This window comes from Anolis carolinensis, chromosome 2, assembly GCF_035594765.1.
Source record: "Anolis carolinensis isolate JA03-04 chromosome 2, rAnoCar3.1.pri, whole genome shotgun sequence".
NCBI classification, from domain to species: Eukaryota; Metazoa; Chordata; class Lepidosauria; order Squamata; family Dactyloidae; genus Anolis; species Anolis carolinensis.
This window is the reverse complement of record NC_085842.1, coordinates 185,786,381-185,930,559: the sequence shown is the minus strand read 5'-3', so window position 1 is coordinate 185,930,559 and position 144,179 is coordinate 185,786,381. Positions and strand designations below refer to the sequence as shown.

Genomic DNA, 144,179 nt, shown 5'->3' with positions numbered 1-144,179 from the left:
ACACATTCACAACACCTACAACATCTCTTATACAACTCTAATATACCGATGATAACGTACTCTATACCCATTCACAACACCTACAACATCTCTTATACAACTCTAATATACCGATGATAACGTACTCTATCCCCATTCAAAACACCAACATCTCTTATACAACTCTAATATACCGATGATAACGTACTCTATACCCATTCACAACACCGACAACGTCTCTTATACAACTCTAATATACCGATGATAACGTACTCTATACCCATTCACAACACCTACAACATCTCTTATACAACTCTAATATACCGATGATAACGTACTCTATACCCATTCACAACATCTACAGCATCTCTTATACAACTCTAACATACCAATGATAACGTACTCTATACCCATTCAGAACACCTACAACATCTCTTATACAACTCTAATATACCGATGATAACGTACTCTATACCCATTCAGAACACCTACAACATCTCTTATACAGCTCTAATATACCGATGATAACGTACTCTATCCCCATTCACAACACCTACAACATCTCTTATACAACTCTAATATACCGATGATAACGTACTCTATACCCATTCACAACACCTACAACATCTCTTAGACACCATTCATACTTACCTCCAACAGACAAAAACACCCAATAATCACAAATATTGTATATTCACAACCTTTAGGAAATAATATCCCCTAATGACGCAGCGTCTTCAACCGCTAACCTACTCAACTTCTCCAATGAAACGTCGCACGTTTGAATTCGAAAAACGGAGTCAACCCCCACTATTACCCCACCTTCTCCCAACCCAACAGTTCCAAGACATCCAAATATCACTACATCCAATATCATCCAAATAAACAACCAAATATCAGTACTCCTCTGACACAAAACTAACAGCGCTCCATACAGTCATACCACCCACATGACCTCCAAGGACTCTACAAACAATGCCACCTCTTCGACTTACAAATACACATGATCACCAACCCACACACTCACACACGACTGGACTTAATATCAGGAAAAACCCTTAACTACCTCCAATTCCTCAATACTTTATTTCCCATACCACCAGACTTTGCCACAGCAACGCGTGGCCGGGCACAGCTAGTTTCCATATCAATTTAGAGAGTTCTTTATTCCAGCTATTAAACCATTTTTGATTCAAATAATGGTAAGCCATCCCATCCGGTCAGGAAATGATGGCTTCCGTTCCTCTAAGGAGGGAGTCACCTACTACCAAGACCTGTTTCCTTTGAGGATTGACAGGGTCCCTTTTGTGCAAGACAGTGTGTATGTCCCCTGAAGAGTGTTCCTGTTGAAGTGAATCATGCAGGTGTAAAGTGTTGTCCTCCTCCTCAACATCCCCAGTGCATTCATCAATGACAATCCATTGAGATACATCCGAGAGCCCATTACTCTCCCAAGGATGATCAGGAGCAACAGGAACATCCTTGGGAGAGTAATGGGCTCTCGGATGCATCTCAATGGATTGTCATTGATGAATGCACTGGGGATGTTGAGGAGGAGGACAACACTTTACATCTGCATGATTCACTTCAACAGGAACACTCTTCAGGGGACATACACACTGTCTTGCACAAAAGGGACCCTGTCAATCCTCAAAGGAAACAGGTCTTGGTAGTAGGTGACTCCCTCCTTAGAGGAACGGAAGCCATCATTTCCAGACCGGATGGGATGGCTCGAGAAACATGCTGCCTCCCGGGGGCAAAAATACACCATATCACTCAGAGGCTCAGCAGGCTCCTAAAGCCCCTTCACCCTCCCCACCTTATGTTGATTCATGTTGGTACCAATGACACCGCTAGGCATACTTTTCAAAAGATCACAAATGATTTTCGAGCTCTGGGAACAAAGCTAAAACTGTATAATGTACATGTGATCTTTTCATCCCTCCTCCCCGTTGTAGGACACGGCTCTACAAGGGCCGGAAAAATAGTACAGGTCAATAACTGGCTCAGAAAATGGTGCCAAGAGGAGCATTTTGGCTTCCTTGACCATGGTCTACTCTTCCAGGAGGATGGCCTATTGGCAAGTGATGGGGTGCATCTCACACAAGCAGAAAAACATCTTTTTGCACACAGACTCACAAACCTCATCAGGCGCACTTTAAACTAGATCCACTGGGGGAGGGGAACAACAGCCTGGCGAACACTATATTACCCACGACCACAGGGAACCGCCAAAAGGCTAAATGGAGGGCTGCACAAACACAGCAAGGACCAAGTACGGAGAGCACAATAATCCCAAATAAAAAGCTCAAGGGGAGGTCACAGGGGCTTACATGTCTTTACACCAACGCTCAGAGCATGGGAAATAAGCAAGACAAACTCCAACTCTTAGCACAGCACCACACATATGATGTCATAGGCATCACTGAAACCTGGTGGGATGACTCCCATCACTGGAATGTAGCCATTGAGGGATATAACCTCTTTCACAGAAATAGAACAAAAGGGAGAGGAGGGGGAGTAGCTTTATATGTCAAAAACAGTTACGTTGCAGAAGAAATGCAAGACTGTAATCCGGGAAACCAGCTTGAAAGCATCTGGATAAGAATCAAGGGAACCGGGACTCAAAAAGATCTTGTCATGGGTGTCTACTATAGACGTCCGAGTCAGGATGAAGGACTTGATGAAGCCTTCTGTCAACAGCTGACCAAACAGGCACAAAGAAGAGATATAGTAGTCATGGGCGATTTCAATTATTCCGATATCTGCTGGAAAACAAACTCAGCCAAGAGTACAAAGTCCAACAAATTCCTCACTTGCCTTGCAGACAATTTTATGGTCCAGAAGGTAGAAGAGGCAACAAGAGGATCAGCAACTCTTGATCTAATCTTAACAAATGTGGAAGACCTGATCAACACAGTTGAAGTGGTTGGATCCTTAGCGGCAAGTGACCATGTGCTCCTGGAGTTGGCAATACAAAGGAATGCTGAAACTAAGACAAGTCAAACACGCATTCTCGACTTTAAGAGAGCTGACTTCCAAAAAATGAAGGAATTACTGAGCGGCATTCCATGGACGCCAATATTAAAAAACAAGAGAGTTAAGGATGGATGGGAGTTTTTCAAAAGTGAAATACTCAAGGCGCAAATGCAAACAGTGCCAACAAAGAAGAAAAATAAGACCAGTGCAAAGAAGCCAGAATGGATGTCCAAAGAACTTCTAATTGAGCTAAAGCTCAAAAGTGACATGCACAAGAAGTGGAAAAGGGGAGAAATCACCAAAGAAGAATTCAAACGTATAGCCAACACCTGTAGGGAAAAGGTTCGCAAGGCTAAAGCACAAAATGAGCTCAGGCTTGCCAGGGACATAAAAAACAACAAAAAAGGCTTTTTTGCTTACGTTGGTAGAAAAAGGAAGAAAAAGGAGGCGATAGGGCCTCTGCAAGGAGAAGATGGGGTGATGGCGACAGGGGACAGGGAAAAGGCAGAACTGCTCAATGCCTTCTTTGCCTCGGTCTTCTCACAAAAAGAAAGCCATCTTCAACCTCAGCAACATGGAATGGACGAAGGATTGGGGGAAATCCAACCCCAAATAGGGAAACAAGCTGTCCAGGAACACTTGGCCTCTCTAAACGAATTCAAGTCCCCAGGGCCAGATCAGCTACATCCAAGAGTATTGAAGGAATTAGCGGAAGTTATTTCAGAACCACTAGCAATTATCTTCGAGTGTTCTTGGAGAACGGGAGAAGTCCCAGCAGAGGACGAGGGCGAATGTGGTCCCTATCTTCAAGAAGGGAAAAAAGAACGACCCAAACAATTACCGTCCGGTCAGCCTCACATCGATACCAGGCAAGATTCTGGAAAAGATCATAAGTCTGCGAACACTTAGAAACAAATGCGGTCATTGCTAATAGTCAACACGGATTTGCCAAAAACAAGTCATGCCAGACTAATCTGATCTCTTTTTTCGATAGAGTTACGAGTTGGGTCGATACAGGGAATGCTGTGGATGTAGCCTACCTGGATTTCAGTAAGGCCTTCGACAAAGTCCCCCACGACCTTCTGGCAAACAAACTAGTAAAATGTGGGCTAGACAAAACTACGGTTAGGTGGATCTGCAATTGGCTAAGCGAACGAACCCAAAGGATGCTCACCAATGCGTCATCTTCATCATGGAAAGAAGTGACAAGTGGAGTGCCGCAGGGCTCCGTCCTGGGCCCGGTTCTGTTCAACATCTTTATTAACGACTTAGACGAAGGGTTAGAAGGCACGATCATCAAGTTTGCAGATGACACCAAACTGGGAAGGATAGCTAACACTCCAGAAGACAGGAGCAGAATTCAAAACGATCTTGACAGACTAGAGAGATGGGCCGAAACTAACAAAATGAAGTTCAACAGGGACAAATGCAAGATACTTCATTTCGGCAGAAAAAATGGAAATCAAAGATACAGAATGGGGGACGCCTGGCTTGACAGCAGTGTGTGCAAAAAAGACCTTGGAGTCCTCGTGGACAACAAGTTAAACATGAGCCAACAATGTGATGCAGCAGCTAAAAAAGCCAACAGGATTCTGGCCTGCATCAATAGGGGAATAGCGTCTAGATCCAGGGAAGTCATGCTCCCCCTTTATTCTGCCTTGGTCAGACCACACCTGGAATACTGCGTCCAATTCTGGGCACCGCAGTTGAAGGGAGATGTTGACAAGCTGGAAAGCGTCCAGAGGAGGGCGACTAAAATGATTAAGGGTCTGGAGAACAAGCCCTATGAGGAGCGGCTTAAAGAGCTGGGCATGTTTAGCCTGCAGAAGAGAAGGCTGAGAGGAGACATGATAGCCATGTACAAATATGTGAAGGGAAGTCATAGGGAGGAGGGAGCAAGCTTGTTTTCTGCTGCCCTGCAGACTAGGACACGGAACAATGGCTTCAAACTACAGGAAAGGAGATTCCACCTGAACATCAGGAAGAACTTCCTCACTGTGAGAGCTGTTCGACAGTGGAACTCTCTCCCCCGGGCTGTGGTGGAGGCTCCTTCCTTGGAGGCTTTTAAGCAGAGGCTGGATGGCCATCTGTCGGGGGTGCTTTGAATGCGATTTCCTGCTTCTTGGCAGGGGGTTGGACTGGATGGCCCAAGAGGTCTCTTCCAACTCTACTATTCTATGATTCTATGATTCTAAGTTCTGAAATACAAATAATAATTTCGGTAATATTGACATTTTGATTAAAGAATGTCAATCGATCGTTTGACCTGCTGCCATCGTGGCTCACCCGGAAGTCCCAAACAATTACCGTCCGGTCAGCCTCACGTCTATACCAGGCAAGATTCTGGAAAAGATCATTAAGGAAGTGGTCTGCAAACACTTAGAAACAAATGCAGTCATTGCTAATAGTCAACATGGATTTACCAAAAACAAGTCATGCCAGACTAATCTGATCTCTTTTTTCGATAGTTACGAGTTGGGTTAATACAGGGAACGCCGTGGATGTAGCGTACCTAGATTTCAGTAAGGCCTTCGACAAAGTCCCTCGCAACCTTCTGGCAAACAAACTAGTAAAATGTGGGCTAGACAAAACTATGGTTAAGTGGATCTGTAATTGGCTAAGCAAACGAACCCAAAGGGTGCTCACCAATGCGTCGTCTTCATCTTGGAAAGAAGTCACGAGTGGAGTGCCACAGGGTTCTGTCCTGGGCCCGGTTCTGTTTAACATCTTTATTAACGACTTAGACAACGGGTTAGAAGGCACGATCATCAAGTTTGCAGATGACACCAAACTGGGAGGGTTAGCCAACACTCCAGAAGAAAGGAGCAGAATTCAAAACGATCTTAGCAGACTAGAGAGATGGGCCGAAACTAACAAAATGAAGTTCAACAGGGACAAATGCAAGATACTCCACTTTGGCAGAAAAAAATGGAATGCAAAGACACAGAATGGGGGACGTCTGGCTAGACAGCAGTACATGTGAAAAAGATCTTGGAGTCCTTGTGGACAACAAGTTAAACATGAGCCAGCAATGTGATGCGGCTGCTAAGAAAGCCAACGGGATTCTAGCTTGCATAAATAGGGGTATAGCCTCTAGATCCAGGGAAGTCATGCTCCCCCTCTATTCTGCCTTGGTCAGACCACACCTGGAATACTGTGTCCAATTCTGGGCACCGCAGTTGAAGGGAGATGTTGAGAAGCTGGAAAGCATCCAGAGGAGGGCGACTAAAATGATTAAGGGTCTGGAGAACAAGCCCTATGAGGAGCGGCTTAAAGAACTGGGCATGTTTAGCCTGCAGAAGAGAAGGCTTAGAGGAGACATGATAGCCATGTACAAATATGTGAGGGGAAGTCATAGGGAGGAGGGAGCAAGCTTGTTTTCTGCTGCCCTGCAGACTAGGACGCAGAACAATGGCTTCAAACTACAGGAAAGGAGATTCCACCTGAACATCAGGAAGCACTTTCTCACTGTGAGAGCTGTTCAGCAGTGGAACTCTCTGTGGTGGAGGCTCCTTCCTTGGAGGCTTTTAAGCAGAGGCTGGATGGCCATCTGTCGGGGGTGCTTTGAATGCGATTTCCTGCTCTTGGCAGGGGGTTGGACTAGATGGCCCATGAGGTCTCTTCCAACTCTACCATTCTATGATTCTATGATTCTTCCTTATAACACCCTTTCTACATGGCTATCATGTCTCTTCTCTTCTGCAGGCTAAACAGACCTAGTTCTTTAAGATGCTCCTCATAGGGATTCATGGTTTCCAGACCTTTGATAATTTTAGTTGCCCTCCTCTGGACACCTTACAGCTTGTCAATATCTCTTTTGAACTGTGGCGCACAGGATTGGATACATTAGTGAGATCTAACCAAAGCAGAATACAAAGGCACCATTACTTCCCTCAATCTGGACACCATACTCTTTGATGCAGCCCCAAATCCCATTGGCTTTTTGTTGTTGTTGCATCACACTGTTGGCTGATGTTCAAGTTGTTGTCCATGAAGACTCCAAGGTCTTTCTCGCATGGACTGTTGTTGAGACATGTATTCCCCATCCTGTATCTTTGCGTTTCATTTTTTCTGCCTAAGTGGAGTATCTTACATTTGTCCTTGTTGAAAATTATTTTGTTAGTTTTGGCACAGCTCTCTAATCTGTTAAGGTGATTTTGAATTCTGATCCTGTCTTGGACTGGATGGCCCATGAGGTCTCTTCCAACTCTACTATTCTATGATTCTATGATTCTATGATTCTTCTGGAGTATTAGCTATCTCTCCCAATTTGGTGTCATCTGTAAACTTGATAAGCACATTCTCTAAACCTTCATCCAAATAATTGCCGTATATACTCAAAGATAAACCGAGGGTTTTTTATCTCTTTTCATATATAGGCATTGAATGTTTGCCTGTTACTATGTTGGAAGCCGGCCTGAGTCCCCATGGGGAGATAGATAGAGCAGGATACAAAGGAAGTAGTTGTTGTTATTGTTGATGATGCTGATTATTATAAAGTTATTGTTGATACCATATTGTTTTTGTTAACCCTACTTATGCACTTACAGAGTTAGCTGTTTTTCTTTGAAATATGGTAAATATTCAAAAAAAATATTTACCCCACTTATGCCTCAGTTAATGTAATTTTATTGGTATCTATTTTTATTTTGAAGTTTACCAGTAGCTGCTGCATTTCCCACCCTCGGCTTATACTCGAGTCAATAAGTTTTCCCAGTTTTTGTGGTAAAAATTAGGTGCCTCGGCTTATATTTGGGTCGGCTTATACTCGAGTATATACGGTAATAAAGATGTTGAACAGTATTGGGCCCAGGGCCCTTCCCTATGCTGGCCAAAGTTTGTGTGTGTGTGTGTTGGCTAGAGTTACACTTAAAAATGTACCTGTTTAAAAGCATGAAATAATGGAGAATACCTCATTAATTTCAGGTATTTTATTTCAAAACTGAAACACCTTTTTAAATAGGCTTCAGAACAGTCTTTTCTGATTTTTCTTTGAATCACATCCACGTCTCAATGTAGAGACTAAAGTCTCTTGGACCTCCTCTTCCGATGAAAGCATGCTAGTCAGCAAAACAGGATCCTTCTTGTGCTCCACATCATAGAAAGGGCAAGTCTTCAAATGAACAGCCATAGAAGGGATGTCACTGAACTGCCAGTTGTTAATTGTAGAAAAGAGGTTGCTAAACTTCCATATCTGCCAAGAAATATAAAAAAGAAACATAGACAAGGATGTGTAAACATGCTATCTATCTTGCAAAAGATTCTTCTCAAGACAAAATGTCGTGATACAGCCGCCTCTTAAACATGGCCATTTAGGATTATTTACAGGAACCACTCACTTTTCTTGTTTTACTGACCTCATTATATCAGAAATATAGTGAAATAGGGGACTGTATCTATAGTAGGTCTCTATCCTGTTGCTGCAACTGTGTATTCCTGCATGTCAACTTCACATATACATTGAAGACAGACTTGTAAAATTGTAAAATTTGATTTTCTAAGGCAAAGGCAAACATTTTCTGAATTCATTTAGCAGATTTAATGGAAGTAATACATGCAGATAAAATGGCTTCCAGTACTATCGTGGTTAAAGTACAGTATTAAAGTTTAATGTAAACTTCCCCAGCCCAAGCCAAAAGTGCTACTATGAGAGGGATAATAAAGGATGTAGGTTTCCTGGGATTAACTAATGTGATAAGAATGAGGTACTAAGTTTACTGGTTTAGAGGAAAAGTTCTTTCCAGCACTAACTATAGTTATATTTCAGAATATATGCTAATTAATAACTAAAAAAATCATTCTGATTCAGGTTATGTGAGGCTGACATACATTGTATAGGCTCAGAACTTTACTATTATTACCATTACTTAGAAAAATTAAATGATATAGTTGCCACTCTCTTCTTCTGGCAACCCATATTTTTAGACACTGCCTCAGGGCCCTTCCACACAGTCATATCAATATCAAGAATATCAAGGCAGAAAATCCCACAATATCTGCTTTAAATGGGGTTATCTTAGTCCACACTGCCATATATTCCACTTCAAAGCAGATAATGTGGGGTTATATTCAGCTGTGTGGAAGGGGACTCAATTCCATTTCTAACTTCTAAAACAAACAAGTAGGCTGACTCTGCTCTCATTTCAATGGCATTCTACAGCTTATCTGCTCTCCTTTGAATAACAGAAAAACTACCTAGTTGCTAAACATCACGGACAGCTTTTGAACAGATAGAGAAGTTGCTAAAATCTGGAAAAGCTACACAGGAGACAGCAAGAATGGAAGCACTACTCCAAAATATCAGAGCCACCAGCTGTGCCTATGTGTCAGTTTCCGATTAGGTAAACAAAACTTAACTAAAATAAACAAAAATGGCTTGTGCTGCTAAAATGTTAAGATTTCCATAAACAAAATCCAGAGAACAATGTAGATATTTTAGTCAATCAGTTGAAATGTTGCCACCATACCTTCCAGCTGTCCCTTAGCTTACCTTTTTGCGGATTCTCCAGGAAGTGCCCCCATGACTATATCTCTTCTTTTCCCACAACAGAAAAACCATTCCTCTTTCTTGGAGAAGAGTAGCACAGATGTCTCTCATTTGTACAGACACCTGAGCCAGCTGAGACAAACTGAAGCTATCCAGAAACCCAGCTATGTACTTGAGGATCTCCAAGGGTAGGCTGCTTAGAACATCCATTTCTTTCACTTGGCTATTTCTTATCAATTTGTTTTTATTTATTTGTAAGAGGACAGGGTCAACCTCTGGCTTCACTGCAAATGTATTGAGATCCTGGCTATAAATAACATTTGATCTTTGCCCAGAAGGGCACAAGGGATATTGAACAAAAGTGCAGCCCAGATAAGCAAGTGGACAGCGATGTTGGAACCATCCATTGAGACACGACTGGATATCAGTATGAACATTCTTGAAATGTGAAGGAAATTCATCTCTGCGGAAAAAGTGGTTGCAAGAAAAGGTGAAAGCAGAGCTACTTTTGTTGTGCCTTTGGGTTACACTTTCACTGTGAAGTTGTAAGTTGAGGTTGGGTGGATCCTTTACATCTAGAATGTCTGATAGAACTGTTGTGGAAGTGAAAGGCTCCATGGCAAACCTATACGTTTGTGTCCCAAAATCCACATATAGAGCATCAGTACTCTTTGTTTGAGATATCTCATGTCCTTTCAATTCCTTCTCCAGAGCACACAACAATGTAGTTTTTATGGCACTGCATTTAGGAAGTTCCTCAAGATTTACTCCTAAGTCAGAAGTATCCACAGATATGTTCTTAGTTGGTTTCTTGTGTGCTGTTGGATCACCAAGTCGGGCTCTTCTGCCACAATAGCTGGTTGGAACTTTGAAGGTTATTTCTGTCTTCATTTCATTAGCTTCTAGATTTCCATATACAAAGTCTTTCTCTCTAGGGGTGCAAGCAGGCATCTGACCAAAATGAATGAGCATCCGTCCATGGTGAACTAGATACATATTGTACTCCGCTATAGGAACCTCTGTTTTTAGTCTCTCCAGTACGCCATCTTGCCAAGGAGCCAGGCCTGTCTTTTCAGCTGCTAAATTGATTTGAGAAGGGGACTGAGCTTCACTTTCTTTTACACTATTACTTTCTTCCAACACACTACTCTTTGAACTCTGTCCTTTATTCAGAGACTTGCTTTTTGTTTTTTGTTTCCCATTATCAGCCGATGCACCTGTTACATTACATGCTTTCAATTCTTTGCTAAACATACTTTCCCAGGTTTTATAACCAGCTAAATCCATTCCCTCTTTGTCCTTTGCCAAATGCTCACGTTCATGCTGGCTAAGTTCAGCTGGATGAGCATAATTTGCTTCAAAATCACCAGTTGCTCTTTCAGCAGATTCATCTCCTATGTCCTCATCATTAGCATCTATTTCTTCCTCTTTGCATTCTGGAAAAAGTTCAGCCATTTTGAGGGCCCCAAAGAGACCTTTTTGATCTTTCATGGCTAGGGCCACATCAAGACAATCTTCTCTGGGCTCTTCTTTCATAATATTCTCATGCAGAATAGCTTCAGATTCCACACATGGCCACCGATTCCATTCCATTGAGCAGGAAACAACACTGGCTGGGCAGACTTGTAGATGTTTTGCCATTTTAAAACGAGCCATTGTAAAAGGGCAGCCATAAACAGAGTTGAGACATGAAACTTGCTCTAGAGGACACAGGAGCTGGTGCTCATCCTCTTTACACATATGAAAGGCAGCACCACAGCGAGATCGACAGCTGATCACCACACAAGACACAGTAGGCTCAACTGGAACCTGGCAATATCGGTTGAAACATTTTTCACAGTGCTTGTGCAGACCACAATGAATTTGCTGCTTCTTGCCCTATCAAAAATTTCAAGAGACAAAAGGAGAAACAGTTCTTTTAATCAATTAGAAAGAACAGAATATTGCTTTTTATGACTTAGAGATCTGTGTGTTACATGTAGAAGCTATTTCACACAAATGCTTGTCATCCAGTCTTAGAAATTGGTATTTGTGAAAGATAAGCTATACAATTTACAGAACTTGGAACTCCAAAACACAACAAATAAAATTAAGATTGAATATTCTAGCCATTCCCTATCTGTAAACCCTAGTACAGCAGAAGGAACTACCCAACTAATGATGAAAAAGTAAACTGCTGAACTGTTCTCATTGTTATGAAGGGACTTCTTATAGCCATCCAAATTAAATTACTCTTCGTAGGGATGGTAAGGACAGGTTGCTTACGTGTAATTGTAGTTCCTTGGTTGGTCATCTGTGAAATCCTTTAAATGGATTAACCTACACCTGCACAGAGCACGCTTCAGAATCTTCTAGAGCTTTATCAAAAACTTTTGGAAGTAGTCCCACCCACCCGCTGGGTGCCACACCCTCTCAATTTTCTCCTAATCCTCACTTCCATGGACAGCAAAGCAGCAGCCAAGGATCTAAAGAGAGGCAGGACATGATGAGGGAAGGATGGATAGGGTTCTGTGATTTAACAGATGACCACTTGAACTACAGTTACAGTCCTCCATTTTTGTGATTACTGTGAATCACACAAATGTGAGACTAGTGAGCTGCTAATCACAGGACAAGGAAGTATCATGCCTCACGGGAAAAGGGCACAGTTTTCCCAATGTATCACCCAATGGGGATCTATAGCTTACACTTCAGCAAATATGAATGTGAGCTGTCCCAATCAAGAATGCCATGTAGAGTCATAGAATCATAGAAGAATCTATATCAGAGTGTAGTCAATGCTGCCATCGCCCGAGTGACCTACCACCTTATCAAGCTAATACCAGCATCTAGGGATAAACCATTAGCAGCAACAATTGCTAGTGAAATGGCTTAAGTTGTTTCCTGGCTAAGCTGAGATGCCTGAAGCCAAAGGTGACTTCTCCATTCTAAGGGGAGGAGAAGAGTTGATTTGGAGCAACTGAACCCAATGGTTATCAAACATACCATATTTCCTCTGAAGTGAAAGAACAGTTCTAAAGAATGGTTCATGGTATGAAATGGCTCTTCGTATGGATGAAGGACAGTACCAAAGAATGGCTCTTGATACAGAGTAAATGATGGTACTGATGAAAGAGTCTCAGTATGGAATAAATTACTTACCAATGAATAACCTTTGGTATGTGGCAATTGATGATACCAATGAACAGCATGTCAGCATCACAGTATAAAGAGAAAAATGGTTTCAAGAATGGTTCCCAGAATAATGCAAATTATGTTACTAAAAAAAATTCCTCAATGTGGCACAAAGTATGGAACCAAAGAATGGCTCTCATTATGGAACAAATGATGGTACTGAAGAATAATACCTGCTTCGTGTGGAGCAATTGCCAATACAAATGAATGGCCCTAGAATCATAGAATAATAGAGTTGGAAGCGACCACATGGGCCATCTAGTCCAACCTCCTGCCATATAGGAAAAGCACAAAGTACAGGGTGTTTGAAAAAGAACTCCCTAGTTTTAATGTAATATACTTACAGGTAATACCCTGTACCTCTGACAGATGGCCATCCAGCCTCTGTTTAAAAGGCAATGTAGACTGTAGAGACGAAGCTTTCAGGAGTCATTGATGGGCCAAACACTTAAGAGCCAGCACATTACTGTTAACCCAAAATATTTGTGTTTATCATCAGTGATCATTCTGTGACTGACATGAGTTAATAATTTAATGTCTCTTCTACCTTTAACTGCCCTCTAACCTGTCAGCATCCCTACCATGTGGAAATAAATGTGCCATATATATCTTTTGACGTACTAGATAACATTCCATGCAGCTCAGACTATAGCCTACATTCATGTTACAGTAGAGTCTCACTTATCCAAGGTTTTCAATATATCATGATATTTTGGTGCTAAATTCGTAAATACAGTAATTACAACATAACATTACTGCGTATTGAACTACTTTTTCTGTCAAATTTTTTGTATAACATGATGTTTTGGTACTTAATTTGTAAAATCATAATCTAATTTGATGTTTAATAGGCTTTCCCTTAATCCCTCCCTATTATCCAAGATATTCGCTTATCCAGGGTTCTGCCAGCCCGTTTAGCTTGGATAAGTGAAACTCTACTGTATAATAAAAGTGTTATCATTAAGGTGCCACAAGCCTTAATTTATAATTATAACAGCATTGTGTTGTCTCTTTCTGATGATACATACCATCACTCCAATTAATGTATTTCGATGTCCCTAGAAGAAAAATGAAGCAATTTAATTTGGGGGGGGGGGGGTATTAAAAAACTTGTGAACATATTTGTAATATCAGCACTGCCCTACAAGTTATCCATCCCATTCCTTAGCTTGTGTAGTTTACAAAAGCGTGATAAGTCCAGCCATGGAAACAATTTGTGTGCTGCTTTTCTTCTCAACCACAGTCTCCAGAACAGAGAATGGGAAGTCTCAGGTTTTACAAGACTAGGCTGGGAGGGGCTGAAGCCTCTCCAAAATGGTCTAGCAAAATTCAACCACCAAGGCTCCTACATAGTTGAGCATAAAGAGACAGTATTGTAGTTAACCCTCCCAAGAACAATCATGGCTGTATACAATCTGCCCCTTGCAGCCTGCTTAAGAGGAAGCTACATAGAGAGCAGACAAGGCTGATTAAATTAATGACTGAAAGAATTTACTCTTCAGCACTTTGGTGGTTTTATTAAGACAAAGGTGGGATTACTTCTTGGAGCAGGAGGGTGACGCGAGAAAGATTGCATGCAGAAAAGAGACGGGAAGCCAGAGAGGTGAGAGAGGAGAAAGAAGGCAAGACAGAGAAGCATCCATGAGAGAGAAAGCAAGGCAGAGAGATAAGAGAGAGAAATATATCATCCATCCAGGTGACCAGTTCTCTACTCCACAGAGAAGCCTGAACCCAGATTGAATGGATCTAGCTCAGTGGTTCTCAACTTGGGGTCCCCAGATGTTTTTGGCCTTCAACTTCCAGAAATCCTAATACCTGGTAAATTGGCTAGGATTTCTAGACAATTAGACAATTGTCTAATGCAATAGGATCCAGACAGAGTTTTTTAAAAATCACTGCTCTTACTCACTGTTGGAGACCTTGACCCCTCCTTCCAGCCACTCAGGTAATCCCCCATTTGCCAAGGATCTCATGATGTTGCTCGTTTTAAAAAGTAAAGCTGACTCCCTTCCCTGCAACCTGTCTTTTTTAGTTTGCATTTGTTTGGTTCCAGCTGTAGGTGAAATAAGTAGGATAACTCTACACCTGGCATAGTTTCTTTATGGTTCAATGGAAATGCCAGGGAAATGCAGTGGTTTGAGGTCTAACACTTCCATAGCTGCATGCATTCCCCTAAAATGACCCCTGTTTACCTTTAAGGCCTTCAGAGCAGCAACAACAGAATTGGTCCACTGCCTGTCACAGTCCTCTCCCCCAGCAGATTCCCCCTGCCAACAGAGGGGGAAGTCTATAGTATCAGGTTACCCCTAGGGTTTTCTTCTAGTCCTTGTTACTGTCCCCTAATTAAACAGACATGAACAGATCAATCACCATTTTTGTGTTTTCTGGACTATCTGTTGGAGGTCTAGTATCAATATTATGGAATCCAAGTCAGGGCAAATCTGAGCAATTTTATCCGTAAAATGTTAAACAAATTATTAACAGTGGGCTCCCTAATAGTCCAGATTTGCCTCTTGTGAGCTAGTATGTATAAGACCTGAATAAAATCAAATATCCTGTTTTGGATGAGGCCTTGGATGATAGGAAATAGCCACTGGGAAGGGGCATTGAGATTTTAATTTTAAATGACTGAAGATAGTGGTCACTTAGAAAACTTACTTTTGTGAGGTAAGCTTTCTAACATTCTTTTCATATTCCAAGCCTGGAGAGGTTTATTGTATTTTCTACAAGATTACTTTCCAAATAACACCACATTTGTTGTATCTCTCTACTAGGTAGGCATCTCAAGGCTTTTTTGATCTCAGAAGCTTTAGTCAAAGTTCAAAACTGCAACTCTTATAGTTGAGCTTATTCTATTCATTTTTTTCACTCTTCATTAGGAGTAAATTGCATCATAACCAACATCTAACTCAGGATGCAAAATAAATTTCTGCTTTTGCATTTGTTCCCACCCGAAAATGGTGAAGCCAAAGAAGAACCAACCCCCTTGGATTCATTGGTATGTCTGCCATAGCTGGAAGTATGTTACTCTGATTGCTGAAAATATTTTGATCATACAAGTTCTAAATATAGACTCAGCAATGACTTGCAGAATTCCAAAAGAGTTACATAGCACTCAGAGCATGCATATATACAGAGCAAATGTTGAACAGCAGAGGAAGGAACTGGCAAAACCACCTCTGAATATTCTTTGTCCAAAACACTGAAATTTATAGGCTTGCAGGCAACTTGAAGAAACGTAGACACACATTAATGCCTTACATGATGCAGTCTTCCAGCATTCAGTAGGAAACAGCAATACATGGAAACATAAAAATCAATGGGTTGCTGTGAGTCTTTCAGGCTGTATGCCCATGTTCCAGAAGCTTTCTCTCCTGATGTTTCACCCACATCTGTGGCAGGCATCCTCAGAGGTTGTGAGATATATGCAGGGGCAGCTGAACCAATAAGCGAGATACACATTTGCAGGTGGTGCCAGTCCACTAGGGGTGCTGTTGAGGCACACCCATTCAGCGCAGAGAGAGAGGCGCAAGCGAGCAAAACCGGTGTGCACACTCCCTCTCTCACACACACACAGGCAAGGCAGGCGCAAGAGAGAGGCAGGACACGCTGTGTGATCCTTGCTGCTGCCACCGCCTTTGCCTTTGCTCCTGCAGTGGCGCCCAGTTAAACCTGCTTCCCTCCTTTGACTCCCACACATCTTGGAGTGTGTCTGCATGTATCCCTCTTCCCCCTGCCAAGGTCCGCGGGGTCTGTTGGGAATCTGCGAGCTGTTAAGCTCAAATTACCTTCTTTGTGAGGTAAATTCCCAGGAAAGACGGCAGTGTGTGTGGAAGTATCTCTTCCAAAACAGCAGGAAAACTTATGTGGAGCGAGTTCAGGAAAGCCTTTGTCTTCTTCAGGATGGCAAAGGATCGCAAAGTCGGCTTAAAAGTTTAAAAACATTTATTGAGGTAAAAAGAAATCCAGTAAGGAAAGATTTGGAGCTAAACTAGCTTCTTTAAGCTGGTCTAAGACAGGTAGGTGGGTAAAAACAAAGAAAACTAGATAGCTACATTTTGGCTATAAGAGAAGACAACAAAAGCAGGAAGAGTGGTGGCGACCACTGCATGGTAAGTCCCTTTCTTCTCAAGGGCCATAATAATTCCAAAGGCTAAATTGAGGAAGTTACATCAAGCTCTAGGAGAGATCACATTTCTAAAATCAACAAAAGGATGGGGTGGATCTAAACAGGACAGGAAGAAGGAAATAAGAGTAAAGCCTATCAAGCATGCATAGGACTGTGGGAAGGCGTCCCTAACTCTAACGATAGAGACTTAAGCAGTGCAGGATGACATCTCTAACAGAGTCCTAAAGCCCGCCCTCTCCTCCTCTTATTCCCAGTTTTGTTTTTGAACTACCTTGGGTACCTGACAATCCCTGGGTTATTTGAAAGGGGCATTGTTTGTTTTTTGGAAGTTACAGCAGGTAATATCATATGTTACACTATGTCTTAGGGGGAAAAAACCTCAGTCTTTTGTTTTTTATGAATGCTCCCTTGAGAAAATGTATAAGGATGTGAGTGAACTACAATTCCCAAAAATCTTGGATCAACCCCCCCAAAACTCCCCCAGTATTCACATTTGGCCATGTTGGGCCTGTGTGCCAAGCTTGGTCCAGATCCGTCACTTGCTGGGTTCAGTGTTCTCAAATACGGGTGAACTATAACTCTCTGATGCCAAGGTCAATCACCCACAAAGCCTGCCAGTATTTACAGTTGGCTATGTTGGGTCTGTGTGCCAAGTTTGGTCCAGATACATTGTCATCTGGGTTCAGTGTTCTCTGGATAAGAGCGAACTACAACTCCCAGATTCCCAGGGCAATCACCACCAAACCCTGTCTGTATACACCAGGGATCCCCAAACTTTTTCAACAGGGGGCCAATTCACTGTCCCTCAGACATTGGAGGGCCGGACTTCCTCATTTGACTCATGGGAAGTCTCCTTGAAACTCCCTCCTCAATTCTCTTTGGACTTCCAGTCACATTTTAAAATTAATTTCCTTTGTTCAAAACTTAAATCTGAGGCTGGGTTTACACTGCCCTATATCCCAGGATCTAATCCCAGATTATATAGCAGTGGAGACTAATATAATCCAGTTTAAATCAGATCCTGGGACATAAGGAAGTGTAGAAGGGGCCTGATTTCCATTATTAATTCCAATGGGTTTAACATGGGGGGGAAACAAATCTCAATTAAGGTATCAGTTTTTACGTGTGTATACCTTTTTGGGGACACTCAGTTTAGAACAGGTTCAGATGGAAAATGGGGCTCTTAATAAAGGAGGATTAATGGCATAATAATGTATCCACACTGACATTGCTATGCAGTTTCAAGCCAGTATTGTAAGGGGGGAAATGCAGAAAATCCTGGAACAAATTGGAAGACTGGAAGAGGAGGGAATTGCACCAATCGCAGAACCTTGTACCGCGTTAAGGAGTTTGGTGGAGTTCTCAGGAGTTTGTAGGAAGCTGCATGTAAAGGATCAGCGTAGATTGGGAGGAGGGGGGGACTTGATCTCTCCTCCATGCAATCGGGATAGAGGGGTCCCAATTCTCCCTGTTTGCATTGATTAACTAACCTGGATTCCCGGCTGTATGCAGCTGATTGATATAGGTTTTTCGGGCTGTATGGCCATGTTCCAGAGGGATTCTCTCCTGATGTTTCACCCACATCTATGGCAGGCATCCTCAGAGGTTGAGGTCTGTTGGAGACTGGAGAAGAACCTACAGCCCAAAAAACCTACAGCAATCCAAAAAATAAACTGCTTTCTCAAAATGTTAATTGTTCCCCATTAGTGTTTCTTTGTATTGACTCTTGTTTTCCAAAGTTTTAATTTGTATTTATTTTACTCTTGGTAACTGAGGGTTGATATATACATCTTAGGACCTGATTGGTTTGGGGGACGAGGGCAAAATACTGTTTGCTTACACTTAAATATTACCTAGGGCCAGCCCTGGATATATGCCTGCCACAGAGGTGGGTGAAATGTAAGGAGAGAGAGCTTCTGGAACATGGCCATACAGCCTGAAAGACTCACAGCAACCCAGTGATTCCGGCCATGAAAGCCTTTGACAATACATAAAAATTTATTATTTTAGACCTGTGTAAAAAGCAGTATTTGTAAAGGCCAAGCAAAAAGGCAGCATTAACATAAAGGATATATCATAGGCATTGAAATGTATCAGTTCCTTCCAAGTGTCATGTAAGTAATAAAAATGACCACTGGAATTCATTAAAGTAATGCTGGCTGTTTTGAGCAACGGTTACAGTGTATGCTAAGGGCCTAAAAGAACAGCAAGAGTGAATAAAGCAACTTGTAAATATCTGATAATATTTATTTATTTACTTATTTATTACAGTCGATGACCAGCAACAAAAAATGTACAAGCATCAGAATAGCGTAGAAACGTATACGGGCTGTGGCGCAGGTGGGAGAGCAAGCCAGCTGCAATCAACTGCAATGAATCACTCTGACCAGGAGGTCATGAGTTCGAAGCCGCTCGGAGCCTATGTTTGTTTGTCTTTGTTCTATGTTAAAAGGCATTGAATGTTTGCCTATATGTGTAATGTGATCCGCCCTGAGTCCCCTTCGGGGTGAGAAGGGCAGAATATAAATGCTGTAAATAAATAAATAAATATTAAGAAACACAGTGGAGAACAAGGTTAAAGCACAGTATTGAATGTGGTAGTTAAAATGATATGCTAAAATGACAAAGGTAAATGCTGAAGTAAATATTAAAACCTTCTAAAACTGTGACAAGATCTTGCACCAACAAGCTATCGCTGCTGCACAAAAGCTAGCAACTTTGGCAGTAGATAATATATTATATGGTATATACTGGCTTTTAATGCTTTAAAGTTTTACACTTCTGGTCTGTGACCGTAATAATAACATTCATTCATTCATTCATTCATTCTGGCTTTCATGTGTATTACAAATCCTGAAAGGGTACAATAATTTTATTATTTCATTCCATTTGGTGTTTACTAGGTTATTGTTAGCACCGACCAAATAATGCAGTAACAATTTAGCAACAGATAAGACAAAGTAGCTCCTGTGTAATTAATAGGGTCTTTTTTAAAAAAAAATCTATCAAGCATTGCTTGAGTTGTTAAAGGGAAACAAGTAATTGATTGTAGCTGTAATTTGTCCAAAAATTTTCTACAGTATCAGGCAGCCCGGAGTTTCCTTCTCCTCGTTGTTATAAAAAAAAAATGACACACACCCCTTGATTAAACAGAAATAAACAGACCAATCACTGTTTTTATGTTTTCTGGACTATCTCATTGAGTACATGGACTGGATATTAAGTCAATCATGGGACTATGCATTTTACGTTAACACATTCCTGGACATACACCCTGCTGGGCTGGGAGCCATATCATGGGAGCCTAAGCCAATCGCAGAATGCGCTGCCTGAGCTTGCCCCTCAGCCAATCAGAAGCAGAGGTGGTGCCAGCCAACTTTCAGTACTCGGCCAATCAAGAAAGGGGGAGGGAATTTCAAAACTTGGCAATGTTAATGCATGATGTTTCTTTGTCAGGATGTGTTTGTACCAGTTACAAGAAGCTGCTTTGTCCACCCCATGTCAATTTGGTTGGGAAAGGGAGGAGAGCTCTGTCTCTGATAAGAACCATGTGGACTGGGGGGGAATCTGAGAAATGTAGCATGTTCTGTGGGAATGGAATGTAGCCATTAGAAATAGATAGTGGGAGGGGTCATGGGTCAGCTAGATGATTTGGCGGGAACTAGTCAGAAAGCGCTTTCTTTACCCTTTGGTAAGAAGGAAAATAAAGTTGTTTTCAAGGAGTTGTCTTTGTGAGCGTGCTTTTATTCCAAGATCTTCTAGGGTCTGACATTCTTTTATATAAAAGTTACTGCATCTCCCATACTGATTATGCTTGTACATTTTGGCATCCATTGCAGTACATTGCATCCTTTCTGCAGATTGAATAAAGCTTCTGTTGTTTGCCTTCCTCTGGTGGGTCCTGATCTCTGTTCCAGAATATTGGCCGTTAGTGGAACTTGCCAGGCAGCCCTCAATATCCACTGCCCTAGTTATCCTTTAGTAACATAAATATCAATCTAAGTGACATCCTATCTGGCCAGACTGAATAAACTTCTGTTCGTTGCCTTCAAACCCAGTTTGTGTCTTGAATCTGGTCTATTGACTCGTCATTACAACTGTTTCCTGTACCTTTGAAATGGGGCACAGAAATAGCAAAGAAGAAGGTAGAGTTTAAATGTTCTTGACTAGGATGCATCACTAGCACAAGATATTTTGCCACTCATGGCATCCTAGCAAATGAACTCTTGTACCCAAATTTTGTAGAGAACTTAAAGCAGGACATTTTGCAAAAGGTTATTCCTGAAACATCCAGAACTGCTTGACTTTAAGAGCTAAACTATACAATATACTGTGGGCCATAATTGGTCATGAAGCGGCAAGGAAATTTTGCAAGTACTGTATACAAATATTCAGAGCTGGAAGCAATTGGATACTCTTCCAGCTGATTTTCAGCTTGTGACAAAAATCAGATTTGAGCACTGCTACCTGTTAAAACACAACCATATATCCTTAAAATGTCTCCCAGAGCATAAAAACACATTTTATCCAGATTCAGAACATTACCTTTTTGAGTTGGGACCATTGGGAGGCTTCAAAAAGGCCTTTCCTTGGAGGACTGTGTGCATTATCATGCATGGGGAGGGAGCTTAGGCCATCCTCTAATTGCTATCCTCCCCTGAAATCTGTTTTGTGCTGTTGGCACCTAGAAAAATATATCCTATATATTCATTCTACCTGTAAAAATTGGTCTGATCCATATTGGATCTGCACGTTTGCACTACAGTGAAAAAAAGGAAGTTGAACTCAGCAGCATACTATACTATGTGTATGTAATACAGCATCCAGTTCATGCCTAAACTTTCTAACTCTTATGTCAAAACATCATAGGACTGCTCGCAGCCCTTTAAGAAAAATAAACTGTTGTGGTCATTCTTTTATTGATTACTAGCTTGGGGACCAGGCGGTGCCAGGGTCATTTGAGAAAGGCATTGTTTGCCTGTGTTCAAAGTTTAGTCTAGGTGCAGGGTCAGAAGGGTTCACTGGGTGCAGGTGAACTACAGCTCACATATGCAAGTCCCATCATCCATGGTCCATTCCACTCCAAACAGTGTCAGGATGTATAGTAGGTCATGGGGACTGTATGTGTCAAGTTTGGTCTTGATCAGACATTGGTGGGGGTTGCAGTGGTCTCAGGAAGTGAGTGAAGGTATTGCAATTCCCATCGTCTATGGTGCATCCTTCTCCAAACTACACCAGGATGTAGAATAGTACATGGGTGCTCTGTGTTCCAAGTTTGGTCATGATGCGTCATTTGTGGCAGTTGCAGTGGTCTCAGGAAGTGAATGAAGGTACTGCAAGTGCCATTATCCTTTGTCTGTTCTTCCTCAAACTGTACGAGGACATAAATTGGGTCATGGGGGGGTATGTGTGCCAAGTTTGGTCCAGTTCAATTGTTGGTGGGCATTGCAGTAGTTTCAAAGTACTGCAAATCCCATCATCTGTGGTCCATCCTCCCTCAAACGGCACCAGGATGTAAAGTGCATCATGGGGGTTAAGTGTGTCAAGTTTGGGCCAGGTCCGTCGTTCCTGGTGGTCACTGTGGCCTGTGATAGTGGCGGCCAATCAGAAAGCTGGCACATATATACACACATACACACATACCCATAAACCCGCATACAAACTTTTATTATAGATATATAGATATATAGATAGATATAGATAGATTTAGATTAGATTAGATTAGATTTAGATTTAGATAGATTAGATATAGATATAGATTGACATTTTATATTTTATAAGCCACTCTAGCTTTTAATTTTTAATTAAACAGGAGTAAGTTGAATGTAATACTTATGTCTGGTCTTTATGCTTTCATATTTTTTACTAACCTATTTTACTGTATTTTGGGATTTTCTTTGTTTATTTAATATTCCACCTTTCTCCACACATGGAAACCAACATGGAGTACAACCCTTCAAAAAATAATACAGTAGAGTCTCACTTATCCAACGTTCTGGATTATCCAACAAATTTTTTTAGTCAATGTTTTCAATGCATTGTGATATTTTGGTGCTAAATTCGTAAATACAGTAATTACTACATAGCATTAATGTGTAACTAACTTTGTTTAATAATGTGTATTATGTTGTTATGTAATGTTTGTGTTTGCTTTTATGACTGTAAACCACCCTGAGTCCCATTCGGGAGATAGGGCGGTATATAAATAAAGTTATTATTATTATTATTATTATTATTATTATTATTATTATTATTATTATTATTATTAATTTGTAAAATCATAACCTATTTTGATGTTTAATAGGCTTTTTCTTAATCTCTCCTTATTATCCAACATATTCGCTTATCCAACGTTCTGCCGGCCCGTTTATGTTGGATAAGTGAGACTCTACTGTAAAACTAAAAAAAAACTGTCAGTACAAAACTTAAAATACAATTAAAATGAACTTTTTTTTCAAAATCACAAGCTAAACACATAAGTTGACACTTCTGCATGAAATGGAATATAAATTCCATTTAAACTGTATTTATATGTTCAGATATCTTAAAACAATATGTAAGCGATTTCACTCGTACTAATCACTTTAGCATAGAGCTGCATGTTTTGTTTAGTTCTTTGGTCTACTAAAATTTAGCTTTCAAAAACTTTTTATAACTCTCTGCACCACATCTGATTCTGTAAAGATGCTAAGAGCTTTTTGTTAATAATTCTCATAATTTGAGGTGTATCAGTCTCATTCTGTACAGAATATTCAAATACACTGTTGTAACTTTCTTTCACTTACTTTCTGAAAATACTTAGATCTTGGAAGACATTGCTTTGAGCAACCCATGCATACTTTGTAGAAAGGAAAATGTACTTTTCACATGCTCAAAGCCCCTTTGTTTATTATTATTTTTAATGTAATGTAGAACTAAACCCTGCCAGTAAAAACAGTTTCTAATGGTGATATTATGCATTTCCTCAAATTAAGCTCACAAGAAATAAATAATAAGAAATAAGAAATAAAAGAAGTATAAATAATAACCAAAGGGTCTGCACGGCTGTTTATTTAATCCATAGCACCTGTTTTTAGCTAACTACTCTAACACAGTACATATTTAACTTACAGCTAATGTAAGCAAGTCAATCTGACAGACCAACATTTATCATTTCTTTAAACATCAATGTATTCCCAAGATGTTTTTCCTCCTTAACTATACATATTGCTCTTTTCAGGCCTGATTTTGTTTTTTTGAAAACAACATTTATTTTTCATCTTTGATTCCCAAACATATTTTCTTTTCCAAAGTCTTACCGTGTACATGTAGTTTCTTTTTGTGTGCCCCAGACAAAGGGTCTCTTGAGTTTATCCAGCTCAGTTGAAATGATGGGGCTAGGAGATGGGCAATTATCAGAGTGAAGACGAAATCTGAGGAGGCAGGGCAGAAAAAAACTGAAGCATACACTGGCTGTTAAAAATAAAATGTGTACTCAGCAACATGGATCAATTTATAGAAGGTTGTCCTTTCGTGATATTTATTTAAAATGCTATGGCTGGGGCAATAATTATCAGAGCTAGAGCAGAACTGCTTAATCATATTTCAGTAAAAGACAATAGTGTTAGTTAGATGGGAGTTTTTAATGGGTCATTATTTGGAAATAAACTTGATTTTTTCTGTTCTTTATATTAGCCATGCAAAATCTGTTTTCTGAGACACTAAGTATCTTCCAGTCTTGTTTTCTCTCTTTTTTTGTATTAATAGATAATGGTAACAGAATGGATATCTTTATTCAGTATGAAATGTTATTTTCCATTCCCCCCCCCCCCCCCCCGCATCAATAGGGGAATAGCGTCTAGATCCAGGGAAGTCATGCTACCCCTCTATTCTGCCTTGGTCAGACCACACCTGGAATACTGCGTCCAATTCTGGGCACCACAGTTGAAGGGAGATGTTGACAAGCTGGAAAGCGTCCAGAGGAGGGCAACTAAAATGATCAAAGGTCTGGAGAACAAGCCCTATGAGGAGAGGCTTAAACTGGGCATGTTTAGCCTGCAGAAGAGAAGGCTGAGAGGAGACATGATAGCTATGTACAAATATGTGAAGGGAAGTCATAGGGAGGAGGGAGCAAGCTTGTTTTCTGCTGCACCGCAGACTAGGACATGGAACAATGGCTTCAAACTACAGGAAAGGAGATTCCACCTGAACATTAGGAAGAACTTCCTCACAGTGAGGGCTGTTCGGCAGTGGAACTCTCTCCCCCGGACTGTGCTGGAGGCTCCTTCTTTGGAGGCTTTTAAACAGAGGCTGGATGGCCATCTGTCGGGGGTGCTATGAATGCGATTTCCTGCTTCTTGGCAGGGGGTTGGACTGGATGGCCCATGAGGTCTCTTCCAACTCTACTATTCTATGATTCTATGATTCTATGATTCTATGATTCAAAAAATGGTCACTTCAGTGGGATCTGAAAATGAATTAATAGCTAAGAGTTACAAATTGAAGGCAGTGTATTGTTGTGAGGGAAGATGGCCTGCCTGATGTAAAAATAATTAACATTACTTTTCAATTTGATATTAAATCACTTTCAAATGTAATGCATCAACTGGGTATACATGAAAGAGCTGCAGTTAAATAGCCTCTGGGGGAAAGATCAAGTTAATTACAAAAAGAGGCAGCAACCTGTGCATCAAGTGCTCAATTTTGGAATGTGACCTCCCATAGATTCTAAAGATCCTAGGGAGGATTATGATCTAATACATGCTGCTGACAAAACCAGTTAGAGAATTTAAAAGTGAGTGTACATAGAATCATAGAGTTGGAAGAGACTTCGTGGGCCATTCAGTCCAACCTCCTGCCAAGAAGCAGAAATATCATATTCAAAGCACCCCCGATAGGTGGCCATCCATGGTACATAAAATCATTACACCACTAATACTAATGTAGATGCTATGATGAAAACATTAAAGACAATCAAAGGCAATATTAAGTCAAGACATAAATATTATTGAGAAAAGGGCAAATGTTTGGCCTATTTCCATTGAGCTCAAGCCAGGAGCCCAGCCAATGTGGATACCACAGTACCTCATTCTTTTGGAGGCACGAAGGGGACTGCAGCCACTAATAACTTTCTTAAATATTATCTTCTCCATGCTCTTCTCCTTTCAATACTCCTGTTCTTCCTGTTAAAAAGCCAATGGAGGAGAGTACAGGTTTGTGCCAGATCTGAGGGCGGTAAATAAGATGGTTACTGACATTCTCCCAGTGATTCCAAATCCCTAACCCTTCTCTCCACCATCCCTCCCTCCCGTGCTTATTTTCCTGTACCTGACTTAAATGATGATTGATTTTGTATCCTCCTAAGTGAGAACAGTCAGCAAGCCAGACCTGGGGGCGGGGAGGTGTGGTGGCGGTAGTCTATCAGGAATCCATCTCCTTGACCAGATGCCCCAGTCCTCAATCAACCAGGTTCGAGTATGTCCACCTAAAGGTGGGGAGCCGGGACAGTTTGGGGATTCTGCTTGTGTACCGTCCACCCTGCGACACAGCAGTCTCCCTGCCTGAGCTTGCTGAGGTGGTGTCTGGCCTGGTGTTGGTCTCTCAGCGACTTGTTGTCCTGGGAGATTTCAACATCCATATGGATGCCACCTTATCTGGTGCAGCTCAGGACTTCATGGCCGCCATGACGACCATGGGACTGTCCCAAATGATATCTGGTCCCACTCATCAGGCTGGACACACTTTAGACCTGGTATTTGTGACGAATGGGGGAGATGTTGGTGTGGAAGATCAAAACATCCTTTCATTGTCATGGACCGACCATCATCTGGTCAGTGTTAGACTTATCGTCACCCAAAACCTCCGCAGGAGTGGCGGACCGATTAAGATGGTCCGCCCCAGGAGACTTATGGATCCAGATGGATTCCTGATGTCTCTTGGGGAACTTCCTGTCATGTTGGCTGACGATCCTGTCGAGACCCTGGTCAATCTCTGTAACACCGAGATGGCAAGGGCTCTTGACTAGATTGCCCCTGAACGCCCCCTCCTGCTCCGCAGAGCCAAGTCAGCTCCTTGGTTTACTGAGGAGCTGGCTTTGATGAAGCAGGCAAGGCGGGGACTAGAGTGCAAGTGGCGGAAGACTCAGAGAGTCACCGACCGAACACGGGCTAAAGCCTCCATTAAGGCCTACTCCGTGGCGTTGCAGGCAGCCAGAAAAATTTTCTCGACTGCCCGCATTGCATCTGCAACAAATAGACCAGCTGAGTTGTTCCGGGTTGTCCAGGAGCTCCTTCACCCTCATGAGGTGGAAGAGCCCCTTGACAACTCGGTCGCTCGATGCAGCGAGTTCACGCATCATTTTGCAGATAAAGTCGCTCGATTGCGCTCCGACTTGGATGCCAATTTTGTTACAGCTCCAGTTGAGGTACCTAGTGCATCTGTTGAGTCAACTTTGATGGAGTCGTTTCAGCTTGTTCGGCCTGATGACGTGGACAAGATCCTTGGAGCAATAAGACCAACCACATGCGCTCTAGACCCTTGTCCTACTTGGCTTATAAAGCTTGCCAGGGGTGGGTTGGTCGATTGGTTTTTGAGGATTATCAATGCCTCACTGGAACAAGGGCAATTTCCATCCAGCCTGAAACAGGCAACTATTAGACCGATTCTAAAAAAGGCATCCCTTGATTCCTCGATTTTATCTAACTACCGACCAATTTCAAACCTTCAATTTTTAGGCAAGGTTCTAGAGCGAGTGGTGGCCTCTCAACTCCAGGGATTCTTGGATGACACCGATTATCTTGACCCATTCCAGTCTGGCTTCAGGCCTGGTCATGGCACTGAGACGGCTTTGGCCGCCTTGGTGGATGACCTCTGCAGAGAACTTGACAGGGGGAGTGTGACCCTGTTGGTTCTCCTGGACATCTCAGTGGCTTTCGATACCATCAACCATGGTATCCTTCTGGGGCGGCTCTCGGGAATGGGCCTTGGGGGCACTGCTCTACAGTGGCTCCAGTCCTTCCTGGAGGGTCGCACCCAGATGGTGAAGCTGGGAGACACCTGCTCGGACCCCTGGCCTTTGACCTGTGAGATCCCGCAAGGTTCTATTCTTTCCCCCATGCTTTTTAACATCTACATGAAACCGCTGGGCGAGGTCATCCGGGGTTTTGGAGTTCGGTGCCATCTCTACGCAGATGACACTCAACTCCACTACTCCTTTCCACCTACTTCCAAGGAAGCCCCTCGGATCCTAGACCAGTGCCTGGCCACTGTAATGGGTTGGATGAGGGCCAACAAGCTGAAGCTCAATCCTGACAAGACAGAGGTCCTCCAGGTCAGTCGTAAGGCCGATCGGGGCATAGGGTGGCTACCTGTGCTTGACGGGGTCACACTCCCCCTGAAGGCGCAGGTCCGCAGCTTGGGGGTCCTCCTGGACTCATCGCTGTCACTTGATGCTCAGGTGTCGGCGGTGGCCGGGAGGGCCTTTGCACAGCTAAAGCTAGTGCGCCAACTGCGACCGTACCTTGAGAAGTCCAACTTGGCCATGGTGGTCCACACTCTGGTTACCTCAAGGATGGATTACTGTAACGCACTCTATGTGGGACTGCCCTTGAAGACGGTCCGGAAATTGCAGTTGGTACAACGGTCGGCAGCCAGGTTACTAACTGGAGCTGCTTATAGGGAGAGGTCAACCCCCCTGTTTAGGCAGCTCCACTGGCTGCCGATTATATTCCGGGCCCAATTTAAGGTGCAGGTTATTACCTATAAAGCTCTAAATGGTTCGGGACCTGCCTATCTTCGAGACCACGTCGTCCCCTATGAACCCACCCAGTCGCTGAGATCTTCCGGGGAGGCCCTCCTCTCGCTTCCGCCCTCCTCACAACTGCGTTTAGTGGGGACGAGAGAGGGCCTTCTCGGCCGTGGCCCCCCGACTCTGGAACTCCCTCCCTAGGGAGATTAGGTTGGCTCCCTCTCTATCTTCCTTCAAGAAACAACTGAAGACTTGGATGTTTCAGCAGGCTTTCTGTGATGACTCATGGGCCATGTAGTCCCGTTCCTAGTACTATTGTGGCAGATGAAGAGGAAAACTTGGGTTTCCCACTGTTTCTGCCAGATTTGGAGCCCTTGCACCTGCAAGATGTTTGCCCACAAGAAGTCAGCCAAACAAGCCTTGAGCAGAAATCTCCCCCATTTTCTCGCCGGGATTATTATAATCAAGATAGAGGCGCTCGAGAGGCGACTCGCCGGAGCGCCAGGATAGCTGCCAGACAATTAGCTGATTAAGTCTGTTTCCCTTGGGAAACTTTAAGGAGTCATGCATCTGGACACAGTATAGGTTTTGTTTCTTGTTCCCCAGAGAAAGTGTTCCTTGGCGGGAAAACAAGATCCTATATAGGTGTTTGCCACAAAGAAATCCTTGCGGAGTCAATTCGTCAGCTTCGGGAGTAGATTGTGTGTGGACTACGCTACTCCAGTTCCCTTGGACCTTGTTCCAGTTTCAAGCCTGCCTTGTCCTCGGATCTTGTCACGGACCTCGTTCTTGCTTCTTGCCTCTTGTTGCCACGTATCAAGCCTTGTTTGCCAAGCATCTAGTTTGCTTCCAGCCTTTGTTGTCAAGCTCCATTGGACTAAAGGACCCTGTCATTTCCCCACGCTTTGCTTGGCAAGGTGTGTGTTTCGGTTATTGGATTATAACTTTGGACTTTAATATCTCATATTGGACATTGTTTTCCTGGACTATATTTGACCTTTCCTGAAAGGTCTACTTCTGAACTATATTCTTCACTTGTTTTTATTAACTTTATATATTCCTTTAATAAAGATATTAGATAGTTTCTGGCCTCTGCGCATGGTTATTGGTGCTCTGCAGCCTGGGTCTTGACACTTTCAGAGATAGTCATTAATTAATCAGCCCCAGAGGGTTTTTAATAATCTATCCTGTATTTATTATGGTCTTGCCTTTTATGTGTTTTAATGTAATTTTTTATCCTGTATTGTTGTTTTAATTGATATATTGCATTACTGTTTTATCTGTTTTATATTGTGATTGTATTGTGTTGCTTATATTTTGTCCTTGTGTTGTTTGGGCCTCTGCCCCATGTAAGCCACCCCGAGTCCCCACGGGGAGATGGTGGTGGGGTATAAATAAAGTTTTTTATTATTATTATTATTATTATTATTATTATTATTATTATTATTATCTTTGTATTTAATGCGCGGAAACAGTTTTTTCCCTCTATGTGTATGAGAGACTTGGGGTGGCTGCCACCTGGATCTTCACCCAGATGCTGGGTAGTTTGAAAAAAGGTGTGGCTTATTTCTCTAAACAGCTTGATCTCATCAGCCTTGGGTAGCCTGCCTGCTTGAGAGCAGTCACTGCTGCTGTCCTGATTGTGGGAGGTGAGGAAACTGACTTTGGGGCAACCCACAACTGTCTATGTCTCAACACAATTTCTCTACTGTCTTGGAAACAAAGGAAACCAGATAGCTGTTTCCAGGTGCCTTACAAAGTATCACACCAAACTCTTGGATCAAGGAGATTTACAACTAGCCACCACCACCTGCCTCAGTTCAGTAACCCTGATCCCAAAAAATAAAGACCCAGAGGAAGAACAGACTCCTGACGACTGTGTTGCCACTATCAAAGAGGTCTACTTCAGCCCACCAGACCTCAAAGAATAGCTCCTGCCTGTGGTTGACATGAAATTATATAGTGATGGCAGCAGCAAAAGAGGGCAGGCAATGCAGTTGTGACTTTGTGGGATATTGTAGAATTGGGACTGCTGCCACCTGGCACTTCAGCCCAGAAGGCAGAGCTCATTGCCCTCACTCAGGAAAGAATGTTAATATTTTCTCAGACTCTAAATTTGCTTTCAACATTCTTCACGATCTGGGGCCATCTGGAAGAAGCAAGGGCTCCTCACCATCTCCAGAAGCCCCATCAAACATCCCCAGAAGATCCTGCAGCTGCTGAGAGCTGTGGAGGAGTCCTTGGAAGGTAGCAGTCATTCACTGTCATGTCTACCAGACTAGAGACCAAGATGTTGCCAGGGGTAATAGTAAGTTGCTTCATCCAAAGCAGCAGCAAATCATAAGTTTGTTTTCCAGGCTGCCTTGATCCCAGACACCTCCTTGTCAACTCTGCCTCTCTCTGATGCCCAGGATAAAGCCATTTGCCCAAGAAGGGGGTCTGACCCTAAAGGAAGGATTGTGGAGGAAGAGACAGCTAGGGATAGATCCTGCTCCCAGAGGCCCTGATGAGGGAGGTTGCCCATTGCCTCCATGGAAACACTCACTGGGGCCACAATGCCATGGTCAGCCACTTCCGGACTCTTTTCCTTGAACCTCACATAGCACAGCAATCTATCTGGGCTGTTGGGCACTGTCTCCTTTGATAGAAAACAACCGCAAGATCCAGAAGCAGCCAGATCAAAGACACATAAAGGTTGGCATCAAGCCTGACCAGGTATGGCAAGTAGACTTTACAGAGCTACCCAAGTGTGGAAAGTACTGTTACCTTTTGGTCAACATTGTCTGCCACAGTGGGTGGCCAGAGGCCTTTGCTTGCACCACCTGCAAAGCCAGAGAAGTCAGCTCTACTCTTCTACAACACATCATGCCTCGCTTTGGTCTCCCTGCCTTCATCTCATCAGACAACAAGTCAGAGTTTGTAGCCAGCTCCACCAAAAAGGTTGCCAAAGCCCTACAGATCCAGTTGGGGCTCCATTCACCCCCTTTCTGGTGACAAGGTAGAGAGGATGAACCAGACCCTGAAATGCTAAAGATCTGCTAGCAGGCAAACCTCAAGTGGCCTGGTGCCCTTCTGTTGGCCCTGGTGCCCTTCTGTTGCAAGTGAGCCCGTTTCACTGTGGTACTTTTTTCTTCTTTTGTGGTGCCTCTGAAGGGAGAACACCTACATGAGATGGGTGCAGGTTGGGTAAGAGATTGTCTGGCTGTGCTAACTTGTTTAATCCTCTTTTGATAGATACCTTCTATCTGACTTTCCATCCCTTTAGATTCTCCTGTACACTCTTTTTCCTGTGGAGACTGGGTCTGGCTGAAATTGTGGAAAGGAGCTGTGCTGCAGGAAAACTGGCAAGGGCCATACCAAATCCTCCTCACAAGCTACACTGCTGCCAGAGGCGGTCCAACCATAAGGCGAACTAGGCACTTGCCTGTGGCGCCATCGTCCCAGGGGCGCCATCGTCCTGAGAGGAGGGCACCACTCTCCACCTCTTTCTCTTTTGGGCCTTCCGGCGGCCATGCTGGGCCTCCTGGTGCCCGTGCTGGGCTTTCCGGCTGGCGCAGACCCACCTTCGCACCACGGGAGCCCACCTTTGGAGCCTTCAGAGATTGTGAGGTCTGTGGGAACTTGGAAGCTAGGTATGTGGGGTTTATATATCTGTAGAAGGTCCAGGGTGGGAGAAAGAACTTTTCTTTGAAGCAGGTGTGAATGTTGTAATTAATTACCTTGATTAGCATTTAATGGCCCTGTGGCTTCAAGGCCTGGCTTCTTCTTGCCTGGGAGAATCTTTTTTTGGGAGGAGTTAGCTGTCCCTGATTGTTTACTGTCTGGATTTCTTCTGTTTTCAGAATGTTGTTCTTTATTTATTGTCCTGATTTTAGAGGGTTTTTTTAATACTGAGGGCTATCTGGGTTATCTAAGTCCACACTGCCCTATATCCCTGTTCAATGTTTAGTGCTAAATTTGCAAATATAGTAATTCCTACCATTACCATGTATTGAACTGCTTTTTTCAATTGATTTGTTGTAAAACATGATGTTTTGGTTCTTAATTTGTAAACTCATAATGTAATTTGATGTTTAATAGGCTTTTCCTTTATCATAGAATCATAGAATAGTAGAGTTGGAAGAGACCTCTTGGGCCATCCAGTCCAACCCCCTGCCAAGAAGCAGGAAATCGCATTCAAAGCACCCCCGACAGATGGCCATCCAGCCTCTGCTTAAAAGCCTCCAAGGAAGGAGCCTTCACCACAGAGAGTTCCACTGCTGAACAGCTCTCACAGTGAGAAAGTGCTTCCTGATGTTCAGGTGGAATCTCCTTTCCTGTAGTTTGAAGCCATTGTTCCATGTCCTAGTCTGCAGGGCAGCAGAAAACAAGCTCCCTCCCTATGACTTCCCTTCACGTATTTGTACATGGCTATCATGTCTCCTCTCAGCCTTCTCTTCTGCAGGCTAAACATGCCAAGCTCTTTAAGCCGCTCCCCATAGGGCTTGTTCTCCAGACCCTTAATCATTTTAGTTGCCCTCCTCTGGACGCTTTCCAGCTTGTCAACATCTCCCTTCAACTGTGGTGCCCAGAATTGGACGCAGTATTCCAGGTGTGGTCTGACCAAGGCAGAATAGAGGGGGAGCATGACTTCCCTGGATCTAGACGCTATACCCCTATTGATGCAGGCCAGAATCCTGTTGGCTTTTTTAGCTGCTGCATCACATTGTTGGCTCATGTTTAACTTGTTGTCCACGAGGACTCCAAGGTCTTTTTCGCACACACTGCTGTCAAGCCAGGCGTCCCCCATTCTGTATCTTTGATTTCCATTTTTTTCTGCCGAAATGAAGTATCTTGCATTTGTCCCTGTTGAACTTCATTTTGTTAGTTTCGGCCCATCTCTCTAGTCTGTCAAGATCGTTTTGAATTCTGCTCCTGTCTTCTGGAGTGTTAGCTATCCCTCCGAGTTTGGTGTCGTCTGCAAACTTGATGATCGTGCCTTCTAACCCTTCGTCTAAGTCGTTAATAAGGATGTTGAACAGAACTGGGCCCAGGACGGAGCCCTGCGGCACTCCACTTGTCACTTCTTTCCATGATGAAGATGACGCATTGGTGAGCACCCTTTGGGTTCATTCGCTTAGCTAATTGCAGATCCACCTAACCGTAGTTTTGTCTAGCCCACATTTTACTAGTTTATTTGCCAGTAAAATGTGGGCTAGACAAAACTACGGTTAGGCTTTCCTTATTATCCAACATTTTCGCTTATCCAACGCTTTTATTTTTCAGTGATTGGTTTGGGGGGGGGGGCGCCAAAATTCTGTTCGCCTACACTTGAAAAATACCTAGGGCCGGCTCTGACTGCTGCCAAGCTAGAAGGCATCAAGCCAGGTTAAAAGCAGCTTAAGCTGCAAAGTTACCCCAGCAACCTGTGGCCATGGAGGATTGGATGGCAGAGTTGAGAAAGGACCTTAAAATTCTGTTCTGGAAACACCCCAGAAGACCTGTTGCCCTGCCACCCCTGGGACCCTCCTAGAACCTAACAACTTTTGATTCCAGTGCACCCTAGATGGTTTCACCGGCTTCCCATTAGTTTTTTGCTTCTTTACAACCTTTTCCCATTTTCTGCAGCTAGGTAAAGGTAAAGATTTCCCCGACATTAAGTCCAGTCATGTCTGACTGGGGGTTGGTGCTCATCTCAATTTCTAAGCCAAAGAGCCAGCGTTGTCCATAGACATCTCCAAGGTCATATGGCTGGCATGACTGCATAGAGTGCTGTTACCTTCCTGCCAGAGCGGTACCTATTGATTTACTCACATTTTGTATGTTTTTGAACTGCTAGGTTGATAGAAGCTGGGGCTAATAGCGGGAACTCACCCCACTCCCTGGATTTGAACTGCCAATCTTTTGGTCAGCAAGTTCAGCAGCTCAGCAGTTTAACCCACTGCGCCACCAGGGGCTCTGCAGCTAGGAAAACCTTATTTTCTTCATTTTCCAGCCTTGACAGCGCATCCAGCATTGACACTGACAGCTCTCAAAATCTCTGCTGACTGAGCTTTCTGCAAAAAGAGCAGAGCTCCAATTCACACCTTTGATCTCTGCACTCTGTGTGCTTCTGTAAGCAACCGTCAAGAGGCTCTCTGTTGTTTTATGGACTTCCAAAGCTAATAGACTTTCCTTCAGTTACTGTTCCTTTTACTGTGGATTAAAATTACCTTTGAAACAGTTTCCAACCAAAGTAGTTTCCCATCTTTCCAAGCCTCAGAATGGTTCATTATACAGTAGAGTCTCACTTACCAACATAAATGAGCCGAAAGAATGTTGTATAAGTGAAAATGTTGGATAATAAGGAGGGATTAAGGAAAAGCATATTAAAAATCAAATAATGTTGATTTTACAAATTAAGCACCAAAACATTATGTTTTACAATAAGTCTGCCACTTATTTGAGAGTGTGGCTGCACTTTTGTTGTTGGATGAGTTGGCCTGCTGTGCATTGCTGCCTAGAGAAACAGCTGTGGATCCCGGTGGGAGGCCAACTGAGTTGGATAACACAGAACATTGGATGAGTGCAGGTTGGATAAGCGACTCTACTGTATTTACTTTTTTCTTCTTTCTTCCTTTTGCTTAGAAGATTGGGGGGGGGGGGTCCCTATTTGTTTGATTGGTCCTCAACTAAATTTTGGACAAGATCTGGCTGCCAGTGGTTCTGAAATAACTTCAGCTCGTTCCTTCAACACTCTTGGATGTAGTTGATCCGGCCTTTCATACTGAAAGTCACTTCTGGTGTGAGAATCTACACAGACATTGCCCAGGGGGCGCCAGATGTATTACCATCCTACAGGGAGGCTTCTCTCACACCCCCCACTGCTAACATTTCGTCAAGAAAAAATAGGGGCTCAAATAGGACTTCGCACAACCCTCTGTGGCAACTGGCTGTTCTGCCTTGGGAAAGAAAGGGAGAAACCCTGGCCTCTTGCCCTGGAAGGCCCTCCATCTATCGGAACGGGGCGTGGGCAGGGAAGGCGGCCTCCAATGGCCCCTCCTCGCTCTCCAGGCCCTCCTTGCGGGGGGTTCAGGGCCGGCCTGGCCTCCCCGGTAGAAGAACAGGGCTGAGCAGGGCGGGGGATCCGCAGAAGGGAACGACTCCCAATGGGGAGAGGCGGTGTCGGACCGCTTCTCCCCTTCACGCCCTCCACAAGAGCAGCACTTCCGGGATGGGGTGAGAAGGGCGGGACAGCCCGACCAGACCCTTCCGCTCCAGGCCGCAACATAACCATAGAGATACGTAAACAAGCCGAGCCGAGCGGTGGAACGTCACGCGCGGACCGGAAGGTGCGCCAAATGGCCGGCCCGGTGGCGCGTGCGCGCTGGGAGCGTGCGCAGCCGGCTTCGCCTGGCGAGGAGAGAGGGGCGCCTTTGCGCGCCGAGGCGGCGGCGGCGGACCTTGGCGTCGTGGGCCTGGCCGCGGAGCCGGCCGCAAACGCAGGTGATTGGGCTGGCAGCACCATGGCGGAAAGAGGCGTGGGTGTGGACTGTGGGGCGGAATGGCGGCGGGAGGCCCGGGAGTTGGGGGCGGGGCATGAGGACCACGCCAGGCGACCAGGCAGCGGGCAGCTGCTCCTCGCCGCCCCGCCCAACCACCCACCGCCTGAGGAAGGCACGCTGCCTGGCAGCCTTGCCTGTGGCCCCTCCGCTTTCCTGGGATCCTGGGCAAAGGTCTTCATCGGCCGAGGATGATGCCAGAGTCTGGGCCTCTCAGGGACCTTCCAGACAGACCCTATATTCCGGAATCTGATCCCTGGATCTGATCCCAGTTTTTCTCTTTAGCCCAGATGATTTGCCTGTGTGGACTCATATAATCCAGTTTAAAGCAGAAACTTGGGATCAAATCCTGGGATATAGAGCCCTTCCACACAGACATATAACCCAGAATACCAAGATAGATCATCCACAATATCAGCATTGAACTGGGTTATCTGAGTCCACACTGCCATATAACCTAGTTCAAAGCAGATAATGTAGGATTTTCTGCCTTGATATTCTGGGTTATATGTCTGTGTGTAAGGGCCCTGAGTCTACACTGCCATATATTCCAGTTTAAAGTAGAAAACGTGGGAGTTTTATTCAGCTGCGTGGAAGGGGCCTTGGTAAGAGGCAGAGATTCTGTTTTATTATTATATTTATTTTAAAAAAGGTAAAGGTTTCCCCTGACGTTAAGTCCAGTCGTGATCGACTCTGGGGGTTGGTGCTCATCTCCATTTCTAAGCCGAAGAGCCGGCGTGTCCATAGACATCTCCAGGTCATGTGGTTGGCATGACTGCATGGAGCGCCGTTACCTTCCCACCGGAGCGGTACCTATTAATCTACTCACATTTGCATGTTTTCGAACTGATAGGTTGGCAGTAGCTGGGGCTAACAGTGGGCGCTCATTCCGCTCCCGGGATTTGAACCTGGCACCTTTCAGTCCGCAAGTTCAGCAGCTCAGCGCTTTAACACACTGTGCCACCAGGGGGCCCTATATTATTTATATATTTATTTATAGTCCAGTTGATTTCCCCCAAAGGGGACTCAACGTGGCTTGACATAAAAGCAGCAGCCTTCTCCAAAACAATCTGCTCATTGGGACCTTGAGGTCTTCTGGGGATCACTACTTCCAACCAGCCAGAACCCCACTTGCGACTCACTAGCCATCTCCCAGATAACAGACCTTGTCATGAGCTGCCCCAAGTAGACTATGGGATGACCTGCCGGAAGAGATGGGACAGCTAAACAGCTGTCAGTATAGAAGACCCAATTGAAGATCCATCTCTTCCGGCAGGCCTGCCCAGTCAACTTCAAACCATGAGTTTTGCATTTGCATTCTATTACTGCTGTATTTTGTTCTTTGTACCATGTGTTTTGCTGTAAATATTTTATACAGGTGTGTTTTGATATACTTATTTTGTTGCATGTATTTTATGTGGATGTGTTTTGACTGTGCTGTACCCCCACCTCAAGCTGTTAGGAGAAGTGAGTAACAAATACAAACTACTACTACTACTATTAATAGCATTTATCCTTTTCCTGCCATTGTCATGGACACTTCAGGCAGAAGTCATAAGTGGAGATTTAAATATTTGAGGTCTTTAAGTGGGTTTGGTTAACAAAAAATGATGCTTCAATAATTAATGTGACGAGCCCTCCATCATCATTGCTGGTGCTTTAGAGACTAATTTCACCATGCAAATAACTGCCAGACTTTCAAGTGAATTATTCAAAAATCTCAGGCACTGCTTTTAAGGATGGCAGATGATAGTCAGAAGGCCTTAGGTTGTCGTCCTGTATACCCGAAGTCATAGCTTTCCAAACTGTGTCACAACATATTTGTGTGTCGGCTGCAGAATGTAGGTGTGTCACACTAATGTGACAAGAAATAAGCAATGCCACAGAAATGTGGCAGATTTAAAAAGGCTGAAGATGAAATGCGAGTGTCTTTATCTAATTTTCCACCAAATATTCAAAAGGCTTGTTCATCCCATCAGCCTCATACATCTTATTAAAATGCTAAATGTTATTTTGTTATGTTGTAAACAGCTTTGAGTCCCTCAGGGATGAGAAAAGCAGTATATAAATGCAGTAAATAAATAATAATGTTATACAATACAATTTTTAAAACTTTTCCACATATTTTTATATTTTCACAAATGACAAAGATCTTTAAAATGTGTGATCAATCAATCAAGACTTTACTATGGCCCATGACCAAGAAATGTGTGTTTAATTTTGCCAATAATATATATTTAAAAATATAAATGAAAAGTTTTCATGAGACATGTGTCCCTTTTGTTATTACAATTTACATATGTATGTATCCATATTTCCAGTTTGCTAGTAAAACCGAGTTACTGTATCACAAAATGATTCATTTTGTGTGTGTCACCAACATGACACAAGTTTGCGTTACCAACATGAAACATTTGGAAAACTGTGCCCTAAGTTGTACTTAGTCAGCCTTCTGAATAGTTATGGCATTGTTAATGTTACACCAATGAAAAAAGAAAGAACTAAAATATACATTGAATCAAATATATAAATAAATCAGCAATGGTTTTGTCTTTGTTATTGTGTGTTCAAGTTCTTTCTGTCTTATGGCGACCCTAAAGTGACTCTCTTTTCTTGGCAAGATTTGGTCAGAGGTGGGTTTACCTTTGTCATTCTCTGAAGTGTGTAAATTGTCTAAGGTCATCCAGTGGATTTCCATTGATAAGACGGAGTCAAACTGGTCTTCAGAGTCATAGTCCAGTACTCAAACTACTATAACATGTTGGCTCCCGTGAGGAAAAAAAAACTTGCTTCGATGCCACAAAGTAAGCAGCATTTCCGTATGTGTATTACACAGATTATTGTTTCCTATCTTTAAGAGTCTATTTCCTTCCAATCTCCCTGTTGCATTTAAATTGGAAGAGATCCCAAGGACCACCCTTGACATGTAGGAACACACAATCAAAGCACTTCTGATAGTTGGTCACCCAGCCTCTGCTTAAAAACCTCCAGACAAGGGGATTTTTAACCATTCTCTGAGGCTGCATATTTCACTGCCAAGCAGCTCTTACCATCAGTAAGTTTTTTCTAATGTTTAGGTGGAATCTCTTTTCCTGCATTTTGAATCAATTTCTGCATGTGCTAGTCTCCAGAACAGCAGAAAACAATCTTGCTCCTCCCCATTTTGAAATCTTTGGAATATTTAAACATAATTATCATATCCCCTCTCAGCCTTCTTTTCACCAAACTAAACATACCCACTTCACTAAACTATTTCTCATAGGGCTTGACTTCCAAATCTTTGTTCATTTTGGTCACCCTCCTCTGGACACATTCCAGTGACTAGTGTCAAAAAAACAAAAACTAATGTATACGCCCTGCTTACATCCATTCTTTCTCTTTCCTTCTCCTGTACTTCTTCCCCTTTCTATTCCTTCTATACTTTTTCTTTCTTAAAATCATAGAATCATAGAACAATAGAATTGGAAGAGACTACATGGACCATCTAGCCAACCTCCTGCCATGCAGGAAAAGCATAAAGTATTCCCTACAGAGGGCCATTCAGTCTCTGTTTAAAAGCCTCCAAGGGAGGAGCTTCCACCACACAGGGAGTTCAACTGCTGAACAGCTCTTATGGTCAGGAAGCTCTTCCTAATGTTCAGCTGGAATCTCCTTTCTTGTAATTTGAACCCATTGCTCTGAATCCTAGTTTCCAGGGCAGCAGAAAACAAATCTGCTCCCTCTTCCTTATGAGAGCCTTTAAGATATTTAAACATGATCATGTCTTATCTCGGGCTAAACACACCCAGTTCTTTAAGATGCTCCTCATAGGATATAGTCTCCAGATCTTTGATCATTTCAGTCACCCTCCTCTGAACATGTTCCAACTTGTCGATCTTCATCTTGAACTGTGGTGCCCAGAATTGTATTCAGTGTTAGTCCAGGTGAGGTCTGACCAAAGTAGAATAGAAGGGTACCATTACTTCCCTTGATCTAGAAACTATACTCCTTTTAATGCAGCCCAAAATCTCGTTGGCTTTTTTAGCTGCTGCATCACATTGTTGGCTCATGTTCAATTTATCCACTAAGACTTCCCTACATCTACCAAGTTTGTAATCCTATTGGAAAAAAATAAGATTAATTTGGCATGATTTGTTTTTCACAGAATCGTAGAGTTGGAAGAGACCTCATGGGCTATCCAGTCCAACCTCCTGCAAGAAGCAGGAAAATCTCAAAGCACCCCATCCAGCCTCTGCTTAAAAGCCTCCAAAGAAGGAGGATCCACCATACTCTGGGGCAGAGAGTTCCACTGCCAAACAGCTCTCACAGTGAGGAAGTTCTTCCTAATGTTCTGGTGAAATCTCCTTTCCTGTAGTTTGAAGTCATTGTTCCTCATCCTAATATGCAGAGGAGCAGCAAACAAGCTTGCTCCCTCCTTCCTATGACTTCCCCTCACATCTTTGTACATGGCTATCATGTCTCCTCTCAGCCTTCTCTTTTGCAGGCTAAAACATGCCCAGTTCTTTAAGCCGCTCCTCATAGGGCTTGTTCTCTAGACCCTTAATCATTTTATTCTCCCTCATCTGGACGCTTTCCAACTTGTCAACACCTCCCTTCAACTGCGGTGCCCAGAATTGAACACAGTATTCCAGGTGTGGTCTGACCAAGGCAGAATAGAGGGGTAGCATGACTTCCCTGGATCTAAACGCTATACCCCTATTTATGCAGGCCAAAATTGCATTGGCTTTTTTTACCGGCGCATCACATTGTAGGCTTATGTTTAACTTGTCCATGAGGACTCCCAAGATCTTTTTCACACGTACTGTTGGGCCAGGTGTCTCCCATTCTGTATCTTTGCATTTCATTTTTTCTGCGTAAGCGAAGTATCATGCATTTGTCCCTGTTAAACTTCATTTTGTTAGTTTCGGCCCATCTCTCTAATCTGTCAAGATCGTTTTTAATTCCGCTCCTGTCTTCTGGAGTGTTAGCTATCCCTCCCAGTTTGGTGTCGTCTGCAGACTTGATGATCATGCCGTCTAACCCTTCGTCTAAGCCGTTAATAAAGATGTTGAACAGAACCGGGCCCAGGACGGAACCCTGCGGCACTCCACTCATGACTTCTTTCCAGGATGAAGAAGACGTATTGGTGAGCACCCTTTGGGTTCGTTCGCTTAGCCAATTACAGATCCATCTAACCGTAGTTTTGCCTAGCCCACATTTGACTAGCTTGTTCACCAGAAGGTCATGGGGGACCTTGTCAAAGGCCTTGCTGAAATCCAGATAGGCTACATCTACAGTGTTCCCCACATCTACCCAGCTTGTAACTCTATCGAAAAAAGAGATCAGATTAGTCTGGCATGATTTGTTTTTGGTAAATCCGTGTTGACTATTAGCAATGACCGCATTTTTTCTAAGTGTTTGCAGACCACTTCCTTAATGATCTTTTCCTGAATCTTGCCTGGTATCGATGTGAGGCTGACCGGATGGTAATTGTTTGGGTCGTCCTTTTTTCCCTTCTTGAAGGGACCACATTTGCCCTCCTCTAATCTGTTGGGACTTCTCCCGTTCTCCAAGAACTCTCAAAAATGATTGCTAGTGGTTCCGAAATAACTTCTGCTAGTTCCTTCAATACTCGGGTGTAGTTGATCCGTCCCTGAAGACTTGAATTCATTTAGAGCGGCCAGATATTCCTGGATGACTTGTTTCCCTATTTGGGGTTCGATTTCTCCCAATCCTTCATCCACTCCATGTTGCTGAGGTTGAGGTTGGATTTCTTTTTGTGAGAAGACTAAAGCAAAGAAGGCATTAAATAGTTCTGCCTTTTCCCTATCCCCTGTCAGAATTTCCCCATCTTCTTCTCACAGAGGCCCTATTGCCTCCTTGTTCTTCCTTTTCCTACCGACGTAAGGAAAGAAGCTCTTTTTATTGTTTTTAATGTCTCTGGCAAGTCTGAGCTCATTTTGCGCTTTAGCCTTGCGAACCTTTTCCCTACAGGAGTTGGCTATTCGTTTAAATTCTTCTTTAGTGATTTCTCCCTTTTTCTACTTCTTGTGCATGTCTTTTTTTAGTCTTAGACAAGTTAGAAGTTCTTTGGACATCCATTCTGGCTTCTTCGCACTTGTCTTATTTTTATTCTTTGTTGGCACTGTTTGCATTTGCACTTTTGAAAAACTCCCATCCATCCTTAACTCCTTTGCCTTTTAGTATTGGCATCCATGGAATGCCACTTCATTTTTTGGAAGTCAGCTCTCCTAAAGTCCAGAATGCGGGTTTGACTTGCCTTCGTTTCAGCCTTCCTTTTTATTGCAAACTGCAGGAGCACATGGTTGCTTGCCCCTAAGGATCCGCCAACTTCAACTGCATTGATCTGGTCCTCTGCGTTTGTTAGGATGAGATCAAGAGTAGCCGATCCCCTTTTTGCCTCGTCTACCTTCTGGACCATAAAATTGTCTGCAAGGCAAGCGAGGAATTTGTTGGACTTTGTACTCTTGGCCGAGTTTGTTTTCCAGCAGATATCAGGATAGTTGAAATCGCCCATGACTACTATTTCTCTTCTTTGTGCCTGTTTGGTCAGCTGCTGACAGAAGGCTTAAACAAGTTCTTCATCCTGGTCCGGAGGTCTGCAGCAGACACCCACAACGAGATCTTTTTGAGTCCCATTTCCCTTGATTCTTATCCAGATGCTTTCAAGCTGGTTTCCCGTATTGCCGTCTTGCATCTCTTCTGCAACGTAAATGTTTTTGACATATAGGCTTACTCCCCCTCCTCTCCCCTTTGTTCTGTTTCTGTGAAAGAGGTTATAGCCTTCATTCTAGTGATGGGAGTCATCCTACCATGTTTCAGTGATGCTTATGATTTTTGAGAAATCCATGTTGACTTTTAGTGATTCTTTTCTCAGTAATTACAGACTGCCTCTTTAATGATCTTTCATGGTATTGGTGTCAGGCTGACTGGACAGTAATTATTTAGGTCCTCTTTTTTCTTTTCTTGAAGATAGGGACAACATTTGCCCTCCTCCAGTCTGCTGGGACTTATCCTGTTCTCCAAGAATTCTCAAAAAATATTGCCAGTGGTTCTGAAATAACGTCTGCTAATTCCTTCAATACTCTTGGATGTAGTTCCTCTGGCCCTGGAGACTTGAATTCTTTTATAATCGCCAGGTATTCCTGTACTACTTCTTTACTATTTTGGGTTGCATCTCCCCTATTACGTCGTCTGCTTCATATTGTTCAAGTTGAACACTCATCTCCTTTTGGAAGAATACTGAAGCAGAGAAGGTGTTGAGCAGCTTTGCCTTTTCCTTATCCCATGTTAGCATTTCACCACTTTCTTTACACAGAGGCCCTATTGGTTACCCTGTTCTTTTTCTACTCACATACTCTTTTTATTATTTTTAATCTCTCTGGCAAGCTTGAGCTCATTTTGCGCTTTAGCCGTTTGCACCTTTTCCCTATATGTGTTGCTTATTTGTTTGAATTTTTCTTTGGTGATTTCTCCCCTTTTCCATTTCTTGTACGTGCTTCTTTTAAATCTTAGCTCAGTTGAAAGTTATTTGGACATTTATTCTGGTTTCTTTACATTTCTCTTTTTTTTCCTCATTGGCACTGTTAGCATTTGTACCTTCAGTGTCCCTCTTTTTAACAACTCCCATCCATCATTAACCCTTCTCTTTTTGCATTCCTATCCATGGGATACTGACCATGGGTCAATATTTTTCTACATTTCTTGAAGTCAGCTCTCCTAAAATCTAGAATGCATGTCTGACTTCTCTTAGTTTCACTCTTCCTCTGTACCACAAACTCCAGGAGCATATGGTCACTCCCACCTAAGGATCCCACCTATCCATTTATCAGGTCCTCAGTGTTGATTAGGATCAGATCCAGAATAATTATTCTCCTTGTTGTATCTTCCATCTTGTGGATAATAAAATTGTCTGCAAAGCTAACAACAAGGCAGCAGGAGACGACGGCATCCCAGCTGAGCTGTTTAAAATCTTGGAAGGTGATGCATGCCATATGCCAGCAAATATGGAAAACACAAGATTGGCCATCAGATTGGAAAAAACCAATTTATATCGCCATACCAAAAAAGGGAAACGCTAAAGAATGCTCCCACTTCCGTACAGTGGCACTTATTTCTCATGCCAGTAAGGTAATGCTCAAGATCCTGCAAGGCAGACTTCAGCAATACATGGAGCGAGAGTTGCCAGATGTCCAAGCTGGGTTCAGAAAAGGCAGAGGAACGAGAGACCAAATTGCCAATATCCGCTAGATAATGGAGGAAGCCAGGGAGTTTCAGAAAAACATATACTTCTGCTTTATTGACTATTCTAAAGCCTTCGACTGCGTGGATCATAATAAACTATGGCATGTTCTTGGTGGTATGGGGATACCAAGTCACCTTGTCTGTCTACCGAGAAATCTGTATAAAGACCAAGTAGCCACAGTAAGAACAGATCACGGAACAACAGACTGGTTCAAGATTGGGAAAGGAGTACGGCAGGGCTGCATACTTTCACCCTCCCTATTCAACTTGTACGCAGAACACATCATGCGACATGCGGGGCTTGAGGAATCCAAGGCCAGAGTTAAAATTGCTGGAAGAAACTTTAACAACCTTAGGTATGCAGATGATACCACTCTGATGGCCGAAAGTGAGGAAGAGTTGAGGAGCCTTAGCACCAAAGTGAAAGAAGAAAGTGCAAAAGCTGGGTTGCAGCTAAACGTCAAGAAAACCAAGATCATGGCAACTACACCTATTGATAACTGGCAAATAGAAGGAGAAAACGTGGAGTCAGTGACAGACTTTATATTCTAGGCGTGAAGATCACTGCAGATGCAGACTGCAGCCAGGAAATCAGAAGATGTTTACTTCTTGGGAGGAGAGCAATGGCCAACCTTGACAAAATAGTGAAGAGCAGAGACATCGCACTAGCAACAAAGGTCCGCATAGTCAAAGCAATGGTATTCCCTATAGTAACCTATGGATGCGAGAGCTGGACCATAAGGAAGGCTGAGCGAAGGAAGATAGATGCTTGTGAACTCTGGTGCTGGAGGAAAATCCTGAGAGTGCCTTGGACCACAAGAAGATCCAACCAGTCCATCCTCCAGGAAATAATGCCCGGCTGCTCACTGGAGGGAAGGATATTAGAGGCAAAGCTGAAGTAAAGGCCACATCGTGAGGAGACAGGAAAGCTTGGAAAAGATCACAATGCTGGGGAAAGTGGAAGGAAAAAGGAAAAAGGCAAGATGGATGGACGGTATCCTTGAAGTGACTGGCTTGACCTTGAAGGAACTGGGGGCGGTGACGGCCGACAGTGAGCTCTGGCGTGGACTGGTTCATGAGGTCACAAAAAGTTGGAGACGACTAAATGACTGAGCAGCAGCAGCAGCAGCAAAGCAGTTCCCTCCCTCTCTTTCTTCCTTCTCCATTTCTTTCTTTCCCTTCTTTTTCTCTTTCTTTCTTTCCCCTCCCCTTTCTCATTTCTCCATGGCAACATGGCTCTTTTTGTGGTTTTTTCCTTCCTTCCTCCTTTCCCCTCATACATTTGTAACCTTTACTTTCCAGTGACACCACAGTGGGCCACTTCATCTAGAAACAGACAATCCAGTAACATCACAGAGGGCCAGTTCACATAGCAACAGCCTTTGGGGTGCAGACAAACGTACACTGACTTTTATTTATATAAATAAGGTTCATCTGGCATTTATTTTTGAGAAATTCATGTTGACTTTTTGTGAGCGTTCTTTGTCTGTTTAATGATTTGCTCCAGAATCTTTTATAGTATTGATGTCAGGCTGTCAGAGCAGTAATTGGGTCCCATCCCCCCCCCCCCCCGTCCCCCCACTTTGAAGATGGGGACAATGTTTGCCTTCCTCCAGTCTGCTGGAATTTCATCTGTTCTTCAGGATTTTTCAAAGATGATTGGCATTGGTTCTGAAATTATTTCTGCCAGCTCTTTTAACACCCTTGGATGTAATTCATCTGGCCCTAGAGACATGAATTCATTTAGATTAGCCAGATATTCCTGTATTTCCTCTTTATCTATTCTGTGCTACATTTGCCCTGTGGCAATATCTACTCCATAATCCCTAAATTGAGCACTGTTACCATTTGGGAGAAGACTGAGGCATAGAAGATGTTGAGCATTTTTGCCTTTCCTTTGTCAGTATTTCACCATCAACTGAGTCCTTTAGTATAGACCTACCCTCCCCCCCCCCCCCCCCCGAGTTTTTTTGGTGTTTTTAATCTCTTTAGCAAGCCTGTTCTCATTTTGTGATTTGGCTTTTCTACCCTCTCTGGTAGCTTAGATTGCTTCCAATATCTATTTTTACCAATCTGGAAATGGGTACATAGGTAAAATCTGTTTGTCACAACTAAGAGTTCTGGATTCTGCTTACAGCCAGTGAAACATTTAGCAGTAAGTTTTTTAAATGAACCCTGAACAAAAAATAGATAATTGCCTTTAAATCAAATCAGTTCTTATAGAGAAGGAGCAGGAAAATGTACCATAAAAAGTATACCCTATATCCTCAGGTATAAGTCTAGAAACCTAGTCAAAAATGGACCCCAAAAAACTTGGCCAATGTGAGTTCTGTACCTTAGGTAAAGGTAAAGGTTTCCCCTGACGTTAAGTCCAGTCGTGACCGACTCTGGGGGTTGGTGCTCATCTCCATTTCTAAGCCAAAGAGCTGCCGTTGTCCATAGACACCTCCAAGGTCATGTGGCTGGCATGACTGCATGGAGCACCGTTACCTTCCCGCCGGAGCGGTACCTATTGATCTACTCACATTTGCATGTTTTCGAACTGCTAGGTTGGCAGGAGCTGGGGCTAACAGCGGGCGCTCATTCCGCTACCGGGATTTGAACCTGGGACCTTTTGGTCCGCAAGTTCAGCAGCTCAGCACTTTAATACACTGTACCACCAGGGCACATATATAAAAAAAAATAATCTGCATCTCTGAGTTGAATGGTGAAAGGCAAGAGTTTCATCTGTCCTAGGAAAACATAAAAGAATAATAGAATTATCGAGTTGGAAGAGGCTACAAAGGCCTTCAAGTCCTGCCCCTGCCATGCAGGAAAACATAATCACCACACCCGGCAGATGGTCTCTTCTTAAAAATTTCCAGAGAAGAAAACTCCACCATGCCCTGAGGCAGCATATTCCACTGCCAAACAGCTCTTACTATCAGGAAGTTCTTAATGTTTAGGTGAAATCTTTTTTCCTCCAGTTTGAATCAATTGCTCTGTGTCTTAGGCTCTAGAGCAGCAAAAAACAAGCTTGCTTCCTCCTCAAGGTGACATTTTTTTCAAATATTTAAGCATGGCTATCATGTTCCCCTTTCAGCCTTCTTTTCTCCAAGCTAAACATACCTAGCTCCCTCAGACGTTTCTCATAGGGTTTGGCATCCAAATCTTTGATCATTTGGTCGCCCTTCTCTGGATAGGTTCCAGCTTCCCAATATCCTTCGTGAATTTGGTGCCCAGAAGTGAACACGATATTCCAGGTGACGTCTGACTCAAGCAGAACAGAGTGGGACTATGACTTCCCTCAACCTCGCTACTATAGTCCTATTGATGCAGCACAGAATCGCATTGGCTTTTTTAGCTGTTGCATCACACTGTTGACTCACGTTCATCTTGTGGTCTACTAAGACTCCTAGATCCCTTTCATGTGGACTGTTTTCAAGACAGGTGTCAGCCATCCTATAACTGTGCATTTCATTTTTATTGTCTAATTGAAGTACTGTACATTTCTCTTTGTTGAAATGCATTTTGAGAGTTTAAGGAGCTCGACTGGCTGCTGTTCACCTTCCGGACCCAATTCAAAGTGCAGGTGATTACCTACAAAGCCCTGAACGGTTTGGGACCCACCTACCTTTGTGATCGTCTCTCCCCCTATGAACCTGCACAATCTCTTCGGTCATCAGGGGAGGCCCTCCTCTCGCTTCCACCGCCGTCACAAGTGCAGTTGGTGGAGACGAGGGAGAGGGCCTTCTCTATAGTGGCCCCCCGGCTCTGGAACTCGCTCCCTAGGAAGATCAGACAAGCTCCCACACTGATGGTGTTTCAAAAGAGCCTGAAAACTTGGCTTTTCACCCAGGCCTTTGGTTAAGATTGCCCATCCCCATCATAATCATAATTATATTCCTCGACCTTTTATACTGGTCGCACTTATCCTGGTTACTTGATATCGGCTCAGGGCTCCCCTCATCCCAGATTGACCTCAAACGAACTTGTAGCACTTTATCTATGTTTTGAATTCGCAACTTGCACTTTGCTGATGTACTATTACAGCCTCACTGTTTTTAATTCTCTGTTTTTAATACGTGTTTTTTTTATTTTTGGTTAATGTGAAAATGTTACTACTGGTACATGTTATTGTTTGTTGATGTATTGTACATTCTTATTGTTTTGTATTTGATATTTCTGTGAGCCGCCCCAAGTCCCCTTCGGGGGAGATGGAGGCGGGAAACAAATATTATTATTATTATTATTATTATTAATCCCCATCTGTCAGCCCCAGCTTCCCATGCAGAAACATGAGAGAAACTTCCCACAGGATAGTAACATATCCGGGCATGACCTGGGCAATGTCTTTGTAGATGGCCAATTCTCTCACACCAGAAGCGACTTGCAGTATTTTCAATTTGCTTCTGACATGATAAAAAACTTCTGTTTATAGTTTAAACTGCAAATTACATGTTGTATAATTCATATTAGAGCTCACATTTTCTTTCTAACAATATTGATCATTAGGAACCATGACAACTTCAGGAAAAGAGAACTTCCGCTTGAAGAGCTATAAAAACAAGTCTTTGAATCCCGATGAAATGCGTCGTCGACGTGAAGAAGAGGGCCTTCAGCTACGGAAGCAAAAACGAGAGGAGCAGGTACATTGGAATTTACAATGAAAATGAAAATCCTGTAATCAGCGGAGTGATTTGCTAGTTTGGATATTACCTGTTTGGAGGGGGAAAGCCCAAGGTGAAAGGAGCCAAAGAACTGATTGTCTGCTTTTTCCAGAACATTTAAGTTATATATTTGGTTTCCCTAAATTTCATCCTGTTCGTTGTATCCTTTTAGCTGCTGAAGAATGGATCTCCTTTAGAGAGAATATTTTTATCGGCTCACATTAATAAGGTGTATAACAAAGGGTTTTTGACATTATTCTTAGATAATACATAGATAATGTACAATTAAATTATACAGTAGTGTCAGCTTTTTATGTTTTACTAGAATCAAGTGGGCTAGATATGTCTTGTCATGTGTTGGCTTGGCTAGACCATAAAGTTTGCAAACAGGTGTGAAGAATTTTACTGTTACAGTAGAGTCTCACTTATCCAAGATAAACGGGCCAGCAGAACATTGGATAATAAGGAGGAGTTTGAAAAAAAGCCTATTAAACATAAAATTACATTATGATTTTACAAATTAAGCATCAAAACATCATGTTTTACAAGAAATTGACAGAAAAAGCAGTTCAATACACAGTAATGTTATGTAGTAATTACTGTATTTACTAATTTAGCACCAAAACATTGCAACATTTACTACAAAAACAATGACTACTAAAAGGCAGACTGCCTTGGATAATACAGAACCTTGGATAAGTGAAGCTTGGATAAGTGAGACTCTATTGTATTCTCTTTCAATACATTCTTCCTCCCTAAAAGTTTGTGGCTTGGTTATTAGTCAGTAGATATATTATCCATATGTCCATCACCAGCTTAGAGTGGAATCTTTTCTAGATGCATAGTGGAACAGACTTTATAGCTGAGCTAGTTTTGGCTATTCAGATGGGTCAGTCATCAAGCAGATTAATATTATCTTCAGATCTGATCCTTTACAACAAACTAATTGGCCCAGCACATTTGGCAGAAGATGTTGGGATTTAGTTGTTTCCTAAAAATGATCCCTTTCTTGCATCATTCATTTTTCTTTAAAAAGTAATATTTTCTTCTTTGTTGCAAATATTATGTCTGAATATACTAGCCCCTAATTCTGTTTTAAATCTTCATTCCCCTCCTGTAAGCATTTAATTCAGGGTAAAAATGTTGTATTGCACTCCTGTATTAATGACCAGTGATGATAAGAACTGTATATTACAAGGGCTATCCACAAAGTAGGTTACGTTTCGGATTTTAAAAAGGACAAAGTATAAGAGAAATGAATTTGAAAAGGTCTGCCCCAGTAAATTTGCCGCCTCTCTCCTCCGTTTCCAACAATGGGGGCGTGGCTGGCAGCGCAGCGTTTTGGCTACGCTGCAGGAAGTGTCAGAACCCTGGCAGCTGGGCACCAATAACCTACACGGAGGCCAGTCTCTATCTAATATCTTTATTAAGGAAATATATAAAAGCAATAAAAACAAGTGAAGAATATAGTTCAGAAGTAGACCTTTCAAATGAGGTCAAATATAGTCCAAAAATGTATTGTCCAATAAATGATATTAGAGTTCAAAGTTTTAATCCACTTGACCGAAACACACACTCTTGCCAAGCAATAGTGTGGGGAAATGTCAGAGTCTTAGAAGTCCATTGAAACTTGACAACAAGGCTGGAAATAAACTTGATTCTTGACTAGGTCCGTGACTGGAACAAGCAAACATGAAGCGTGGAACAGGGTCCGTGGTTAAACTGCAAGGCAAGGCTTGAAAGCTTGATCCGGGAAGCTAGGAACTGGGGTTACGAAGTCCACACACGATCTCACTCCTCAAGCTGAACAATTGACTCCGCAAGGAATCTCTCGCGCCAAACCCCTATATTGGGTCTCGTTTTCCCGCCAACAATCTCTTTCCCTAGAGAACGAGAAGCGAAACCCAACTCTATCCAGGTGCATGACTCCTTAGAATTTCCCAAGGGAAACAGGCTTAATCAGTCTTTTGTCTGGCAGCGATTCTTAAACTTCTCCGATTAGCTTCTCTAACTCCTCTGTCTCTCGAATAAGATTCCTTCCTGGGAAACGGAGGGGAGTACTGCCCAAGGCCTGTTTCACTGAATTCTTGAGGGCAAACATCAACATCCGGCAGGTGAAGGGACTCCGGCTCTTGTTGAACCGGCGAAAACCCCATGTTTTCATCTTCATCTGCCACGATAGTATCGGGAACAGGACTACAAGGCCCATGAGGCATCACAGGAAGGGAGAAGGGGGAAAGGCTGAGGACACAAGCAGGGAATTTACTGGAGCAGTACTTTTCAAACTCATTTATCTATATGAGACGTGTCTAGATTTCAGTGGGGATTACGTGAGATTGTAGTTTTGGAATGTGTCTTTCAGCTGCATATGGTAAATGATTTCTCCTATACTTTGTCCTTTTTAAAATCCAAAACGTAACCTACTTTGTGGATAGCCCTCGTATATGTATATGTGGGCAACTCTGCGATAAATTCCTGCAAAAATTCAGGCTCAAAGGCTTTTATGCCCCTGTCATCATTTCAGAACCATTTGGATACAAAGCAAAACTGTCAGATTGAATTCTAAGTATAGTATTTTGAATGTAGGCATTGGTATTGTAGTAGTCCTCTCCTCCTGATGCTTCAGTGGCCTGCTTTTAAAGGGATTCATCCTTAATCTATCACATTTAGATCTTTCAACGTTCAGTGTTTGATGATCTCTTCAGGTTGGATCATAGTAGTTTAATTTGCTATGATCTCATATCAGTATTCTTTAGCTGCTCTTCCTTCAGCAAATAGCTCATTTTATCTCAATTTGGATGTTACAGAGAATTCTGGGGAGTGTTCACCTGAGAAATGCCCTTCAGCTGTGTACTTCTTTTCAGTTTTGTCCTGCATAATCTGTGTGAAGAGCAGAGCGACAAAAAGATATTTGGAAAGCTTGTCTTCTGTTATTGATTGTAATGACAAATTCCATGATTACATTCTAAGTACTATGATGTTTCTTTGAAACATCATTTAAAACCAGTACCCTGCCTGACTGTCCTGCCAGACTATCATAGGGCATAGTTGTAGAATCAGAGAATCGTGGAGTTAGAAGAGACCCCAAGAGCCCACCTGTCCCAACCCGTTCTGCAATGTAGGAACACACAATCAAAACACTTCCAACAGATGACCATTGAGCCTCTGCTTAACTCCCCATCCCCCTCAGAAAAAGACTCCATCACACTCTGAGGGGCCTTCCACACAGCCCTATATCCCAGAATATCAAGGCAGAAAATCCCACTTTATCTGAGTGTAGAATCAGATAACCCAGTTCAAAGCAGATATTGTGGGATTTTCTGCCTTGATATTCTGGGATATAGGGTGTGTGGAAGGGCCCTCAGAGTGTGGTGGAGTCTCTTTCTGAGGGGTGGAGCTGTGTGGAAGGGGCCCTGAGGCAGCATATCCCACTGCAGAACACCTCTTCCCATTTGGAAATGTTTGGCAGTGGAAATGAGCAAAAAAGAGTGTTTCTCTCTCTTTTTAAATTACCCTCTCTATTGCTAATATAGCTAGAAACATTTTTGTCTTCCCAATTTTTCCTAGACATTCTCACCCTGATTTTATTCCATTTCCATCCTCAAGTTATCCGCTAAAGAAAAAACCACAAATATACAAACCTGCCTACCAAACTTGCAGTATGCTCCAAGAAGACAGTATTGTTGTTCCAGTATCTGATTATAATGTGAGGTTTGATAAGTGTGACAGTATTATAAAAGTATTGATATTTTGTCATCATTAATTTCAATGTATCTTTTTCTCTAGTTATTTAAACGTAGAAATGTTGCCACAGCTGATGAAGAAGCAGAGGAAGAAGTTATGTCAGATGGCGGATTTCATGAAACTCAAATGAATAATATGGAAATGACTTCTGTAAGTAGCAAAAGGCCTGACAGCTCCATTTAGGATTTTTTTTTCTATAGTACCATGGTGATTTCTAAAGCTGGAATTTCAGACATATTTTCTTGAAAGATGTTAACATCAAATATCTTGGACATTCTCATGCTGAGCGTATTTAGTAAGAAGGTGTTGCTTTCAAAAGAACACATTGCATTTAGTAAGAGATTGTTCTATTAAATCTCCCATATTCCATTTCTCTTTTTCTAACAGCTGTCATGGATTTTTAGTGCACCTCTGTTGGTTTTGTTTCAGTATTTTTGCCATATGGATGCTCAGGTACTTTGGTATGTTTCGTTTTTCTGCAAAAAGTTACTAAAATCCATCTGGAGATAAAAGATATTCTTAACCCTTACTCACTGAGGTGGAATATTTTATTCCCCAGAATCATAAAGCATAAAAGGCAAGAATATAAACCATAAGATAAAATAGAAAGACAAAAACTGTAGAGATGCATTTTCTTAATATAAAAACATATTACTACAGTAGAGTCTCGCTTATCCAACATTCTGGATTTTCCAACGCATTTTTGTAGTCAATGTTTTCAATACGTCGTGATATTTTGGTGCTAAATTCGTAAATACAGTAATTACTACATAGCATTACTGCGCATTGAACTACTTTTTCTGTCAAATTTGTTGTTAAACATGTTTTGGTGCTTAATTTGTAAAATTATAACCTAATTTGATGTGTAATAGGCTTTTCCTTAATCCCTCCTTATATTCACTTATCCAACATTCTTCTGGCCCGTTTATGTTGGATAAGTGAGACTCTACTGTACTACAATGGCTAGAACCCCACACTACTAAACATTAGCTATATACAAATCTAAAGTGCCTACAGGCTTTACATTCTCTGCCTAATTGTTTTATTTTCTTAATTTTCCACACCCATAAAAAGAAGAAAAAACATTAGTACACCCTTTCCCCGTAATATGACAGTCTTCTAGTTCGAAAAACCAATAATTGAGGTTTGATCTCATCTTTGATAAAGAAATGTTATAAATAGGCCCCAGTCTTTTTATGAAATTGACTATTCTGACATTAGTCTACAGACAACAGGAGTAGGGAAAACTCAAGATAAAAATTTATTGCCATATTATACAATTTTGTTCATATCACCAAATGTACATACATTGTGCTACAAATAAAACATGTTAATTTGCTTCAATAAAATAATAAAAAAGAGTTGATTAACATCTTTTAAGAGAATGGAATTATGTTTTGCTATGTGTTCTAAAGCCTGTTCTAAACTGTCTAGTAGTCATTAGTGATAACTAAAAGAATTCTTGATCTCTCTCTTTTAGGATAAGTATTCCAGATATTTAGAAAGAAGTAAAGCAGAATTAGTTACAACTCACTTGATTTGACCTGGATTAGGTTATTCATTTTATTAAATTTCCAAAGGGGAATGTAGTTCTGATGAAAGGAAACAGGATCATGATTAACCCTGGTAATTTTGTTTCTGATCTTGGGCTCGTGTAGATTTTCACAGTGAATTAGTTATGTTATGGAAAGGTAAAGGTTTCCCCCTGACATTAAGTCTAGTCGTGTCCGACTCTGGGGTTTGGTGCTCATCTCCATTTCTAAGCCGAAGAGCCGGCGTTGTCCATAGATGTCTCCAAGGTCATGTGGCCGGCATGACTGCATGGAGTGCTGTTACATTGTTGCTGGATCCATACCTTTTGATCTACTCACATTTGCATGTTTTCAAACTGCTAGGTTTCCAGAATCTGGGGCTAATAGCAGGAGCTCACTCCGCTCCCCGGATTCGAACCTCTGACTTTTCAGTCAGCAAATCCAGCAGCTCAGTGGTTTAATCTGCTGTGCCATCAGGGGCTCCATAGTTCCGTTAGTAGATTATTATTATTATTTGGATTTATCCTGAAAAATTTGACTTTCCACTTGTATCAGCCAAAATGTAAGGAAACCAAAACATAATAATCTACTTAGTTCCATTAGTAGATTATTATGTTTTGGTTTCCATACATTTTGGCTGATACAAGTGGAGAGTCAAATTTATTAGGATGAATCCAAATGTCCTTTGTGGAAAGGTGTTGCCCAGGAGGTGCTTAAATCCACAAATCCTGGGAAATGCCCTCTTTCTTCCCATGGCTCTGGTTGATGACAGCTCAGCTCTGTAACCCATACCTGCAGGGAAGTTGACAAAATAACAAGGCATAATCTTACAATTTTGCAGATCACTTTGCCTCAGCACAGACTAGATGAGTTATTTTTCTGCCTGGATGGATGGGGAGAGACTCTTTTATCAGGGATTGTGCTAAATCACAAGGAGTTTTCCAGAGCAGTGAAACAGCTCCTACTTTTTCACTACATGACTCTCTTCAGTCCTTGAAGAAACTTAATAAAACATTTTGACTCTGGTTGAAAGTACTTTTTGAGGTTGTAACTACATTCTTCTGCATTCTCTACAAAGGCATGTTTATTTTATTTAGCTGCTGTTAAATGCACAAGACCATGTTTAATGTTCTTTATCTGTTCTTTAGACTAAGGTCTGTACATTTTAGTTGGATTATTATATTAATAGAAGCATTTTTTGAAGGCAAATATTTACAAAAACGTAATTTAATTTTAGAAGCACCCATATAATTATTTGGCTAAATTTCTTTAACAGAATAAGTATTCTAATAGCAGCATTTTTTGTTTATACATTTTTAGGGAAATTTTAATTTCAAGGTAAAATTTAGATTATTTGTCTAGTCACTGATCCCTTTCTTGTTTAAGGAATTGTAGTCCCCTTTATCATAAAAACCTCCATATAATTTCTTTCAGTCATATGGTTACTGTCAGCTGAGCGTAATAGTAGCTAATATCTTGTATTTTGAATAACATTAATGGTAATTTAATCCTACTGCACATTATCTTTATCTTTACTATTATACACAAGATTGTTACTTGAATTAAGTTGTGGAGGTGAACAGGAGGTACCTAAACAGTTCTTGGACATATCTCATATCATACTTGCTGTAATATGAAAGGCTCATAAATATATGCCAATAATAATAATAATAATAATAATAATAATAATAATAATAATAATAATTTATTTGTATTCCGCCCTATCTCCCCAAGGGGACTCAATGGACAACAATTAATATTTTAGTCTACAGATGAGGCCAATCTCACTTTATCTATCCTTTGGAATTGTAGAGTGCCGTAATCACATCTGATATGACTGAAATGATTTTCTCCAATAGTCCGGAACAGCAGCTTTCTGCTACTCAGAAATTCCGAAAACTTCTCTCAAAAGGTGAGTGCTAGTTGTATCTATGAAAACAATATGCTTGTATTATTTATATTCACTTCTTCACTTCACTTTATTTTATTTCTTAATTAGTCGCTCTCCACTAGAGTGCTCTGAACGACTTACAATTTAAAATATCATTCCACAATATAAAAACATTCAACATAAAAACATTAAACAGTGACTATTTGGCAAATTAGATGTGATTTACTTAAATGCACAACCAAACAGCCAAGTCTTGAGCGCTTTTACAAAAGGTCGCAACTCCGACATTGCTCTAATATATGGAGGCAATGAGTTCCACAGAATTGGAGCATAGGTCGAAAAGGCTCTATGCCTTGTAGCTTCCAGGTATACCTCCCTAGAGCCCAGTACGTATAGGAGATTTTCCTGGGAGGATTGAGGTGACCACTGATGAAAAAAAAATAATGAGGCGGTCCCTAAGACATAATGGTCCTTGGCAATTTCGAGCTTTAAATGTCAGGATCAGTATCTTGTAAGAGATCCGATGTTCTATTGGTAGCCAATGCAGTTGTTTCAGAATCGGTGTAATATGGGATCTTATAGATGATCCCGCTAGCAGCCTAGCTGCTGCATTTTGGACCATTCAGATCTTCTGGGTTTTTGTCTTCGGAAGGCCGGCGTATAAGGCATTACAATAATCCAATCTAGTGGTGACTGTTGCATGGATTACCGTTGCCAATGCTTCTTTCGAAAGGTAGGATGCCAATTTCCTTGCCTGGCGAAGATGAAAAAAGGCCTGCTTACTTATGGCAGTGATCTGGGCCTCCATTGTCAGCGATGAGTCCAACACAACCCCAAGGCTTTTAACAGTAGCAGACAGAACCAGAACTTCCCCATCAAAATCAGGCAGTGACTGGATTGACTCTGGTGGCTGGCTGGGCCAGAGTATCTCAGTTTTTGCGGGATTCACTTTTAGTCTACTCGCTCGCAGCAATTCATCACTGCTTCCAAACACAGCTTAAAGTTCTCAGGAATCGTGGTTGTCTCAGGTTCAAGATGCAAGAGTAGCTGGGTATCATCTGCATACTGGTAGCACTCTATGCCAAAGCTCCGCACTAGTCTAGCAAGTGGTTGGACGTAGATGTTAAATAACAGGGGCGAAAGGATAGCACCCTGGGGAACTCCACAGCAAAGGCAGGAGCTCTCAGAGCTTTGGCCTGACCACTCTACCCTCTGTCTCCGGTCCCGGAGAAACGAATTGAACCATTTAAGAGCTAAACCTCGTACACCAGACATAGCCAATCGATGGATCAGCAAGTCATGGTCCACGGTGTCGAATGCAGCTGTAAGATCCAAGAGTACCAATAGCGCTGATCCGCCCCAGTCTAACTGATGACGAATTTCGTCAGTAATATCTACCAAGACAGTCTCTGTCCCATGACCTGAACGAAAGCCTGATTGAAAGGGGTCTAAGCCCGCAGTCTCATCTAAGAATTGCTGTAGCTGTCCCGCCACTGTCCGTTCAATCACCTTGCTCAAAAACGGAAGGTTTGAAACTGGGCGATAGTTACTAGGTATGGCGGCGTCTAGACTTGGTTTTTTCAGAAGAGGGTGAACCACTGCTTCTTTAAGACACACTGGGAAAATTCCTTGCTCCAAGGAGCTGTTAATGATGTTCCTTAAGGGATCTCGTAGTCCCTCCCAGCACTCCTTAACCAACCGGGAGGGGCAAGGGTCGAGGGAGCAGGTAGTTGGTCTTGCTGCAGCTAGAGTCTTTTCCAGATCTTCCATTTCTAATGACACAAAAAGTTCTAGAAGTTTGTCACTAAATGGCCAGAAAGCTTCTAGTTCCCTCGATGTGTCCTCTGTGGGAGGTAGCCCTTCACGAAGCAGATTGATCTTATTTATGAAGTAGCTCTGAAAGGTCTCTGCTGTAATATCTTGACTGGCCATATCTTTGGCTGGATGGGTTGGATTTATGATGTTATGAACAATTTTAAATATTTGAGCAGGTCGAGATCTGGCGGAAGCTATCAGTGAGGAATTATATTCTTTTTTGGCCTCTCTGGTGGCTGCTTCGTAGATTTTCTGATGTATTTCGAGAGCTGACTTCGATGTTTCATCAGGTTTCTTGCACCATTTACGTTCTAATCTCTTCCACTCATGTTTCATCTGACGTAATGCATCCGTGAACCACGGAGATCAGAGATTCAGAGATTATAGTCCCCTGCTTGTCAGTAATCCTTTGAGTATCTTATTGTCACCTATGGCTACTCCATGTCTAACCTCCGCTGCTTCTGTGGAGGTTAGAAATGATCAAAGATCTGGAGAATATTAGGAGCATATATAAGGAGCATCTTAAAGAGCTGGGTATGTTTAGCCTGCAGAAGAGAAGGTTGAGAGACATGATAGCCATGTATAAATATGTGAAAGGATGTCATAAGGAAAGGGAAACAGGCTTGTTTTCTGCTACTCTGAAAACTAGGACTCGAAGCAATGGGTTCAAATGACAGGAAAAGATTTTCCACCTGAACATTAGGAAGATCTTCCTTACGGTAAGAGCTGTTCAGCAGTGGAACGCTGTGCCTTAGAATGTGATGAAAGCGCCTTCCTTGAAGGCTTTTAAGCAGAGGCTGAATGGCCATCAGCTTTGATTGTGTTTTTCCTACATGGTAGGGGGTTGCAGTAGATGGCCCACGTGGTCTCTTCCAATTATGTGATTCTGTGATTCTGTATCTTCAGAGATATTATAACCCCGAATCCTTGAATTTCAGTCTGAATTCCACCTTTCTAGTCACAGGGAGCACCACCATCTTTTCTAGATTAAATTTCAATTTCTTTGCCCTCATTACTGATAACAAACACTAGTTTAGGACCAAAACAGATTCTTCAGATTGTGGTGGAAAGGAGTAATAGCTCTTGAGTGTCATCAGCATACTCATATCACCAAACTCCAAAACCCTACAGGACTTCACCCAGTGGTTTATGTGTCAGGAGCTGATTTCTGCTGCCCCAGAAGTTCACCATAAGTCTTCTCGGTGACATCTCGAGGCCAGCAGAGGTGCTGGTGGAAAGGCTGGAGTGGAGCACAGCTGGATGGACTAACTTTTTCTTGTGGGAAAATAGTGATGAGGGCTTGGGACAGGGTAATGAGTATAGTAGGAAAAGCAGGGATTTGGGGGCGAGAACATCATTAGTGACTTTTTTTGGTAGAATTCTGAGCAATAAACCAATTCCAGAGAAAACTTTGCAAGTGGTCTAAGTTGCTGGCTAGATTTTGCAGGGAGTGACATTATGTGTATGTTAAATTACATGAAGGACAGAGGTGTGCCCTGAAGGACCATAGAGACCCTCCCCCCACAATGCTACTTTCTGAGCTTATGCCCCCAGGAAGGAACAAAGACACTGTAAAACACTGCTCCCAGATTCCATCAAAAAGATAGTTGGCACTAAAAACCACTGAGAAGTCCAGTTGAACCAACAGTGGCACACCTCCTGTTTAGTTCCTGCATAGATTATCCTGCATAGACAGTCATGCCTGTCTCTGTTCCATACTCAGGTCTGACACCAGATTGAAATGTATCTAGATAATCTATTTCATCTAGAAACCCTACACACTTTATAATGGTGGCCAAATATAGTGTTAGAAACTGGCTGATTATTACAGTTGATGCTTCTATTGATAAAACATGGAATTGCATTGGCTTTTTTATTGCCACATTACACTATTAGGACCCCTGGAACACTTTCAGAAGGAACACTTTCAAGCTAGATGTCATATATCCTATATCTGTGCATTTCATGTTTTCTTTTTAGATGTAATACCTTACATTTCTCCCTGTTGAAACTCACCTTTTTAGTTTAGGCCCGTTTCTACAATTTGCCAAGGTAATGTTGAATCCTGATCTTGTCCTGTGGCTACCCTGGGTACTTGGTGTCATCTGCAAATTTGATAAGGCGGCTTCTCTATCCTAATATTGAATTTTTTGTAAATATTTCTTCTGCTTGATGTGTGGGAACAGTGTATTGTCCTTCAGCTCTGTAGTCCCAAGCATTAAATAGAATGACCGTTCAAGCAGGGAAGTGTATTGCTTATCAGGGCATAGAAGTTTTAAGCTATAACTATAGATATCAGTGGTCAAACTTTTAAATTATTTCATTTATGCCATTCTAGTTTAAATGTGCAAAAAAAAAATCACAAAAAGTATCTATTCTGATACCTTCATTTTATGTATCTTTAAATAGAACCAAATCCGCCTATAGATGAAGTCATTAGTACACCAGGAGTGGTGGCCAGGTTTGTGGAGTTCCTGAAACGGAAAGAAAACTGCACTTTACAGGTGCGTAATATCTGTGAGAGATAGAATTGCTTTACATAAAATGTTTAATATTTGCACTTAGATTTGAAACATGTCCTAGATACAATTCTAATACCGTTAAGCTTCCCTAATATGTAATGCTAAGGACCAGAAGTATTCTGTATTGTGCAGAATGTCAACAAACCTGCATAGATATATAACGAGATAAGACTAGAGATGGGATCTAAGTCTAAACATGATATTAATTCATCTTTCTTATACATCTCATCCATCTAGTCTGACAGTAATTCCATATGCAGTAATTTAATTCAATTCTATGAGTGAAACAAAGTTTGTGTATCATCAGAGAAGAAAAGTGTTACTATCTCAGCCACTCAATGTGGGCAATTTTTGGATTTTGGAACATTATGAAGTTCAGAATTCCAGAGGGAGGGGTACTCAAACCTGCACACTGCTTCTATTTTAAAAGCCAGTGCAAACATATTAATCTATTGTTTTTTAATAATCATATTTTGTTCTATATCTGTTGACATACCTGTATTCACTATTATAGTGATAAGAATATTACAGATAGCTGAGGGTGACTCTGTTGAGTTTATGACAGAGACATACTTCAAAACAACCACCTGCAAATTCATAGATTTTCAGCTACGTACTATGTTGCATCAGCTCTAATTGCTTTTATAAAATGTATTTTGAGAAAGGGATTTTAATTGCTATCAATATTACTTACTTGGTGTCCGTGACTTTAGTTGTACAAGGTGGAGCTTCTCTTATAGGAAGTCCAAAACAATCTGAAAGCAAATTTTTTTGCCACCAGCCACCCACCTCTGCCTTTGGGAAAGAGACCAGTCATATGTTCAGTGTCTGCTAAGTTTTCCGTAAGTAGCTTTGGTCGGGGAAAGGGAAGGGGGGGGGGAGGATTCCACTTAACAAGGCCACTGTAAAAAGCAGGCATCCCAGATACTTTCGCACTTTCCTGACAGGGGTCTTGTGTAAGTGGAATCCTCTCGCCTGCCCACTTCACAAATCTTTTCTGAATGTCAGAGTTTTTTGAGGAAAGATTCAGGTGACACTCGACATGTGACTAACTCCCTTTCCCCCATCGCTCATTCACAATGTATATGCAATGGAAATATTTCAAAAATCAAAAGAAATCCAAGATTTGAAAATCATGTGGCCCCAAACACTTTGCTTATACATCTTTTTAAAAGACGAGAAACTATATTTTATACACTAATACAGTAATGGGCATTATATAAACTTCTTCAACTTGAAACATCAGAAAAATAGCCAAAGAATATACATAGATTTTTCCCTTCCAGCTAGACACAGGCATAAATGCTGCTTGAAGACTATCAGCTAGCCTGTATCACTTCTAAGATGTAATTTTTACTTACAGAATTGGATGCAGAAAACAAATACAGGTGTGAAAGAGGAAGGAATGGTGTCTGAAGTATCTGCTAGATAAGGGTGGGAAAGCCATTTTGCCTCTTGCTCTTTCTAGCTGCCACGTGCATGTTATCTTGCACCCCCAGGTTAGTGTAGACTTCATGTCTTTAACAAATAGTTATTGAAAATGGCTTCTTTTGTCTCCTGTTTCAGTTTGAAGCTGCATGGGTACTGACTAACATTGCCTCTGGAAATTCCCTTCAGACTCGGATTGTGATCCAAGCAGGGGCTGTTCCTATCTTCATAGAACTACTCAGCTCAGAATTTGAAGATGTGCAAGAACAGGTTAGGTTCTCAACAGGAAACATTGAAATTTCAGTACAGAGATCAAACAAAATGGAATAGGAATAGAGAAAATGAAATACGTGTGTATGTATGTGACCCCTTGTTCTTGGGTATTGTTAGGAAAATTTTCATTCAAAAATTAATGAAGACATTTTTCTGCATATTTGTTATGAGACGATATTGACTTCTTATGAAGTTATTTTTTATAAACAATGCATATTCGCACTCTCCTCAGTGAAAACTTTTATTTCCTACCATGCTAGCAAAAACTTGTCATACTCTCCTGCTTAGTCAGAAAAAGGCTGAGCTGGAAGAATCAACTCAAGAGCCCCTCTAAATCAGGCATGTTCAAAGTCTAGCCCTGGGGCCAATTGTGACCTTCTTTCCTCTCCCCCCCCCCTTCTTGATTTCCTTCCTCTCTTTGTTCATTCCTTCCTATTTGGGAATCACGGCCCTGGAAAAGGTGGGCTCCTCAGAAGGAGAGAAAGAGGGGTGGTGGCCTTTTGTGCCCTTTGGCCTCAGGTATCACGTCTCAGTGGCCTCTTGCCTCTCCCTCTTTCTTCCCCTGCAACCTTTTCTTTATTTCTTTGCAAAGGAAGGTTCCCCAATTGCCCTCCTTGCTCGCTGCTGCCACTGCCACCATCACTGATGATGCATGGCCGGGAAGGGCGGGCACTGGAGGCCGAGCACCTGCCTGGCTACCTTCTCTCCCTTTCTTCTGTGCCCGTTGCTGCGATTCCCCCCTTGGGAAGAAAAGGGGAGATCCAGGTGTCAACTGTGTCCCCCTTGCCACAATCAAAGCCCTCCTGACAGGTGGCCATGCTGCCTCTGCTAAAAAAAAAAAACTCCAGAGAAGGAGACTCCACCAGACTCTGAGACAGCATATGCCACTGTCTGAAACAACTTGAAGGCACACAACAATAGTCCTAATCAACTTGACTCTCTCATCAGCCAAAACGCAGGCCCACACTTCCCATTAAAATGGTTATTTGTTTTATGTTTGTATTCTTTCATAATTTTTTTTGCACTACAGATAAGATATATGCAATGTGCATAGGAATGTTGTTTTTTTTTCAAACTATAATCTGCCCCCCCCCCCCAACAGACTGTGAGACTGTGAATTGGCCCTCAACTTAAAAAGTTTGGGCACCCCTGCCCTAAATGGTCCAAAGCAGGTATCCCACAGAGTGTTTCTGAATCCATGACTACAGCATTCCCAGACTTGGTTGTGAGCTGGAAAATAGAATGAGACATAGATTTTTAAAATATTTATGTATTAAAATAGACATACATTTATAAGTGTTTGTTGCGTACAGTATAATTTTCAGCTGCCTGTGTTTCATTAGTACAATTTTTTTTCGTGTCAGGAGCAACCGGAGTTGCTTCTGGAGTGAGAGAATTGGCTGTCTGCAAGGACGTTGCCCAGGGGATGCCCGGATGTTTTGATGTTTTACCATCCTTGTGGGAGGCTTCTCTCATGGAGCTAGAGCTGATAGAGGGAGCTCATCCGCGCTCTCCCCGGGTGGGATTCAAACCTGGCAGCCTTCAGGTCAGCAACCCAACCTTCAAGTCACAAGGCTTTTATCCCCTAGGCCACCGGAGGCTCCATTAGTACAAATAAAAGCATCATAGATACTAAATTAAGACCCGCTTCCTCCTTGTCTGCAGTCTTATAGGGTGGCTTTTTAGCTTGCTTTTATTATTGGGATATTGAATCACATAGAGACATAGATTTTTAAAGTATTAAGACATATCAGTTAATCGATTATAGAATTCTAGGACAAGTGCTTCATTGAGATGTATCCAAGAACTTTGTATTCTCAAAAACAATTTCTGAAAGTACAAATGGGAAGAGGACCAGCACTGGGATCTCTCCTCCCAGTTTTCCTTTCACTTTCAAGAAACATTGATGAGATGGGCACACAGAGATGGGAAAATAGGCATCCTTGAGATTTAGGGTCATGAGCCAGTTGTAATTTTGGAGTTGGGGCAGAATGAACAGGATCATTTGGAGAATCATGTAGATCTATGGGGCTTTCATGGGCTGTGTCATAATAGGGCTCTGATACATTTTGCTAGGTTAAGATCCCTTTTCCAGAGAATAAGGAATATTGTGGTTTCCTGGGAGGGGGAGGGGTGGCTGAGCCTAACAACTGTCCATCCCAAACATAAGACAGTAGGCGAGTGAGTTGTGATGGTGTTCTCAGGTCCATTGAAGAGCTAAACAATAGATGTCCAGTGCTTGTCGAATGCAGACCTCTCTCTGGGCCAGTTTGGACTGAGCCAAGGATGGTGACCTCTTTCAGGTCCCCAGGTGAGCTTGTGGAGCAACAGGAAGTTTGCCCTTAGACCTATCGGATTCTTTGGTGTCCTTTATTAAGTCCAGAGAAGCAACCAAAGCAGGAGCAATAAAGATAACTCACTTGAAATCAAATGACAGAGTGATTATCATCAATGAGGGAATTGGATTGCAGAATCTATCATATAATCTCCCCGGTGTAGCCAATTTTCCAGTCATGCATGATGCCTTTTGGCTTTTCTATGCTGATCAACTGACTCTTCAAGTGAGCATTTAACCACTTTTTCCATCAAAATAGTGCTGGTTATGACCAACAAAGCCCTATACAGCTCAAGTTCAAACTACTTAGCAGACCACATCTTCTAGTACATCCATTTTAATTGAAGGGAATTAAGTCGTATTTTTTTTTTATTTTTTGTAAGTTAAAAAAAGGAATTCCTCTGATTTTCAAGTTATGTCTTTAATTTTATATCTGTTTTCCCTAAAATGACCTTCTAATGCTGATATATTCCTTACTTTTACATTTTAAAAGTATTTTGATACATTCTCTGCAATAGTTGGGTTTTTAAAAATAATGTCAGTGGCTTAATCTTGATTGTTTAGGTTTTATTTTCTTCCATACAGTAGAGTCTCACTTATCCAAGCTAAACGGGCCAGCAGAAGCTTGGATAAGCGAATATCTTGGATAACATCAATTAGGTTATGATTTTACAAATTAAGCAACAAAACATCATGTTATGCAACAAATTTGACAGATAAAGTAGTTCACTACGCAGTAATGTTATGTATTTACGTATTTACGAATTTAGCACCAAAATATCATGATATATTGAAAACATTGACTACAAAAATGGCTTGTATAATCCAGAGGCTTGGATAAGCAAGGCTTGGATAAGTGAGACTCGACTACTTATTTTTGTAGTTGTCAGCCTTACCATGATCTTTGGGGATTGGTGGGTGACCTCATTAAAATGTTGATCCAATTGGCAAAATAATGAGAAAACTCACTATGATCATATGTAACTCTCTCTCTCTCTCTCTGAACATGAGGCATTGGGAAACAACAGAGGGCGAGGGCTATTGTCCCTATGTTATTTTGGAGTCTTACCAAATCCTCTAATTGGCCACTTGGTTATTAGTTGGCTGTAGGTTAGCTTTGGGATCAATTCAGAGTATTGATTTTATCTAGTTGATGTGGAATCTAGTTATCAGAAGAACTCCTTATTAACCTGGATATCAAAATTGCTCTCAGATGCCTTGCTCCACGTGGTAGGAAATAGAGTTTTTCTTGTAACTTTTTCAAGGTTTTTTTTTTTTTTCTAATTTGGGGGTCGCTTTTGGGATATCTTTCCCCAGTAGAAACTTGCCTGTGAAAGAACATGTGGTAATATCTTCAAAGACTGTGAGATTTTCATCAACATTTAGTTTCATGTTACCCCTCACAAGCAGAAACACTGTGTCACGAAGGACCACTGTCCTTGTAGGTGCCGCTGAGGCTCTTCCTTTTCTAAAGGAAGGAGAGCTCCTTCCCTGCCCATTTTCCGCCAGGAATTGAAAACATGGTTGTTCCAGAGCATGTTTGAATGAATAGGCCCAATAGAGCTGTCATCAGAATACTTCTTTATGTTTTAAAAGCGTATGGCACTTTACTCCTCATGGTGTCTGTGGAATGCACACATATTGGTAATTCCCTGCACCTATGCAGCTTGTCCGGAACTTAAAACAGCTGTATGTAGTTTGGCTACAGCCCCACCCACCTTCCCCTGAAGGTATATAGCCTCAGGTGGGGATGTAGCCCACGTTCCTTTTTTTGCCGCCGTAGCAGCATTGAGGAACTTGCTTTTAGTTTGGCTTTTTTGTTTTTGCATTGTGGCTCAGGTCCAGTTAGCCAGCATGGCCCTTAGATTTAAGAAATGCTCGGGCTGTAGGGGAAAACTCCCAGACTCGGATGGCCATGAGAGATGCCTCCTTTGCCTGGGTGAGACGCACTCCGTGAAGACCTGCGGGGTTTGCAAGGCATTCACACCCCAGGCCAGGAAGAATAGGGAGGCGCGGCTGAAGGCGCTCCTGTATGAGCGCGCGCTCTTCCCTATTGAGCTGGAGAAGCGGCAGCTCCCTCCACCTTCTCCGGCCGTTACCCGGCCGAGTCAGCCACCACCTACCTCTCCGCGGGCCTCGGCTTCCAGGCGGCCACGCTCCCCGTCTCCGGAGCGAACCCGGTCTCCCCAGACCCCGGGAGAAGAGCGAGGCCGCAAAAAGAAAAAGAGGCGCAGGGACGCGGATTCAGCAGCGTCCCCAGCCATGCGGCCAGCGGCGCAGACGGTTGCATCCGGGTCCTCTCAGGCCCCGCCCACCGCAGCGCAGAGGCCGCATGAGGCCGGGCGAGCCACGCCGAGGACGCCAGGCCAGCAAGCAGGTGCGGAGCTCCTCCCCGAAGCGGAGGCAGCCCCCCGCTCAGGGACCCAGACCGCTGTGCTGCACACAGCTGAGGGGTTGGACCATCGGGACCAGCGGCAGACAGCCGCCTCCGCGGGATTCGGGGGCTTGGGTGAGCAGAAGCTATCCCCTTTAGGGCATGGGCCTGCCTCGACCTCCTTGCCGTGTATACCATCGCCTCTGCCCTCCTTCTATGCCTCCAGCAGCCCCTCCCAGGCCGGCCTCTCACAGTTTGCCTCCCCCAGGAGGGAGGGGGCTGAATCGGGCAGCCTAGTCACTTGGTATGGTGACTCGGTGGGCTGGGATGGGCCATACCGTAATGACTTCATACATCGGTCCCCAGGGGGCCGGGCCTATGTGTTTGGACCCGTCCTGGTTCCAGAGGACCAGAGGGCCCAGCCTCCACTCTCATCCTTGCGAAATCGCCCACAGCCCTTACAAGCCTCCCATACCGAGGCCTCCATGAGTGCTCCAGGAGTGGATCCTATCTCACTTTCTGGTTCCCATACTTCTTGTTCCGTGGTGGAACAGTACCAGGAAGGGCAGGACGAGACGTCTGTGGCTGCGGACACTGCTTCCCTTCCGGCCTTGTTGTCACGTCTTACTAAGGCCCTCAAGGTCCCAGTGGCGGCCCCTCAGAAGCCCGTAGAGGACTTCTTGTTTCCTTCTGACCAGCAGCAGCAGGCTCCGCTCCCTGCCACGGTGTTGCCAGCCATACCCTACATACTGCAACTCACCAAGACTCCTGATGTTCCTCCTCCCGCTGTAGCTCCAGTCGCTAGGAGGAATGAGCTGCTCTATAAAATTGATCTCGCAACGGCTCCCTGGGTTGCCAAACCTCCGCAGCCTAACACCATTGTGGTGTTAGCCTGGGCAGGAAGGTGCACACTGGCGCAGCCTTCGTCACGCGTCTGGCGCACTGTGGCGCATACATGGCTGCATATCAAGAATACCTTTGGAAACGTATGGGCGCATACGTAGCCTCCCCCCCCCCCCCGAGCATCAAGCCTATGCTTCGGCAGTGCACCAGGAAGCCCTTTTGCTGTCTAGAGCACAGAAAGATATGGCTAAACATACGGCGGACACTGTGGGTCACATGTTTGCCACCTCTACTGCGATACGCCGGCATGCTTGGCTGCGTGCATCAACCTTGTCGGAGGAGGGGAAAGCTCTCGCCGAAAATCTACCCTCTCATGACACCGGCCTTTTCAATCCGGAGACAGATGAGAAGCTGAAACTTAAGCAGGAGGTCAGACAGGCGGCCAACAAATATGGGTATACCACTCAGAGATACCAGGGCCGCAGCAGGTGGACACCATCCAGCACCTACAGTCGCAGGCCCTACAATGCGGGCACTAGACCTTTCTCGCAGCCGCCAGCGTCGCAGACAACTCGTCAGCCTCTGCCGTCCCGCTCTCGGCAGCAGGGTAGGGGCCGCTTCCAGTCCCAGTCCAGATGGCGCGTTTAGCGCCACCCATTCGCCCCTTGGGGCACCCACTACACGTTTGGTGACGGGTTTATCCCCGCACGACGGTGATTTTTCTTTTTCCCTTGCTGACCCTTCGGCGCTAGAGGAGCGTCAAGCCCTACCAGGGGTACATTTTACGTTTGGGTCACGCCTGCAGCAGTTTTCGGCGGCGTGGACCGCCATTACCACGGATAGGTGGGTTTTGGATGTAGTCCAGAATGGCTACTCAGTTGATTTCCATACGCGGCCAGCTACAGGCCACGTTAGGGCCACCCAGCCATCGGAAGTTTTGTGGCAAGAGGTGTGCACTTTGCTAGATAAAGGGGCAGTGATCCCCTTGCACCCCAGTTCTTTTTCTAGGGCATTTTTTTCTAAGTATGTTTTAGTTTCAAAGAAGGGCGGAGGTCAGCGCCCTATTTTGGATTTGAGAGCCCTCAACACTTATATCTGGGCACCCACTTTTCGGATGGTAACTCTTGCGACCATTCTCCCTCTCCTCCCGGAGGGGGCGTGGTTCGCGACAATTGACCTCCGAGACGCTTATTTCCACATAGCTTCGCGACATCATCGTTTTTTATCTTTTATGATTGGCAATAAAGCATTTTCTTTCCGCGTCCTCCCCTTCGGGATCTCCACGGCTCCCCGGGTATTTACAAAAGTGATGGCGGCGGTGGCGGCACACCTGAGGACCCAGGCGGTCACGGTGTTCCCGTACATCGATGACTGGCTGCTGGTCGCGGTTTCCCGCCACCACCTCCTCCACGATATTAGCTTCACTCTTTCGCTTCTCCAGACCCTGGGTCTGGTTGTGAATCACACAAAATCCAACCTCCAGCCGTCGCAGAGAACCAAGTTCATCGGGGCTCTTCTCGACTCGACCTCCCGGAGAGCATACTTACCAGAGGAGCGCTTTCTCGCACTTCGCTCATCACTGTTGCGGATAAGACACCAGCCCTTGGTGCGGGCAGACCACATCCAGTCTGCGCTGGGCTATATGGCATCAACGTCAGTCACTCCGTTGGCACGACTTCGGATGCGACCCCTTCAATCTTGGTTTCTCCAAAGCTTCAGGCCATTGCGGGACGACCCTTCCACGCTGCTCACCCCGCCGCCGCACGTCCGCCACTCCGTGCTCTGGTGGCTGTCCAGGACAAACGCCTGCAAGGGCATGCCCTTCCGTGTTCGGGACCCATCCCGTACCATCACGACAGACGCCTCTCCCCTCGGGTGGGGCGCCCATACCGGACGCCTTGCCGTGCGCGGCCAGTGGACACCAGCCGAGCGCAAGCGACATATCAACCTGCTGGAGCTCCTCGCCTTGTACAAGGCCCTGCAGACCTTTCAAGACATCCTGAGGGGGCATGCAGTACAAGTTTGTACAGACAATACCACGGTGGTCTGGTATGTGAACAAGCAAGGGGGCACGAGGTCCCGCGCCCTACTGTCTCTCACCGTGACGATCTGGAATTGGTGCGTGGAGAACGCCATCCTACTGTCTGCAGTACACCTGCCAGGACACTCCAACGTCTTGGCCGACCACCTCAGCAGGACTCCGAGCACCGGCCACGAGTGGTCCCTCCACGGCGACGAAGTGGCAGCGATATTTCGTCGCTGGGGCTGTCCAGCCATAGACTTGTTCGCATCCCAGGACAATGCCAAGTGCGATCTCTTCTGCGCCTGGGGGACGAAGCCGGCCGGGACGCGTTGCCTCGGGGACGCGTTCCTCTTTCGCTGGACAGGCCCTCTTCTGTACCCGTTTCCGCCCACTCCACTCCTATCCAGGGTAGTGTCCAAGCTGTATCATGACAAGGCGGACGCCATCGTGATAGCACCCTGGTGGCCGCTCCAGCCCTGATTCCCCCTCTTGGCAGCCATGGCAGACGGACGTCATTACGACCTTCCCCGCCGGCCAGATCTTCTGACGTGCGAGAGGGACACAGTCCGCCACCCGGACATCCACTGGCTTCATCTCGTGGCGTGGAGAGTGCGCCCCAACCATTCTCCAAAGCCGTGCTGGACATACTGGCAGCAGCGCACAGACCGTCCACCCAGTGGTCATACGCTTACAAGTGGGAGAAGTTCACAGAATTCGCGGAGCAGCAGGGGGCTGACCCGCTAGCTGCGCCAACACCCCTCTTGTTGGACTTCCTCGCCTCCCTGGCGCACAGAGGCATGGCACTCTCCTCTGTCAAATGTTACCTAGCGGCGATCTCTGCCTATCGAAAGCGACATGGCCTCATGTCTTGCTTCCAGGACCCCATGGTCCAGGTTTTCCTGCAGGGCTATAAAAACACCTATCCACCTCGCGCCCTCCCGCCGCCCGCTTGGCAACTTCGTCTTGTTCTCTCGGCGCTCACAAAGGCCCCGTTTGAGCCTCTCGCCACAATCGACCTTGCCTACCTGTCGTGGAAGACAGCCTTCTTGGTGGCTATTACGACGGCGAGACGCACCAGTGAACTCTGCGCTCTGCGCGTCGACGATCCTTACATGAGGTTCCATAAGGACAAAGTTGTGATGAGGACTGACATCGCCTTCCTTCCCAAGGTCGTTACCTTATTCCATTCGGCACAAGACATCGTGCTCCCGGCCTTTTTCCAACAGCCTGCTACTCCATTAGAACAGGCCCTTCACCTGTTAGACGTCCGCAGGGCATTGGCATTCTACGTTGAGCGAACAAAGGAGTTCAGGAAGTCTCCTCGCCTCTTCTTGAAGTATAGGGCGGACGCGAAGGGGACCCCTGTGTCTCCACAGCGGCTATCGGCGTGGGTGGTCGCCACGATTAAACTCGCATACCAGATGGCAGGACAGGAGCCGCCCTCGGGGCTCAGGGGCCACTCCACACGGGCCGTTGCGGCCTCCACAGCCTTTGGCCGCGGTGTACTCTTGGAAGAAGTCTGCAAGGCAGCGACCTGGTCTACACCACTTACCTTCGTGTCACACTACAAGGTGGATCTGCTGTCCAAGCGCCAGGCGTCCTTCGGGAGAGCGGTGCTGTTCTCAGCAGTGGCATGATGCCCTCCGACCTCGGTAAGTGGCTTGCTAATCTACCAATATGTGTGCATTCCACAGACACCATGAGGAGTAAAGTATGGTTGCTTACCTGTAACCGTGTTTCTCCGAATGGTGATCTGTGGAATCCACACATCCCCACCCATCCTCCCCGCTCACATCATGCCTCTCTCAACTGCCGCTACGGCGGTAGGGAACGTGGGCTACATCCCCACCTGAGGCTATATACCTTCAGGGGAAGGTGGGTGGGGCTGTAGCCAAACTACATACAGCTGTTTTAAGTTCCGGACAAGCTGCACAGGTGCAGGGAATTACCAATATGTGTGGATTCCACAGATCACCATTCGGAGAAACATGGTTACAGGTAAGCAACCATACTTTATCACTGTTACTCATTTCCATGATACAGCACTTTATGAAACCTGTCCCTGCTGGTTTGCTTTTAATTACTCTGATTTTATCTGCTTGGATTTTAATGTGTTGTCCATTATTTTATTTTGTGTATTGTTGAAATGTTTTAAGTTTTTGTCAAATATGTTGTGTCGTTGTTTCGGGCTTGTCCCTGTTGTGAGCCACCCTGAGTCCCTTCGGGGAGATGGGGCGGGATATTATTATTATTATTATTATTATTATTATTATTATTATTATTATTATTATTGAGAAGTGGCATCGTTCTCCATCTAACCAAGGCCGTCAGACTTGCCAGCACTATTGGAAGTGCACTTTTCCTTCCTTCTTTAGCAAATCCTTTTTTTTTTTTTTGTAATGTGCACCTCAAAATTGAGGTGCACATTACATTCAATGGTGCACTAGACTTGACTAAATACGCTATCTTGTTCTCTTGTCATTTTTATCATGATGCCAGAGAGGAATTAATTACTACTTCTTCTGGATTTCGTAGTAAATTTCAAAGAAAACTGTATGTGGCTTACTGTTTATCTGGTAGAATTCTCTTTGTTACTAAATGATTTGCAAATAATTTTATATTGCAATAAGGACAAAAGCTCACTTGGTACAGTGTTGATTCCTTTATTGATTGTTTCCGTTGTTTTTGCTTTCAATAGCTACATTTGCCTCTATATGTATTGCATATTTCAATGTGCTGTGGCGCAGGCTGGAGAGCAAGCCAGCTGAAACCAGCTGCAATGAATCACTCTGGCCAGAAGGTCATGAGTTTGAGGCCCGCTCGGAGCCTATGTTTGTCTTGTCTTTGTTCTGTTAAAAGGCATTGAATGTTTGCCTATATGTGTAACGTGATCCGCCCTGAGTCCCCTTCGGGGTGAGAAGGGCGGAATATAAATGCTGTAAATAAATAAATACATAAATGTTATTGCAATTTCCTATCCTTTGTTGTTTGGAAATTGCAGTTTCTCTTGTCTGAGAGAAATTTTAACAGACATCTTGACAGAATCCTGAATTCCTTTTTTGTGCAAGGTAAAAAACGTTGTATTTGTCCAAGCTTTTAATGTGACCAGGATTTTATGCTAGCCTCTCATTTCATTGTTTCATTGTGTCTTCGTTTGTTGTAGTTCTGTAACTGAATGCTTTTCTATTATGTAATTATTTTATTTTAAGTTGTGAGAGTATTACTGAAAGGTGGACTTTACATATTCTCAAATTCTATGTCAGACTACAAAACATGAAAATGTGTTTACCACTGTTTGTTTTTCTTCACTTTTAGGCTGTCTGGGCTCTTGGCAATATTGCAGGCGACAGTACTATGTGTCGAGACTATGTGCTTGACTGCAACATCTTGCCCCCTTTATTACAGTAAGTCTTATAAATGCTGTAGCAATAATATCCACAAATCCCCTCTAGGAATGTGTTAAGTGCATCTCCACTACATTTTGTGCTTCCTCAGCAAATTTAGGCACAGGAAAGACCTTTTTTTAAAAAAAAACAGGAAGTAAATTTCCACTCTTGTTCTCATTGTTGAAAAAAGGCCTCTCTTGTAGCTAAAATGACATAAGAGACTGATAAAATGACTGATAATACACTCCATTTCCTGTAGAGGGCATTTAGAACCTTATTATTTTGTTATTTTTTACCAGTAGTGGTGCAGGGGCATGCTAGCTTTCTACAGTTGCTCAGGCCCTGGTTATTGTCTGAATGTACTTCATTGGTTTTGAAGCTGACGCTCATGGTTACAATGTATTTCATGGAGAAGAATGTATAAAAGAGAAGTACTTCCCTTCATTATGAATAATACTTCATCTTGCTTGTGCAAATAAGTGTGTGTTTTTTTTCTTTTTTCGTCAACACCCATGTGCTCCCTTCACTGCAACAGCTTTTATCATCTGCTCATGCAATTGCATGAAGTGAGGGCATTTTAGTATGAACCTACTAGTATCATCAAGAAATGTATGGTTTTAAACATTTCTAGCAATGATTTTTTAAATATATTTTAAAAGCTGTGTGTTTTTTTAAATTGTATTTTCAGATTACTTTCCAAACAGAACCGTCTTACCATGACTCGGAATGCTGTGTGGGCACTCTCTAATCTCTGCAGGGGGAAGAATCCTCCTCCAGACTTTGTTAAGGTGGGAAATAAAGTTTGAAAAAAGTTAGGAGAAAGTTGTTTTTTATGGATGAAAAAACAACAATAAGAGTTTGGATTACACCTTTTTGTGGTTTGTGTGGCTGAAGGCTTCTGAGGGTAGAAGGAACAAGTTATCCTGCAGAAGTAGGCTTTAATGTACATTTTCTAAGGGCTCTCAAGCTATAACAGAAAACGGATGCAAATGCTTGTACATATTTTATTGTCTCCCTTATTTAAATGCTTGGGACCAGACATTTTTCAGATTTTTTGCATTATACATACTGACTGAGAGAAAAAACCAGAAGGGGGCTAGCCACACATATAGCACTGACTGGATTTTCTTCAAGGAACCCAGATCTGGGAAAGGGGAGGGAGGGAGAACTCTGCTTATGTAAGGTACTTCAAAAAGGAAGGGGTCCTGGCTCCTTCTACACTGCCATATGTTTTGGCCATCAACTCCCAGAAATCCTAACAACTGGTAAACTGGCTGGGATTTCTGGGAGTTGTAGGCCAAAACAACTGGAGACCCCACAGGTTGAGAACCACTGATCTAGATTATCAAAGCAGAACTTGATTATATGAGTATACACTACCGTATAATCCAGTTCAAAGCGGATAATCTGACTTTTATATGGCAGTATAGAAGGGGCCTCTCTGAACTTCTTGCACATGTCCTCACTTGATTTATTATGATTATCTTTTTCATATTGTTGTTGATTTGTACACTAAAGAGTTCAGTATAAGTGGGGGATGGGGGTAAAAGGCACACTCTTTGGCATCAATTAATTTATTCAACATTCTCATTTCTTTACAGGTGTCTCCCTGTTTAAGTGTGCTCTCATGGCTGCTATTTGTCAATGACACAGATGTTCTCGCTGATGCATGTTGGGCACTCTCATACTTGTCTGATGGACCCAATGACAAAATACAGGCTGTGATTGATGCTGGAGTATGTAGGAGACTTGTGGAGCTGCTGATGTAAGGATTTTTGATTAAGTAAATATGCTCTTTTCTTTTCAGTCATTGCCAGCCTGTTCCTTTCATTGATGTAGGATTGACATTAACTATTCTAACCTAAATGAAAAGAGTAAGTAGGTTCAGATGAGCTTAGTGCCTCATTTTCTAAATAACTTTAGGCAAACAGTCTGTTTGCTTTAGAATCTCTTAACAATGTTTGCAGCTTTTTAGGCTGTTGCTGAAGAAAGCACATCTTCAAAATATCATTCAGATTAAGGTCCTAATTGGATGTGGTGATGGCTCTTTTGGTTTGCTGCCATAGATGCTCTGTAGCACCTTCAGGTATCATTTTAAATTGTCTATGTGTACCATGGACTCACCTCAGGGATCTCATTATCACTGGGCTCTGATAGCATACCATCTGGAATTCAACATTAATAACTATCCTCAGTCTGAATAATACTGATTAATGTTTTATTTGAATGAGAATCAGCTATCTTTTCCCATTCTTCAGTAGGATATATATATATCCTACTGAAGAAGATGGCACGCACGCACACAAACATACACACACACACACATACACAAGATTCTACTGTATACCAAGTTATGAATGAACCCCCAGGGGAAACCTATCCAAAGGTTTGTGTTGCTGCTTCCCAAAGATAGGGTCATCTGTTCCAGGTTCATTTTAACATTATTGTAAATGTATAGGGTGACATTTATATTTAGTTATATCACTTTGTAACCATACATTCAAGCATTGGAGACACAGCTAAACAGGGTGGCAAGACAGATTTCTAGAAATGGCTGCAAGATCCCTTTCAAAATGACAATTTTACCAACATGCAGGGAACATAATGCTCATTGTTATATGAAGAGTACAAGCTTCACATAACTAATAAATAAAATTTGAGGACTTTTGAAAGGTAACATGGAGAGCTTAGCACTTTTTTCTTAATGGGAGAGTCCCTTGACACTGTGGTCTAGAGTTCTGGAATTAATAACGCATGGACAGTAAAGCACAGTTTTAAAATATATATATAAATTGAGTTTTTAAAAAGCAATCTGAGAACTGATCACCTGCTAGAAAAAGCAGAATAACCCAGTCAAAAAAAGGATGTATCATTTTTGTGTAATTTTAATAGTGGAAAACACTGACTACTTATGTTTATCTAAAAGCGTAAATAAGTACACTATAGATGAGTTGTGATTATGCACAACCATATATATGTAAACTTTATTTCAATATTACAAAAAGCTCTGCAAATAAATAAGTTCAGGCTTACCCTCTTAATGCAAGAAATGAAAAGTGAAGGAAATTCTGGGGCAGGGAGGGAGGCAGCATTGGCCAGGCCATTGTTTTCCTCAGCCAGGCCATTGCTGGAGGAAACTTTTTCCTCCAGCAAGGGCCTAGCCAAGGGAGATTCGGGGAGACGTCCCTCGGCGAGCCCTAGCCCCTTGGGAACTGCCCCACGATCGCTGCAGCAGTGATCGTGGGGCACTTCCGTGGCGTTTCCTCCTCCCTCTCGCTCTCCCTCTCTTGAGCTCCATTCGCTCAAGAGAAGGAGAGGGAGAGGAAGGGGCACCCCCGGCAACGCCTCAGATAATTCAACTCGGTTAACCGGAACTTTGTTAACCGGGATTCTACTGTACTTCCATTCATAAATGTGTAGAAAGTGAGATCTACTGCTTGGCTAAGCAGTGCAGTGTTTCACCAAGGTTGAAAGAATCTTGCAATACCAGCTACTAGGAATCTTCAAAATAAGCAGAGCCTTGCATTTTACCTCTCTTCAGTTCTTCTTATATGCCAGAACTTGTGTAACATACTAGCAATGTGCTCTACCAATTGAATCAATGGAACAAAAGTAGTCTAATCAAATCAGTGAGTATATTCTACTTGGTGCTTAGAAAATATTTTTGAGTTTACTTGAATTGATGTTCACTGTTACGTTAGGCTGTAATATCTTTCATTTTCATCTTTTATCTTTTGGCTTTGTGGTCCCTAGGATGATACAAGCATCAGAGAAACATAAGTATAGTTCCTTAGGGAAACAAAGAATAATCTTATGATGAAACATGAAAACTGCTGTTTCCTAAAATAAAATGTATAAATCATAAGTGACATTCAAGTAGAGGCTTTTCATTTGGTTGACCACTTCTGACAACCTGTTCCCTTGCTTCAGTTATATGAAATAAGATAGATCCAGAGGTGAGGTTTTTTTACTGCTTAATGGGATGTTTTCAGTAGCATGAAGATGTTGATAAAGAAAAATGAGTTAAAATGATGTATTATTTCAATTAAACAAGGCTTTGCAGAGTCTTATTCAATATCATTAGCTTTATAGTTCATACGGTGGCGAAGTGGGTTAAAGCACTGAGCTGCTGAACTTGCAGACTGAAAGCTCCCAGGTTCAAACCCCAGGAGCGGCGTGAGCGGCCGCTGTTAGCTCCAGTTTCTGCCAACCTAGCAGTTCGAAAACATGCCAATGTGAGTAGATCAATAGGTACCACTCCGGCAGGAAGGTAACGGCGCTCCATGCAGTCATGCCGGCCACATGACCTTGGAGGTGTCTACGGACAATGCCGGCTCTTCGGCTTAGAAATTGAGATGAGCACCAACCCCCAGAGTAAGACATGACTGGACTTAACGTCAGGGGAAACCTTTACGTTTACCTTATAGTTCACATTCTCTACATGCACACACACAAAAAATACCCAGTAGCTGGGATTAATGCAGTTCCCAAAGCGCTTTCCCAGGAAAAAATGTTGGTGCTGTTTTCCAATGTGAAATTGCATGCATCTGACATATAGACAGCAAATTATACCATCCCTTCACTTGTAGTAAGCAGGAAAATAGTCTTATTGTATCATGTCTTAACTAGAGGCATTTGATGCCATCATCAAAACACATGTATATCATCTGAGTAAAGAATATTTTCCTGTATTCTTTCTGTAACTTGTACACCCTGATAATACTTTCCTTAGTGGTGGTTCATGGTTGTTTTTACTAACAGAGAAGCCTTTAATTCCATTGCATTTAGATCTGTTAAACTGAAGCCTTTTCTATTTGTAGGCACAATGATTACAAAGTGGTATCTCCTGCTTTACGAGCAGTTGGGAACATTGTTACAGGGGATGATATCCAGACTCAGGTATGCTGCTTCCTGGAGCTATTTGTAATGATTTTAATGTTTGCAATAATTCAATAGAATCATATCGCTCCTCTGATACTCAAAATTTGAGAAATTGGCAGCGCTAAATATGTGATTTTCTGCTTATAAGACAAGATGATTTGTTTTATCCCCTTCAGATTTCATTGACATTCAGAAACTTACATCAGCCTAATCTGTGGTCTCTGAATCCTCATTTTTGCACTTGTTCATTTTTTCAACTATACTTCGAATGATGAAATGCTCTAATTCATTCACTCCTTACATAGCTTTTAAAATTACTTTATCTGTATATTTAATTAAACATTTTAACTAATCCATCTGTAACACAGCGTTTCAAGTCCTATTTTCTTCTTCATCAGAAAATGCAACAATATCACGTCTGCAGTTTGTAGAAGGTATTTTCAGGAAGTATTTGTAGAAAGGAGATATCTAGATTTCAACTATCCTGATATTTTTGGAAGAATAAACTCTGCTAAGAGTATCAAGTTCAACAAATTCCTCATTTGCCTTGCAAACAACTTCATTATCCGGAAAATGGAAAAGGTAACAAGGAGATCAACTATTTTAGATCTCATCTTAACCAACAGTGACGACTTGGTTAATGAGATGGAAGTGGCAGTTTCCTTAGGAAAGGGGAAAGTCAAGCTTTGTCAGACTTTAGACTTTGAGAAATCTTATTTCAGTGAACTTAAGGGAAAACTGAGTATCATCTCATCTTAGGAATACTGAAAAAGAAAGGAATTTATGGATAGGAGTTTCTGAAAAGTGAATTATTAGAGACACATTTTTAATCAGTTCCAATGAAGTGGAGAAATAAGAGGTGCCTAAAGAAGCCAGAATTTATGTCTAAAGAATATTCAGCTGAGCTAACAAGCCCTGAGGATTACCTAGGAGGGAATCTCACTGGAGCGTTGCAACACAGCAAAATAAGTCAGACCATGTTTTGACTATAAGAAGCACTGCTTGAATTTCAAGCAAAAAGTGGGTGCTAGACATAACATCATATGAAAGCTGACTGACACAACCTGCGGATCACAACGAGATACAGTGAAGACATCTGCCTTTCCGGTTTGCTACTCTGCTGTTGAATACGCATGCCTAGTGTGGAATACATCTATCTGACCATGTTTAAACAGTGGATGTGGCTCTTAATGAGACATGCTGCATTATCACAGGATGTCTACGCCCTATATCACTTGAGAAATTATACTATTTAGCCAGTACTGCACCACCTGACATTTATTGGGAAGTAGCAGCCAGTAATGAAAGGACCAAGACGTTGACATCTTCAGTCCATCCTCTGTTCAGATATCAGCCATCAAGCCAATGCCTCAAATCAAGAAATAGCTTCCTAAGAGCTACATAGACACTTGCAGGAACACCTCAGCAACCAAGAGTCCAAAAGTGGCAGGTTAAAACCCGCAGCCTCAATCCATGGGTGATACTGGATGAGAGACTCCCTCCTGAACACACAGAAGACTGGGCAACTTGGCGCTGAACAGACTGCTCTAGCACCATGAGATGCAGAGCTAATCTTAAGAAATGGGACTACAAAGTGGAATCCATGACGTGCGAGTGTGGAAAAGATCAGACCACAGACGATTTGCTACAGTGAGGCCTGAGCCTTGCTATATGCACAGTGGAGGATCTCACAGCGACATCAGAGGCACTCCAAGTGGCCAGCTTCTGGTCAAGGGAAATCTTTGTGTGCGTGTGTGTTTTAAATACCTTATAATTGTACCCTCAGTTTGCTTCTGACATGATAAATAAATAGCTGAGCTACGATTTCAAAGAGAAACGGGGAAAGGGAGAAATTTCTAGATACCTCAATTTCACTAAGGTCTGTGGCAAAATTCCCCTTGTTATTCTCATGAAGAAGCTAATAAGATGTGAACTAGACAATACTACTGTTAGATGGATTGGGAATGGGTTGGCTGATTGAACCAAAAGGGTGCTTACCAGTGGTTCTTCTTCATCCTGGAGAAAAGTGACCAGTGGGTGCCACAGCATTGTGGCCAGTTCTATTCAACATAAAGATGACTTGGACAATGGAATAGTGCTATTCAATATAAAGATGATGAATGACTGCACAATGGAATAGATGGCATTCATATCAAATTTGCAGATGACACCAAATTGGGAAGGGTAGCTAATACCACAGGATGGCCAGATCAGAATCCAAAATGACCTTAACAGACTGGAGAAGTGGACAAAAACTAACAATAAAAATGTATTGCACAGATATAGGCTAGGTGACTAGACACAAGGCGAACATGTTAACAGTGTTCTGTGACATCTAAAAATCAAATTTGATTCTAGGTTGCATCAGTAGGAATATAGTAATTGAGGGGAATCATTATCCCCCTATTCTGCTTTGGTCAGACCTCACGTGGAATACTGAATCTAGTTCTGGGCACCACGGTTCAAGAAGGATATTGATAAGCTGGAACATGTCCAGAGAAAGGTGATCAAAATGATCAAAAGTCTGAAAGCCATGCCCTGTGAGGAGTGGTTTAGCTCAGAAGAAAAAAAGGCTGAAAAGGGACATGATGTGAATATTTAAATATTTGAAAAGCTGTCACATTGAGGACGGGGCAAGCTTGTTTCCTGTTGCCTGGAGACTAGAACATGCAGCAATGGATTCAAATTGTAGAAAAAGACATTCCACCTAAATATTAGGAAGAACTTCCTGACAGAAAGAGCTGTTTGGCAGTGGAATATGCCATCTTGGAGCGTGTTGCAGTCTCCTTCTCTGCAGATTTTAAAGCAGAGACTGGATGGCCATCTTTTAGGGGTGCTTTGATTGTATTCTCCTGCATAGCAGGGGGTTGGAGTGGGTGGCTCTTGTGGTCTCTTCAAATTATGTTTCCATGATTTTTTTTGTTCATTCTTATTTCATTTGGAATATCTCTCCTCCATTCTACCAAGTTGTCAGGCCTTTGCTCCTTAGCGGAAGATGGGACCCCTTGAGATAATCCACACTGTCAACACCCACTGATTTTAATTTGCAGTGACTCAAAACTCAATGGAGAACTACTGAGAGTATGATTTCCATTTTCTTTCTCTGACTGTGCAGAGGCTTTCTTCCAGCTCTTGCTTGAAAGAAAAGAATTCTAATACACGCACACAGCAACCAAACAAAGACATGTGAAAAGAGTATGAGGAAGTAGATGCCTTAAAGGAAAACTTTGTTCCAAGCAAACGAAATTATATGTTTTAAATGTGGAGAAGTTATACAGTTGCAACAAAGCAGTTCAGGTTGAATTCAGCTGAGGTTAGCAGAAACATAATTCCTTAACTTTGTGATCTCTTAGGCTCCTCTGTGATACTGACGTGTCTTTTAATTCAAACCCAACTTCATCAACCTGTTATTTACCTGGAAGAAACTTTACCTCTAGGCTGTTTTGACCAGATACTGACACTGATGTTCACTTCCCTTACATTTTGATAGAAGATCAGTATTTACCACACAATATTTTGCTGCATCCCTAGTTTGTACTCTAGTTTCTAATATGCATTTTAAAAAAATGATGTGGCTCTTTCTGCTACTTGCATCGGTTCTATGTTTTTGTGTCCTTTCCTCTCTCTAGGGAAATCACCTGCTATGTTATACCTCTCTTTATTCCATTAAGGTTTGAGCTTTAAAAAAAACATTACTTGACTTTAGCAAAGGCTTTCTTAATTACACTATGTAAAAAAAATGAAAAATGTTTTGTTTATGGTTTGAAAGTGTTATTGCTTGTTTAATTGTGCGGTACTTACTTTGAAAGTAGTTGTTATACTCCAGAAACTTCATTTTTGTGGCTGAGGATAATACTATTATTTCCTTCGTTTGTAATTTTCCTTAATTAAAATATGCCATTTTTAACCTTTAAATGTGCAGACCACAAAAACAAAGTTTTTGCAGTTTAATAAACTTTCCCCATGTTTTTATGATAGAACCAATTAGAAAATGACATTTATAAATTGTGTTAAATAGTGTTTTATATTCTTATGGGTTTTGCCTTTAAATTTGTCATCTCAAATATGTATCTATTCAGATTATAACAAACCAGAATTTTGGCAGCAGTCTAAAAACATTCTGTCTCCATGTCTTTCCCAAATACAGGTAATACTGAATTGCTCAGCCCTGCAGAGTTTATTACACTTACTAAGTAGTCCTAAAGAATCAATTAAAAAGGAAGCATGTTGGACAATATCAAATATAACAGCTGGAAACAGAGCACAGATTCAGGTAACCACATTGGTTGGTTCAGAATGTTGTTGACCTATGTAAAACCACCCCCTAAATCTGCAAGTATGCACATAGCTTTGACAAAATAAGTTGTCTACTCTTATTTCCATTTTTAGAGTTTGCTATAAATGTTATAAATTCAAGAACTAGGCTGAAAAGCTGAAAAACAGTAGTTCTTAAACTGTGGTGATCCAAGTGTTTTGGTCTTCAACTTCTGGAAGTTTCATGAACTTGGCCAAAAGTTAGAATTCTGATATCTGGAATTTTAAACATCTGGAGGACCAAAGTTTGGGAACCAAACCTGTTGTGACTGCGCCTTCGGGGATTATGGATGATGGTGGTGGGATTAGAAGAGGAAGGAAAAACCCTCGCGAGGAGGGCTCATTGGAGGAGTTGCACAGGAAACGGATTAGAGAGCTCAATGGGGAATCTTCTGAGGAAGATTCAGATGGGGAGTTTGAGGAAGAAATGGATGCTGGTGAACAGGTGGTGGCTGGGGAAGTGGGCACTGAATGGGCACAGTCACCGGAGATGTCTGGGGAATTGGGGCCTATGGATACTACTGAACCTGGGGTATCTTCAGGAGCAGATCCCACTTGGGCTGCTTGGAGAAGGGAGAATGGTTCTTAAAGTGTGCATGGAGGTGAGTATGGGCAGGATGATTGGAACTCTGATGAGCAATTAGGCACGCCTGATCCACGAGCTCTAGCTGTGTGGAGTTCTGATTCTGAGTAAGATCTGGGACACCTGTTGTTTGGGTGTGAGTGTTTGGTCACCCAAGAGGAAGGGGAATAAATTGGGAATGTTTGGTCACTTCACTTTGCGTGTGGCAAGGTGTTGCTGAAGCGCCATTGGGATTTCTGTTCATTCAAGAAGACTGGACTGGGACTTTGCTTCTGATCTGCTGTTACCATCGTTGCCTTGGCTCTTTGTGCCATTTCGTGGACCTGGTTTTGATGACTGCACCCTTTTGGACCCTGGACTGTAACTCGACCTTGCTTCTGCCTTCGCCCTTTGATGGATGACTACTCACGGCTCTTGACCACTGGTTTGCCCTCCTGACCCTGCTGTTGTTTCCTGCCCTGACTCTGGATCACCCTGACAACGCCTCTTCACCTTTCCTTTGGAGCTCCTGGCATTATCTGCATCGTAGAAGCAGTTTGCTGCAGTTCTAGTTTATTTGTTCTCAGACCAGTTTGGTGATTCTTTTTGGAACTGCCCCTTTAATTCCACAGAGCCAGCTGGCTGCAACAGTAAGGGCTTGGACCCAAAGTGCCTTTTGCAGCGGCTCTAAGTTTGTTTTTCCTTGGCTTTATTTTCCTGTTCCGGATTTAAGCTACTAATTGTAGCTCTTGGAAGGTTTTTGGAAGGTTCCAAGTTCTTGTTTGTTTTGTCTATTTTTATAAGTCAACTCAATTTGTTTTTGAAGCTGAATTAAAACACCTTTTTAGTTTTATCTAAATACTTGCGTGGATAATCCGGTTGGCTTGCTAAAACATACTTTTGATATATATTTTTGTTTGGACTGCTTTTTAAACACTGATAGTTAAGTGTTTAAAACTATCTTCTGTGTATGTTTACTTTTTGGCCTATCTCCTGAATAAACTCTGTTTTGTTTGCTAATTGGCGTCTGACCCTTGACAAAACCTTAGACAAATAACTCTAATACTAATATTATGATTACCAAAAATGAGAGAAATCAGAGAAATTCCAGTGAATAGCCAGCATGTGTGGGAAGAAGGTTTAAAAAACCAAAATACACAGTGAGCTCAGGCTTATTAAAAAGCTTAGAAACAATAAAAAGGGCTTTGTGGTTATGTCTGTAGCAAAAGAAAGGAAATGAAATGGTATAGCCACTGCATACAGGTGATGGTGAAAGATTAACGGAACAGAGAAAAGACAACACTGCTCAACACTTTCTTTGCCTCAATCTTCTCCCAAATGATAACAATGCTCAACTTGGGGTGGTGACAGAGAATGCAGTAGGGGAAATGCAGCACAGAGTAGAAAGTCGCAGTACAGGAATATCTGACTAATTTTAGGAAGGAATGCCATACTCATGTGCCAGACTAACCTTATCTCTTTTTTGATTGTTACAAGCTTGGTAGATTAAGGGAATGCTTTAGAACAGGGGTACCCAAACTACGGCCCGCGGGCCACATGCAGCCCGTCGGAGCCATTTATCCGGCCCGCGGGGCGGTAGCTCCCTCCTCCGCCAAGAAAGGTGCGTGTGGCAAGGAGAAAGAGGGAAAGGTGAATGCCTTTCTCTTCTCCCTTGCCCCGCGTGCACCTTTTCTGCCGCCGCTGCCGTCGAGGAAGGAGCACGCAGGGTGAGCGAGGAGGTAGGGAAGGTGAGTGCCTTTCTCTCCTCGCTCACCCCGCGTAGTCCTTTCCCGCCGCCGCTGCCGAGAAAGACGCGCACGGGGTGAGCGAGGAGAGAAAGGCACTCACCTTCCCCACCTCCTCGCTCGCCCCATGCTCCTTTCCTGCCGCTGCCACCGAGGAAGGAGTGTGCAGGGCGAGCGAGGAGGCAGGGAAGGTGAGTGCCTTTCTCTCCTCGCTCACCCCGTGCGCTCCTTTCCCGTTGCTTCTAAGGAAGACGTGCACGGGGCGAGCCTTTCTCTCCTCGCTCGCCCCGCGCGCTCCTTTATAGTTCGGCCCTCCAACGGTCTGAGGGACCGTGAACTGGCCCCCTGTTTAAAATGTTGGGGGACCCCTGCTTTAAAATATAGGATTTCTTGATTTCAGTAAGGGCTTTGACAAGGTTCCCTATTACATTCTCATAAAGGTAATTAAATGCGGGCTAGACAATGCTACTGTTATATGGATTGGGAATTGGTTAATTGGCCAAACCCAAGGGGTGTTTTTCAGAGGCTCCTCTTCATCCTGGAAAGAAGTGATCCATGTTTCTGTCCTAGACCCAGTGCTATTCAACATCTTTATCAATGACTTGGAAGATGGAATAGATGGTACACTTAATCAAATGTGTAGATGGCCTCAAATTGGGAGAGACAGCTAATATTCCAGAGGACAGGATCAGAATCAGGCGCTTGGACCCAGGGAGGGAAGTGTGAGGCATGCCACTACTTAGCGACATGCCTCATGCTTCCCTTCCTGGGTCCAAGCGCCGGGCGAAAGGAGTTTTCTCCCATCACCTGGCGCTTGGACCCCAGCAGGGAAGCAGCAGCGATCGCGGACCGCTTCCTCTTGCCTCTACCTCTCCCTCTTCTTGCGAGAGGAGAGGGAGAGGGAAGCACCCTACCTCTTCCTCCTCTCGCGCGAAAGAGCTCCTTCTCGTGAGAGGAGGGGGAGAGGCCGGAGGAAGCGTCGCGATCATGGCCTGCTTCCCTGGGCCAAGCCCTCGCTCCTTCCAAGGGGTGAGGGCTCCTTTGGGAGGGGGAGGGGGGCGGCCCCTCGGATAATCCAGAGCCTTGGATCACCGGAGCTCAGATTACCGAGATTGTACTGTATTCGTAAATATGTCACATTGAAGAGAGGGCAAGCTTGTTTTCTATGCTCTAATCTAGTAGTGAGGATAGTGTGACTTTCCAATGCTGTTGAACTGCAACTTCCATTATGCTGATATGGTTCATGGGATTTGCAGTTCTACCAAAACTTTAGGGCCACACAACTCCTTCTCTAACCTGTGTATACATATGAATAACGACGGCATACATCTATTAACTTAAGTATTAAAGTTGTGTGTTTAAATTATGAGAATAGTGTTCTCAACAATAATCCAACTTTTTATATAGTACTAAGCCCATTTTTGTTTTTCAGACTGTCATAGATGCCAACATTTTCCCAGCTCTAATCAATATTTTGCAAACTGCTGAGTTTCGAACAAGAAAAGAAGCAGCTTGGGCCATCACTAATGCAACATCTGGTGGTTCTGCAGAGCAGATCAAGTAAGTAGCAGAAAACTTCACAAAACCTGATTAATTTAAACGAGTGGTTCTTAAAGAAGCATACTGGGGAGCTCTGCACTTCCCTCCTCCACTCCTCCCCTGCCTCTCTCGCCCCTCCACCACCGCCGCCTCCCTTGCCGCCCAGATCTTTTTACCCTCACATTATTTGCTTCCAAAACCCTAATTCCCTCCCACCGCTCAGGGGGTGCTTTGATTGTGTTTTTCCTGCATGCCAGAAGGGAATTGAACTGGATGGCCCCTGATGTTGCTACTATTATCGTTATCATGATTTTTATTTTTATTGATGTTGTTGTTGTTATTATTATTATTTACAAAGGTTAGGTGGCCATTTGTTGAGGATTGTATTTTTAGTACATGCCAGAAGTAGGTTGTATTGGTTGGTCCCTGGGGTTTCTGCACATATACAGTAGAACCCTGCTTAACCGAGCTTCGCTAATCCAATAGTCTGTATTACCTGAGGCGCCAGAGGAAGTTCCAATGGAAGATTTCTTCCCCCCGCGCCTTCCTTGTTTACCTTTGAGAAGCTCATAGGCTCGCACCAGCTTCTTTGAGGCGGCGGACAGCAGGGCGGGCTCCATGCAGAAGAGGATGTGGAGCTGCAAGGAGGCCCGAGAGGAAGCTGCCACCGCTGCAGCTCGAGAGAAGGAGAGGGAGAGGGAGGAGGACTTTTCTCTCCCTCTTCCTCTGGCTGGAAGATGCGAAGGATGGGGAGGCAGCGGAGGGGGAGGCAGATGCAGCCATGAGTATGGCGGCGGCGGCGACTTCCTCTCAGGCCTCCTTGCAGCTCAGTGCCTTCTTCTGCATGGAGCCCGCCCTGTCATCTGCTGCCTCAAAGCAGCTGGTGGGAGCCTTTGAGCTCCTCAAAGGTAAACAAGGAAGACGTGGGGGGGGGAGAAATCTTCCATTGGAACTTCCTCCGGAGCCTGCCTCCCTCCCTTGAGGCCCCCAGCTTGGATAATAGCCCCCCCATTATCCGTCAAATTCTGTTATCCAAGATTGGGCCCACTCGTATAACTCGGTTTAAACAGGGCTCTACTGTATATACATATACTAGGGTTGAGCAAATTGTTTGTGTGCTCGTTAAATTTGTATCAAATTCGGATCTAAAGCACTTTTGAAGCAAGTTCCGATGCACCTGCTCATTGCCTTCCCAATATTAAGAATTTGAATCAAAAGGCACCTTCGTTTCTTCTGTCTCAGATGTAGCTGTGACCAAGCCCCGCTGAGAGGTAAAGCCAAACATGTTGGCATGCCTCTCAGCCAATCAGGGCTGACGGAAGAGGGAGGGAGAGGCGGGAGCATCGTTCTTGTAGCCTTTTCAAAAAAATGTTGTTTTAAAAAACTTTGAAAATTCCCAAGAAATCAGTGGATGGGTGAAACATTATGAAACTTGATAGGCAAAGAGTGATAAAAAAAATCTTCTGCCATTGTAGCAAATTTCACCCCAATAGCTTTAAAAATGAGGAAGAACGGAGCCTCTGAATTTTCCCCATTTATTTAATGGGAAACAAGAAGCCACATGCCTGCACTAAACTACATTTCTCAAAATACATTGGGCTGGAGCAGAAGTTTCCCCATAACAGAGAATTCCCAGATGTTCGAGTTCCTCTCACCTCTTAACATTCCCCACGCCCTTTTGTCCTCACTTGACCATCTTGACCAAACTTTCATATATGAATTCTTGGAAGGTATGAGAAGTTTAGAGAGGGAGAGGTTTGAGAGTTGGACTCTGATTGTGGATTGATTCCCCACTCAGCCATGGAAACCCACTGGGTGATCTTGGGCAAGTCACACACTATCAGCCCCAGAAAACCCAAATAAACAGGAAATAACACCTTCAAACCAGGAACAGATTTCCTTATTCAATGGCTGATGGCCATCTGTCAGGAGTGATTTAATGGTGTACTGTGATTTCTGTTCCTGGGTGATAAATGTCATTTCGTAATTGGCTCTGTCATAGAAACATGGCAAAATGTTATTACACTGCCAAAACTTTGTCTTTGCGCAAGGGACATGGTGCTATGATAACATATTATGGTTTCCTGGGACACTGTCCACCAATTTAACAAAGTTTCAACCACAAAAACTAAGTTTCTGAAGTAGAACAGCGACTTTCAAAATAAAGGCAACTCAATGAAACAGGAAATAACACTTTCAAACCAAGAACAGATTTTTGTTATTAAAAATGTTTTTTATAAAAACTTTGAACATTTGCCAAAAATCTGAGGATAAGTCAAACGTTCTTAGATTTGGTGAGCTAACAGTGGTTTTTGTGTTCTTCCACTGTAGCAAATTTTATTGGGATAGCTCAAAAAATGAGGGAGAGGGAGGCCCCTCAATTTTCCCAATTGACGATAATGTTTTCCTTCATGCGCATGTGCACCCACCATTAATGAGATACATTCAAAGATTCGGAAAGGTTTGAATTTTTGCTTCAAAATTCGGAAATGACTTTAGAAACGAAGTGCCAGCGCCTCCTACTTTTGAAGCGAGTATTGAACCATTTTTTTCATGGATCGCACATGCCTAATATATACAGTAGAGTCTCATTTATCCAACCTCCGCTTATCCAATGTTCTGGATTATCCAATGCAGTATGCCTTTTAGTAGTCAAATGTTTTCAATACATTTCAATGTTTTGGTGCTAAATTCATAAATACAGTAATTACTACATAATGTTACTGTGTATTGAACTTTTTTCTGTCGATTTGTTGTAAAACATGATGTTTTGGTGCTCAATTTGTAAAATCATAATGTAATTTGACATTATGTAATGTAATGTAATTTGATTTAATAGGCTTTTCCATAATCCCTCCTTATTATCCAACATTTTCACTTATCCAATGTTCTGCCGGCCTGTTTATGTTGGATAAGTGAGACTCTACTGTGTGTGTGTGTGTGTATGCTTCAAAAAGGGCTCTGCAGCTGAAAAAAATTGAGAGCCCCTAATTTAAATATTCAAAAATGCTTCAGAAATGTAGTATGGTTTCTATTACTCCCCTAGTGCTCTTTTCCAACCAGAAGATGGCACTTTTGTCCACACATATTATGATATTCACTTGTGTTCTTGATTATTTTTGCACTATCTATTCTATATCGCGTATTGTAAATCAGATTTGGGCACTTCCTGTCCCCAGTGTAATGCATTCTGCTGGGAAGGGGATGCTGGATGTGGCAATAACTGGCATTTGGTACCAGTTTGGTAAGGAGGGACTAATAATCACCTTTTTGAGCCTGGTCCCTTTGTCTTAGCAGCCTCATCACAGCCCCTTTCTCTTACCTCAGCGGGTAGTCTTGGCTTCTTTTAATATTGATTTCTTTATTTATACCCTACTTTATCCCTATTTTTAGGTTTATAAGACGCACCTGATGATAAGACGCACCTAGTTTTCAGAGGAGGAAATGGGGAAAAATAATGGGGAAAGGAAGGGGCCTGAGGCTGTCAGGAATGGTGGGAGTTGAAGTCCAAAACACCTCAAGGGCCCAACTTTTTTCCAATGGGTACTATTGGGGCCAGGGCGGGGGCGTGGCCTGGAGGAAAGGAGGGGAGGGAGCTCCTCTTGCCTGCCTGCCTGCTCGCCCTGCTTCGCCTCCGTCTTCAAATGGGTCATCAGCTGACCGACCGGAGAAGAAGTGGCGTCTGCGGCTCCGTTTCCCCGCGTGTTGTCTTTCCGCGCGCGCCCTCCTCCTCCTTTCCCCGGCCAGCTTCCGAGGGGGAAGCCTGAGCCATGGGGAAGGGGAAGGGGCATGGGGCGGGCGGGGGAAGGGGATCCTTTGCCAAGTGACCTGGCAAAAGGCTTCGGAACCCGCGGGTTTGTTTTGGAGAGTGAGGGAAGGGTCCGGTGCGCATTTCTGTGGGCGCTTCTCCTTCTCGGCGATGATCCTCGGCTGCCCCGCGTCTCCCCTCCGGAGCCCTTGAGCCTTCCTCGCCCGCCATGGGCCGCCGCGAGTCTTCGAGGAAGGAGAGGACAACTCCGGCTGGTTCCTTCTTTTCTTCCTCCTCCTCCTCCTTCCCGCCAGACTCTGGGAGTTTCGCGATAGGGAGGGAGCTTTCCTGCCAAGAAGAAGAGACCCCTCCGCCTCCTGCCTGGGTGACCTTGCGCCTTCCGACGCCTCCAGCCTCCCGCCGCCCTCCTTGGCCCCTGAGGCTGGGATGAGTGCCTCCGAAGAAGGAGGGGGAGGAGAAGAAGGAGGAGGCGCCAGCCTTTGGGGTCCTCTCCTCTCGCTCTCCCTTCCTTCCTTCTCGCGCCTCCGTCCTCTCCCTTGACGCACGACTTTCTCGGGAATCCCTGCAAAGCAGCGCCGGCCTCGAGCTCTCCCTTCTGAATCCTGAATCCGACCTCTGGGTCGTGTGGAAGAAGGATCTCACCCCTGCCAGAGTCCCTTTCCAGGTTGCTTCCTGCTTCTTCTTTCGCGCTGCTGCTACTACTGCTGCTCTTCAACACTGTCATCGGCAGCAGCGAAATATGACGTGAGGTCATATTGCGTTTATAAGACGCACTGACTTTTCCCCTCTATTTTGAGGGGGGAAAAAGTGCGTCTTATAAACCGAAAAATACGGTATGTTAGAAATGTGAAATACAAGAAGGAACTTATTAAATGCGATAAAACTAAAAAATATTGAAGACAAATACAATTATAGGAGATTTTTCAAACTACAATACGATCGGGCATCCACATTCACATCCACCCACCCTCCACAGATGCAAATGGGGGGGGGGGGGACCATGCTACTTCCTCTCAAGAATGGAGAACCCAGAGAACATTCTGAAGACACTTCTATCCTCGGGAGATGGTGGCATGAGGGGGTCCATGACCCCCTGCCAGTCATCCCCTATCGATGGCCAGTATCTTCATATTGTTCTGAAGAAATAAACATCTGTAGGGGATGATGGAGACAGGGATGGATCTCTCCACCATTCTTCCATTTCCCAAGGATGATGGCATTTTTGGATCATTCAGCAGACACTACCCCTTGCAAGGGATGTTGGGTGGGGGTTGGATCTCTCACCTGTCTTGTCATTTCCTGAGGATGGTGGTGTCTTCTGATATCCACAGGAGATGGCAGACTCTGCCATCCACAGGAGATGGTGAGACAAGTGGAAGATCCAGATGAGAGATAGTGATGGAGGGGGGATATCCATGGTTCCCTTGGCTCTGATCTCCCAAAGTTGGGGATAACTTTGGAATGTTCTCCAAGTTTCCCCTTAAATAGGAGGTGGCTGGGAGATGATTTCTCGCCTTCCCAAATCCAGCTTCCAGGAGTCCTGGCAAATTCGTAAAAGTGAATTCCACAAATGTGGAGGGCCAACTGTATAATTGAAGCCAGATTTGTTTTTACTGGGGTTAAGATTTATATTCACCTGCTTTCACATGAATGAAACTGGTAAGGTGATTTACAATAAACATTATTGTGAAACATCTTACAGTAAAATAACAAAATACAGAGACATAAATCACAATTTAAAGTCGGATCATTAACAGAGAAATATAGCATTGTTATGAGGGCCTTTAACAACAAAAGAGACTGAATAAAATACATTTGCCTGCTAGTGGAAAGCCCAGCTGCCTTTGGTAAGGAGTTTCAGGGTTTGAGAGTTCTAAGATTTCACTTTCTTGAACAGATTCTCTATATACTTGGTGAAGCAATTAAGAATGAATTGCCATTCATTCCTATAGTATATTTCTTTAAAATAGACCTACATTTATATAATATTTCAAAATTATCTGTACTTTTAACAATGACAACCAAAAAATTGCAAAGGTGGTGCTATTTTATCAAGCTGAGGTTTTGCTATGTTGATTCTCAATTCATTGTGGTTTTTCAGATATCTGGTAGAACTTGGTTGTATCAAACCACTTTGTGACCTCCTGACGGTAATGGACTCGAAGATTGTGCAGGTAGCACTTAATGGTCTCGAAAACATTCTGAGGCTTGGTGAGCAAGAAGCCAGACGGAGTGGTACAGGCATTAATCCATACTGTGCACTCATCGAGGAAGCCTATGGTAAGGGGGACTGGTGGTGGGTGACAGTCATGTTAAAAATCAAAATCCTGCGTATTAGTTTTTGCCTTATTTTCCACTACTCCTTTTAATCAGACATGAGAAGACTCTGCTGCTACAGTGGGCAGAGCATGACATTTATTTATTTATTTCCAGGATTTATACCCCGCCCTTCTCACCCGGGGGGACTCAGGGCGGCTTACAACAGTTGGCAACATTTAATGCCAAGAACATAATAATAAAGCAAAAACAGTACATATAATCAATTAAAACTATAAAAATACATCATTAAAATACATTATAAAAATTAAAACATATAACCACACTTGTCTACATTGCAAGACTGTAAAATCTGCAGTGTTTTCCTTGGTTTTATTTTGTTAGTTTTATCCAGCTCTCTAATCTGTTAAAGCCATTTTGAATTCTGATCCTGTCCTCTGGAGTATTATCTATCCTTCCTAATCTGGTGTAATCTGCAAACTGGATAAGCATGCCCTCTAAACCTCCATATTGGTCATTAATAAAGATGTTAAACAGTACCGGGCCCAGAACCGAACCCTGCAGCACTCCACTAGTCACTTCTTTCCAGGATGAAGGGGGCACGCTTTGGATTTGGTTGCTTAACCAATTATAAATCCACCTAATAGTAGTATTGCCTAGCCCACATTTTACTAGTTTGTTTGCAAGAAGGTCATGGGGGATCTTGTCAAAGGCCATACTGAAATCAAGATATGCTACATCCACAGCATTCCCTGCATCTACCATGCTTGTAACTCTATCCAAAAAAGAGATAAGATTAGTCTGGAATGACTTGTTTTTGAGGGATCCATGTTGACTTTTAGTAATCACATAATTCCTTTCTAAGTGAATGCAAGCTGCCTCCTTAATTATTTTCTCCAGAATCTTTCCTGGTATTGATGTCAGGCTGACTGGATGGTAATGGTTTGACTCCTCTTTTTTTCCCTTCTTGAAGATAGGGGTAACATTTGCCCTTCTCCAGTTTGCTGGGACTTCTCCTGTTCTCCAAGAATTTTCAAAGATATGCAATACCTCGTCATACAAGCCAGCTATTAGAGCACATTCCTGTAGCCATTTCCTTGTTAGAGAAGATTGAGTAGCATCCCAACAAATTTCATTGAGATCCAAAAGATGACATTTCTGTGCTCCTAGCAGCAGAACTGCAGCTATTTGCTGTTTGTAGACCTTGCAACTTTACGAACTGGCTATGGAGATAGGCTCCAGCAGTTCATAGGGCAATTGTTCATGTGATGAGAGTTCTGCCAAGTCAGTGTAGATCTCAGCCTCTGAGTTAAGGAGGGGAGCAACAGATCCAGCTGGGATTACTTCTGCAGCAGTGGGATCTTCAGCATGTCTTTGGAGTCTTCAGTGGTGCATGATTAGTTTGCTGAAAGGATTTTTATAGGGTTGTTGTATTTTTTACGGGCTATATGGCCATGTTCCAGAAGTATTCTCTCCTGACATTTCACCCACATCTATGGTAGGCATCCTCAGAGGTTGTGAGGTATGGAGAAACTAAGCAAGGAAGGTTTATATATCTGTGGAAAGTCCAGGGTGGGAGAAGAACTCTTGTCAGTTGGAGGCCAGTGTGAATGTTGTAGTTAATCACCTTAATTAGCATTGAATAGTTTCATCTCCTGGCTTCTTCCTGACCGGGGGGGGGGGGCATCCTTTGTTCAGAGTCATTAGCTGCCCCTGATTGTTTCATGTCTGGAACTTCTTTGTTTTCAGAGTGTTGCTTCTTATTTACTGTTCTGATTTTTGAGTTTTTTAATACTGGTAGCCAGATTTTGTTCATTTTCATGGTTTCCTCCTTTCTGTTGAAGTTGTCCACATGCTTGTGGATTTCAATGGCTTCTCTGTGTAGTCTGACATGATAGTTGTTGGAGTGGTCAAGCATTTCTGTGTTCTCAAATAATATACTGTGTCCAGGTTGGTTCATCAAGTGCTCTGCTATGGCTGATTTCTCTGGTTGAGTTAGTCTGCAGTGCCTTTCATGTTCTTTGACTCGTGTTTGGGCACTGCATTTGGTGGTCCCTATGTAGACTTGTCCACAGCTGCATGGTATACGGTAGACTCCTGCAAAGGTGAGAGGATCCGTTTTGTCCTTCGCTGACCATAGCATTTGTTGGATTCTCTTAGCGGGTCTGTAGATAGTTTGTAGGTTGTGTTTCTTCATCAGTTTGCCTATGCGGTCAGTGGTTCCCTTGATGTATGGTAAGAACACCTTTCCTCTGGGTGGATCTTTGTCTTGACTCTCATGGTTTGTTCTTGGCTTCACAGCTCTTCTGATGTCCATGGTGGAGTATCCATTGGCCTGTAGAGCCCAGTTTAGGTGGTTTAGTTCACCTTGGAGGAGGTGGGGTTCGCAGATTCTTTGTGCACAGTCTGTCAGGGCTTTGATTGTGCTTCTTTTTTGACTTGGGTGATGATTGGAGTTTTTATGAAGGTATCTATCTGTATGTGTAGGTTTTCTGTAAACTGTGTGGCCCAATTGTTGATTGGGTTTGTGAATGACCAAAAACATCTAGAAATGGCAGTTTTCCTTCCTTTTCTTTTTGCATGATGAATTGGATGTTTGGGTGGATGCTGTTGGGGTGGTCCAGGAACTTGCTGAGTTCCTCTTCCCCATGGCTCCAAATGGTGAAGGTGTCATCAACATATCTGAACCATATAGTTGGCTTTTTTGGTGCTGTTTCTAGGGCTTGTTTTTCAAAATGTTCCATATAGAAATTTGCTACTACTGGACTGAGAGGGCTCCCCATGGCCACTCCATCTTTCTGTTCATAGAATTCATTTGTCCCACTGAAAGTAGCTAGTGGTGAGGCAATGGTGAAACAGGGCTGTGATGTCTTATAGTTTGTGTCACAGTTCTAACAGCTTTGATCGATCTTCCTCCCTCCCTCCTTCTTTCTCTTCTTCCCTCCCTCCCTCCCTCCCTCCCACCCTCCTTCCTTCCTTCCTTTCTTTCTTTCTTTCTTTCACTCACTCTGAGTTATGAAAGAGCATGAATTAGGTATCACTTCTTTGGGTTATGAAAAAACATAAAATAGGTACCACTTCATGTTTGAGATTTGAGAAAATGTGTGTGTTACCCTTTCAGGGCTGGATAAGATTGAGTTCCTACAAAGCCATGAGAACCAAGAAATCTACCAGAAGGCCTTTGATCTGATTGAGCACTATTTTGGAACAGAGGAGGAAGACAGCAGCATTGCTCCACAAGTTGATCTTGGCCAGCAGCAGTACATCTTCCAGCAGTGTGAAGCTCCCATGGAAGGCTTCCAACTCTGAGGTGCTTCTGTGTGCTCGATTGCTCTGCCCAGGTAGTAGAGCTGAGTAGTTTTGTTATCCATAAAGCTGTGTGAGCTCATTTGCTTGCTTTTTGCACACAACCTCCTTAAACACAACTGGAAAACTTTTGGCTCTTAGTTGTAGATGCCACTTTGGTAAGGGCTTACCAGAACTGCTGCACCCATCTCTGAAGAGGTGGAGCATTTATGTAAAGATGTTGGTTTTCCCCTATGAAATGTACACTAACATGGTGTAATCCTAGATTATAAAACAAGGGTGGAGTTGCTGCATTTGTGTATTTGTGTGTGTATGTGGCAGTGTTCTTGCTGTCTACAAAAAGGCGTTGAGAGACGTTTTCTTCCCATACACTGCTGGGCCCTGCCTCATTCAATGGATTTGAGAGAATATTTAATATACAGAATTTGAACTCTGGTGGTTTTGTGTGTGGCAAACTAAGCTCATTTTAATATATATATAAATATATACATATGAACTCTCTGTTCCCTGCACTTATATCCACCAGTGAATGAGCTTCTCCAGATTCTAAGAATACTGAACATCTGATAATAAACTGACTTCTATGCTGCTGTTTTGACTGCTTTGGGTTTGGAGTTCTCTTCTGTCTGCATAAGGAACGGGGAACTGCTTCATTCCTCTCTACCTTCCCAAGGCACAGCAATATTTATTGTTGAAGATTCCCTAAATTGTGCAGGGATAGAAGAACAGTTGCTACTCATCTACCACAGCATAAGTTGCATTCATATATTGAAGTTGGTCCTCATCAGTAGCATTATTGCTAAGGAATTTCCACACGAATTTTGGCACGCCACCTGGTCAAAACAAGACTATGTATATAACTTTTTGATGTGAACTCTCAATATGCTAAACTTCAAGAACAGTACTAGCTTCTTCTGTTGCATCTGCTTTTATGAACTGTACCTTCTGCCTCAGACTGGGAAGGACACGTTAGCTTTAACAATCCACACAAGCCCTTAGTCAAGGCCTGCATTTCACAACTACTGTACAAGCACTTCAGTTGTGAAACCAGATGGCTACCATTTTTTTCCTCATATCTCTGATTTAAAGCTTAGTGCAGCTGATCTCTGGGGAAGCACCAGCATTTCGGCTTCTCACAACAGCCATGTGTCACGGCACAGTTTCTGTGTAATTTGTACAGTCTCCTGTTATCTAGTACTAAGGTTGTAGTTCTCCGTTATGCTTGAATTGAAGGCACTGGATATGAAGGAAGTGGTGTTCTTCTTCCATTCCCCGGTCAGCTGGCCCTGACAACATAGTATTAATATATCAGCAGTTTGTTCCTATGTAAATGTTTGCCTATTGCAAAGAGATGGCACCTGCTCCTCAACTGAGTAGTATAGTGAATTCCATCATTCAGAATAGAGGAGAACTAATATTGTGTTTCGTAATCACTTATGTTGTCAGAATTGTTGGACAAGACCCTTCATGATACAATTAATAGAAGATAGCTGGCATCACCCATAAAGCTTGGGAGATCTAGCCTCGACTTTCTGGGTAAATTATCCCCATTCAGCATTTTGCATTTTTATTGTGTGCTTTTACAAAAGGAGGCCTTCACAGCTGCCTGTTCAGACCATTCTTTAGCACGTCCCTTCCTCCATGTTCCCTTTTTTTAGTGCCGCTTTATACTAAGGGACTTTGGCAGCATATCATTGTCAAGCTTTGTTGGAATTTAAATGTTTGTAGTTTTAAGATAAACATTGTGAATGAGCTAAAATAGGGAGAATGTGCTTGGCAATAAAATAATCCCCCCACCCCCACCCCCAGTAATTGCTTGGGTGGCAGGACCAAACAGAGCAAGTTTGGAATTCACGGGCAAGAGTCCATGGCTACAAAGAAAGGGAATATCATAATGCTGCCTGTGTGATCATATCAGATTGCCATGAAAAGAGAAGTTCATTTGCTGAAAACCTGCACCAAATTGGCAAAAGCTGATTTTAACAGCTGTTATGAACAGAAAATAAACTGCATGCAAGAAAGGTTATGAAGGAATTAACTTTTTGTTGACAAAGTACAACCCAGTTTGAAGTTAGATAAGTAACCCTAAAAAATCAACAACCTCATTGCCTTTAAATCCCATAGTTTCTTTTATGGAGTGTGGTAGAAGCACTAATGAATAGCAATCTTATTTCAGCTTCCATTCTTGTGGCTGGGTTTTTAAACGTATAAATTTCTTACGACATGTCATTTATATAAAAATTTGTTTTAAATCATGTACTTTATTGAACAGCTTTTTGGGGAGAGAGGTGGGCAAACTACATATTTTGTAAGCCAACTTCAGTGAAGTGTGCATGTGATACTGAAATGTCTTGCATACACAAATACTGATAGTGTGTATATGTGTGCGCAATCCTAGAAATCTATATGCACATGCACAGTCCTCCAGTGTGTGTGCTGATGTGTATGTATATATGTATATTTACACACATCCTATATTTCTCACACTGAAAGGTTTTATCCCAAGCTAGTGAAAACAATGTGATGCATTGGTGTTCCTGCTTAGGAAATAATGACCATTCTCTCTAAAGGGGTGAATTAAATCATAAATACATTCAAACAAAGTGGTGTGCTGTGTCCCAGTTTTTGTAAAAAGGAGTACACATTCTTTATATAATATTATAGGGGTGTAAATAACTCAGTGTTTGAGACTGAACTAGTTGATTATGAAGAAAAGTCTAGAAATACCCAGCAGAACATCTGTTCACCATGGTATTATTTTGTGAACAATTGCTATAAGGGTAGGGGGGAAAAGTCTGTGCCTGTTGCTAAAGAAGGGGGAATAGGATTTTCATATCTTTCCTACCAGTGGATCCATCTTAAGTTAATACAGTCAGCCTTCCTGATCTGTGGATTCAACCAGTCACATATCTGACCACCCCTTCACTTGCGCTTCTACAGTAGCAATCACAGTCACTGCAAAAGGGTTTGTGTTAGAACATGGTGGCAAAATCCTTTCTGTGACTTCATAGATTCATAGAATCAGATTCGAAGGGAACCACAAGAGCCATCCATTCCCCCTCCTGCCATGTGAACACAGACTCAAAGCACTCCCGACTGAAGACCATCCAGCATCTTCTTAAAAACCTCCAGAGGAGACTCCACCACTAGGGCAGCATATTCCACTGCCAAACAGCTCTTACAGTCAGGAAACTTGAATCCATTGCTCCATGTCCTAGTCTCCAGGACAGCAGAAAACAAGCTTGCCCTCTCCTCAATGTGAAGTCTTCTCAGATATTTAAACATGGTTATCATGTATCTTTGAGCCTCATTTTCACCAAGTTGAACATACCCAGCTTCCTAGAGCTCTTCATAAGGCTTGGCTTCCAAACCTTTGATTATTTGGTCACCCTCCTCTGGGCACATTCTGGCTTGTCAATATCCTTCTAGAACTAGTGTCTAGAATCGAATATCATACTTCTGTCGGTGTAGCCTAGAATTGCATTGGCTTTTATTGCTGCCACATCACACTGCTGACTCATGTTCAACTTATGGTCTAACCAAGATTCCAAGACCCCTTTCACATGTACTTTTTCAACCCAGGTTGGCCCCCATTGTACAGAGTGTTTTAAAAAGATGGATCCAATTTCAAATTGCTATAACTCCACAACCACAAACCATCCATGAATGAAATTCATACCACTTGAAAAGGGGTGTAAAGGGGGTTTTTTGTATGTTTTTTAGGGGGGGGGGGGGAGTGTAGATGCATTTTCCAGCAAACAAACGGCAGCCGGCCTCCATCATTTGCATGATGGCAACCCGAAAACAAAAAAGCCTAAGTATTATTCATTTGTTGGATTTTTCAGATTTATTTCTGATTCGAAATGGTTAGTAAAACTCAATGTGATAACGCAATAAAGTAACTTTTTGTGTAATTGTAAAATGTTACAATAATGGAATATACTACTATATAATTGAATCCATCATTTTGAAAGACCCTGTATATATGTGCATTTTATTTTTATTGCCCATGTGTATGGTAAAGGTAAAGGTTATCCCCAACATTAAATCTAGTCATGTCTGACTGTGAGGGTTGGTGCTCATCTCTATTTCTAAGCCTGCATTGTCTGTAGACACCTCCAAGGTCATGTGGCTGGCATGACTGCATGGAGTGCCGTTACTTTCCCGCCAGAGCGGTACCTATAGATCTACTCACATTGGCATGTTTTTGAACTGCTAGGTTGGCAGAAGCTGGGGCTAATAGCGGGAGTTCACCCCGCTCCCAGGATTTGAACTGCCAACCTTTCGGTCAGCAAGTTCAGCAGCTCAGTGATTTAATCCTCTGCACTATCGGGGGCTCAGTAGCAGTGTGTATTTTTCCCTGTTGAAATTAATTTTGTACACTTTGGTCCAGTTCCCTAACCCATTACCATCATTTTGGATTCAGATTCTGTCCTTTGGGATATCCCTCCCAATGTGGAGCATGGTGTCTACATCAGGGGAAATCATCTGTAAATTTAATAAGCATGCCTTCTGGAGGGAGGAAGAAAGTAGGAAAGTAAAGGCAAGAGTGAGGGAAGAAAGGGAAGGAGGGAAGAGGAGGAGAGAGAAAAGGAGGGAAGGAAAAAGGAGGGAGGGGAAGGAAGGAAAGAAAAAGAGGAAAAAGTGGGAAGGAAGAAAAGTTAGAAAGAGAAAGGTAAGTAGGTAGACAAATGGAAGAAATTTGGCATTCAGAAAGCGTGTCACAGTGGTTTGAACCTCAGACTGTGGCTCTGAACTCACCGAGTCACACCCTCTCAGCCTCAGATGAAGAAAAAGGCAAATCCCCTTTGAATAAATCTTGACCAGAAAACTGGGTCGTAGGATCGCCCTAAGTCTGAAACAACTTGAAGGTACACAACAACAACAATCTTCATCAACTTGATTATCTCATCAGCCAAAAGCAGGCCCACACTTCCCATTGAAATGCTGATAAGTTTATGTTGGTTAAAATTGTTCTCTATTTTAAATATATTATTTGTTCAGTTTTTTGCACTACAGATATGTGCAGCGTGCATGGGATCCATTCATATTTTTTTTTCAAACTATAGTCCAGCTCCTCAACAGTCAGGGATCATGAACTGGGCCTCAGCTTAAAAAGTTTGGTGAGCTATTTACTAAACACCCTTTGGACTTGGCCATTCAACCAGTTTCCAATCCCTCTAACACTAGCTTTGTCTATCCTGCATTTTATTAGCTCTTTTGTGAGAATGTTATGGGGAACCTTGTTAAAGGCCTCATTGAAAATGAGATATGCTGCATCCACAGCATTCCCTTCATATACCATGCTTGTAACTCATAAAAAAAAGATAAGGTTAGTCCGGCGTGGCTTGTTTTTGAAAAACTCATATTGACAGATTGTCTGTCCTAGAATTTTTCCTGGTATTGGGTAATGGTGGTTTGGGTACTCTTCCCCCCCCCCCCCCCCTTTAAAGATATTTGCCTTCTTCCATTCTGCTGGAACTTCTCCTGTTCTACGGGAATTCTCTGAGATGATTGCCATTGTTTCTGAAATTACTTCTGCCAGTTCATTTAATATCCTTGGATGTAGTTCATCTGGCTCTAATGACTTGAGTTAATTTAGAGTAGCCAGATACTCCTGTACTATCCCTTTACTTAATTTTGTAAAAATCCTCTGCTCCATTATCCCCAAGTTGAGCACTGTTACCATTGGGAGAAGACTGAGGCAAAGAAGAAAAAAAGGGAGTTCTGCCTTTTGTCTGTCCTGTTCACATTTCACCATCACCTCTATGCAAGCAGCCCTACCATTTCCTTGTTCTTCCTTTTCTACAGACATGACAAAAAAAGTCATTTTTATTGCTTCTAACCTCTCTAGCAAGCCTGATCTCATTCTGTGCTTTAACTTTTAATTCCTCTTAGTCGATTACCTCCTTTTTCTATTTCTTATACATGTCTCTTTTAAATCTTAGTTCAATTGAAAGTACCGTAGACATCCATTCTGGTTTCTTCACGTATTTTTTAAAACTCATTGGAAGTGTTTGAAATTGTGCCTCCAGTATCTCACTTTTCAAAAACTCCCATCCATGAACTCCTTTCTTTTAATATTCTCGACCATGGGATCACACTCAGGTATGATCTATGAAAGTAGACTTCAATAAACTAACTATGCTTGACCTCCCTTTTCTGCCATATAACAAATTCTAAGAACATGGTCACTCCAACCGAAGAAACCTTCCACTTCCACGCTATTTACCCAGTCATTACTGTTTCTTAGGATCCCCTTATTGCCTTTTCCACCTTCTGTAAGGCAAGTGATGACTTTGTTGGGAGCGGATATTCTTGGCAGTTTGTCCTCCAGCAAACATCATAATTACTGTATTTTTTTTTCTGAATGTGTGGTCATCTGTTCCAGGCCTTAAACCTTAAACCTAGCTTGAAGGTTGTAGTAGAACCTCACAATGACATCCCAAAGGCTTTCATAGCCGAAATCACTGGGATGATGTGTGTGTTCCAGGCTGTATGGCTATGTTCTAGCAGCATTTTCTCCTGACATTTCAATTGCATCTTTGGCTGGCATCTCCATGGGATCCTCTGAAAATGTCAGCCACTGATGCAGCAGAAACGTAAGAAGAAAATGCTGCTACAATACCTGTTAACCATACAACACCCCATCCCTGTTCTGTCTTTCCTGGATGCTTGGATGCTTTCAACTTAGCTTCCAGGATTTACATCATGGACTTCCTCACAGATGTAAGCTTTTCTGATATTCAGTGCTGCTACTTCTCTTTTCCCGTTTGGTCTGTTTCTGAGAAATATCCTCTATTCATATATTCTAATCATGAGACTTGTCCCATCAGGTTTCAATAATACCAGTGATATCGTATTTGCTTTCCTGTATTAAGAATTCAAGTTCATCTTGTTTATTTCCCATGCTTTGTGCATTAGTGTAAAGATACAAAAGATCATGGGACATCCCCCATCGCTGCCTATTGAAGTTTTTGCAATTCTCCAGTAGTTTTGCAGTGACTGTGATTGCCTGAGATTCATGACTCCTCTCCGAGATTGAAACCAGTTCAGGACTTTTGTCAACCACTTTATTTATATGGGATTTCAGCATCCACAGATGTTGGTATCAGCAACAGGCCCATTGTACTCCATCCTAATGTCCTTTGATAGGAGTAAGCTTAGAAATAACTTATTTGTCGTCCCCCCCCCCCAAAAAAAAATATCTGGCAGGTAGGTTGCAAGAGCTTCTTCTGCCGCCAGCATTACTATGTGCACATTTCCCTGGGTGTGAAATATCCAAGGTCACCATCTGGGTACATAGAGTAGGAACAGAGGTGTTCACTTTTAATGTGAAGCTCACTGCAATGAACCTACTTCTATTTTTCTTTACCCATGTTGGGGGCACACATCCCATGTTGATCCTTGGTGGAGAAGGGCATTTAAATTAGAAGTCCAGTTCTTCAGCTAGACATTTCTTGTTCCGAAATTAATCACAGCTGAAATGGGTGCTTAAGGTTATGAAAATCTGCAAGAAGTACCTGAGGATGAAACCACCAGAGTTATTACAGATGAATGTAAAAGAAAATCCCAGTCTGTGGATGTCATCATCAATGTACATAAGTTCTTTTACTGTTGCTTTCACACACATTTGCACAATGGGATTAAAATGTGGAGCCACAAGCCTGCATAAAGTGTTACTAAATTTAAAACCCTACATACTAATCATCTGAGAGTTTAGCAGCCTGGACTAGCCTCTCACATATGGATATAGCAACGTATGTTTTACAAGGTACATGAACGTTAATATTTAGTAAGAAACAATTTAGCTTCTGGCAAAAAATAGTTATTTGACACTAGCAAAATATGGAAACTTCATCAAGAAACCTTAATTCAAAATAATTTATTCATTGCATAAGCTTGAAGACAGTAAATACGAGCAACTGATAAAAATGCATTTCTCAGACAGCTGCTCTGTAACTGGAACGTGAAAATCAATCTTCCCCTTGTTCATGGCTTAGCAGAAGCACTGTGGGCTGCCTCCTCTCTCCAGCGAGCTTTTTTCTCCATGTTCTGACTTGTCAGGGATTCGTGTCTTCCAACAGCCTACAGACAATTTACAAAGGATGCAAAATAAGAGAACAGCGCTTTCATTTATAGTAACTTGGCATGAGACTTTTTAAGTGGAACACTGAAATGCCGGCAAACCAGAGTGATACTATAACTTAGCAATAAAAAGAAGGCACATTTAAGACATTTATTTCGTCATGGACTCTATTCTATTGTTGGATGAAGCCTCGGTTGGCACACATGGGATAGGAAGTTTCTCTAATGTTGAAACTGAACTGCACAGAAATCGTGCTAATGGCCATTAATGTTTTAGAGTGCATCCCACATTATCTTATTGCAATTCAGTGGTACTTGGCAAAGGTCAGACCAGCCAACTACATAGCAGAAGAGAGTAACTTTGATTTGGTTATTCCTCTATTTTTTTCTCAATTAAGACCTTGTCATTTAATAATTTTCAATAAACAAGATGCTCCTTCCATTTCCAATCCCTTGTCTCCAAGAGTATTAGGCCTGCACAGCACTCGGAGTGGGAACATGCAGCCCCCCGAAGTGCAGTTGGAGGGTACATTAACTCCCAACATTGCTCATGCTCAGCCACACTGCAGACGCAATATAACTGTTGAGGAGTCCCACCCTTGCCTTAAATACAGGAGCAAAACTGGGAATTGTAGTGTTTTTTACCCACCCGCACATCCTTTTACTCTCTGAAAGTGAAAGGATTGATGGTTCTGCCCTTACTTGCTGAAAGACAGAGCTGTCTAACTGTGGCAATAATGGAGTGACTCAATTGTCAATCCAAACTCAAGCAGATACACTGACAGACACTGAATCTGCCAGTAAATTACATTGATTTCATTGGCTCTGCTGTAGTTGCAACTAAGAATGGATTTAACTGGGGAAAAGTTAAAAGACATTTTAAAGTCAGAATTTCACAAGCCTGATATCTAAATTCAAACCCCACTAGCCTGACTAAACAGAACAGCACCCTTCCAGATGTTCTTGTATCACAACCCTCTTTTTATTTTTTCGTGTCAGGAGCGACTTGCACCAAGTCGCTTCTGGTGTGAGAGAATTAGCTGTCTGCAAGGACTTTGCCCAGGGGACGCCCAGATGGTTTTGATGTTTCTACCATCCTTGTGGGAGGCTTCTTTCATGTCCCCGCATGGAGCTGGAGCTGATAGAGGGAGCTCATCTGCGCTCTCCCCAGGTTGGATTCAAACTTGGCAGCCTTCAGGTCAGCAACCCAACCTTCAAGTCACAAGGCTTTAATCCACTGTGCCACTGGGGGCTCCTACAACCCCCATCATCCATGGTTTTACACTGATGTGGCACTGAGGGCTGTGCAGTGGAGGGATGGGTTTTGTGATGTTTGTTGGGGAAAGCATTTAATTTCGTTGTACAATGACAATAAAGTTATTTTATTCTATCAGCTCTAGCATGATGTCTATTCATGAGAAAAATAGGAATTGTAGTCCAGCATCTGGAAGGCTACATAAAATGCCATGGTGATCCGAATTCAGCCCACACATTTGACTCATGTGCTCTGTAGGGAAGAAGCAGTGTCTAAATCCAAGTACTGCCACAAATCACTTTTGACAGTAGAGACTCCTTCCTTTGCCACCCACTTGGATGGAGCAAAAGAAGCTTTAATCTGTCTACAACCAACTCTGCTCCCACCTCTCCCACAATATTCACTATAGTAGGCATTCTCACATTCTCCCTTCTCTGCTTCTATTACAATATTAATATTGAATTACTGACCATGAGAAAAAATTGTGGCTGTCACATTATCTCTCTTCCTCCCATTCTTGATATGTCAACTCTTTTGTACTCACCTGTTTCCCCGAAATAACCATAATTATGCAGCCCACGATTGTCAAACCAATCATCAGATAGCTCATCTGCACACGAATTTTGTTCTTGGCAGAATCTATCATCTCAAACCTTTAAAAGACAAACATGTTATTGAACCCTAGATGCTGATATGTTTGCTAGTAAAAAAAATCAAGGAAAAATGTCCCCATGCTCAGCTTTAGCTCACACACTAAAAGGGAAAAATCAAGTACTAATGAATGGAACTTTCTCAAGGCAAAGAGAAACCAATGTAAGTATGAGACAGACTCAGAATCCCTCGATCTGCCTAGAAAGAGGCTTTGTGAAGCAAATAAGAGCTTGTGTCCCTGACCTGAGTGTGGCAAAAAGCACAGCACTGACCCCTCTTTTTAGCTGATTCTCTTATATTTGATTTGCTTGTCATTAAAGACAGACTCACACTGCTATCACCACAATCAAATCCTGTTACCAAGTATAGCCCCAAATGATTTATTTCCCCCATGCAATAAAAAAGAGGGTTTGCTTTCAAATTCTTAACTGTACTACAGTTACAATGTCTTACATCAGATAAAAATCTCCACAATAGTTAGCGAGGTACAGGGGTTATGACTGGTAAAAAAACATACCATTTTGGCAATGTAAAAGATTTCCACATTAAACAGGACTTGGTTTAAAGGTGCACAGGACAGGGGAAGAATATATGGATTCAAAGTCCAGAACAGAGAATGTGAAAACAAATCTTTTGCCAGATACACAACCTGTGAAACTCAGCACAATCATTTCTTTCCAAAATTATTCTTCTCATGCCTGTACAATTTGTATTAAAGTTGAAGTAGATAAAACTAATCAGGAAAGTGCATGACGGAGTCAATATCCTCTGGAAAACTACAGTTAGAGGTCAGTTATATCTAGAAGTGGACTACCTTGCTTTGTCCTCCAACATAGTTACAAGTCAATATAGGGTGAATAAACCTTAAAAGAGCCCCCATTTCATTCTCACTACTGTAGTATATTGATATAAAGTGCCTCCATAATCCTTTCTTAAATTTTACCATATTGGCTGCAAGTCTGACAAAGAGCAAAGAACTGGGTCAGAGCAGCACAGGGTAGCAAAGCTTGGCAAAGCTTCAATGTTCTTCCCAGTTTATTTTGTTTGGCAGTGAAATTCCAACATACTAAGCTTTGGGAAAACTAATAAGAACAGCAGCTTTCAAAACATCCAGCATCTACTGAAAACTCAGAGGGAACCCGTGTTTATACACATAGTTATATCAAAAATTTAAACCCATGTTTGAAGACGGGCAAATTCAGACTGCTGGCAACCTCTGTTCAAGACATTATTATTATTTATTTATTTACTTACTTACTTTTCTCCCACTTTTCTCCCACATATGGGACTCAAAGCAGCATACATAATAAGAAAAAGACAACTACATAATACAGAAAAAAATGATCCCATCCACCCAATTGTCCCACCCATCCAACATATAAAGAATAAATCCAGAAATTACATTCTAAGGAAGGCGGGGGGAGATTGGGAGGAAAAATATAGCAAATACGATAATTTTTATCTCTTTTTTAAAAGCTAATGTCTTATTGTACACAAATTGTCTTGGATCCCACACTGGGGGATAAATGCAACAAATTCATAATCTGGGTGAACAGACTGTAAAAACAAATGGAGGGAGATCTAGAATTCACAACCCGATTTATACAAGACAATAACCAAAATTCAGCTTCATTGTGCCTCCTAATCCACGTGCCCCATCTCCTCCTCCCCTTTTCTCCCATTGTTGATTAAATGTTCAAAATTCTCTGAAAAACAAGAAGTTATTAACAGAATTACAGACAAAGACATCAGGACAATTTGGATATTATTGTGCTAATTAAACTTGTTGTTTTTCCTTAATCTTGTACAATTTCTGAATGTCCTTTTTACTTTGTCTAAAACAAAATAATTTTAGAATACAGCATCTTTCTTCCTCCCAAATATGTCCACTTCTACCCTCCACCCACACAGGAAACACTTTAAATTGTTCACCCAACTCTGTTAAAGGTCCTCCACATATGTTGCTTTGGAGTGTGGTGGAGTCTCCTTTGGAAGTTTTTAAACAGACTGGACAGGCCATCTGTCTTTGTGTATTCCCTATGGAGTTGGACTTATTGCCGCCTTCTAATCTCTTTCAGTTTTATGAAACTGGGGAATGGGGTGTGTGGCATATTTTGCTTTTAATTGTAATTGCCCAATTAAATTCAGGGAGATTCAAAACTGGCAACAAGAACTATACTTACGATACGCTTTCAGGTATGTCCTCTGCTTTCTTATATCGACCTGTCCATAGCAACATTCTCTTCTCTCGCTCAGTGGGCTTGTGTCCTGGAACTTTGAAGGAGGCTCCTACAGAAAGCAAGGGGGGGAAAAGATGAAGCAATAATTTCAAACCAAAGACTCCATTTAAATAGCAGTATTGACACAATACAAGTTTCTGAATCAGTGCCTCAAATAACTCCAAGAACAGAGCTAAAAATCAAAACAATAAGAAAAAATATTTTGCTGTTAGACTGTGATTAAACATACTGCTACATTTGGATTGGATCTGTACATTTGAATGACCTTAATCGAGCACGTATAGGAACTGCCTAGGTGTCAGACAGCAGATTGGAAGTATGTTGACTGAACATGGGTGACCTCCCAAATGTTATACTAAAAGCAGCTAATGCAGAAAAGACAAGAAAGCATAATAAATCAAAATTTATTTGTTGATCAAATTAATCCGAAAGATAAAATTGAAAAATAAAGTGAATGTGTTTAGCACAATAAAAACAATCCCAGAAGAATCCAGAGGAGGAAAGGCCATGCAAGTTGCTACTGGAATGGTTCTCAAGTTTCAGACATCCTTGGACCTCTGCTCCCCAATTCTCTGATTGTTAAGCCATACTGGCTAGGGCTCCAACAAACTGAAAAGTAGGACATAAGTCAGGCCAAAGACTAAAAGCCAGAGTTCCACTGTAGCATAAAAGTACGAAGGCACAAAGGCTTTCAATTACTCAAGCACAAGAGCTAAGTACTTATTTCTATTGGTTTGCGGAAGGAGCCTCTCGTTCTTCTTTTCTTGTTGTCACCTTCATTGATCAGTACAGTAGTTTTCCTTTCCCCTGCGTACAAATTGTTGAGCAGTATTCAGGATTTTGGTTCTATTTCGGTCACTTTTACTCTTGCCTCTGGTTTATCCTTAATTCCTTTTTTATCATCAATTGTTTGATTCCAGAGCAAGCTGGCTTCAGGAAAGGCAAAAACTGCAAATCACAAGCGTTGCATCTGACTCAGCACATAGAAGGTGGGTTTGAAAGGCAGCAGATTATATGAGCTGTCTTCATAGCCCTGTCAGCAGATTATGACACTGTAAACCATCGCCTTCACCTGAGAAAAACATATAATATCACAAAGGACTACTACCTCACCTGCTTAATAGGAAATCTGCTACAAAACAGGAGCTTTTTTGTTGAATTCCAGGGTGAGAAAAGCAGATGGCAAAAACAGAAGAACGGCCTCCCTCAGGGGAGCGTGCTTGCTCCATCAATGTTTAACATTTACACAAATGACCAACCACTGCCAGAAGGGACAGAGTTCCATCTATGCTGACGATCGTGCCATCACTGCCCAAGCAGGGAGCTTTGAACAGGTTGAACAGAAGCTCTCTGAAGCTTTAGGTGCTCTTACTGCCTATTACAGGGAAAACAAGCTGATCCCTAATCCATCTAAAACACAGACATGTGCTTTCCACCTTAAGAACGGACAAGCATCTCGAGCTCTGAGGATTACCTGGGAAGGAATCCCACTGGAGCACTGCAGCACACCAAAATACTTGGGAGTTACCCTGGACCATGCTCTGACTTACAAGAAGCACTGCTTTACTATCAAGCAAATGCGGGTGCTAGAAACAACTTCGTACAAAAGCTGACTGGCACAGCCTGGGGATCACAACCTGATGCAGTGAAGACATCTGCCCTTGCACTTTGCTACTCTGCTGCTGAATATGCATGCCCAGTGTGAAATACATCTCACCACGTTAAACAGTGGATGTGGCTCTTAATGAGACATGCCGCATTATCACAGGATGTCTACATCCTACACCACTGGAGAAATTATACTGCTTAGCCGGCATTGCACCACCTGACATCCGCCAGGAAGTAGCAGCCAACAATGAAAGGACCAAGGCATTGACATCTCCGGCCCATCCCCTGTTCGGATATCAGCCAGCACGCCAACGCCTTAAATCAAAAAATAGCTTTCTGAGATCTACAGAGATACTCGCAGGAACACCTCAGTGAGAGTCCAAAAGTGGCAAGCTAAAACACGAAACCTTAATCAGTAGCTGAGAGACTCTCCCCTGGACACACAGAAGACTGGGCAACTTGGAAGGTGCTGAACAGACTGCGCTCTGGCACCACGAGATGCAGAGCCAACCTTAAGAAATGGGGCTACAAAGTGGAGTCCGCAACATGCAAACCACAGACCACCTACTGCAATGCATTCTGAGCCCTGCTACATGCACAATGGAGGACCTTCTAACAGCAACACCAGAGGCACTCCAAGTGCCCAGCTACTGGGCAAAAAACATTTAGTATTAATGCCAAAAAAAATTCTTTAAAAAATCTCTGTTTGCAAATCCATTACACGAGAAATAAAAATCCATTGCTGGTTCTCTTTCTGGTTGATTATAGATAGTATGGTGTTGAATTCCTCCATGATGTCCCTGGCTTCAGTCCAGAGTTTTCCTAGTTCCTGGCCAATTTGTGCCAACTATATTTTGAATGTTATTCTAAAGTCTATGGGGATGTTGTTCAAGTTGTATTTCAGAATGATGATTGGTTTAGTGTTCTTCATTAGCTTTAATCTAGTTTTGATATTAGTAATTTGTGGTCTTTGCCACAATCTGATTTTGGTCTCATTTTTACAGAAAAAATTGAGCTTTTCCATTTTCTGCTTCCAATTATGTACTCTACTGGATTTTTTTACTGGCCATCAGGTCATGCCCGTGCATAAAGTCACTTCCTTGGTTGCTTAAAGAATGCATTTGAAATAAGCAAAATATTTCCCCTTGCCAAATTCAGCCAGTCGGCTTCCCACTTCATTTCTTGATCCTAGGCCAAATTTTCCTATAATCTTTGATTCTGCTTTGTTTCCTGTTTCTGCATTCCAAACCCAGTGATCAGGGGTCCCTACACTGTTTAAGCCAAGGGCCAGTTCACAGTCCCTTAGACTGTTGTGCGGCCAGAACTATAGTTTGAAAAAAACATGAACAAATTCCTATGCACACATTGTATTTGTAGTACAAAAATATGAACAATACAATATTTAAAATGAAGAACAATGCTGACTAACATAAAGTTAACAGTATTTCGATAGAAGACCCCAGAGGCCATCCAGTCCAACCTCCTTCTGCCATGCAGGAAAAGCACTATCAAAGCACCCCCAACAGATGGCCATCCAGCTTCTGTAATAATAGTAATGATAATAACAACAACACCAACCCCAGGGGCATCCAGTTCAACCCCCTTCTGCATGCAGGAAAAGATGGCTATCCAGCCTCAACAACAACTATAGCAGCAACCCTAGTAAGCATTAAGTCCAATCCCTTTCTGCATGAAGGAAAAGCACAGCCAAAGCACCTCCGATAGATGGCTATTCAGACTCAATGACAACAATAAGAGCAACAGCCCCAGGGGACATTCGGTCCCTCTTCCTTCTATCATGCAGGAAAAGCAAAATCAAAGCACCCCCTGAGCAGCCCCCAGAGAGATAGGGCTCTGGGCAGCGAGGAGTGGGAGGGTTTAAAGGGTTACATATTAATCCACACATGCCCCCATTCTATCACATACTAAAATACAAAGTCTAATTGGGGATATGAGACAAGCAACTACTCCAAATAAGGCACAAAACTCACTAAATGTTTGGTCCATCAAATACAAATATACACACATCAATTACACAATTGGGCCCACAATTGTTAACAATACACAATTGTTAACAAACCTAAGGTTGCGATCCTGTGCACATTTTCTGGAGAATTAGACCCCTCAGACACATTGCCAATTCAGCACAGACAGAATCTGATTACAAATGATGATGATGATGATGTTTACCTGAAGCTGCTGGTTTTGACGTCTGTACACTGGCCTCCTGGGGCTTGCTGCATAATCTTCTATTCACTCTGTAACATGATCCTTTAGTTACACGCAGAACAGAAAATAGATTTTTGTCCAAGATATGAACAACTTTGCCTGGAGGAGAAATTCAAAGAACAGTAATGTAGAAAAAGAATGACATATCTAGGAAAACAACACTTCAACAGGTTTCAGATTCATGAATTAAATCTAAATTGATGAGAAAATTTGAAGGCCTCAAATCAGGACACATTTTCACTTAAGTCAGGAGAGTCAATGTGTCTACAAGTCACCAGACAATTTAAGGCAGTCCCATGAACTTCAGCAAACAATACCCAGAAGCAGTTTGCAAATGCCTTCCCCTGAATGCAACCTACAGCCCCAGGGGTCCATCCGCAAGATAGAATAACACCATTGTGGTTCCAGTTTAACTACCATGGGCTTTGTGGTTTGAGGTGGCACCGGAAAAGCTCTCTCCAGCTGTGGAGGCTAAATTGCCAAACCCAAAACTCCACAGGACAGTTAAAGTGGAACCTTATCAGAGCATATGGCACCCGATATTCCTTGTCGGAACAAGGCCTAGAAGCAGATCTTTTCAAACTGTGTGTTGTGACACACTACTAGATGGTTCAGGTCCAAGCTATTTGGCTGACCGCATCCCCTTCTATGAACCTGCCCAGTCCCTGGGATCTTCAGAAGAGACTCTTCTCTTGGTCCCACCTCCATCTCAAGCTCACTTGGTAGCTGCCCCTCAATTCTGGAACTCCCTTCATAGAATCATAGAATAGAGTTGGAAGAGACCTCATGGGCCATCTAGTCCAACCCCCTGCCGATAAGCAGGAAATCGCATTCAAAGCACCCCTGAGAGATGGCCATCCAGCCTCTGCTTAAAAGCCTCCAAAGAAAGAGCTTCCATCACAGTCCAGGGCAGTGTTCCACTGCCGAACAGCTCTCACAGTGAGGAAGTTCTTCCTGATGTTCAGGTGGAATCATCTTTCCTGTAGTTTGAAGCCATTGTTCTGCATCCTAGTCTCCAGGGCAGTAGAAAACAAGCTTGCTCCCTCCTCCCTATGACTTCCCCTCACATACGATACATGGCTATCGTGTCTCCTCTCAGCCTTCTCTTCTGCAAGCTAAACAAGCCACTCCTCATAGGGCTTGTTCTCCAGATCCTTGATCCTTTTAGTTGCCATCCTCTGGACACATTCCAGTTTGTCAACATCTCCCTTCAATTGCAGTGCCCAGAATTGGACACAGTATTCCAGGTGTGGTTTGACCAAGGCAGAATAGAGGGGTAGCATGACTTCCCTGGATCTAGACACTATACTCCTATTGATGCATGCCAAAATCCCGTTGGCTTTTTTAGCAGCCGCATCACATTGCTGCCTCATGTTTAACTTGTTGTCCACAAGAACTCCAAGGTCTTTTTCACATGTAGTGCTGTCGAGCCAGGCATCCCCCATTCTTTATCTTTGCATTCCATTTTTTCTGCCAAAGTGAAGTATCTTGCATTTCTCCCTGTTGAGCTTCATTTTGTTAGTTTTGGCCCATCTCGCTAGTCTGTTAAGATCGTTTTGAATTCTGCTCCTGTCTTCTGGAGTGTTAGCTATCCCTCCCAGTTTGGTGTCGTCTGCAGATTTGATGATCGTACCTTCTAACACTTCGTCTAAGTCGTTAATAAAGATGTTGAACAGAACCGGGCCCAGGACGGAACCCTGTGGCACTCCACTTGTCACTTCTTTCCAGGATGAAGAAGATGCATTGGTGAGCACCCTTTGGGTTCATTCGCTTAGCCAATTACAGATCCACCTAACCGTAGCTTTGTCTAGCCCACATTTTACTAGTTTGTTTGCCAGAACATCATGGGGACTTTGTCGAAGGCCTTACTGAAATCCAGGTACGCTACATCCATGGTGTTCCCTGTATCAACCCAGATTGTAACTCTATCGAAAAAAGAGTCTGGCATGACTTGTTTTTGGCAAATCCGTGTTGGCTATTAGCAATGACTGCATTTGTTTCAAAGTGTTCACAGACCACTTCCTTAATTATCTTTTCCAGAATCTTGCCTGGTACCGACGTGAGGCTGACCGGACGACAATTGTTTGGGTTGTTCTTTTTTCCCTTCTTGAAGATAGGAACCACATTTACACTCCTCCAATCTGCTGGTACTTCTCCTGTTCCCCAAGAACTCTCAAAGATTATTGCCAGTGGTTCTGAAATAACTTCCACTAGTTCCTTCAATACTCTTGGATCTGGCCCTGGGGACTTGAATTCGTTTACAGCAGCCAGGTGTTCCTGAACAACTTGTTTCCCTATTTGGATTTCCCCTAATCCTTCATCCATTCCATGTTGCTGAGGTTGAAGACGGCTTTCTTTTTGTGAGAAAACTGAGGCAAAGAAGGCATTAAGTAGTTCTGCCTTTTCCCTGTCCCTTGTCACCATCACCTATCTTCTCCTCGCAGAAGCCCTATCACCTCCTTGTTCTTCCTTTTTCTACCAACGTAAGCAAAAAAGCCTCTTTTTTGTTGTTTTTAATGTCCCTGGCAAGCCTGAGCTCATTTTGCGCTTTAGCCTTGCGAACCTTTTCCCTACAGGAGTTGGCTATTCGTTTGAATTCTGCTTTGGTGATTTCTCCCCTTTTCTACTTCTTGTAAATGTCAGGGAAGCCAGAATGGGAATGACCCCCTCCCTGCTGTCCTTCCGGCAGGCTAAAACCTTCTTATTCAGGCATGCCAATGTCCTCCACAAACACAATACTCCCCACCACCCAAGTGAATGCTCTTATACGAGGACAATTCCATCCTAGACTGTAATGTGTTTCCTCCACCACATACATCTGTTTTTCTTTCTCTCTCTCTCTCCAATGGTATGGGATTTCCAGGATCCCGTCCACTACCTCCCATAACCTTTTCCTACTCTTCTTTATGGCACACAGCAAACAGAGCAGAATTGTTCAGCACCTGAACATACTGGAAGGGTTTGGGGGACTGACTCAATATGATGAAAGGTGGAGTTCACCCGGCATCAAGGCAGATCACTGTGACCCCCATCGACCATGGATTGGACCTAATTTGGCACACAGAATCCCGATGACCAACGCAAAATACTGGAGAGGTTTGAGGGGGATCGACCGTGATTTATAAGAGTTATAGTTCACCTACGTCCAGAGAGCACTCTGAACGCAAACAATGCTGGATCTGGACCAAACTTGGCACACATACCCAATATGCTCAAATTTGAATACTGGTGGTGTTTTGGGGCGGGGGGAAGAGACAATGAAATTTGGGAGCTGTAGGTACTGGGTTTTATAGTTCACCTCCAATCAAAGAGCACCCTGATGGACCTGAACCTAACTTGGCATACATAGCCCCATGACCAACAAAACATACTGGGGGGGGGGGGTTGACCTTGAATTTTGGGAGTTGTGGTTCACCTACATCCAGTTAGCACTGTGAACCCAAATGACAATGAATCTGGACCAAACTTGGCACACATGCCAAATTTGAATACAGTGTTCCCTCACTTATCGCTGGGGTTAGGTTCCAGGACCAACCCGTAATAAGTGAAAATCCGCAAAGTAGGAACACTATTTTTAATATTTATACATTATTTTAGTAGTTATACACTATTTTAAGTCTTTATCAACGAATCGTGTGTTGATAAATTGCCTCCTTCTCCTCCCACTGCCGCCTGGGCTCCTTTTCTCTCCCTTTGGCTTCTCCTTCCTCCCTTCCTTAGGTTGTAAATAGTAATTTTTTTATGATTTATGATAGTCTTTTAGAATTTATTGAAAACCCACAAAACTGCGAATCCGCGAAAAGTGAACCGCAAAGTAGCGAGGGAACACTGTACTGATAGGGTTTGGGAGAGATTGACCTTGACTCTGGGGAGTTTCAGTTTACCTACATCCAGGGACACTGACCCTCAATGACATTAGACTGGGACCAAACTTGGCACATAGAACCCCATGACCAACTAAACCTTGGGGAGAGGGGACATGATATAAATATTATTATAATCATTATTATTATAACTTTAAAAATATAAATGAAAAGCTTTCATGAGATGTGTTATGTCTCGTCCCCCCATACATTAGAATCACAGAGTTGGAAGAGACCTCATGGGTCATCCAGTCCAACCCCCTGCCAAGGAGGAAAATTGCATTCAAAGCACTCCTGACAGATGGCCATCCAGACTCTGCTTAAAAGCCTCCAAAGAAGGAGCCTCCACCACACTCCAGGGAAGAGAGTTCCACTGCTGAACAGCTCTCACAGTGAGGAAGTTCTTCCTAATGTTCATGTGGAAACCCTCTTTACCATAATTTGAAGCCGTTGTTCCGTGTCCTAGTCTCCAGAGCAGCAGAAAACAAGCTTGCTCCCTCCTATGTCTTCTCCTCACATATTTACACATGGTCCTCATCATATCTCCTCTCCGCGTTCTCTTCTGCAGACTAAACATGCCCAGCTCTTTAAGCCGCCCCTCATAGGGCTTGTTCTCCAGGCCCTTGACCATTTTAGTCGCCCTCCTCTGGACACATTCCAGCTTGTCAACATCTCCCTTCAACTGTGGTACCCAGAGCTGGACACAGTGTGCTTGCACTTTACATATGTATCTGTGTATCTCTTATAAGTGGTTGGTTTCCTAGCAGAACTGAATTACCAGGTGGCAAAATCATGCATGCCTAAAAAGTGTGTCACCAACGCCAAATGTTTGGAAAGCTCTGGTCTTTGGGCCCATTCACACAGCCATTTAACCCAGAATATCAAGGCAGAAAATCCGACAATATCTTTGAACTAGGTTATCACAATCTGAGTCCACACTGTCATATAATCCAGTTCAAAGTAGAAAACGTGGGATTTTATTCAGTTGTGTGGAAGGGGCCTTAGAGAGCCTAGGCACCAGGTATTGGATGCTAAGCAGAGCCAGCACGGGTTGGGACTTGGGAGACGATCAACGAAGTCCAAAGAAACGGGCTGCATTGCTTCAGTCAGAACTTCCCCAGTGCATCCGTTGCCCAGCAAAACCCCCGGAAACACAGCAGGAGCCTCTTTTGGTAGCGCTTTTTCGGAGCCTTGACTAGGCCTGGCCGGCTTCGCTCTGGAGCCCCGGATGTTCAGACCCAGGCCTCCCTCCCCCAGGGCCCACTGGCGAGGCCCAGCAGCAGCGGGAAACGCACTCACCCGCGGCGACCAGGGAGCCCGACATTGCACCGCTTCCGGCCTTCTCCTTTGCTGCCAGGCGGCCCTCCGACCAAGACCAGCTGAAGGGAGGCTGGCCCCGCCCCCCGCCCGAGGGGCCCCGGAAGGGGCGTGGCCTCGTGCCCTTGGCCAGTGGAAGCCGGCTTGCAACCAAAGCCAAAGAATGGAGCCTGCGAGGAGTGCTTCCAGTTTGTCTGGTTTAGATGCAGGGATAGGAATGGCTTGCGTTCCTGCTGCCCTTTTATTTCTTGTTGATGATAAAACTTACTAGCTTGGGTACGTTATTTGAAAAAGGCCTTGTTTGTTTTTGGATGTTAGGTAACATCAGTTTGGTCATTTGTGACGCTATTTATTAGAAAAAAGCTCAAGTCTTTGGGTTTGTTTTTTATGAATGCTCCCATTGGAAAATGCATAAGGATCTCTTAAGGTAAAGGTTTTCCCCTGACATTAAGTCAAGTCGTGTCTGACTTTGGGGGTTGGTGTTCATCTCCATATCTAAGCTGAAGAGCCGGCATTGTCCATAGACACCTCCATGATCATGTGGCTGGCATGACTGCATGGAGCACAGTTACCTTCCTGTACATGTACATGTTTTCAAACTACTAGGTTGGCAGAAGTTGGGGCTAACATCGGGAGCTCACCCTGCTCCGTGGATTCAAACCGCTGACCTTTCGGTCAGCAAGTTCAGCAGTCAGCGGTTTAACCCGCTGCGCCATTGGGGGTTCCAGGATCTCTTAGATATATGGGGGAAAAAATTGTGTCAGAAGCGACTTGAGAAACTACAAGTTATTTTTGGTGCGAGAGAATTGGCCATCTGCAAGGACATTTGCCCAGAGGACGCCCTGATGTTTTACTATCCTTGTGGGAGGCTTCTCTCATGTCCCCGCATGGAGCTGAAGCTGATAGAGGGACCTCATCTGCGTTCTCCCCGGGTTGGATTCGAACCGGCAACCTTCAGGTCTGCAACCCAACTTTCAGGTCATCAGTCCTGCAAGCACAAGAGTTTAATCCACTACACCATCAAGAGCTCCTGTATATATAAGAAACTAACAGCCTTATCCTACACGACAAAAGATACCTTAGAAATTGGAAATAAGACATAAAATTTAACGAGAGTATAGTTAGGTCTTGGATTAACAAAATCCAAAAAATAAAAAATAAACACCTAAGAATCAAAGAAACACAGCGGAAAATAATTTCAATATGGTATAGAACCCCCCTACAGTTGACACAAATTATGGGAAACATTACTAATAAATGCTGGCATAAGTGTGGGGACATTGGTACATCTTCAGATATGTGGTGGGATTGCATTGAACCCCAAAAATATTACAACACAGAGAAGTAATAGAGAAAATAATACGGCAAAATTATATTAGAATAAAGCCCGATTTCTGTCCCTCAATATACAGGTAAAGAAAGGGAACAATGAATTGATAGAAATACTAAAATTTGTGATATCTGCCATACATGCCACAATCGCCCATGGTTAGAAAGACAAAACAAAGTGGAATCGGGAAACATGGTGGAGCCAGCAGTAAAAGGACCAAGGCATTGACATCTCCAGCTCATCCTCTGTTCAGATATCAGTCAGCATGCCAACAACTTAAATCAAGAAACAGCTTAAATCAAGAAATGACTTAAATCAAGAATCAGAGATACTTGCAGGAACACCTCAGCAAGTGAGAGTCCAAAAGTGGCAGGTAAAACCTGGAACCTCAATCAGTGGCAAATACCGGATGAGAGACTCCCTCCTGGGCACACAGAAGACTGGGCGATTTGGAAGGCACTGAACAGAGTGCACTTTGGCACCATGAGATGCAGAGCCAACCTTAAGAAATGGGGCTACAAAGTGGAGTCCACATGTGCATGTGGAGAAAAGCAAACCACACCACTTATTACAATGCAGTCTGAGCCCTGCCACATGCGCAATGGAGGACCTTCTTACAGCAACACCAGAGTCACTCCAAGTGGCTAGCTTCTGGTCAAAGAACATTTAGCACAATGCCAAGTTTTAAACTTTGTGGGTTTTTTATACATTATAACTGTATTCTCAATTTGCTTCTGACACAATAAATAAGTTTAGGGCAAGGGGCCAGTCCACGATCCTTCAGACTGTTGAAAAAATAAAAAAAAAACATTCCTATGCCTTATTTGTAGTGCCAAAAAAACCCAACAATGAAAGAACAATGCAATATTTAAAAATAAGAACAATTTTAACCAACATAAACTTATCAGGATTTCAATGAGAAATGTGGGCCTGCTTCTAGCCAGTGAGATAGTCAAGTTAATTAGGATTGTTGTTGTTGTGTGCCTTCAAGTCATTTCAGACTTTGGGCGAGCCCAAGTCTAAAACTGAGGGCAGGGGCCAGGTAAATGATCTTGGACAGCCACAACCGGACCACAGGCCTTAGTTTGGAGACCAGGGGCTTCTCTAGATGAGCAGTTTAAAGGCCCATTCCAAAACTGCAAACTCCAGAATTCTGCAGGAGGCAGTCACAGCATTTAAAGTGGGTTAAAGTGGGAAAATGTTCAAGTGTGCACAGGCCCATGCACCTGTGTTCTTCTGGAGCTGTTCATCTCAACCCTCTGGATTGCTTTCCCCCTTGTGTTGTATCTGGAGGAAATGCAAGCCAAAAGGAACAGCTGAGCCCCTGCTAGTTGCGGCCTGCGGTCACTCAAGGACCTCCTCTACGCTCACTAATTAAAACACTTCGAAGCCAGCTTCAAACTGCTTTGGTCTGACAACAAACTCCCGCAGGCGCGAATGAAAGCAAGCCGTTAATGCGCCTCAGTGCCCTGCTGTTCACCTCCCAGGCCTCGAAAAGGCGGAAGCTCGCTCAGGTGACCTAAAACTCAGCGCCGCCACCTCCTCCCGCCCATTTGGCGGCGCAGGCGCAGAAGCCGTCGCCTCGTTCTCCCTCAATTGCATTTCGAGGGAGGAGGAGTCGCTCTTCCGCCGCCGCGCTCGCTGATTGGTTGCCGTCGAGACTCTCCAATATGGCGGCGCCCAACTCTCATCCAAACTGTGAGGACTTTGCTGAATTCCAGGTACGGCCCCGGAGGCTGCTTTCACGCTGCTCCTCGGAGCCGCCGCAGGCCCTCCTCTCAGGTGGAAGCGGCGGGCCTCTCACCCGCTCCCTCTGGATAAGGACACGGGACAGGGGTTGGTGGCCCTCACCCGACCCCTGGATTGTGTAGTTCAAACATCATAAAAGACTTAGGCCCCTTCCACACAGCTGAATACAATACCACATTACCTGTTTTGAACTGGAATATATGGCAGTGTGGCCGCAGATAACCCAGTTCAAAGCAGATATTGTGGGGGTTTCTGCCTTGTTATTCTGGGTTATATGACTGTGTGGAAGGGCTCTTAGAAGGGACTCCCGAAGGCCCTCCGATCCAGCTCCCTTCTTGCCATGCAGGGAAGCACGATCGAAATCCTCCACACAGATGGTCATTCAGGCCCCTTCTACACTGCTGTATACCCAGATTATCAAAGCAATCCACATTACCGATTTTGAACTGGTTTATCACAGTCTACACTACCAGATAATCCAGTTCAAAGCAGATCTGGAATCGGATACTGAATTATATGGCAGTGTAGAAGGGGCCTCAGCCTCTGCTCCAGAGAAGGAGCATTCTGATACATTCTGTATCATTTTGTGCATTTTCGAACACTTCTCCCAGGGCCCTTCCACACAGCCAAATAACCCAGAATATTAAGGCAGATAACCCCACAATATCTGCTTTGAATTGGGTTATCTGGACCTGTTCTACGGGCCCTTCCACATAGCCCTATATCCCAGAATATCAAGGCAGAAAATCCCACAATATCTGCTTCTATCAGAGTCCACACTCAGATAATGTGGGTTTTTCTGCCTTGATATTCTGGGATATAGGGCTGTGTGGAAGGGCCCTACACAGCTGAATAAAATCCCACATTAACTGCTTTAAACTGGGATATATGGCAGTGTGGACTCAGATGTTCCAGTTCAAAGCAGATATTGTGGATTATTCTGCCTTGATATTCTGGGTTATGTGGCTGTGTGGAAGGGCCCGGGAAGAAGTGTACGAAAATGCACAAAATGATACAGAAGGGGTCCTAGTTTAAAGTAGATATTGTGGGATTTTCTGCCTTGATATTCTGGGTTATATGACTGTGGAAGGGCCCTGAGTCCACACTGTCATATAACCCGGTTCAAAGCAGATACTGTCGGACTTTATACAGCCATATACACAGCCATATAGCCTGGAATATCAAGGCAGAAAATCCCACAATATCTGCTTTCAACTGAAGGCCCTTCTATACTGCCACATATTCCAGTTCAAAACAGAAAATGTGGCCCCTTCAGCTGTGTGGAAGGGGCCACAGAACATCAAGGCAGAAAATCCCACAATACCTGCTTTGAACTAGGGCCCCTTCCATACAGCTAAGTAAAATTTCGCATTTTCTGCTTTGATCTGGAATATATGACAGTGTGGATTTAGGGCCCTTCCACACAGCTATATAACCCAGAATATCAAGGCAAAATAACCCACAATATCTGCTTTGAACTGGAATATCTGAGTCCATACTGCCATATATCCCAGTTCAAAGCAGATAATGTGGGATTTTATTCAGCTATGTGGAATAGGTGGGATGTTCTGCCTTGGTATTCTAAGTTATATGGCTGTGTAGAAGGGCCCTTAGAGTAGTTTTTCTGAGATCGGTTCCTGGCTCCCAGATCATCAAAGGAGTTTAGCCAGAACAAGAGTACGTGCAAATCTACTGCTTAAATTGACAAACCATAGCCAACCAGGATCTTTAAACCCACTTCTTAAAGTATATAAGGCTAAGGTTACCCAGATGCTCTTAATATGGAGCTGAAGTTTATTTTGTTTATTATTTTGTTTATTTTAACTTTGATTGTAATGTAGGAGTATATGTCAAGTGTGCTTGTCAAGTGTTTTGATACGATTTATGGGCTAATCAATAAAACAAACTGTGCTTTGAACTGTGTTATCTGAGTCCACAGCAGAAAATGTGGGATTTTATTCAGCTGTGTGGAAGGGCCCCAATTTCCTTTATAGTATATAGTTTCTGGGTAAATTTTACTTTGACGTGAATAATATCCCAGCATCCCCAATGTCTTCCATCTCCAAAAACTGTAGAAAATAATTTATAAATAAAGTTGAATCAACATGGAATATCATCTATGCATAAATCACTCTTGTAAAATGTTGAAATACATCACCAGCAACTACATACCCAATATAATTTGTTGTAGCACAAAATAGCTCTGACGCAGACCGTATTATCTTGGCCTTGTGTCGTTTTATTTTATTTTATTTTATTTTATTTTAGAATGCATTTTAAATTTGATTTTTAAGATTTTTTTCCCACAGAACCCCTACAATGCTTTTGTGGAACCCTAGGGTTCCACTGAACAAATCTGGAGCCAATTGAGAACTTTCCACTTCCTCTTTCCTTTCTTTCCTCAAGCTCCCAGGACAGGCAGAGGAGAGCCCATTTGTGTCATGTTCTTCCTTTTTCCTCTTCCTCTTCTTTTCCTCCTCTTCTTTCTTCTCCTCTTCCTTTTCCTCTTCTTCCTTCTTCTCTTCCTCCTCCTTTTCGTCCTTCTTCCTGCTTACTGGCATAGCTTCCTCCTACATCTGTGGCTCATTGATGACTTCCTCTTGTCTCTCTTTTACCTTCTTACTGCACTACCTTTCCCACTCTCTCCCTCCTTGTCATGCCCACTCATTGAGACCTTGGGATCAAATTTTTTTTAAAAAAATCATTAAAATACTTTTTAAAAATGAAGACATTTAATTTAATTTTTTCTATAAAACAGCTTAAAATAACCAACCTAAAATTGAAGCTGTGGCAACTTCCTAGATTAGATGCAGGAAAAGTTCTATGGGAGGTTTGGTAGTGGACTTGTCATCACTTTTATTTCAAGAGTCAAAGTAACATTAGGCTGCAACTAATACATGAACTGTCAATAAGACTAGTAATTCTAAAGGTAGGGGCTAGATGTGATTTTTAGTCCGCATTAGTTGAATGGAACTTATTAAGTCAACATTTATATACATCCCACAAATAATGGATCTCATTAAATTAGGACTGGGACTTATAATTCAGTAAGTATATGACAATACTAGTAGTTCATGATCCATTTATAAGCAGCACAAACACCCCGACTTGGGCTGTGGCTGCCAGTATTTAATAGCTAGTCCAGGGGTCCCCAAACTAAGGCCAGGGGGCCACATGCGGTCCATCGAAGCCATTAATCAGGGCCCCGCAGCAGCAGCTCCCTCCTCCTCCATTGTGGAAGGCACGTGCGGCGCAAGGGAGGAGGGAAAGGCCTTTCCCACCTCCTCCCTCAACTAGTGCGCGCCTTCCAAAGCTTTGCTTGTTTATAAGGATATTTTAATTATTATTTAATTAGTAATTAATTATTAAGGGGTGCTTTCCTAGTGCTTTTGGTGCACTAAAGTCAGAAGGGGGTTGGACTAAATGGCCCAAGGGGTCTCTTCCAAACCTATTATTATTATTATTATTATTATTATTATTATTATTATTGACACAAAGACACAGTATAACACAGCAAACAAGATATATATGCTGGATTTCGTATCACAAAATCACAAGTTGAACACTTCCCAAGTGTTTAGGACTGTGTGATGTATTATTATTATTATTATTATTATTATTATTATTATTATTATTAACAACATTGAGGCTGAGTGGCCATCTGTCAGGGGTGTTTTACTTGTGCTTTTGGTGCACAAAGGCAAGGGGGTTGGACTAAATGGCCCAAGGGGTCTCTTCCTACCCTCTTATTATTTTTATTATGATTATGATTATTATTAGCATTGAGGCTGTATTTGTTCCCATTTTGTTTTTTTTGTTTTTTTACTTCAAAATAAGGTATGTGCCGTGTGCATAGGAATTTGTTCATAGTTTTTTTTAAAAACTATAGTCTGGCCCTCCAACGGTCTGAGGGACCCTGTTTAAAAAGTTTGGGGATCCCTGAGCTAGTCTTTTTTTCATTTACAAACAGTCCCTAAGCTACGAACAAGATAGATTCTGTATGTTTATTCTTAAGTTGAATTTGTTTGTAAGTCAGAACAGATACATTTTTCAAGGGGAACTCCAGTCATGTGTGTGTGTGTGTGTGTGTGTGTGTGTGGGTAGCAAAGGGAAGGGTTAACACTCCCGTGGAGTTTGTTTTGCTGTCTATGCCCCTGTTCAGAAGATTTCACCTCACTTTCTGTCCCTGTGCCCATTTCACTTTGAAAATTTCGCTTGTTGTGGAAACACGGGATTGCTGAGAAAGCTTCAGTGGAGACACCTTTTCCCCATAACTCTTTCAGAAGTGAATTTCCCTTCTGAGGGGCAGATTTATCTGACTTCCTGTTGTCTCAGACCTGTTCTTAACTATGAGTTGTTTGTCTTTTAGATGTTTGTAACTCTTTATCTGTCAAATCAGTAAATCTGTCATTATTTTTTCATTACAGGAATTGCTCAGAGTGATGAGAACAATTGATGACAGAATAGTCCATGAGTTAAACACTACTGTTCCAACATTATCTTTTGTAGGAAAAATTGATGCTAGCCAAACTTGTAAAGATCTTCACCAGTCGGTAAATATCTTTATTGTTCTTCTCTCATAGAGGCACCTTTTAAAATATATGTTATCAGGCCATAACTGACATGTCAAATAGTAATGATGGAATTTGATATCATTTCAATGTTCTAATGCTAATTGTGCTTTATCCCTCGAAAGGTAAGTTCTCATAAACATTTTATGCTTCGTAAATAGTTGCTGTGAACTTGAGATATATGTTACTTTGTCCTAAGTGCTGTTTGTAATCATGCCTAAGAGGCTGGGGATTATGCGTACAAAACACAGCCTCTCACATTCCTATATACAAACACATGTGGATATGCTAGCATACATATACTGGACATACTGGAATATGAAACAGCTTGGAAGCATCAGTATTATCCAACAAGCAGACCAACATCAACATTTCCCATTTCTCTTAAGAATTTCTGACACTTTGGAAATGAATGTAATGTCTACAATGTAACTATTTTATTTCTTAACCTATTTTTCTTGCCTAAATATAAGTTGTATTTTTCCTTGTTGAAATTCTTTTTCTTAGTTTTGATCTGACTATATGATCTGATAAGGACATCTGGAATCCTGATTTTGTCCTCTGAGATGTTTACTTGAAACATACTTAATTTGGTGTCATCTGAAAATTTAATATGCATAGTTCTGTTCCATCATCATAAGTCATTTACAGTAATTCCTCCACATATGCGGTTGTGACTTTTATGGATTTGATTGAAATGTTATTTTTTTTAGCAATTTCTAGATCATTCAGTGTGACTCTAATAGTAATAATAATAATAGTAATAATAATAATAATAATAATTTATTACTAATAGTTATTGTTAACCTGCCTCTCCCCAAGGCTTGAGGTGGGTTACACAACATAATTTAAGAACATACATAAAAACATAATCCATTCAAAATGCATAGATTAAAATGCGTATTAAAATAATAACATAAGATTAAAATATGTATTAAAATAATTCAGATCAATAAAATGTCAAATTAAAATTTGGAGTTTAAAATGGACTGGGTAGGTCTGCCAAAAGATTTAGGCCTAATTGTGTTTTAAATTTGACAGCTCATTTAGCTGTCTGAGCTGTTCTGGCAGGGCATTCCACAGTCATGGGGCGGCCAATGAAAAGGTCCTCTGGGTGACTGTTGAAGTTGGTTGAAGTAAGCAACCCCCATAGGACCTCTGGGTCCTAAGGGGCGAATTGTATGGGAGTAGGTGATCCTGTAGGTAATGTATAAAGCCCTTTATATACTGTAGGTATATAAGGCTTTAAAAGGCAAAATCAACACTTTGTACTTTGCCAGGAAACTAATTGGCAGCCAGTGGAATGATTTTAGCATAGGTGTAATATGTTCACTCTTAGATGTTCCTGTAACCAATCTGGATGCAATGTTTTGAACTAGCTGAAGTTTCCAAACTTGGTACAGAGGTAGATACAAGTCATTGCGGAAGACCAGTAAATCTTGCAAGACAAATCTTATATAGCATTTGATAAACTCCCCCAATATATTTTGATTGGAAAACTGATTAAATGTGAAATAGAGGGGGACACTATCAGATGGACCCATAATTAGTTAGAAAACTGTGTTCAAAGAGTTAGCATCAATGACTGTATTTTGAACTCAAGGAAAATGTTGAGTGGATTGCCGAAAAGCTCTCTTCTGGGGCAACACTTACATATTTTTGTCAGTTATTTAGATGATGAAGTGGAGAGAATCCTTATCAAGTTTGTGGCTGATACAACAGAAATCAAAAGAACCTTGCTAAATTACTGTAGATAATTGGTCTGTAATTAATAGAATGAAAGTCCTGTGTTTGGTTCTGGGCTTCTTTTTAAAAACAATATAAATAAGTGAGTGTGGGTTTAGGAAAGAACAACAAGGATGATAGAAATGGAGATCAGAACATAGACGGAAAAGTTAAAGGAGCTTGGAGTGCTGAGCTTGGTAAAGAGAAGACGGACAGGTTGCTCACCTGTAACCATGTTTCTTCGAGTGTACTCTGTGAATTCACACTAATGGAGAAGCTGCGCCTGCGCAGGTTCCGACGGAAACTCTTCCAAGCTGAAGTTCAAATTTTGGCGGTAACCACGCCCCCCCTTCCCAAGGGGCATATAAGGCAGCCCCAGGCGCCCGCTCTCCAGTTCCTACGCCGCCAAGGCAACGAGAAAGGGAGAGGTTTGCCAGAGGGGAAGGAAGGGCGGGTTTGTGTGAATTCACAGAGTACACTCGAAGAAACATGGTTACAGGTGAGCAACCTGTCCTTTTTCTTCGTGTACTCTGTGAATGCACACTAATGGAGACTGACACGCTAAGGTCCCGGATGGTGGGACAAGGCAAACTCGACAATCAGTGAATGTCCAAACATATGTTTATTAGGACATATTGAGATAACAGTCCCAAGAGACCAGTGCAATAAATTGTCCGAAAGGACCAGTGCAATGCAAACATGAGCATAGTAGAAGAGAAAACATAACATAATAGAAACACGCAATTGCGTATAGTGCATATAAACGCTCTCCCAGGGGGGAGAGGGGAAAGAACATCATGCCCTTTGACATACCCGCCAGGATCAATAAGGCGCTACAAAGCAACAGAGCAACTGCTCAACACAATCAGGGAAAAACATATCCCTAGAGGTAGGTATGGGGAAAAAAACCGGCCCAAACTTGAATGAGAGGTATAGAGAGTCACCTGCGGGTGAGTATAAGGAGAAAGGACGTTTGAGAGTCAGGAGAGGCAAGATGAGAGTACTGATCTTGCGAAGGCCGAGTCCTTTAAGGCTTTATTGTCCAGCCTGTAGTGAGAGACAAACGTAAGAGGGTTTGACCAGATAGCCGCTTTGCATATGGAGTCAAGCGGAATACCCCTAAGGAAGGCGGTCGAAGCCGAGAGGCCCCTAGTCGACCTCGGGCGGATGGATGGAGGAGGAGGTCGCTTGGCTAGTTCGTAGGCCAACTCAATGGCCTGAGCGATCCAGTGGGACAGTCTTTGGGAAGAGATGGGATTACCCAACTTGTCCTGGGCATAGGCGACAAAGAGTCTTTGTGTCTTACGGATGCCCTTGGTACGGTCCCTGTAGAAGAGAAGTGCCCTTCGAACGTCGAGAAGGTGCAGTTTTTGCTCGAGAGGGGAGGAGGGGTTAGAGAAGAAAGCTGGTAGGACAATGTCCTGGTTGAGGTGGAAAGCTGACACCACCTTAGGGAGAAAGGTAATGTCCGGGCGAAGAACAGCGCGGTCATGGTGAAAACGTAGATAAGGCTCGTCGACCCTGAGAGCAGCAAGCTCGGATGGCCGTCGTGCCGATGTGATCGCCACTAGAAAGGCCAGCTTCCAGGAAAGCAGACGGAGATCGGTCGAGGCAAGCGGTTCGAAGGGAGCAGAAGTGAGTTGAGAAAGTACAAGTTCGAGGTTCCAGCCCGGCGTAGGTGGTAGCGACGGCGGGCAGATGTTATTGTAGCCTCGGAGAAAAGTTTTGATCAAGTGGTGAGAAAAGAGAGATGGCTGACCGTGGCGTTGAAAGGACCAGGAAAGAGCTGCGAGATAAGCCTTAATAGAAGCGAGAGAGAGTTTCTTCTCGACGAGGGTCATGAGGAAGTCGAGGACCACCGATACCGAGGTCGGAAAGGTGTCGACATTACGGGATCGAAGGAAGGCGTGAAAGCGAGAGAGTTTATAGGAATAAGCCTTGGTAGTAGACGGCTTATGGGCTGCCCGAAGGACATCTTGCAGGTTCTGCGGAAGGGCGGCTAGGTAAGAATCCTCCATGCAGTGAGATGAAGGGAAGGGAGGTCCGGGTGAAGAATTTTGCCGTCCTCCCTTGAGAGAAGGTGCGGCGAGGGAGGCAGAGGGCGAAACGTTCCTCTGGAGAGACGAAGAAGGGCTGGATACCACGGTTGGCGGGGCCAGGCCGGAGCTATGAGAATCGCTGTGACCGAGATCGAGAGAAGTCTTTCGAGAACTTTCGGTATGAGGGGAATCGGTGGAAAAAGATAAAGCATCTCCGCCGACCAGTCCAGTAGAAAGGCATCCCCTAGACAGCCGGGGAAGGAGTTCGGGGGAAGTCTCGCTCCGTAGCGGGGTAGCTGAGCGTTGTGGGGAGACGCGAAGAGATCCAGAGTAGGGCGTCCCCAGTGGAGGAACAGACCGTCGAGGATCTCGGGATCGAGCTTCCACTCGTGAGAGGAAGATGTCATCCTGCTGAGGGCATCTGCTAAGTCGTTTTGGGCACCCGGCAGGTGGATTGCAGAGACCTGTACGTCGTGGGCTATGCACCAAACCCAGAGACGGGAGGAGAGGAGCATCAATTTCCTCGAACCCGTACCGCCCTGTTTGTTGATGTAGAATACTGCTACGAGGTTGTCCGATTGAATGAGGATGGGCTTGTGACGGATGAGGCGAGAGAAAGCTTTCAGGGCTTTGAGAATGGCGAGAAGCTCGAGGAAGTTTATGTGGTTGGCCCTCTCGGATGGGGACCAAAGACCTTGAACCGTTAGACCGCTCATGTGGGCTCCCCAAGTGTAGGTGGAGGAGTCCGTGGTTATGGTTAGCGACGGCGGGGCTGGATGAAATGGGAGGCCCCTGCACACGTTTTGGTGAGACGTCCACCATGAGAGGGACTGGCGGACGAACGACGGTACCGACAAGTACTTGGAGTTGTGGTGGTAGAACGGCTTGAAAGTGTCTATAAACCACCTTTGTAGGACCCGAAGGCGCAGCCTGGCAAACGGGGTCGTGAGAACCGTGGAGGCCATGTGGCCCAGAAGGACTTGAATGGCACGGGCTCTGACCCTCCGGGTGGATCGACAAAGGGCGATGTGGTGGCAGAGAGCTAGGAATCTGTCGAACGGTAGTGAAACAGTCTCTGTGACGGAGTCGAAGAGGGCTCCGATGAACCGGATTCGGGTTGACGGGGAGAGATTTGACTTCTCGGAGTTCAGTTGGAGGCCGAGAGATTTTAGAAGACGCAGCGTGAAGGAGACGTGGTTTTCGAGAAGAACCGGATCGGGCCCGACGAGAAGCCAGTCGTCCAGATAAGGAAAGACCGTGATGCCATGTAGCCTGAGGTGGGCCGCTACGGCGGCGACGACCTTGGTAAAGACCCTTGGGGCCGTAACGAGACCGAAGGGTAAAACGGTAAATTGGTAGGTTTGGTCGAGAACTTTGAAACAGAGGAACCGTCTGTGCGCCTCCCGTATCGCCACGTGGAAGTAGGCGTCTCGTAAGTCTATGGAGGCAAAGTAGTCTCCCCGCTGCAGCATCGGGAGGATAGAGGCAATAGAGACCATCCTGAATTTGGAAGGGCGAATGAATATATTGAGGGCCCTTAGGTCCAGAATGGGGCGTAGCCCGCCCCCCCTCTTCGGGACTGTAAAGTATCTGGAGAAGAAACTTAAAGGGTCCAGTTCGGGAGGGGAGGGACGGATGGCGCCTTTGGCCAGTAATGCATCGACTTCGGCCAGTATCTCTGGAGAAGGAGTTGAGTAGAGAATGCGACCTGTAGGTGGGAGGTCTGTGAACTCTAAGGCGTAGCCGTCTTGGACAATGCGAAGAACCCATGCATCTGAAGTAATGGATTCCCATTGATTGTAAAAGGGGGCTAGGCGGTCGGCGAAGGCACAGGAGGGTCGAGGCAGCGTGGGCTCTACACCGGTAGCGGGCGAGGAGCTTTGGCAGGGGTTGGCGTCAGGCACGCCGGTTAGCCTGCGGAGGAGCGGGGGTGGTTCGACCGCGTTGCTTTTGCGGATGAGGTCCTCGACGAGGTTGGTGATGGGTTTGATTATTCGAGCCCGAGGGCCGCCTGAAGGAGTGGTGTCTGAAAGATTGCGGCGGGAAGCGGCGGGAGCGGTGCGGGAACCAGCGGGTGCGCTGAGGTTGCGGTTGGTCGCCACATTTAGACGCAAGAATTTTAAAGTCATGATTAGACTTGAGTTTGTCATCGGTACCGGAGTTAAATAGTCCGAGCGCGTCAAAGGGAAGGTCCTCAATGACCTGTCTGGAAGATGAGGAGAGACCCGAAGACCTCAGCCAGGCGTGACGGCGGATGGATATCGCGTGGGCAATCATCTTGCCCGCAGTATCACCTGTATGTTTCGCCATTTGTATTTGGTGGTGAGCAAGCGAGTCTGCTTCCTGTTGGAGGGTAGTGAGGACGGAGCGGTCTTCGTCCGACATCTTAGCGAAGAAGGGCTGTGCCTTCTCCCAGATAATCTGCTGGTAGGCACCCATGCAGGCTCCATAGTTTGCCATGCGGCAAAGCAAAAGGGCTCCAGAGTAAAGTTTTCGACCCACGGCGTCGAAGCGCTTCCCTTCTCTGTCGGCCGGAGTGTTCGACTGACGACCTGAGGATTGAGAGGCCTTAACGACCAGGGAGTTGGGGTCGGGGTGGTGTTTGAGCCACTCCAAGGTATCATCGTCGGTACGGTACCAAGTCTCGATCCTCTTCGAGGTCGGAGGAATGGAGGAAGGGGTTTTCCAGGAGGCCTGGATAACGTCCAAGAGATAAGGCAGGAAAGGGAGTAGCGTGGCCGGCGGAGCCTGGGCCTGCACCCTTTTAAAAACCGGATCAGACACTGCTTTGGAAGTCTGCTTGATCTCCAAACCCAGGGCGTCGGCCATTCTGACCATTTGATCAGAGAAAGCACGAATATTGTCAGTAGGAGAAGGCGGGTCCGCCTCATACGCATCGTGGGGAGGAGAGAGGTCGAGACCGAGAGAGACCACCGAGGCCGAGAGGACAGAGTCTGGGCGGTCAATATCAACATCTTCCTCCTCAGCCCCTTGGGGGGACTGAGGGGGAGAAGAAAGCACAGTCTCGGGAGGAGGCATGGCCTCGCGGGAAGAGAGGGCCGGGAGCCGAGGATCCTTAGAGGCTGAGGCCTGGGCTGCTCGAGCCAGGCGAGCCGTTTGTCTGCCACGCTCCGGTGTCGAGGTGGGAGGGAAGAGCTGTTGGCGCGACGAGTGAGGCGGCGCAAGGGGCTCCGGCACCGGCACCCTGACCACCGTTTGGGTAGAGTGGTGGGGTGAGTCCTGCAGCTCCCCGTCAGACAGGGGGTGCAATGGAGATTGAGATACATCTCTAGGCCTCTGGGCTGGCACAATTGGAGAAGACCTTCTCGAGGAGGTTGCCGAGGAGGACGGCGGGTCTCGCCTTGAGGAGGCCGAGGAAGAGGAGCGCTGAGTTAGCCGTTTTTTTGTCGGCGGTTGCTTAGATGCAACCCTCAAGGACTTGCCAGGTGTGGGAGGAACCACAGCTGAGTCAGATTGCGCTCGACGAGACTCCTCGTGAGCCCTCTTAAAGGCTATCTTAATGGCAGAGGAGGACGGCGGGGAACCAATACGGGAGCGGATCGAGGTCACCGAAGCCAGAGAGCTCGACGTCGAGGAAGGCCCCACCTTGCCGGAACGGGTGGAAACGGTAGCCGTCGTCACGGTACACGGCGGTTTGGCCGGTTTAGCAGTCCTGGAAGCCCTGGACGCCCTGGACGAGACCGAGGAGGCTTTAGTTGTCGGGGGCCTAGCTGGCGGCGCCGACATCGCTCTCAGAGCTGAAGAAGACGACGTACCCGACGTCAACGGAGTCGGTTCTGGCGCGAGAGATCTTTCGTAAAGCGCCGCTCTAAGCCTAGCGGCTCTGTTCTTTCTGGCCTGAGCTGTGAGAGCTAGGCAGAAACGGCAGGTACTGACCACATGGGCCTCGCCAAGACAGAAGAGGCACTTGGCGTGGCCGTCCGAGTCAGGAATTTTAGCCTGCACACTGCGTGCAACGCTTGAAACGAGTAGTAGACATGCGAAGAGTCCGAAGTGAACCTTGCGGCGGAAAAAAAGGAACTGGAGAGCGGGCGCCTGGGGCTGCCTTATATGCCCCTTGGGAAGGGGGGGCGTGGTTACCGCCAAAATTTGAACTTCAGCTTGGAAGAGTTTCCGTCGGAACCTGCGCAGGCGCAGCTTCTCCATTAGTGTGCATTCACAGAGTACACGAAGAAAAATGAGGGTGACACGATTCTTTAAATACCTTAAGGACATTCGTAGAGGAAGATGCAGGTTTGTTTTCTGCTCTCCCAAAGGATAAGGCCAAGGGTAATAATGTCAAATGACAGGTGAGTAGATTTTAATTAAACATTAGTAGAAACTTAGGATAATGGAATCACATAGTTAGTAGATAGACCACAAGGGCCATCCAGTCTGAATCCCTGCCAACCAGAAATGCATCAGGAAAGCACTCCTGGCAGCCTGTTTAAAAACTTTTTTGAAATTCGAGAAAATGTTCTTTCTTTTTGCATATTCTGGACAGTAAAACTGTCAACAAATTTGTTGGATCTTACAATCTTGGGTGGGTGTGAATGCCAACAAATATTGTTGTTGGAATACTCAGTTACTTCTGTCTCTCACCCTTACTTATCTGTTCTAGGAAAGCATTGCCCAAGTATTTTGATTTCCATAAGACCTTCATCAAAGTCTCCCATGACAGTCTTGCAAATAAGCTAGTGGGCTAGACAATACTACTGTTAGCTGGATTTGTAATTGGTTGCCTAACCAAACCTAAAGGGTGCTCACCAATGGCTGCTCTTCATCCTGGAGACAAATGACTGATGGAGTGGTATAGAGTCAGGCCACGCCCTCGCGTTGGGCGCCACCTTCCCAGGGGCGCTATTGAGCCCCTGGGAGGCGGGGCCACACCTGGCGGAGGCGGGGCCGTGTGATGCGGAGGCGGGGCCAGGTCTGGCCCCGCCTCCCGCGGGGCGCGCCATGGCGCAGCCAGACTGCGTGTGGTGGCAGTCTTTCCAGGCCGCGGCCTTTGTCGCGGCCTGGAAGGACTCCCGCCTCACGCAGCCTGCCGCCCAGCCACGGCGCGCGCCCGCTGTAGCGGAAGTCCTTTCAGGCTGCGGCCTGGAAGAACTCTTGCCGCAGCTTGGCTGCGCCAGGGCGCGCCCCGCGGGAGGCGGGCCCACGTCTGGCCCTGCCTCCCGCGCCACGCACCCTGGCGCCGCGGGAGGCGTGGCCGCCCGGCGTGGGAGGCAGGGTTAGGGCGCGGGAGGCGGGGCCAGTCCTAGCCACGCCTCCTGCGGCGCAGGGGAGGGGGCGCAAAAAAATATTTGCGTACCCCTTTAAATTTCCTCAGGCCGGTCCTGTATAGAGTTCTGCCTTGGGCCCAGTTCTGTTCAGAAATGTTATCAGTGACTTGAACAATGGAATAGAAAATATGCTTACCAAATTTGTATGTAACACCAGATTAGGAGGGGCAGTTAATACCCCAGGATTGGAATCCAAAATGACCGTAACAAATTAGAGAGCTGGGCTAAAACTGGCAAAACTAAAATAGATTTCGATAGGGAGAAATGTATGGTACTACACTTAGGCAATAAAAATGAAATGTACAGATATCAAAATAGTAACACCTGGTTTGACAAAATTCCATGTTAAAAGGAGTTTGAAATCTTAGTAGACCAGAAGATGAACATATATCAACAGTGTGATGCAGCAGCTAAAACATCAATGCAGTTCTAGGCTGCATCAATAGTAGAACTTAGTCTGACCTCTTCTGGAATCCATGTCCAGTTCTGACCACCGCTGTTAAAGAAAGATATTGACTAGTGTTCAGAGGAGAGTGACCAAAATGGTCAAAGGTCTAGAAGCCAAGCCCTTTGAAGGAAGCTAGGTATTTGATCAGAACAATCAGAGTTGTTGAGAGCATGGAAGTCTATAGTAAACCTCTACATCGTTTTTTCTGCTCCCTTTGCTTTTGTGCAGATGAACTCAATTTGTTTTCCTTGCTCAAAATCATACATGTCAAATGCAAGGTCTACGGGTGAAATCCAACCTGCCATGTAATTTTCTGTGACCCATGAGGCTTTCAATCCCAGGGAAACAAAGTTATATTTATGCAGTCTTATAATTATAAGTAGCCCCCGATGATGCAGAGGTTTAAACTGCTGAGCTGCTGAACTTGCTAACCAAAAGGTCGGCAGTTCAAATCCAGTTTGAATCCCACTATTAACCCCAGCTTCTGCCAACCTAGCAGTTCAAAAACATGCAAATGTGAGTAGATCAATAGGTACCACTCAGGCGGGAAGGTAACTGCAATCCATGCAGTCATACCAGCCACCTGACCTTGGAGGCGTCTACGGACAACGCTGGCTCTTCGGCACCAATCCCCAGAGTTGGACACGACTAGACTTAATGCCAGGGGAAAACCTTTACCTTTACTATAATTACAAATGGTCTTTTGAAGGCTGATATGGCCCTTGGTGAAAAAGGTTTGACACCCCTGCTCTAAATTGAGGCCCTCTTCATAGATGTACCCCTCATTGAGATACAATGCCACTCCTTCATGTTTAATCTTTGGTGGGGTTTTTTAATCAGTTATATACCTTCATTACTATATTCCAATAATGAGCTTCATCCCAGCATCTTTTAATACAGTGGTTCTCAACCTGTGTGTCCCGAGCTGTTTTGACCAGCTGTTTTGACTCCCAGATATCTCTAATTTTTTAGATGGTGAACATCTCAGAAACAAAACTTGTCTCTGCCCCCTTTTATCCGCCATCTTGTTATATCAGGGGTTTTTTCCCATGCTTTTTCAAAATATATCAATGTTATTTTCTATCAACAACTTCATTCTGTGTGTCTTTTTAAAAAAATTTCATCTCTGCTTGTGTACAATAAAAAGTCTTGGAAGAACAAGATAAAAACTCAACTGACATAAAGCCTCAAACAATTCAGTCAGGACTGAGTGTATTCACTTGGCGTGTTATATTTATTTATTCATTTATTTGTTGACTGGCTGTTGATTGCAGAGGTAGCTTTGCAGGAATGCTTGACACAGTAGCCTTTTGCTTTGCAGATATCCCATATCAATTTCCATAGTACATTAATAATAATAACTGTAAATCCTGGGATATCAGAAATTGCAGTATGCCTGAAGCTACAGATCTATTTGGAAAGCCACTCACTCATCCTTTTACAGAAAGTGAACAGAGTGACATTTTTTTCTTCATGGCATGTTTTTTTTTTTGTCTCAGTGACTAAAAGAGCATTTCCTTTTGAGGTAGTAAACTTGGTTCATGCTACCAACATCACTCTCTCAGTCTTTACAAAATCTCTTCAGCAGTCATACTGTGAATTGGATTTTAAGTACAATTCACCTTTAACCATTCTTTTATTTTAATAAATTTCTACTTTTGATTGCATTGTTTACACATTTTTGTGTGTTCTTTATCATTATTTATTTAGCTGTCAGAGGCTCATGAAAGTAGAGACAGAATAATCAAAAGTTGTATCGCCCAAACATCTAACGTAGTAAAGACTTTGCAAGAAGAGAGAAAGAAATCTCTGGAGGACATAGCATTATTAAAAAGGCTCAGGAAAGAACAGACAAAGGTGAGTATCAAAATTATATTCTGAGCCTTTGCATTCTTGTATGTAATATATAATATATTCTAAGCAGAGAAAGAAAAACAAACACAAACCATAGTTCATAAGCATGGTGAAAAGATGTGGCCATTATTCCAAGATGAGACAAATGAAGATCAGTTATTGCAAACCTGTTTTGTAACATCACATCCTTCTGTGGTTTAATAATGATTTGTTAGCGGCATCCTTTCTGCACACTCCAGATTCTGGATAAATAGCTGTATCAAACACTGCTGTTTAAATTGTTGATGTAGTAAAGATTCCAAGGGAAGAGAAGAAGAAATCTCTTGTAGATGTAGCATTAATTTTAAAAAGACTCATGAAGACAATTGGAGAAGCTAATACCAATTGCCAACTAACTTACTTCATATAAAAAATTGTGATATTTTATATAGCAATCTTTCTCAGGCCGTAGAAAATAATATTAATTAGGTCCTATGACAATATCTTCAACATCTAGAATCTTTTTGGAATGTCAATTATCATAGAATCATAGTTAGAAGAGACTGTAAGGGCTATTGTTGCACCCCTAGGTTGTGTAGGCACCTCAAAACCATTCTGGAGCCCCAGAATATTAGCAAGCAATTTATTGAAGATTATATGCAAGAAATAGCACATTAAAGTTCAGAGTCAATAAAATGAGTTTAAATCCACAAGAACAAGGTTCCATACCATGAGAAAGTAGCTCATTATTTCGTTTCAAAAGCAGACACCTACTCCTCCTAATACACTCCTTTTCTCAACTGAGTTATCACTCTCCTCATGTAAAGCTCATTATCCCTCCCTACTTTATCAGTTCCTACATCCAAACTAGAATGTCTATCTGGCACCTGAAGATCCGACCTTGACTGCTGGAGGAATGCGGTTCAAACTGCCTGCTTGCAGTCATTCTGTCTCTGGTCCCAGAATCCATTGGGACAAACTCTGGCTGCATCTCAGGCCCAAACCCAGAGTCCTCTGGCAAGGCACATGGTGAAACAAACTCTGCCTGCACCTCTGACAAGGCAGGTGCAGGGACAATCACAGGCTGAATGGGACCAGTGTCAGGCTCACCTGACAGCTCAGCTGGAGGCTGGGCTAAAACAGCTATCCAGTTCCAACTTCTTACCATGCAGAAAAATACAAGCAAAGCACTCCCAACAGATGACCATCTAGCCTCTGCTTAAAAACCTTCAGAGAAGGAGACTCCACCATGTTCCGAGGCAGCAAATCCCACTGCCAAACAACTCTTACAATCAGGAAGTTCTTCCTAATGTTTAGGTGGAATCTTTGTTTTCCCTGCAATTAGAATTCATTGTTTTACAGTGAATTCATTCCTTCCTGGCGGGGAAAACCCAGACCGTGGTGCTGGGAGAAGCCCGTTCAACCCCATGGAGGAGCCTATGGGGTCTCTCAGGGGTCTGTTTTGGCCCCCATGCTTGTTTATCGTGTCAGGTGCAACTTGAGTCGCTTGTGGAGTGAGAATTGGCCGTCTGCAAGGAGATTGCCCAGGGGACGCCCGGATGTTTTTTGATGTTTTTTACCATCCTTGTAGGAGGCTTCTCTCATGTCCCCGCATGGAGCTGGAGCGGATAGAGGGAGCTCATCCACATTCTCCCCGGGTGGGATTCGAACCTGGCAGCTTTCAGTTCAGCAACCCAACTTCAAGTCACAAGGCTTTAGTCCACTAAGCCATTGGGGGCTCTTAGGCCCCCCATGCTATTTAGCATATACAAGGAACAGCTAGGAGAGATGGTCTGAAGTTGTGGGGTGCAGTACCATCTAAATGCAGATGACACCCAACTACTATTCCTTTCCACACAAAGCCAAAGAAGCTGACCAGGACCTAAACTGTTACTGTCATCAGTAACAGACTAGATGAGGACTAACAAACTGAAGCTTAATCTAAACAAGACTGAGGTGCTCCTGGTCAGTAAGAAAGCAGATAAGGGAATAAGAATTCAGCCTATGTAAAATGGGATTATGCTTCCCCTGAAGACACCTTTGGGTGTACTCTTGGACTCAGAGTTGAACCTGGAGACCCAGGTTTCTGCGGTGTCTGGGAGTACCTGTGCACATTTAAAACTTGTGTACCAAATGCCCTCATTCCATGAGACGCTATATCTGGCCATAATAGTACATGCCTTAGTTAAATATCATTTGAATTATCATAATGCACTGTACTTTGAAGAATGTTCAGAAACTTCAGCCGATCCAAGGACCTGTGGCCAGATTGTAACTCGGGCTGATTAAAAGGAGAATACAACTCCCTAATTGCAACATCTCTCCTGGCTGCCACTTTCCAGGCACAATTCAAAGTGCTGGCTATGACCTATAAAGACATATGTGGCTCAGGCCCAACCTTTTTTGGCAGATTGTACCTCCAGACTCAGATCCTCAAGAGAGGGTCCTTTTATCAGTCTCATCCCCATCACAAGTATAGCTGGTGGGGAAGTGAGAGAGGGTGGCTGCTCCTCGACTCTGGAACTCACTGCCCAGGGAAACCAGAATGGCCCCCTCCCTGCTGTTTTTTCAGCCTGTTAAAATCTTTTTATTCAGACAGGATTTTAAAACATTCTATTTTTAAAGAATGGTCCAGGGCGGGGAGAGGTGCTTTATTTTTAACAGCTTTTAAGTCAAGAGTTTATTTTATAATTTCATTTCAAAATTAAATTAATTAATTGTAATTAAATTAAATTTTATTATTTGTATGCTTTTAATTGTATTGCTTTTAAAATTGGAAACTACCTTGGGTCCCAATCCAAGAGAAAAAAGTGGGATTTTAATAAATGCAATAAAAATGAGAATCTTCTTAGCCATTTCATCAAGTTCCACCTTGATTGGATTAATATTTTTATGGAACATCTGTCACAGTTATGTAAAATGCAAGTTCACAGGAAGAGTCAGAATCGAAAGATCTAGTTTGTCTTTTGCCTTCTTTAGTTGGGCTGTCATAATCAAATTCTTTTTTGAAACAGTGGTTTTGCTGTCAAAAGAACAGTGAGGAAACTTTCTGTATGTATCAGTGCATCTTGGTTCATTTTGGAAGAGGGTGAGAAACAGAGAGAAAACTCACCTATTCTGAGGAATAGAATATGTGATAAGTCTGATGTTTATAAGTTGGAAATTGTGCCAAATTCTCCATCTTTCCAGTTGCCATCACAGTGCCCCCAAATCTACCAAATGTGAATCATCATTGTTCTCATCCTACTTCTAAAATGTTCACTGTTTCAGGTTGTTCAATTTAATTGTTTCATTCCAATTCAGATTGTTTAATCTTAATTTAGTGTTTTTTAATTAAACATTATATGATTACTCGATACTTCAAAATAACAAAAACAGGGAGGAAGGGGGAGAAATAGGAATGTGGGTGCATCTTTAAGACTAAGTGGTTTGTATTTTAGTCTGGGGTTTTGTGGATATAAATCAATTTCTTCAGATGCACTACAGGGTGATATTAAAGCCTCAGATTATACAATTGTGGGATTGGGGCATAACGTAATAAGACCCTATAAATGGTCTTCCATTATGATTAATTTTAATAATCTTTTTTCTGTTACCATAAGATCTATTAAAAACAGTGTAAGTGTTAATGTAACTCTGTTTTGGTGTTAAGACAGAAAGATTTACCACACAACAAATTGAGACACAAATATGGGAACATTGGATTAAGAGTGGTCCAGCAATGCAACTGAACCGGCCTGGAATCTGGTGTTTTTTTGAATTAAAGTACCATATTTCAAATTTAACTTTTCTTTTATGGAGATTCTCAAAACGACTGATAGTTAATCATGAACGTATTCCTAAAAATCACCTGAATCCACCTATCTTGCAAAATCCCTAAAACAAACAATACTTTTTTCTTCTCTTCTGTAGTTGAAATTAATGCAATCAGAACTGAATGTTGAAGAAGTGGTAAACGATAGAAGCTGGAAGGTACGGAGGTACACCGAATTTGAGACTTTGCATCTGTCGGAATGTTTGTTGCAACACATTAAGATTACAATACTTTAGAAAATATGCAGGGAAAAATGGAAGCAATAAACTAATCCAAAATGAACTCTAAATAGCAATAAAATATTATTAAATAAATAGGCAAGAGCTCTTCTCAGGCACTTCATTTCTCTTTCAATAAACATGAGAGGGCAAGCAAGGAGACCATGCTAGTCATGCCTACTACTGCCTTGTCTTCCTCCTGTGGAGTAACCTCATCTTGCCATGGATGCTTAAAATCTAAATATTCCAGATTCAGTGGGTAGTTCCTTGGATAGAAAAGGCTCTTTTCTTCAGAAACCCACCCTTATTGAATAGAGGACAATGGAAATAAGAGAGAGAATGAGATAGCACATTATCCCTTTGTATTTGCTAAACTCAGGAATTGTATGTTTTTTAAAAGGCAAAGACAACATAGGAAATATCATTTAAAACACAATTTGCCTATGGTTGTCTGCATACTCATCAAGCATTGGCATTGTTTTCATTATTGCCAGTTAAATGGAAACTACTGTCTTTATTGTGCCACTATTTCAGTCCAACGTGTTAACTACAGGGGCATTAAGTACAAGGCACCTTAATTTTTAAAAATGTATATAAATTTATGTTTATATGATCATAATATGTCTCCTTGCACAATAGCATTTCAGACGGCAGCTGGAGGTTATACATCCCTCCCCCCCCCCCCCACGTATACACAAACACACGTTAAAAACCCTATTTCCTGTGCCAAAAGGTAGCAAGCTGCAGATATTTCCATGCTGTTATTCTTTCAGATCTGTTAGTTTGTTTTGAAACTGCAGTTTTTGGTTTTAATGTGAGAATGCTTTCCTGCCTGTTTCAATTTGGAATGTTTGGAAAAGTTATTCAGGTGGTTCTCTGTATCCATGGATTCTGCATTCACGGATTCCACTATTCATGACTTGAAGATACCCGCCTTCCAATTCCAAAAAATAAACCTTGATTTTGACATTTTATGTAAAGATTTTGCTATGCTGTTGTATATAATGAGATGTGAGCATCCATGGAATTGGGTATCCAAGGGAAGGTGTGGTCCTGGGACCAAACCCCAGTGGATGCCAAGGGCACAGTGCAGTTCCTTTGGGGAAAGTAGTATGGGCTTTTTCTCAGCATGTAAATCAACCTTTTATCATGCATTATTAAGTTTACCTCTAGGGTGAGCTACTCAGTAAGTTATTGAGTGCTTTGATAAATAGGTATTATTACTGCACTAACTGTCCCTCTCTTATTTGATGTCTTAGGTATTTCATGAACGCTGCAGAGCTCATTATAAACCACCGAAAAGTCAATGATATAAGTGAGGGGAGAGTTTCCCCTGATAGTGGACTTCAGTCATGCAAATAAACTGGAGAAGAATCATGGAACAAGCTGCATGGGACCTTTTGAAAACATCCAGTCTGTGGAATTCAGTCTAATGAATGATTTTGCTAATTGAGTTTTGTACAAAATTTGTACAACAATGTCAGAAGGTTAAATTTTTTATTAAAAAATCAGAATTCATTATTGGAATGTTAGCGGCAGCATTTTTGAAAGCATACTTAAGAAAAGAAGAGAGAATGAAAAATGCCTCCATTCTTTTGAGCAAAAAGTTGGATCTTTTCTCATTTGGGATCTGTGGTATTGAGAAGTCATTAAAAAGTGAATGCTGTGATATGAAAATGGCAAACAAGCAGATAATGCTGGAAAGTTAGTACAAACAAACTGGAATTTAATACACTTAATTAAAATTACAGTTAGGGAAGAATATGGTGTTCACAGATTTGGTGCAATTCCAGCACACTTTCCTGTGTATTCCAGGATCATACTGAGTGGAAAAAAAAGACTTCAGATCAAGCAAATCTAAAGATGTTCTGAACCTCCTCTCTTCACTAATATTGGAGTGGCATGGACACCAAAGTTTTCCACTGCGTCACAGAGGCTATCAAAGACATACCTTTCCTATTTGCCGGCCTGTGCATCTAGTCAGAAAGTGGGAAGGAGACATTAAATCCAGTTTCCATCTTCATAGACTGAGAGGGAGATTTGTCATTTATGGCCCCTGAAATGCTCTCCAAAACACCATAAGATTATAATCCTGTTTCATGGGTTCCCAATATAAGCAAAACTCACTTTAAAATATACAACACTGTGCTCTGCAAAATGTGCATTTCAGTAGTCAGGGCGTCTTTAGTTGGGGGATCTACCAGAATTCGCTAGAATTACAGTATAGGCCTCATAATGAAATAACATTGGCTGATGTCTGACATCAATCAAATGGGCTCAAGCAATTCTATATCCTCCCCACTCCATTCAAGCACTGGGAATGTCCGCTGCTGTTTACTAGGGAACAAAAAGGATACATTTCAGGCAGCTTGAACGAATAAGATATGAAGACGAGCTTGTGAATAAAGTACACCTCCTTTTACTTCTTGCCACCCATACTAGTTATTTATTTATTTCGTGTCAAAAGCATTGTACAACGAATACATTTCAAATAATGGAAATTAAAAAAAAGAAGAAATCACAAGCAACTAAATAGTTTTGGACCAAAAGCGGGCAACAGCAACCGCATTGTCTGTAGCTTTAAACAACAACTCCTCCGTGCATGAGGCAGGGCATTGTGGGCAAGCATACATATGCGGAGTTGTTTGTTCAGCTCCACAGCCACACAAGGTGGAGGATTCCTCCAGGTAGTGCCACCTTGCCAAGTTGTCTTTTGATCTGCCCACTCCACTTCTGAGTCTGTTCAGGGACTTCCAAGTTGCCCATTCTAGTCACATCTGTCTTCTCACCACTAGTCAGCAGCAAGAAACATTTTGGGTGGTTCACGGAGAATCATAAAATTGGAAGGAACCACAATGACCACCCAGTTCAATCCTCGCCATGCAATCAAAACACCCCCCAACAGATGGCCATCCAGCTTTTTCTTAACCAGCAGAGAAGACCACCATCCCAAGAGGCAGCCTATTCCATTGTCAAACAGCTCTTCTCCACTGTCAAGCAGTTCTTCCAAATGTTGAGGTGGAATTTTTTTTCTGCAGTTTGAATCTGTTGTTCCATGTCTTAGTCTCCAGAGCAGCAGAGAACAAACTTGCCCCATCCTCAATGTGGCATCTTTTCAAATGTTTAAACATGGCTATCATGTCTGCTCTCAGCCTTCTTTTCTCCAAGCTTAAATATATTCAGCCCCCTCAGACGTTCCTCATAAGGCTTGCCCTCAGGACCTTTGACCATTTTGGTTGCCCTCCTCTGGACATGTTCCAGCATACCAATATCCTTGAATTGTGGTGTCCAGATGAGATCTGACCAAAGCAGAATTTGAGTGGGACTATGACTTCCCTTAGTCTAGATTAGGCCTGCACAACTTAGCCACTGTGAAGCTCCAATATTAAGAGGCCTTCTACAGGCCATGCATCCCTCCTTGCCTGCCTAGTGAGGAAAGGGGGCAGAGGAAAGGACTAGCAGCAGAGTGGAAGCTCACACCTTCCATGGGATGCAGAGAAAACTTGCCCATGGACCGGATGTTGAGCAGACCTAGTCTAGACACTATTATTGATGCTGCCTAAAATTGCATTGGCTTTTTTAGTTGCCGCAACACACTTATGTTCCGTTTGTGGTCTACTAAGACCCCTGAACCCCATTCACATGCCAGGTGTCACCAATCCTATAACTGTGCATTTTATTTTTAATTTAAGTATTGTAGGATACATTTCTCCCTGTTGAAATTAAATTTATTTGTTTTGGCCCAGCTCTTTAATCTGTTAAGGTCATTTTGGATTCTGATCCTGTCCTCTGGGATATTAGCTATCCCTCTCAATTTTGTGTCATCTGTAAATTTGATAAGCCTGCTCTATTCCAGCAGGGGTGCAACTATTACACAGTGATGACTATTATGTGATGAAATATCGTAAAGCATCACAAACATATTTCCAAAAGCAAGTTCTAAAAAAATTATGTGAATTCTATTATTTATTTATGTATTTGCCATATTTATATCCCACCCTTCTCACCTCAAAGGGGACTCAGCACTGCGCACATAAAGGCACAATTCGATGCCATATAACACATATCCAACAAATATACACATTAAAAAACTGCTAAGATATTTTAACAATTAAAATTATTAAAATCACATAATTACATAATTTTACAAGAGAAACTAAGGGCCCTTCCACACTGCTCCAGGATCTGATCCCAGATTATCTGTTTATCCCAGGTTATCTGGTAATGGGGACTCATATATTCCAGTTTAAAACAAATAATCTGGGATCAGATACTGGGATAAAGGGCTGTGTGGAAAGGCACTAAGTGGGAGAATGGGAACAAAAGTAAAACAGTAGAATAAAAGTTATGCTTTATATATATACCAACACATAGAGTTTAGGATACAAAGAAGACAAGCTGCCTCCATCGCCATTATGGCCAGGAGTTCGTTCCATAACTTTTCAAGCAAATATTTTGAAATATACAGAAG

General features: G+C 43.1%; 4 protein-coding genes across 6 annotated transcripts; 2 read left to right on the top strand and 2 right to left on the bottom strand.

The window, feature by feature from the left end:
* Positions 1-7,874: 7,874 nt before the first annotated feature.
* Positions 7,875-24,548, bottom strand: fbxo40 (F-box protein 40). Of its 2 annotated transcripts, XM_008120463.3 has the most exons (5): positions 24,047-24,548; positions 14,812-14,886; positions 13,648-13,677; positions 9,449-11,323; positions 7,875-8,152 (listed from the first exon to the last, which is right to left on the bottom strand). In XM_008120463.3, the coding sequence occupies exons 1-5, from the start codon at positions 24,053-24,055 to the stop codon at positions 7,925-7,927; spliced, it is 2,217 nt and encodes a 738-aa protein (XP_008118670.1). In that variant the 5' UTR covers positions 24,056-24,548; the 3' UTR covers positions 7,875-7,924. The 2 variants fall into 2 exon arrangements, with proteins under 2 accessions (XP_008118670.1, XP_008118671.1); XM_008120464.3 differs by lacking the exon at positions 14,812-14,886 and having other exon boundaries at positions 24,047-24,546.
* Positions 24,549-35,698: 11,150 nt separating this feature from the next.
* kpna1 (karyopherin subunit alpha 1) lies at positions 35,699-98,048 on the top strand. The gene is made up of 14 exons (XM_003227291.4): positions 35,699-35,937; positions 48,732-48,865; positions 52,673-52,780; positions 55,975-56,074; positions 60,278-60,372; positions 61,957-62,088; positions 72,982-73,070; positions 73,741-73,840; positions 74,654-74,817; positions 77,873-77,951; positions 82,081-82,206; positions 85,987-86,114; positions 91,964-92,142; positions 95,261-98,048. The coding sequence occupies exons 1-14, from the start codon at positions 35,793-35,795 to the stop codon at positions 95,446-95,448; spliced, it is 1,767 nt and encodes a 588-aa protein (XP_003227339.3). The 5' UTR covers positions 35,699-35,792; the 3' UTR covers positions 95,449-98,048.
* A 5,267-nt stretch (positions 98,049-103,315) lies between these two features.
* On the bottom strand, positions 103,316-116,834 carry fam162a (family with sequence similarity 162 member A). The gene is made up of 5 exons (XM_003227292.4): positions 116,679-116,834; positions 111,478-111,615; positions 107,623-107,728; positions 105,333-105,441; positions 103,316-103,533 (listed from the first exon to the last, which is right to left on the bottom strand). Exons 1-5 carry the CDS (start codon positions 116,701-116,703, stop codon positions 103,438-103,440), a joined length of 474 nt encoding a protein of 157 aa, XP_003227340.1. The 5' UTR covers positions 116,704-116,834; the 3' UTR covers positions 103,316-103,437.
* Positions 116,835-119,602: 2,768 nt separating this feature from the next.
* mix23 (mitochondrial matrix import factor 23) lies at positions 119,603-141,226 on the top strand. Of its 2 annotated transcripts, none has more exons than XM_003227293.4 (5): positions 119,603-119,747; positions 124,203-124,328; positions 135,554-135,700; positions 139,589-139,648; positions 140,968-141,226. In XM_003227293.4, exons 1-5 carry the CDS (start codon positions 119,697-119,699, stop codon positions 141,016-141,018), a joined length of 435 nt encoding a protein of 144 aa, XP_003227341.1. In that variant the 5' UTR covers positions 119,603-119,696; the 3' UTR covers positions 141,019-141,226. The 2 variants fall into 2 exon arrangements, with proteins under 2 accessions (XP_003227341.1, XP_062827388.1); XM_062971318.1 differs by having other exon boundaries at positions 139,589-139,656.
* The last annotated feature ends 2,953 nt before the right edge of the window (positions 141,227-144,179 follow it).

Excerpts from the sequence above, each read along its gene's own strand:
- fbxo40 (XM_008120463.3), bottom strand. Across the intron at positions 13,678-14,811 it reads CTGCTCTGAAGGCCTTAAAG|GGACATCGAAATACATTAAT; the intron begins GTAAACAGGGGT and ends TTTTTCTTCTAG. Across the intron at positions 8,153-9,448 it reads CCTGGAGAATCCGCAAAAAG|ATATGGAAGTTTAGCAACCT; the intron begins GTAAGCTAAGGG and ends ATTTCTTGGCAG.
- kpna1 (XM_003227291.4), top strand. The coding sequence starts at position 35,793 with ATGGCCGGCCCGGTGGCGCGTGCGCGCTGGGAGCGTGCGCAGCCGGCT. Across the intron at positions 60,373-61,956 it reads AAGAAAACTGCACTTTACAG|TTTGAAGCTGCATGGGTACT; the intron begins GTGCGTAATATC and ends CTCCTGTTTCAG. Across the intron at positions 74,818-77,872 it reads AGACTTGTGGAGCTGCTGAT|GCACAATGATTACAAAGTGG; the intron begins GTAAGGATTTTT and ends TTCTATTTGTAG.
- fam162a (XM_003227292.4), bottom strand. The coding sequence starts at position 116,703 with ATGTCGGGCTCCCTGGTCGCCGCGG. Across the intron at positions 111,616-116,678 it reads GGGCTCCCTGGTCGCCGCGG|GCAAAGTTGTTCATATCTTG; the intron begins GTGAGTGCGTTT and ends TTTCTCCTCCAG. Across the intron at positions 107,729-111,477 it reads GTCAAAACCAGCAGCTTCAG|GAGCCTCCTTCAAAGTTCCA; the intron begins GTAAACATCATC and ends TGCTTTCTGTAG.
- mix23 (XM_062971318.1), top strand. The coding sequence starts at position 119,697 with ATGGCGGCGCCCAACTCTCATCCAAACTGTGAGGACTTTGCTGAATTC. Across the intron at positions 124,329-135,553 it reads GTAAAGATCTTCACCAGTCG|CTGTCAGAGGCTCATGAAAG; the intron begins GTAAATATCTTT and ends TTATTTATTTAG. Across the intron at positions 135,701-139,588 it reads TCAGGAAAGAACAGACAAAG|TTGAAATTAATGCAATCAGA; the intron begins GTGAGTATCAAA and ends TCTCTTCTGTAG.